We start from the raw sequence: 144,179 nt of genomic DNA on the forward strand, positions 1-144,179 counted from the left end.
GTCACACACGCTACTTATGATTTGTTATTGAACGTGAGCGATTGTCATGTTCAGTGTTGCTTATGTTGATAAATTGATCTTCTCAATACACTTTACTTCATGCATGTATGTTTTGTTGTTTTTGAGCAAGAGTGATTTCAAACTCTTGTAAATTTTCTTTTGGACGTCAGTTTATATTACATGTCCCAGTCAATGAAAGTATCAGTCATTTCACAAATTGACTGAAACATCAGGTAGAATGTTTGACACATTGACTTTAACTTGTTATTGCACTTCTCTTCTCAGCCTCTAAAAGTCACCAAAATGGAGAATATGTTATCTTTGAGAATGTATTTTTGACGGTTTGACTTCTTTTCAGCGAACAGATGCAACTTTTACTTCTCCCAAAAATAGAAAATTATCTTGTCATTTTACGAACTGACTGATTTTACACATTGACTGTAACATAGATAAAATATAACTCATTGGGTGATGGATTTTCAACAAAACAAAAACTATCCCCGAACGCAAATTGTTCACCGTATTCCGACATTTGCGTTGTACACTAGGGTGATGGATGGCGAAGGGTATTTCGGATATGTATCATATATAAACACTGGGCAGTATCCAAACTATAACATGAACATTGTTTGCATAATTATATTGCATAAATTATGAGGTCGTGTCGAGCTGGTAAGTGTGATACACACCCGGAAGTTGATACTTTTTTCTGTGAGCGAGCATACTATCGTCAGTGTTGAATTAAACAGGAAGTATCTGATGGCTTGGTATATCAATCATGACTGGCAAAGCTGAAGGCTCGACGACTGATAGCAATATTTCTAGCTGTAGACCTCGATAAATACACTCAAGTCCATATGAAACTTAACACATGAAATATTAATCAGGAGATCGAAACTCGCACATATTATAACGCTACCTCATGCATAAAAAAATGTGTTTTTGTTGTCGGGATAAATGCAACTGGGATATGATGACATGCATCAAAGAAGTCAGCGAGCCTGATCACCTGATCCCGTTAGTCGCCTCTTACGACAAGCATAGTCGCCTCTTACGACGAGCACGGGTTGCATAAACAATTGACCAAACACAACATCAATTTCAACTCTACATTTGCAACATACGGTCTTAGCTTATCATACAGTCCCCAAATTCGTAATATCACGTGTTTTGCTACCTACAAATACAGCACGTGCAGTTTGGCTACAATAACCTAAAACTACAGTATAAACATAAATAGGAACCAGCCCCTAAACGTGTACGCAAGGGACGTAATTCCAAATTAACATATGATGTTTTAGTTTCAACAAATCAGGAAATCACTGGAGTTTCTGGTCCATCATTTGTTGTCGAATTTGTTTACAGGCCGCCGTCGCTTGGAAAGAAGTGCTACTGTACGGTGCTAAGCAAACACTTACCTTTTCATGCTTTGTTTGTTTGTTTATTTGTTGTTTAACGCAGCACTCAGCAATATTCCAGCTATATGACGGCGGTCTGTAAATAATCGAGTCTGGACTAGACAATCTAGTGAGCATCGGTCCATGCATTTGGTATACGAGGCATGCATCAACCATGTCAGCGAGCCTGACCACCCGTCGCCTCTTACGACAAGCATAGTCGCCTTTTACGGCTGGCATGGGTCGCTGAAGACCTATTCTTCCCCGGATCTTCACGGGTCTATCCTCTTATGCGCTCGGACCGCCTCCGTGGTCTAGTGGTAGAGCGTCCGCCCGGAGAGCGGAAGGTCCGGGGTTCGATCCCCGGCCACGTCATACCAAAAGACGTTAAAAGATCGTACTTGTTGTTACCCTGTCTGGCGCTCGGCATTAAGGGGCTAAAACAAGGACTGGTCGGCTCAGAGTCAGTATACTGTGTTTGAGTTGGGTATTCATGTTAAACTGCCGCATGGTATCCTAGTGTGCTAGCACTATAAATCGGCATCAGTCTGGACTAGCACAAGTAGCCACACACACACACACACACACGTGCATGCACGTCGCTATATAAGTGCAATAATCTTGGACGCGACGTTAAACCCCATTTCACCTCACCACTTATGCGCTCGTCACGCCGAAGACCCGGGTTCTATTCCCGACATGGGTACAATGTGTGAAGCCCATTTCTGGTGTCCGCCGCCGTGATATTTTTTGAATATTGCTAAAAGCGGCGTAAAACCATACTCACTCACTTTTTATGCATCTTGTGTGCGTGGCAGGAGGTACCGGGCCGTGGACATGCTTACCCTTTACCCGAATATCTGGGGTCATCACTGATTCTCACTCATCCATTCAAAACTGTCACCGCTATTTTCCCTTTTACCCCCCATTCAATCAATTAGTCGGTTATTCTCTCGCGTGGGGGGCGGTCAGGTAGCCTAGTGGTTAAAGCGTTCGCTCGTCACGCCGAAGACCCGGGTTCGATTCCCGACATGGCTACAATGTGTGAAGCCCATTTCTGGTATCCCCCGCTGTGATATTGCTGGAATATTGCTAAAAGCGGCGTTAAACCATACTCACTCACTCACTCTCGGGCGGACGTTTCATATCTAGGTGTTTGTCTACAAGCTACACAAGTCATTTATACCACAATTTTGTCATCATCAAATCGATTCCTATTGTTGCAGTCGATAATAAATCTTATGACCTTCACGTGCAAGTCGTTTCTTACATGTTATTAGCTTACAGTTAACTTTGCACAAAACATTACTTTAATTACTTTATACGAAACAAAACTATTCAGAAATATGCGCATCTTTTATCACCATGCGTCTTAGATATTCACTAAATTATCAAACTCTGTATTTGCTTATAACCCGACTACAAAGTAGCAAAAATAATTGCGTTGAAACAAAGTAATTAAGTTTTAAGGCATTAATTAATTATGTTGTGGCATCTGCTGTTGACGTGTTATGTTCAGCACATATTTTCAGACATTAATTACGCGGAACGTGCGCTGCTGAGTATATTCAGAATACAACACTCATTCTCGTTACAGACCATTTTTACGAAACGAGTGGACTTTCTAGTGTATCGGTAGGCCATATTCCAGAGAAAGTTCGCGGGTTTTGTAAATATAGTAACTAACGAGATTGAGTGTGGTATTATATTTATTACCCCCCTTAAATATGTATGTAAGTGTAAATACATAACTTTCGTTCGTCAACAGACCAAACCGAAACCGGTTGCAAAATCTGGTTGTGCACGAATGTTCATATATACATGTACTGTTTGAATGCCCAAATATGGGCATTGTTGACATTTCTAAGCATACGCATTAACAAAATGTTCCTGCTAAAACTGATGGCAATTCAAGCGCATTGTTCCTGGTACGCAGGGCAGCTTAAAAAGTCAATTAGCGCCGAAATTTGAATTTCGGAAAAATAATCGGTCACTTACACCGCATGGATCCCGGCTGTGCATCCAAATAATTTGGTTTCCTCGGTCTATCATTTGAATTAATACATGTCTGTACAAATTTGCAGAATGATAACAGGGTTTTGGGGCGGGACGAGGCACCATAGATAGATAGATAGATAGATAGATAGGTAGATAGATAGATAGATAGATAGATAGATAGATAGATAGATAGATAGATAGATAGATAGATAGATAGATAGATAGATAGATAGATAGATAGGTTAGCAGAAAATTGGGCGGGACGAGGTACCATACATAAATAGATAGATAGATAGATAGATAGATAGATAGATACTGCTACTATAATCGGGTACACTGTATAGGGTGTCACAGGTTGCCAAGGTGGTATAACGCCGCAGTCAGCAATATTTGAACAATATGACGGTGGCCGGTAACTAATCAAGTCTGTGCCAGACAAACCAGTGATTGATATTGAGAGGGATACGATGACACACAATCAACCACAATACCGAGCCTGATACTCCGGTCATAGTCACCTCTTACGACCAGAATTGGTTGTTGGGGCCTATTCTAACCCGGAATCACAGCAGCTGCAATGAAATGTATATGAGATACCTGCAAGTGGAGTAGACCCGTGAAGATCTGGGGTAGAATAGGTCTTCAGCAACCGATTCTGGCCGTAAAAGGCGACTATGCTTGTCGTAAGAGGCGACTGACGGGATCGGGTGGTCAGGCTCGCTGACTTGGTTGATGCATATCATCGTATCCCAATTGCGTGGATCGATGCTCATGATGTCAATCACAGGATTATCTGGTCAAGACTCGATTATTTACAGACCGCCGTCATGTAGCTGGAATACAGTAAACTACGAATCACGTGCATCATCTGTAGAGAAGGACTACGTTGACAGAAAATGTGGAATCGACGAGGTTCTTGAAAACGATCTTGGAACCCTTCGGATTTCAATCAGGAATCGCTGTTGAGGAATCGTTGTTGATGAAAAAAAATATTCTTCAAAATCTCTCAATTATACTCAGTGTATGTATTCATAAATTTTATTACAAAAATATTCTTATTGTGAAAAGTAATTGCTTTGGGAATCTCACTGATATTTCGTTTTCCACGTATTGCATCATTTTTGTACTCTGAGGTAGTACACGACCATTGCAGGTCAAGGGCAACAGAAAATCAGAAAGGTCATTGTGACGAGATAACAAAAGTAATTCAGTCTGTATCGAAGTGTTTTTGGCGTGCGTCGTAAAAGAATTCGCCGCGATTCGCTGTGCAGAGATGCGTCCCTTGGGCACGCCAGAAACCTATGATGTGGGTTCAAATCCCTGTTCGCCCCGATTATGTTTCTAGGTTTGTCAGCACCATGCCCGTGCTCGTGGGTTTCACCGAAGTGGTTAACGTCTGAGACCTGCATCACTTGGGGCTTTCCTCCCACATTAAGTTGACACGCCGTTATATGACTGGAATACTGTTAAAAGTGACGTTAAACCCAACTCAGTCACTCACTGATGTATTGTAAGTATGTCAATAGTTCATTGCTAGATTGACGTTATCAGAAAATCAGTGAGTGAGCTGGGTTTAACGCCGCTTTGAACAATCTTCCAGTCAAATCATGTCAGTTGAATGTGGGAGGAAAGCCCGAAGTCTTGCAGACGTTCACCACTGACAAACATAGAAACATTATAAGAGTCCCGTTCCAAAAGCGATCCAACGCTACGAATATCGTAAGTCTATGTTGAAGTATGGGAGTTACGACCACATCAGCGTTAAGATCGCTTTGTGGGACCAGACCCAGGGTGAAACGAGATTCGAACTAATGATCATAGGTTTCTTGCGTGCCAAAGGGACGCAACCCTGCACAGTAAATTACGGCGCCTTAGACGACAGGACCACCCGTGCCCACCAGTTAAGTAAAAGCCATGAATCATATTTGCTAGGTCTGCTATTTTGACCATATACCCAAAACCGCACCCCTCCGTCCCCTCCCCACCTCTGACGCCTTCTTGTTAATGTAATCCCAAGCCCGGGTGTCACCTGCTCCTCTGATTAAAATTGTCTATCTTTGTTCCACGATCCTCGTCATCTACACCGCCGCAGTGACAGTGGTGCGTCATCTACGTCACGGCGTTAATGGCAGCATGACGCCGTACATATGGTGACGTCATTTACTTCCGCATGTTCGTGTCAGCGTGACGACATCTACTACATCGTCTCAGCAGGGGCGTCGGTGTGTACATCAGTCCTGCTATCACCAGGCATGTTCCGGCTGCGTAGAAGGTGTTGTCATAGCTACCAGACGCATCAAACAACCATCCTGCAACATATAGGAACTCAAAGTAGCTTGCACGGTTAAGGAGGGGGATTTACAGTCATTTTATAGTGATGTAAATATTGCTGGTTCCTACACATCGCGCTCTACCAGGACGGAGTTAGAGTGAATGAGTAAAAAGTTAATCAACATTTCAGTCCCCACATCCTTTAATGTGGAAATGACGCCCCAATTGACGTATCCTTGACCTTTACCACTTTGGCGAAACTAACGAGCAGCATATGGCGCTACTCATTCAGTGACCTGTTCCACAAAGCAATCTTAGCGCTAAGATGATCGCAAGTACCATACTTTTAACATTGGATTACGATTGACGTAGCGCTGAGACCGCTTTGTGGAACTGGCCCCTGGAATATAGTTTGACTGGACGGGGTGAGGGGAAATCGGCAATTAATGGGAACGTCGCGTTCAAGATTATCGTACTTATATACTGCGTGTGTGTGCTTCCGTGCATGCGTGTGCTTGTACTAGTCCGGACTGATGTCGGTTTTATAGTGCCAGCCCACTGAGATACCATGCCGCAGTTTAACAGGAATACCCACTCTGACACAGTATACTGACTCCTTGCCAAACAGTTCTTGTTTTAGCACCTTAATGCCGAGTGCCAGACAGGGTAAAAACAAGAACCATCTTATTTTGTTATGACGCGGCCGGGGATCGAACTACCGACCTTCAACTTTCTGGGCAGACGTTCTGTCCACTAGACCACGGAGGCGGTCTTCAAATTGGTGGATATAGAAGTTTAAACTCGCGAGACCGCTGGCACACACTAAGCAATGAATGTGAAACAACAGTGGTTAATAGCCCTGAACATTCGAAGATGGACGGTATGTGTCTTTAGACTACTAGGTGTCACTGTGCACGTATTGTCTGGACATTTTATTTGGAACGGACGACGTTAGGGGACGTTTTACATGAAACATTGGTTGATGAATCACTTGGTCATGCATGTCATCGTATCCCAATTGGGTAGATCGAGGCTCACGATGGCAAGCCTTGATATATCTGGTCCAGATTCTTGAATGTCTTGAATAATGATGAGTACGGCGTAATACAACAAACAAACAAAGTAAGCTCGAAATTGTAAGACTCAATGCCACCACTCATGAATGCTATGCTTTTGCATTTTCCAACACGGTGGTTTCGCCTCTGCGTCATGGGTGAAATTGTATGCTTCCGTAATAGCTTAACCCGATTTGTTAGCAGAATGTCGAGACAAAAACACAACTTGATCGAAGGCGTTCTAATTTTTTTTATCAAACTTAATTTTTATATACAGTAAACTACGGTTATAACGAACTCAAAGGGACTACAAATTTTAGTTCGTTATAACCGTAGTTCGTTATAAGTACATATATAGCATGACTACAGCAAGTAGTCGGGACCAAAATGTAAGTTCGTTATATCCGTCAGTTCGTTATAAGCGTGTTCGTTATAACCGTAGTTTACTGTAATACGGTATCAATTTTGCCAAACCAAAGGCGACGATTATCAAATAATGGTTCGCAGAAACCGTATTCAAACCTTGCAAATGCTCTAGAAGATATCCCGGTACCATCCAATTTAACATGTTCAATCAATCAAGTTGCAGGAAACACCATTAAATTCATATGTATCGTATATCCTACCTGCACATGGTGGCCCCACAAGGTTCGCAATCCCTTTGAGCAGCATTGTGAAGCCGTAACTCTGACTGAGACTTGCCTCCCCAAGGATGTCGATGAGGAGGATGGAGCTGAGGGCCTCGCTGGACGCAGACAGGAGTCCGAACACACCAGCTATACAGGCCAGAGGAAGGAACGTTGTGGAGAAAGGAACCACTAGTAGGGCCGCGCCACAAATTGATATGGACACGCCATACAACAAGGGGAGACTGAGTCTTTGCATGTCTCCAGCTATTCCAAACACAAGGTTGCCAATTGTGTGGAGGATGCCGACGACCGACACCAACAACGCTGCCCGGGTCTCTGTCATCCCTGACAACACCGCCCTGTTGGCTAGGAAGACAAAAGGTACGTCGAACCAGAAGTAGAGGATGAAGTTGGAGGTGATGAACAAGATGAAGATGGGGTGACTGAACATGGCTAGCTGGAGCGATGTGTTGAGCCCACGTAGATGTCGATGACAGGAAGACACACATTCAGGATGAGGATCATTGCTATGATGGGGGCCATCTTGGGATGGGTTTTCAGTCTCATGGAGCATATGTGGGTCAGGATTGCAGCAAAGTGTCTCCCCATCAGTATTGGTAAAAAGTTTTGCTGGTTTGTCATAACTGATGTCGCCGTTAGGGCAAGTACTGATTTCACAACACAATGAATCATCAACATATGCTTCTGTCGTGTTTCCCAGAAGTTTGCTTTCTGTATCTCCATCCCGTGTTTCCAATTTCGTGCAATCCTTATTCACATTAACAGTGGGTTTTTTAACTTTTATCGGCCTGAACAGCGCTCCACACACCACGATGTTGAGAGCGATGCCTGCCAGGATGTACATCGTTCCCCGCCAGCTGAATGCAGAGAACAGCGCCACCGTTACAGGCGCAAAGGCGATAGTCCCCACCCCTGCTCCACACTCCGCCACACCGGTCGCGAATGCCAACCGCTTCTTAAAGTACTGACTGATGATAAGGATGGATGTGAGGTATGGTAAGGACATCCCGAATCCGGCAACGATGCCGTAAGTGAAATACAAGGCCTCTACGGATTGGACGAAACTGCTGGAGAGGAAGCCCGTGGCTGCGATGAGCCCGCCCACAATAGTGGCTGTCCGGCAGCCCACCCTGGACGTGATGACACTGGACACGGGACCACACAGCAGTGGAACTGAGAAGAACAGAGATCCTACCCATGACGTCTTGCTCTTGCTTTCCTGGAAATAGTCCAACAGTTCTGTGTACAGCACGCCGAAAGAATAGGCACATCCATCCGAGATGAAGTTGATGGTGAAGCACCCGACAAGAACCACCCATCCCCATCCTCCATCTAGTGCTGGGATGTCGATGTCGTCTGTCGTCGAGGACGAGTCAGTCTCGTTACCGTCGTCAGTATGGCGGGGATGCGGGTCATCTCCAGCTGCCTCGCTGTTGGTCGTCGGATAGTCTTGCAGACACAGGATCTGGACGTCATCATCCCCTGTCGTTTGCTGACCGCTGGTCATCATACACCCGCGAGCCCCGGTCCGGACATCTCTGCCATATCTGCAACACAATGAACGATGTTGTAGATTTGGGTATCGATCGTATACAACCCTCTTTGGAAAATTCCTTCACCATACATGTTTAATTGTGAAAAATGAAGACGGCAGATAAGCGCCTCCTAGTCGTCGCTGTTTAATTCATCATGGCGCTCGACACCACTTACCACTCGTTATGACACAACACGCCTCACGCAATTCCTTACGGTGATACAGGACTGACTGATCCACGGCAGAACAGAAGAATCTACGATCACCTGTAGCCATGCTCCTCTGTATAACTGTTACAGTAATCTGGGGAAAGGGTGGGAGGATTTGTGTAACAGTAATCAGTAATCTGGGGAAAGGGTGGGAGGATTTGTGTAACAGTAATCTGGGGAAAGGGAGGGAGGATTTGTTTTACAGTAATCTGGGGAAAGGGAGGGAGGATTTGTGTTACAGTAATCTGGGGAAGGGAGGGAGGATTTGTGTTACAGTAATCTGGGGAAAGGGAGAGAGGATTTGTGTTACAATAATCTGGGGAAAGAGAGGGAGGATTTGTGTTACAGTAATCTGGGGAAGGGAGGGAGGATTTGTGTTACAGTAATCTGGGGAAAGGGAGCGAGGATTTGTGTTACAGTAAACTGGGGAAAGGGAGAGAGGATTTGTGTTACAGTAATCTGGGGAAAGGGTGGAAGGGAGGATTTGTGTTACAGTTATCAGGGGAAAGGGAGGGAGGATTTGTGTTACAGTAATCAGGGGAAAGGGAGGGAGGATTTGTGTTACAGTAATCTGGGGAAAGGGAGGGAGGATTTGTGTTACAGTTATCAGGGGAAAGGGAGGGAGGATTTGTGTTACAGTTATCAGGGTAAAAGGAGGGAGGATTTGTGTTACAGTAATCTGGGGAAAGGGAGGGAGGATTTGTGTTACAGTAATCTGGGGAAAGGGTGGAAGGATTTGTGTTTCAGTAATCTGGGGAATACCGCTAGTCGCCGCTTACGACAGACATCGTCGCCTCTTACGGCAAGCATGGGTTCCTGAAGACCTATTCTCTGCCCGGATCTTCATGGTTAGAGGATTTGTGTAACAATATTCTGGGGAGAGGTAGGGAGGATTTGTGCTACAGTCATCTGGGGAAAGGTAGGGGGATTAGTGTTTCAATAATTTGTTTCACAAATGTTCCTTATGCCAATTAAGGACATGTCTATGTTCATGTCATAATAGGGCCTTCATATCAATGAGTTTTATTTAGGCGGAGGTTTTATCATTTCTTGCAATATGTATTTCAGAAATACACGACGAGGGAGAACAAGCCATGAGGGCCCAACACCGAGCGGTTTATTCTCCCTGCAGTATTTTATTGTACGATAAACAACGACCACGAGTCGTTTTTTTGCTTACATGAGGTATAAACATTTTGTATGCCTTTTTAAGGATGTCAATGAATTGTACAAGCTTTCAAAACATTAACCCGTATTTACATAATGATGACTCCCCGAATACAATCTGACCTCGGCAATGTCGGACAACTCCATTTTATGTACAAGGGGGTTAAGGTTGGTATTCTCACATTTTTTAAGTCGATTATCTGCACCTTATCTCTCTATACCGATTTTCATATCTCTCCCACTTTTGGGTGCGTTCGTTCGGCCATTGCGTTCATCTGCGCTGTCCAGCTATATCTGTAGGGAGCAACTCAATAGACGCTTCCCTCCGTCGTCCAATTTACGACGTCATCAAGTTGCGAGCGCAATCAGCGCATGTTCGAATCTCCAAAAATGACGTCATGATAGAACAATGATTGATCGTGAAATAAACCACGGTTCGTTTTTCATTGTTCTTTGCGATTTATCGTGTAGCTATCTTACATATGCATTTCAGCGCTGTTATGTTCAATTTGTCAACGATTACAGAATGCCTCATGTGATCAGTGTCTTGAGGTAGGTCTTGATGTGTTGCTCTGTTGAATGTCTCATTGATCAGTTTCTTGAGGTAGGTCGCGTTGTGTGTCTGTGTGAAAGGTCCCATGTGTCCTGGGGTAGGTCGTGTTATGCTCCTGTGTTGAATGTCCCCTGTGATCAGTTTTCTGACCTAGGTCGTGTTGTCTCACGTGTTTCGTGTATTCCGTCAGTTTACTACATTTATTTCGTTCTTCCATGGCCACAGTGATATGGCCACAGCAACCAGTCTAACTCTCATGACCAACCCGAGGGCGATTGAAGCTCAGCGAGAAGGTCCCGCTATGTCCAGGAGCTGGAGCCTACTAATGCCTACACTGACAGACGCCTACAGTATTATATAAACATATGTATGCATCAGTGACTGTCTCAGTCAACCTAAAGAAAAGTGGTATATAGCCCTTCATGTTATTGCAGACACATGCCTACTGGTTAGTATAAAAGGATCAGTGGCATAAAGATAGACGGCAACACAAAGGTGATCCTGTGATGACTGCAGACTCTACACGGGTCTCAGGTCTGTGATCAGAGTGTGTCCTAGTCCTGATGGCCGAGTCAGCTCGGCTCAAGTGAAAGTGACGAATGGAAATGAGTATTTCAGACCTGTAGCCAGAAAGGTGCTGCTACGGGAACTACCTGATGATAACTGAGGTTTGTAGGTTTTGTGTGTGAACCACGTGCTTCCGCCAGAAGACACCTGAACATTTGATCCTGAGACGAGTTCACTGTTTAAAGTGTTTTAAAGCTGAATCCTGAATCGAGTCTGAGAAAGCGTTCAATGAAATAAATGGCTGTTTTAAATTACACACTCTATTCTTAACATGGTCCCTCGAGGCGGATATCCGAAGCAGCCAATGCCGAACTGTGAGTGTAAACAACATTGACACGCTGACAGCCGAGTTGCTTATCGTGCCGTGATCATTGAACAATATACTGTTTTTTATGGAAGACAGGAAAAGTCAGCAAGTCAGGTCGTCAGACAGTGGTCGTCAATTGCCATCATACTTGCAAGATTATCAACTTGATTTAACCAGTGCAAGAGGACAACGAAGGAACAGGGAGATACGCACGAAGCGTCCGTACAATTCCCCCCAAAACAGGTTCCATCGTGGTCAGGGTTGTAATGAACATTGTCGGAGGAGTGAACGTTCAGTTTTGTGACTCAATTCACTCTCGGCTATCTGGTGAACAATTAACACAAACGTGATCAAAGTCAAAAGAAATTGGACGAATTACTGGCTACTTGAGGAAGATGTCTCATCAGATACACAGACTTGATGATGAAGCCTATCAGGCTCAAACGACCACTCGTTGTGTTCTCAGAGAAAGACAGAGGATACAAACTGAATTAAGTAGAACACGTGAACTTAGAAAGGCACAAACTGAGCTGAATAAAGCAACATTACTAGCGCCATTGTTGAGCAACAATAACCCTGAAACAAAAGCCAAGTACTACAGTAAACACTACCATTGTGTCAACCTATATCCTCACAATTAGTACAGTTAATACCCCTGTTAATACAGTTAATCACTTCCAGTGGCACATACTTGAACTCTATCAACTGGTACCAGTACAAGGCCTACGGCTCATGTTGCTTTTCCAACAACAACGACTGTCACAGTCATTGAGTATTGCCTCAATCGTGGGATTCTGAGTGATGAGACACAATCTATACTTTGGTCTACTTGAATATCTGGTTGCCAATGAAATGACGTGACGTGAAATGAAAGTCGGATTGCACATCAAGATGTCAGTTCTGGGAGGACAGAGATTCGAAATCGACCAAATGTAGAGAAAGAATCACACGTTCAGTCACAGAAAACCACCACGCCAAACACTGTACTGGATGCCAACACCAAATCCTACACCTTCCTATCGAAACCCCACTCTACCAATTCGTAAGTCACCAATTACAAGTCATACTGTGCCTACTGCAGCAATGTTCAGCACCATGTCAGTTTTTGGGATGACTTTAAGGAACTGTCTGGTGCTGGAAGTGTAGGCGATCTCGTTTGCCAAGTGACTTCAATCTCGAGAAAACATGCAACACCTGTCGAAAGATATATCTGACAACACTTCGTGGTGCCGTCCAAAAGGGAGCTGATCAAGTTTAGACAATTAGTCACCATTGGAGTCCTTCCCATGGTTGTACCGGTCTCCTAACCTGGGCCTAATGGACAAACGATAGACACTCATGCCATACTGGATGGCGGATCAGTGGGGACAATGCTAATGATGCCATCTGTTAAACAACTTGGTCTGCAAAATGAACAAGAGAACATGCTTCTGACATCTATCCGCAGTGAACCGACTGTATTTGACATTCTGTGTGCCTGATCATCGGAATGCCTTTGCCTCAGATCAACTAGCTTTAGCTGAGTAAACCTATCCTGTGAGTTCACTACAACAGAGATATGAGCATCTGCAACATGCTACCCTGCCGGATATTGACAATGCTAAACACATGATTCTTATTGGATCATGCACATCTCATCCTATCAGCCAGATCAGCTTAGGTCACCCAGGATCTCCAGTAGCTGTCTGTACAAAGCTCGATGGACTCTTCAAGGAAGCATTTAGCAAACACCAACCAAGACTGAACAGTGTTTCTTTACGTCAGTATCCAATCCTCCTGACTAGTTTATGATGGATGTTGAAAAGCTGTGGACGGTTGATGCGCTTCCATATGCCTCAAAGATGATTATACCTATTGAAAGTTGGACAATATGGCAGTTGATCTCCTCGAATTGAAAACTTTAAAAGTCAACGTTGATGACCAAACTCAACATGCCACTTCACTTCTGAGAAAACCTGATGAATGAAGAGGAAGTTATGACAGAATCCTACTCATGCACAAGTTCACGATAAGAAGATCCAAGAACTAGTTGACAAAGGATTTGTGCAGAGAATTATGGTATATACATTGGATCCTCGTATTGTATGTAATGGCTTTTTTGAGTATGCTTGTAAAGTCTTGAACAACCATCTCCTATCTGGTTCAAACCAGGGTTCATCACTACTCGGAGTGCAAAATACCTCTTGCTGTATGCTATCGGTCCCTTCACCGTACATATGTTCCTTTGACAATTGGGACTCAGGTCTACTTGTGCACCTCCAATGAGGCGACTGCCTCAGAGCCGATGAAACCGTGACATTGAGAATATCCTCAATCGTAGTGTACAGACAGAATCCTTTTATGAGGAAATGTCTGCATTGTCTACTGGGAAATCTGTTCCACGAGATAATTACTACAACTGAATCCTGTCTATGATGCAGAAAACGATCACAATCGAGTTGGAGGCAGGTTGAAAAATGCAACTGACGTCCTAAATGATTTCTATCATCCTATTGTCCTTGATCCCAAGCACCAAATTACCAGATTATTGATCAAACACTATGACGTCATGTTACACCATTATGGTTCGGGGTGCTTGTTCACTACACTGTGATGAAAGGTCTGGATTCTGCGAGGGAGAGAGGCGGTCAAATGTCCTCCAAAACTATGTGTTGAATGTCAGTGCTGGAGAGCCAATTCATACATCCCCAAGATGGCTGACCGACCTCCTGCCTGGCTCAGACTCTACAAACCACCATTTTACTCCACACGAGTCCACTGTTTTGGGCCAATGTACGTAAAGACTGGTCGTCGTAAGAAGAAGAGATTTGGAGTAATATTAAAGTGTCTCACCTCCTGGACACTGATGCCTTCCTGCTGGCTCTTCCTGACTGCTATTCGACCGTGGAACTAACTTCAAAGGCGGTGAAAGGGAACTGTCTGAAACTTTCCAGTCAATGAATCCTGCCATAACCAAACGTCTTGCCAAGCAACAGATCGTTTTCAAGTTAACCCATGGTAAATATTTCGTTTTTCCAATTCCTATTTGAGGTTTTTGTGTGTGAACCATGTGCTCCCGTCAGAAGACATCTGAACATTTGATCCTGAGACGAGTTCATTGCTTAAAGTGTTTTAAAGCTGAATCCTAAACCGATGTTGAGTGAATGAATCACACACTATTCTTGACACCTACACAAACAAAACACATTAACATATTTCATTATCTTGTTTATTTCTGTTACCCTTACAGAAATTCAGAAACAAATATACAAATTCGCAACATTTCAAATTGTTATGGTTCTTACTTACTATTAAGTTATTGTCACAAGTTAAAACTGTGAACCACCTGAACTAACGTGGTACCGACCCACTGTGAACCATCTGAACTAACGTGGTACCGACCCACTGTGAACCATCTGATTTAACGTGGTACCGACCCACTGTGAACCATCTGAACTAACGTCGTACCGACCCACTGTGAACCATCTGAGCTAACGTCGTACCGACCCACTGTGAACCATCTGAACTAACGTGGTACCGACCCACAGTGAACCATCTGAACTAACGTGGTACCGACCCACTGTGAACCATCTGAACTAACGTGGTACCGACCCACTGTGAACCATCTGAACTAACGTGGTACCGACCCACTGTGAACCATCTGAACTAACGTGGTACCGACCAACTGTGAACCATCTGAACTAACGTCGTACCGACCCACTGTGAACCATCTGAACTAACGTGGTACCGACCCACTGTGAACCATCTGAACTAACGTGGTACCGACCCACTGTGAACCATCTGAGCTAACGTGGTACCGACTACAGATATGCGACGTGAAGTATTCAACTTTCTTGGATTTGCAATTGTTTGAACCAAGAACTCCATGACAAGCATTTTATAGCCATACATTTCCTTTTTCACTTTTGAGTAAAGAAAACAAAATTCTTATTTTTCACAAATCTTTTTACCACTCTCCTACTCAAGACTGACTCGAAATTGTCGTCAAAATACTGGAGATGCAAAAGAGGAGCATCTTCTCGAGGCAACGGCGTTAACTGACTGTAAAAGTCTAGTTTCCACCCTTGCCGAACTAGAATGGAATTTCTGGGGTGGCTCCAGTGGCTATTTCGAGTTATGTCCCTTCTTTGTCCCTCCTATTGACCAATCAGATTCCACCTCTCATATCACTTACATTTGCTTCAAACAAAATGGCGGTAACCAGTCAAGACGATCTGATAGAGAATCAAAATGTATATTGTAATAAAACGGGTCTTTCTTCACTAAGTGCATCAAATCACGTGAGCACTTTGATTAAAACCATGAAATGATTTGGAAAATACCTTTCGAGATGGCAATACATGGGCAAGGGCTGAAACAAGACGTTTATAGTCAGTTAACTCCCTTGCCTCGGGAAGATGAAGAGCAGAAGCGAAACTAGCATAACATAAGTTGTACCTTTTATTTATATATATGTACATTTCGGTCTCATCTTCCTCTCCAACTCCACCCTGATGTATTGCGAAAACGCCGGAGACTCTAGTCAGAACATGGACAGTTATTCTGTTTAAACACTGTAGGCATTAGTGAACAGTGAGTGCAACACACCATCTTTGTGCGGGGAAGCTATACACAGTCATTGCACTAAAACGACATACACTGTAGCTATTATTCTCTGTTGGCTCGTGTCACTGTAGACCTACCTACATCATAACACTGGAGTGTTGACATGTTGAGTTGACAAGTTCATGGATGTCGCGTTGAAGGCATGGATGACAGCACGTACTAGTATTGAAAGCCGGCCTATTTCACCGTGTTGGTCGTTGAACACATAATGTCCCCTAATGTTATGAAGACAGGTACTACATTACTGTATTCATACATGCAGTTGGGTTATGGTGCCGTTCTGTTGAAATACAATTATCTCACAGTCGGTGTTGTTCTTTAATTTCAATTAGTTCATGTACATGTACACAAGCGCCAGGTGTACTCAAACAGGTAAAAACAACAGAGAGGACTATACCTCGTAGAAATAACATAGAGAAATACCAAAGTTCAACGGCCATACCCCGTTAAGCACACCCCTTTAGTCATACGCACATTTGTGATACAGCCACGTGGAGAGTAATCAGTAAACACCAATAATTGGAGCACTTGCAGTAAGTTATGCTGTCAAAGCATATTTTCAAAAGAAGCCACTTACTAATCTGATATAGACTCAGAGTCAACACACATTATATTGAGTTTAAAAATCACAAAACAATGGTACACTTAAAGACATATGGTGTGGTCTCCTTGACATCTCCCTCGTGAACATGGCAGGGTTGCGGAAGGGTTCTATGCAGTTTATGATTACCTGTTTCCCCCTGGATATCAACGGAATGAGCTGCCGAGCCGACTCTCTCTCTCTCTCTCTCTCTCTGTACAGACAGCGTACTGAGATGTGTATAGACAGCGTACGGAGATGTGTACAGACAGCGTACAGGAATGTGTATAGACAGCATACAGGGATGTGTACAGACAGCGTACAGGGATGTGTACAGACAGCGTACTGAGATGTGTATAGACAGCGTACAGAGATGTGTATAGACAGCGTACAGGGATGTGTACAGACAGCGTACAGGGATGTGTACAGACAGCGTACAGGGGTGTGTATAGACAGCGTACTGAGATGTGTACAGACAGCGTACAGGGATGTGTATAGACAGCGTACAGAGATGTGTATAGACAGCGTACAGGGATGTGTACAGACAGCGTACAGGGATGTGTACAGACAGCGTACAGGGGTGTGTATAGACAGCGTACTGAGATGTGTATAGACAGCGTACAGGGATGTGTATAGACAGCGTACAGGGATGTGTATAGACAGCGTACAGGGATGTGTACAGACTGCGTACAGGGATGTGTACAGACAGCGTACAGGGATGTGTATAGACAGCGTACAGGGATGTGTACAGACAGCGTACAGGGATGTGTATAGACAGCGTACAGGGATGTGTATAGACAGCGTACAGGGATGTGTACAGGCAGCGTACAGGGATGTGTATAGACAGCGTACAGGGATGTGTATAGACAGCGTACGGAGATGTGTACAGACAGCGTACAGGGGTGTGTATAGACAGCGTACAGAGATGTGTATAGATAGCGTACAGGGATGTGTATAGACAGCGAAATGTGATGTGTATAGACAGCGTACTGTGATGTGTATAGACAGCGTACTGTGATGTGTATAGACAGCGTACAGGGGTGTGTATAGACAGCGTACAGGGATGTGTATAGACAGCGTACTGAGATGTGTACAGACAGCGTACAGGGGTGTGTATAGACAGCGTACTGAGATGTGTACAGACAGCGTACAGGGATGTGTATAGACAGCGTACTGAGATGTGTATAGACAGCGTACCGGGGTGTGTACAGACAGCGTACAGGGATGTGTACAGACAGCGTACAGAGATGTGTATAGACAGCGTACAGAGATGCGTATAGACAGCGTACAGGGATGTGTACAGACAGCGTACAGGGATGTGTATAGACAGCGCACAAGGATGTGTACAGACAGCGTACTGAGATGTGTATAGACAGCGTACAGAGATGCGTATTGACAGCGTACAGGGATGCGTATAGACCGCGTACAGGGATGTGTACAGCCAGCGTACAGAGATGTGTACAGACAGCGTACAGGGATGTGTACAGACAGCGTACTGAGATGTGTACAGACAGCGTACAGGGATGTGTACAGACAGCGAACAGGGGTGTCTACAGACAGCGTACTGAGATGTGTATAGACAGCGTACAGGGATGTGTATAGACAGCGTACTGTGATGTGTATAGACAGCGCACAAGGGTGTGTACAGACAGCGTACAGGGATGTGTTTTAGCTTCCCTGATGTCCGCTTTTTTACATGGATGCAACCTACCACTAGACACGAGTAGGCACCATTGAGGCACAATAGAACGTTGAATTTTTTTGTCTATGCTCTAACTAACGAGAACATAGCAGCCTTATTATTCAAGTGGAACCAGTCGAGCTGATTCATAATATAGAGTGATGCCAATATACAGCTGACGGAGAACACTGTGTTGTCCCTGTGCACTGATCTGTCCCTGGAGCTCAACCGGCCCAATAAAGAAAAATCGTTATGCACTGTTGGGCTTGTGTGAAGGATGACTGAATGTGTTCACAATGGCCACCACATATACTGATGACTGTTCTGTGTGACTGACAACAGAGACACACACACAGACGTGATTTCAGTATTCAGGACTTATGGCCCAGAGTACATCTATTTCATAAAGATGGCTACTGACATAATAGTACTTACATCATTTGAGTTGAGCAAATTGTACATTACTTTGTGATTTATGCATGTATTTTCTAAATGTCGCAAATATTTCTTTCTTTGGAGGGCAAAGGCATCGCAGATAAACAGAACATGGAAATCGTCTTCAATAGACCCAGTTTTACAACATGTAAACATAATATTTGAATAGTGTATGTCTTTGTTCTTCCTAATATTTTGTATTTCTAAACAATGTTATGTAATTCTAAACTGTTTAGTATGTGCGGGAAAATATTAGAATGATTGATTGACAATGTGTGTGCGTGCGTGCGTGCGTGCGTGCGTGCGTGCATGCCTGCGTGCGTGCGTGCGTGCGTATGTATGTATGTGTGTATGCATGCATGCATTATGTGATTGTCTTAGTGAATATGTGTATATGTAGATATTAAGAATGTGCATGATTACTTTCTATATCTAAATGTATTTTAATATTTGTAATATCTTAAGGTGTCATTTCGGCCCTCTGAGGCCTGGTGTTTGTATTTTAAGTATGTGCTAAATGTTGTATTACTTTGTAACACATGACACTGTAATAAACTATATTATTATTATTATTATTATTATTAAATACATTTTCCATGACAACATTTTGTATGTAACATATATAAAGCTTTTTCCCTATCGACAAGGTCGAAAGCCTTCTTAAAGTCTGTGAAGGCACAGTAAAAACGGCCTTTGGGCCTACAGAGATATTTAGAGCTTGTAACATATAAATATGCTATCGGTTGTAGAATAGCCAGGCCTTAACCAGGCTTTTGCTTCAACAAATAATTTAATTAGTTCCACCCATGAGAGAAAACGATTTTCTAAAAATGCTTGTAAGAGAAATTCCTCTGTCGTTAGATTGTTCACACAATTTACCAGATCTAACCAAAGGAACGATCATAGCTATGCTCCATACTGTAGGGAATAAACCCAAATCTAATACCGTATTAAATAGGTATCTCAAATAGGGAACTTGGAAAGCACCCGAGGATTTACAAAATTCACGGGGATTACCGTCTTCACCAGCTGCCTTGTTCCATTTCGAAGCATTAATACAACTGTAACAGGTGTGAGAATCAGTATACTTATATGCTGCTGTATCGAAGCTCGACAGTAACATTTTGTCTTTACTATTTAAAAATTCCTTATATTAATCAAACCATCGTTGAGGCGCTGTAAAATCGGTTCCCCTTGGCTTAGACTGAGAGTGCTCCAGAATGATTTACAGTCGGACTTCATTGCCACTCCCTTGATATCTTCTGCTGCGTCGAATAGGTAATTTTTACGTTTTACCTGACAACATCGTCTGAATTCATGTTTTGCATTGAAGGCATTTCATAGATCACACTTTTACGTTTACACGTCACGTGCGAGCAGTCATGGAGTAGAGTGATCATCTGGTTATACGCGAGATGTAAATACGACCGACCCTTTTAGCATCCATCTGTTGGTGAAAACAGACCACACCCTTTAACCCAGATGACAGAAGGCTATACCCACTGTAAAATAATATCTATGATGAACTATGTCATCGACACAATATTACCCACTGTAAGATATATCAGGGGATACAGGTCACATGTTCTCTGTCATCGACACAATATTACCCACTGTAAGATATATCAGGGGATACAGGTCACATGTACTCTGTCATCGACACAATATTACCAACTGTAAGATATATCAGGGGATACAGGTCACATGTTCTCTGTCATCGACACAATATTACCCACTGTAAGATATATCAGGGGATACAGGACACATGTACTCTGTCATCGACACAATATTACCCACTGTAAGATATATCAGGGATACAGGACACATGTTCTCTGTCATCGACACAATATTACCAACTGTAAGATATATCAGGGGATATAGGACACATGTACTCTGCCATCGACACAATATTACCCATGTGAGATATATCAGGGGATATAGGACACATGTACTCTGTCATCGACACAATATTACCCACTGTAAGATATATCAGGGGATATAGGACACATGTACTCTGTCATCGACACAATATTACCCATGTGAGATATATCAGGGGATATAGGACACATGTTCTCTGTCATCGACACAATATTACCAACTGTAAGATATATCAGGGGATATAGGACACATGTTCTCTGTCATCGACACAATATTACCAACTGTAAGATATATCAGGGGATACAGGACACATGTACTCTATCATCGACACAATATTACCAACTGTAAGATATATCAGGGGATATAGGACACATGTTCTCTGTCATCGACACAATATTACCAACTGTAAGATATATCAGGGGATATAGGACACATGTTCTCTGTCATCGACACACTATTACCCACTGTGAGATATATCAGGGGATACAGGACACATGTACTCTATCATCGACACAATATTGCCCACTGTAAGATATATCAGGGGATACAAGACACAGGTTCTCTGTCATCGACATACAAGCCAAAGAATATTATTCCTTAGGTATTATGAAGTGTAAACAGTGGACGATGCTTCATACAAGATTATTAAAATAACTATGATGGAAACATAAGTCCTATTGTCAGGTATGGATCTAAATGTGTATAATGATAAAGAATCATTTCATGTTTATGCGGTTTGTAAAGACAAGTACGCGTCTATATCAGTGTATATGGAGAATACCATATATTTGTTTTATTTCTATAAGAGCAGCACGCATTGGTTGCCAAGGACATCTTATATGACGCTTGTGTACGGCAAAACAAGAAGACCACAACTGGGTATTTCATATAACAATTGTTACAGATGTGTGGCCATGGGTATGTTTGAAAGAATCAGCTAGTTATTATTCATTATCCTTTGTGTATCCCAAACTAAGAAGGATTCTATAACCAAAAGTTGTTTTTCATCTCTATCGGCATGTGGAATGTGTGAACTGTTATCTACATTCTAAACCTTAAAAATACACAGATATTTACTGGTCAGGTGTAGATCTATTTTAATTACGAGTATATTTATCTCAGTCCAGGTATAGCTCCCACGCACTTGCAATTGAAATTATTATATAAGAACTGAAAGAAACGACAAAATGTGTCTTGTATGTTGTCATTGTCATTATAGTATATTCCTGACAGGAAGAATTTGTTTGTTTGTTGTTTAACGCCACACTCAATATTCCAGCCATTTGACGTCGGTCTGTAAATAATAGATTCTGGACCAGACAATCCAGTGATTTATAGCATAAGTATTGATCTATTTGATTGGGATACGATGAAGTGTCATCAACAAATTCAGCGAGCCTGACGACTCGATCCCGTTAGTCGCCTTTTACGTCTTAGTAACCGTACATATCCGGGTTAGAACTGGTCTTCAGCAACCCATGTTTGTAGTAAGAGGTGACTAACGGCATCGGGTGGTCAGGCTCGATGACTTGGTAGATGCATATAATCGTATCCCAATTCCGTGGATCGGTGCTCATGATATCAATCACTGGGTTGTCTGGTACAGATTACATACAGACAGCCGTCACAGAGCAGGAATATTGTTGAATGCAGGATTTAACAACAAACAAACCAAACTTGTTGGTAAGAAAACAAACTAAACTATTTGTACAGTTGAATATATTGAATTAACACATACATTGCGAGATAAACTGGCCTTTTCTTCAGCCCTATCACGTACAACACAAAACAAAATACATAGAGCCTTTAGACTCGGGGGAACTGTCGCTGTGAATCTAACCAAACACTTTAATCAGTGGACAGCTGTGTGATGAATACGGGTTAATAATAGCGCCGTCACATCCTGTTACTAGCTAATATTAACTATACGCTTGGTCTATTTTCCCCTCGGTGGGGGTGGCAGGACCCCCCTAATACAGATCATAGGCCGATCCAGAGGGTCGGGGGTGACAGGGTCAGACCCCCCCCCCCCTTGAAAACCTAATGTAGTAGGTTGTAGGCCTAAAAATTGTTGAGTGAAACGGGATTTTTATATTTTGGATCCCCCTTTAAAAATGCTTGAACTGCCTATGACCTGTGTTGCGCATGAAGAAACTCTAACATTACTAGTCTTAACCAGCTGATACCATTTTTTAATACGCTCTCAATGTTCAATCGGTATGATCGAATGCATAAACGATGTGGCGAGATGCTAGTAATTGATCAGGGATGTCAGTTGGTTACCATCTGCCAGCTCTGCACGTCAGATATTGAGAAATGCAACTATTGATCCACATCATCCAGCAAAATGTGTTAGAAGTACTGGTCTATTTACAGCGGACGCAGACATCGGCCACATGCGTCAGAAGATTCTAACGGCACATACAGACGATCTACACACTACCTGTTACATACTTTGCATCCTTGTGTGTTGTCCAGTTAATGGTGGATGCTGGTCCTGTCTATCCGATTATCTTCCCTCGCCCAAGCGCGCCTGCTTCCTTCCCCTGTAGAATTGAGTCGCCTCCCCTCCCTCATTCCACAAGCAGTGTGGCAATCTGTCCGTCCCTGGACTTTTGCGTCCGGCTGCTCTAAGAGGAGAGACTCGGGAATGGCATATTGCCAAGCGAGAGGACCTTCTCAACGCGACTGACCTGTACCGCCTCACCGCTCTGGCGGCTCGACCTGGCTGCACGCGTAACAATGCTGGAACACCAGGTCTCTTTGTCATTGCTCAAATGTTTTGACGCTTCTGACAGTGTGGTGACAGGATGTCACACCCGTTATACAATGCCTGTCACTATGTAGTGCGCAGTGTGAACTAGAACTAGATTTGAATTGTTTTATGTATATACGTCCAGCTGCCATTTGCTCGTGCGCAACAGGAGACTGGGCTACCGTCTGTTAGGACTTTGAGGCAATATCTGTTCGCATTTCTGAACACAAATTGGTTACAATATTACAAAGGGTATATGTGAATTCATTTCTTCAACCTAGACAAACAGACAAAAAGAACGATTAAATCACAACGAATGTCGTTATTTGGAAATATCCTTCATGGTTACAGTGTAATAAAAAAAGTATCACTGCAGTGAAAGCGATTTTGGATTGCGTGGAAAATACGATTACTACTCCCTTGTAGTGTTGCGTCACGTTTCATTTCGTAACCCTACACCTGTGTCTTTGTCGTCTTTCACTTGATGCTCAGGTAATGAATATATTTCAGGAGCAAATGGCACTCTCATAATACCTGACAAAGGTTCCCATTTGTCATTCCTGATAGCTTGGGTAATTATTCAATCTAGATCCAGGTCTGAAGTGGGGTGAAATGTATTTGATGTAATATGCTCGTGGCAGCACAGCAACAGAGGATGAACCGAAAATATGTTGATTGATTAATCACTGTTATCTGGCATAATGGGTTTGTCAAAAGAAAGTGTTTATATTATGTAGGTTTACTAAAGCAGACGGAATACACCAATATCTGAGCGTTAAGTGTCGATCAAAATACAACATACTTTATTCAAAGGATTAATATTACCGATAATACGTTGATTGATAGCTCATTATCTGACTCAATGGATTAGTCTAAATAACCGTGGTCATCATAAATAAAGTTGTCACGTGTGCTATCTCAGCTGACCAGACACTTGACACCTATGTGAAACACTGAATCAAACGAACGGGGTCAGGTGAGAAACAAACAAGAGTTCTACTATCCAGAAACGCTGTATGTATTTTTAAATATGAGATTGTTACAAAGCTAAGACAAGTGACAGCGACATGTTTCTTAGTACAGCTGCAGACGTACGCGGCTTTGTTCCTTCATGTGGATATTTACGGATGCATTCCTCGAACAAGGTAACTGCCTGATTTTATTCATATAACTTTGGTCGGTTGTAATTACGATATTTGCATTTTGTTTTCATTTATTTGCAGTAGCATTGAGCAGAATCATTTTTGTTTCTCTACGTTTTCGTTGGGATGTTCTTCGACGCGAGACAGACAACACAAGGTCGTTGTTTTCACAAGCGTTTTCATTTGTAGGCGTATGTATGTTACAGGCAATGTGTAAAATGTAATTCACACAGGCAATTTATAAAATATCTACATATTTCAGTCATTTTCCAAATTGACTGAACAATCTGTCCAAATTTAAACAGATTGACTTCAAAAGGGCTAAAATACATCACAATAACCTAATTATGCCAGGATTAGAAGCCAAAACAATATGTCGAAATGTACTTTGACTTTCGTTTTCTTTTAATCCTATCATTTTCAGTCACTGGGTGATGACAATTATAAACATCAAAATGTCTGGAATTCGTTATCGTAATAAAATATGTGTAAAATAACTGAATATTTAGGCGTTTAATAAATTGCATAAGTGACACATTGATCGTAACATACACACGATAAAATAAGCAAAGCTCATGTGCAATATTTAATTTGAGTTACAAGTCAAAATAGTGTAAACGAAAATCGCACCATACAAGCAAGTGACTTATAGGACAGTTTGCTATGCATCTCCAAGCTCGATAAAAGAAGTCGGATGTTTTAACTATTATTTTCCTAAATATGTACAAACCTAATTACAAGTGGAGATCTGTATTATCGTTTTGTGAGAAAATATGTCCCTATTACAACAGTGTGACACGTAAACTATTTCTTAATATTTCATATGTTTGATTTATAATTGTGTACACTGTAATTTATGTATAGCTGTAATGTATGTATGAGCTGGAGCTCCGCTAATGGCTGTGCTTGTCATGCCACGGCAGGTATACCTTTCATGTATATGTCACTTAACTAGCCTTGCCACTAACTTAAACCAGCCTTGTCACTCACTAACTTAAACCCGCCTTGTCACTCACTCACTGAAACCAGCCTTGTCATTCACTAACTTAAACCCGCCTTGTCACTCACTAACTTAAACCCGCCTTGTCACTCACTCACTAAAACCAGCCTTGTCACTCACTAACTTAAACCCGCCTTGTCACTCACTCACTAAAACCAGCCTTGTCACTCACTAACTTAAACCAGCCTTGTCACTCACTTAAACCAGCCTTGTCACTCACTAACTTAAACCCGCCTTGTCACTCACTCACTGAAACCAGCCTTGTCACTCACTAACTTAAACCCGCCTTGTCACTCACTCACTAAAACCAGCCTTGTCACTCACTAACTTAAACCAGCCTTGTCACTCACTAACTTAAACCCGCCTTGTCACTCACTCACTAAAACCAGCCTTGTCACTCACTAACTTAAACCAGCCTTGTCACTCACTTAAACCAGCCTTGTCACTCACTAACTTAAACCCGCCTTGTCACTCACTCACTGAAACCAGCCTTGTCACTCACTAACTTAAACCCGCCTTGTCACTCACTCACTAAAACCAGCCTTGTCACTCACTAACTTAAACCAGCCTTGTCACTCACTAACTTAAACCCGCCTTGTCACTCACTCACTAAAACCAGCCTTGTCACTCACTAACTTAAACCAGCCTTGTCACTCACTCACTAAAATCAGCTCACTCGCTAAAACATGCATAAAATGAAATCATATATACAAGTTACTCTAAAATGCAAGACAATCTCGGGCCTGCTATCCAAGTGAAAAGGTTCTTAGCATGGCTTAGTACTGACATTATATCAGCCCAACACGTAAAAACCTTGTTACATGATAAGCAACGATTGTCCCACTGACACGAATCACTGGTAAACATTTTATAACTATTATGTAATCATGCATCTAATCCAAGCACACGCAAAGCGAGGCAGCCATGGTGTAGATGGCAGTATATCATGTTGCATGACTGTATGACGACACTGAGGATCTGCATGAATACCACCCACTTCGGTGTAATATTGCTCAATCTATCATTCAGCTATACATTCTCGAACACTTGAGCACCCGTTTCTAGGGCCTTGAGGTCTTCATGACCTTAAAACACCCATCTCTAGGGCGTCTGCCCGGAGAGCGGAAAGTCGGTGGTTCGTTCCCTGGCCTCGTCATACCAAACGACGCTTTAAAGATTGTAATTGTTGTTACCCTGCCTGGAGCTTGACATTAAGGGGGTAGAACAAGGACTGGTCGGCTCGGGGTAAGAAAACTGTGTCGGAGTTAAATATCCATGTTAAACTACGACATGGTGTCTCAGTGAACTAGCAGACACAGACATACAGACACACACGTCGCCATGTAAGTGCAATATAACCGAACGCGACGTCAAACCCCATCTCACCTCACCTGGGTAAACTAGAGATAGTCATGGCATTTGAACCATCGGGCAACTACAGCTCTTCATGGTCTTGTTACATCCGTCTCTAGGGCAACTACAGCCCCCCATGGCCTTGATACACCCTTCTCTAGGGCAACTACAATTCTCCATGGCCTTGATACACCCGTCTCTAGGGCAACTACAATTCTCCATGGCCTTGATACACCGTTCTCTAGGGCAACTACAATTCTCCATGACCTTGGTACTCCCATCTCTAGGGCAACTACAGCTCTCCGTGAACTTGGTACTCCCGTCTCTAGGGCAACTACAATTCTCCATGGCCTTGATACACCCGTCTCTAGGGCAACTACAATTCTCCATGGCCTTGATACACCCGTCTCTAGGGCAACTACAATTCTCCATGGCCTTGATACACCGGTCTCTAGGGCAACTACAATTCTCAATGACCTTGGTACTCCCATCTCTAGGGCAACTACAGCTCTCCGTGAACTTGGTACTCCCGTCTCAAGGGCAACTAGATACTCTCATGACCTTGTTACAAACACAGTTTACAGTTTATCCCCAATCCCTTACTAAACTATTCAACTTCTCTCTCAAACGTGCAATAATCACTATGAACAGAAGCTCTGATCATTCCTATTCATAAGAAGAATAGCGTGAATGAATGTACAAATTACAGACCGGTTGTGCTCACAAGTTGTTTAGCAAAGATATTTGAAAAATGTATATTTAAACATGTGTACAACTATTTAAGGAATAATAATGTGCTCACTAACCTACAATCTGGATTCACGCAGGAAGACTCCACCTCAAATCAGTTGACCTATTTATATGACTTTATTGCAAAGGCTTTAGATGAAGGTTAGGAAGTTAGAGCTGTATTTTCTGACGTAAGCAAAGCTTTTGATTAAGTTTCGCACAAAGGAATAATTTATAAGCTACACCATGGTATTTATGGAAATTTATTGAGATGGTTTGATAGATACTTAGACAATCGATATCAAAAGGTAGTTAGTTATAAAAGGCCTATAGCTCAGATCCAAAGGCTGTCTCGGCAGGTGTGGCACAGGGCTCGGTCCAGGGACCATTATCGTTTATCATCCAAAACTGGCCCCCACAGGAGATATCGCTTGGATGAGATCAAGCGATATCTACACTGTAGATATCACTGCAATGAAATTACATCACAATGCTTTGGAGACCATTGTGACGTCACTGGTTACCATGACGTCACAATCAAATGACATCACTAATGGCTCTCCTACTGAAGCTGTTAGCAGTACTTTTTACACTGAAGACACTGCTAATTACTGTTTACAAATTGAAAAAGCTGGAGGAATGATGTTGGATGATAAATAAATCTCACCCTTGTGTCTTTTGATATCAAATATATCAACACTTGTTGATAAAAGTGGCAAAAATCCTTGGCAAGCCTCGGAATTTTTCCACTTTTATCAACTCGTGTTGATATATTTCATATCAAAAGACACAAGGGTGAGATTCTCTATTTATTATCCATATCAATGACATTGTTGAAGGAATAAATAGTAATATAAGATTTTTTGCTGATGACACATCGTTGTATGTGATCATAGAAAATCCTGATAGAGCTGCTCGTGATCTCAATAATGACTTGGACAGAATTTCAGAATGGGCTGTTAGATGGCAAGTTAAATTTAGTCCCGAAAAACTGAATCTATTCAATTTACCCGTAAAGTAAACCCTAGTCGCAAACCTAACTTATATATGTATCGTAAAGAAATCAAAGATGTACAAAGTCATAAGCACCTTGGTATGACTTTACAAAGTAATTGTACATGGAAAATGCACATTGATGATATTGTAAGGAAATGTTGTCCTCTGGTTAACTGTGTAAGGAGTTATAAATATCGTCTATCCCGAACTACCTTAGAAACTATGTACAAATAATTTATTTTACCAATTTTTGATTATTGTTGTCATATTTGGGACAACTGTACTGATGAACAAGCTAACTCATTGGTAAAATTTGTAAGTCATTAAAAGACAGAAGATACAGTTTAAAACTGGTAATGTTTTACAAAATGAATAACCATTTATCCCCTGAATTTCTTTGTAGGCTTATTCCTTTCACAGTTTCGGAAAACATAAATTATGACTTAAGGGATAAAACTAATCTTCAAACAGTGAAGTGTAAAACAAAACTTATGCAGATTCGTGTATACCAGCTACAACAAAACTTTGGAATATGTTACCAGAAAACCTAACGGGGGCAGTGACCGTTACACAATTTAAGAATCTGCTTCACGTAAAGGGAGATAATGGTATACACTGGGATTTAAATTATGGAAGCAGATTATGTCAAATTATTCACAGTCGCCTCAGGCTTGGCTGCTGCAATCTTAATTAACGCAGATCAGTATGATAGATATATCTTGGATACAAAAACTTGTTCCTGTGGATATACCGAAGATGCTTTACACATCTTTTTTGTGTATACAAATTACTATGTTCTTCGAAATAAAATGTATTTTTACCAACATGGTTATCCTTTATAAACAGTGCTATACGGAAATTCGTAAGGAAGGGCGAATCCTAATATTAGATTCTATTCAAAACTTTACATTAAAAACTGGCAGATTTTCAATGAAATGAATTGTTTGATATAAAGTGCAAATAGATTTATTATATATACACATCTAGCTTGGCATGTTCAATTCATCTTTTACATCTAACCTTCATTGATTTATTTATTGTAATATGCCCTATGTGTAATGGAGCGGTATTAACATAAGCGCTTCGCTTGTTTACCAATCCATTTTCACACTTGTGTGAAAATAAATATGTTTAAACCACTTTAATAACTTTGTTACACCCGTCTCGAAGGCAACTGCAGCTCTTCGTGACCTTGATACACCCATCTCTAGGGCAACGACAGCTCTTTATCACCTTGTTACACCCATCTCCAGGGCAACTACAGCTCTTTATCACCTTGTTACACCGTTCTCTAGGGCAACCACAGCTCTTTATCACCTTGTTACACCCATCTCCAGGGCAACTACAGCTCTTTATCACCTTGTTACAATGTTTACTTTTCAATTGAGGATACCCCCGATAATGCATAAATAATCATAGTTAGCACGTCCGACATCATGTTTACACGGACAGCTATACAAAAATCATGCAGCTATTTCTCGGGAAAAGATTGTTCTTTGAAACGTATGTATGCTTAATTTTGTCTTCAGTCAAAATCTTTTGTAGTTTGGTTCCTACAAATGGATTTAAATAATATCATCAGATGAGAATTGTCTTCATCAGTATGAGTGAAGTAGAAAGGTTTTACGCCGCCTAATGTCCTATTCCTGCAATATCACGGCGAGGGACAAAGGAAATGGGTTTCACGCATTGTACCCATGTGGGGAATCGAACCCTGGTTTTCGACGTGACGCGTGACTACCCCATCGCCCACCCTCAATATGAACTACTTCATTAAGTGCGTTGTAATACATGATGCTGTGGCTATTAGATGTTAATTCCTCATTAATCAGGTGATTTCAAAGGTGATAATCACAATGCGTAGAATCCAGGTGACTGTCACACAAGCGCGGACCGAGCTGCATAGTTAGGGTGTATATTTCTTGGTTGTCTTTACTGGGATGGCTCGTTCGAGTGTCCGTTCATTAGGGTTACATCAAGGTTTTTCTCTTTGCGGGCACGGGTGGCCCAGTCGTCTAGGGCGCCGCGATTCGCTGTGCAGAGTTGCGTCCCTTGGGTACGCCAGAAACCTATGATTGTGGTTCGCTCCGATTATGTTTCTAGGTTTGTCAGTACCATACCCGTGCTCGTGGGTTTCACCGAAGTGGTGAACGTCTGAGACTTACATTGTACATCACTTCGTGCTTTCCTCCCATATAAAGCTGACACCCCGTGATATGACTGGAATACTGTAAAAAGCGGCGTTTAACCCAACTCACTCACCCTTTTCTCTTGGTCTTCAGCAACCCATGCTTGCCGTAAAAGGCGACTATGCTTGTCGTAAGAGGCGGCCAACGGGATCAGGTGGTTAAGCTTGCTGACTTGGTTGATGCATGTCATCGTATTCTAATTGCGTGGATCGATGCCCATGATGTCAATCACTGGGTTGTCTGGTCCAGACTCGACTATTTACAGACCGCCGTCATAAAGATGGTATATTACTGATAGCGGCGTTAAAAATAATAATAATGTGTTAACGGCATTACTATAGTTGAATAGTATGAGTGAGTGGGGTGGATTTAACGCCGCTTTGAACAGTATTCAAAATTCGAAGCTGCACTCACACAAAGTCAACGGTCAGTCAGTTTCCTGCAATATTTGCTACACTGGAGACACACAGCTCGTTACGTAGTGTCATACAGCCCTGTCAAGATCAGGATGGTCCGGGATATGATGCACATAATCTATTTGCGATAATACACGGAAATGTTCTTCGAAAGTGGGATTTTTCCCAAATGCCTGATCGTTAATCATGAATTAATTATTTATAAAAACATTTTCTTGTCCAAGCTCGATTATTTACAGGCCACTATCATTTAGCTGGAATGTTGCTGAGTGCGGCGTAAAACAAACAAACAAACAAATATATGCATTTACAAACCTACCAATCCTTCTTATGGAACCATAAAAAAACGATGCAAGCATTTCAAATATTTACACTGAACATTCGCACTGAACACGGACGGGAGAACATAGCGACTTGATAAATTAGTAAATTATAAATTTATTATCATTTATTATGAAAAGGATAAATTACGATATCTATGTACAAATGTCAATATTTTAATATGAGAAACTTGTTCTGCTGCAAACCGTGGGCAAATACAGCGAAGGGTGGTCGATGGCAGGGGAGGCCACTCTGAAAGGTTCATGCGTCCCAGCTCAGGTTGAAGACTTTGAGCAGGTTGACAACCAGGTCTGTCACCATCAACACCTACAGGGAACAAAATAAGATACTTCACAAAGGTGGGTATGGAAGCATATTATTGCCATAGTCTAAAAAAATAAATATAATCTACGTTGATAAAGATATCATCAACGTAGAAGATACTTAAATCTACGGAGGATGATACTTTCATCTATGTACATTGTAGATGATACCGCTCACATCTACGTGGAATATTCTTCCATCTGGGTATCAATATTTTCTCGAGTAATTGACACTAGTTCCGGGTCAGTAATACATGTATATAACCACTGACTTAATTAATAATGACCGATTTGTTTTACTCTCTACCATGTCTTTACTGAGGTATTATCTAAACATTGCATAAGGTAAATCTTCATTTCAATATCTTCATTTCGAAGTGACTGGAGAATGACACACGCCATACTCTTTTACAACAGTAATAAAGAGAAGAGAGCACAAAACGTTCTCCAAACTACAAAGAAATAAACAGCAAAAGGTCATTATTGAATTTTTTTGCGAAATTTTGGGGGAATCATTTTAACTATGGACCAAAATCAAACCAATACTCCTCATCATCCTATAAAGCACTGAAGGTACAATTCTGCAGTTTGTGTTTTTATTTTAGCGCTAATAGTTGACATGTTGAAAATAAACAATCAACAAGCTCCCAAACATTTACTTAAACTAACACTAACTAAGAAATGACCTTTATTAAAAATATAAAAGTTTGTATCCAACTAGGATCGCAACTCCACAAGACAACATCACTGTCTGAGTAGCGATATGTACGATTATAATATCAGATACGGGGATGAAAGTATCATCTACGTGGATGTAGCTATCATCTACGTAGATGAAAGTTTACCTACGTAGATGGTAATTTGTTTGAGACTGTGGCACTTATACGTTTCCATAGAAGGGCCTGGTCATTGTCCATGACATAGAACGTAACCTTGAAGCATGTACACGAATATTACATGTGGGACATTTATGTAGACAGGTACTCACCTTATTGTTTGTATTGTAGGAGAAGGGGACACTGATGCCGTTGACAGTGACGGTGGAGGGGTTGGTCTGCACGCCGAAGACGGTGACGTTGCTCATCATCATTGTCTCCTCCTTCAGACCGATGTACGGCAGCTCGGAGTACACGCGTCTCTGGAACACGAATAAGCAGGGCAAACAATGTCAGGCTTATGCTAAGCGCCCTATTTGTTTTTTGTTTGTTGTTTAACGCCGCACTCAGCAGTATTACAGCTATATGACAGCAGTCGGTACATAAATAAGTCCGGACCAGACAAACCAGTGATTGATATCATGAGCATCGATCCATGCAATTGGAATACGATGACATGCATCAACCAAGTCAGCAAGTCAGACCACCCGATCCCGTTAGACGCCTCTTACGACAAGCATAGTCGCCTTTTACGGAAAGCATGGGTTACTGAAGACCTATTCTACCCCGGATCTTCACGGGTCGCGCCCTATCTGTACAACTATACCATAAGCTTCAACGTACACTAACCATAGCTGTAAATCTAAATGTGCTTTTTGGAACTGCGTCATTGACAAGAGACTCAGTGTCCATAATGACGTTTTAGAAAAGTTATTTCATATCCCCTATCTCACGTGATGTGGTCACGTGGTCGAAGGCAAATCAGTGAAACGTTGTGCCCCTTTAATGACCCATGGTTGGGGCTCAGAATACAGCCCATATTCCCCTTTGGTTTGTCAGATGACTCGCCATGAAAAACTGAAAAAAAGGCTGACTTTAACCCCCTAAAACGCACTCACTCATTTAACCACTCACTCATAACTCACATTTGCTGCATAAAACCACAGCATATTGAACAGCATTCGCTCGTGGGCATCTGGAAAAAGCACAAGAATTCACAATATCACAATAATGGATGGATCCTTAAAGTCATTTCGGAAGAGGGGGACGTTAAATGTTGTAATTAACACCACCCTGGCGGAAGGTTTCACCGTTGTGCGTTCTATACGTCAAGCTCATGTTGGAACTAGTAGCAGTCACATCGTCTCGTGGTAGCACTGACCTAGAGTGTCTCCATCATCCCAGAACAGATCCCCCTCAGCACCCCCCGTGGCGTTCAGTGCCACCACCAGCCAAAACGGGTTGCGTCGACTGAAAACACATGAAAGACATTCAAAAGTAAAACCTGTTTAACAGTCGCTGCATCATGTAGGGATGCCAAGGAAGAACGGGTCGGAGATATGTACTGGGCATGTTTTGTTTGTTTGTTTGTTTAACGCCGCCCTCAGCAATATTCCAGATATATGACGTCGGTCTGTAAATAATCGAGTCTGGACTAGACAATCCAGGGATTGACATCATGAGCATCGATCCACGCTATTGGGATCGATGACATGCATCAACCAAGTCAGCGAGCCTGACAACCCGATCCCGTTAGTTGCCTCTTTCGACAAGCATAGTCGCCTTTTACGGCAAGCATGGGTTGCTGAAGACCTATTCTACCCCGGATCTCCACGGGCTGCTCGACATGTACCGGCCCCGGACCTTCATAACTACCCTTCGTGTCCAACATTAGTTGTTAGGTGAAGATTATTGCACTTATATAGAGCGTGCGTGCGTGTGTGTGTGGGCGATTTTATTGTGCTAGCCCACTGAGACATCATGCCTCAGTTGAACATACCCCACTCAGACACAGTACACTGACTCCGAGCCGACCTGTCCTTGTTTTAGCCCCTCAATGCCGAGCGCCAGACAGGGTAACAACAAGTACCATCTTTTAACGTCTTGTGGTATGATGCGGCCGGAGATCGAACCCCGGACCTTCCACTCTCCGGACGGATGCTCTACCACTGGACCACGGAGGCGGTTTCAACATTAGAACATAACGGAGTGCGGCCCCCTTCACATCGCATATATTATTACACGCCTCCTAACATAAGTACATGATCGATTACATTCTTGGTAAATACCATCGACAAATTGCATTCCGATGATGTGTTATCATGTCCCGATGATGTGTTATCGTGCCCCGATGGTGTGTTATCATGTCCCGGCGGTGTGTTATCATGCCCCGATAGTGTGTTATCGTGTCCCGATGGTGTGTTATCATGCCCCGATGGTGGAGACTATTTTCTCCAGACATGACTATTTACAGACAGTGGGGATACTGACTGCAGCGTAGTCACCCAGTACCATTCCCTGCAGGAAGGGTTCCATCACATCACTGTTGTGGCGAAAGTGACTGCAACGTTGCCTCACCTCTGTGTCGTCGTTGTCGCCGGTTGCTGGAGGGGAAGGATGTAGCCAGACCGCAGGAGGACGTTGATAACGTCAAGAGGGGCATCAATCTCGGTCTGTGTTCCTTGCACGGGGATTTGTCTGCCCGTATAGAAGTCGTACCAGGGTGTGTCAGGTAGGTAGGCTGTTACCGATGTCGCTCCCTACATAGCGTCAAGACAACAATCTGCTTAAATGGTTATGTATAGGGACATTCAATCTTTATATACACACATACTAGAAGGCCGATAGTATAGATTGCATCGATAGTGTTCAACATGTAATTTTCTACAATTCATTGCATGAAAAAAATGTGATGTCACACGCTCTAACACGTTGATATTTTCGGTTGGCATTAGTACAATAAAAATGCTCATACACTGGACATAGAACTAAACGATGGTACTCATCTTTTACTTCCTGCTTATTGCACAATTTACAAACTCTATGTTCTATTAATATTTGTGTGTGACTACCTTGTTAAATGTTAAGAAAAAGTATATTTTAAAGTTTTGGAAAAGAGGTTTCTAAAGATAAAATTGAGTCTTAAACATTAATTAATACACTCTTCAAAAAAAGAAACGCAATACGGATATTTTTGGCCAGAAAGGCAAAGTAAGCTGACCAAGAGGTGCAAAATGAAGAGGTTTAATGTGTTATAGTGTCAGTGACAAATTGTCCGGATCAAAATGATCCCAAGGACAGGCAAACCATTCGTTTGGAAACACGTACGATTCTGAAAAACGCACCCAGTGCATTAACAAAAGGACCATGGAGCTGCACGTACTGCACGTGCAGCAGCACTATGAACGGTATTAAAGTACAGGAGTTTTTATTGCCTGGCGTCTGCGTCAATCGAACAGTGACAGTTCAACAACATGCCTAGATTACCAGAAGTGCCAAGACACAACGTCATAGGCCGCTTGCAGGCAGGGGAATCCCGATAAGCTGTAGCAAGGGTTTTCAATGTAGCGCCCAGCACCATCACAAGGCTATGTGATTAGTTTCAACAGAATGGGTCAACACGTGATCGGCCAATGTCGGGACGACCAAGAGTAACCATCCCCGCCCAAGATGGCTACATCCGACTGCGCCACCTACGTGAAAGGACGACCACAACCACCTCAACCGCACCCCACCCACCCGGACTGCGCAGAATCTCCGACTAGACCATACGCAGCCGCTTAAGAGCAGCAGGTCTACGAGCAAGACTGTTCGACGCATCATATTGAGTCGACAACATCGTCAACAACGACTGCATTGGTGTCGTCAACACAGAGAGATGTCTCGTTCTGCGACCTCCGTCGAGGGGATGGACGAGCACGAGTCCACAGACGTCGGGGAGAACGTTACGCCGGAAACCTGGAAGTGGACAGGTTTTGTGACAACGCTCGACCGCATACAGCACGGATCACAAGTGCCTTTCTACACAACAACAACGTTGATGTTCTCCCTTGGCCCTCCAGATCCCCGGATTTGAACCCGATAGAGCACCTGTGGGATGATTTGGATAGACGGCTACGCCGACGTCATCCACAACCCCAGACCTTGCATCAGTTGGCTTTTGTGATGCAGGGCGAATGGGCTACCATTCCCCAGGATGTGATTCGCATACTCGTCTCTTCCCTGGACAGATGTCAGGCCGCTATCGATTCCAACGGGGCACATACGCGATATTGATGGTAGCTGACCTTCACCTTGGTCTTTTCCTATGTACCGATAACTGAGATTACAATCTTCAAGCGTTCTCTCCACAACATTTTGGCTCAATATCCTGTACGGTTCCTCGTATAAATGTATTTTCCTACCTCACAAAAATCAGGCTTTGCCTTTCTTTTTTTGAAGAGTATCTTCACATTGTGGTGATAATAATAGTGCCAAGTTCCATTTCTGTACATACACATCCTTTAGTCTTTAAATGACCATGTCAATAAACTGTTCAGGGTATGCCAAACAAGGCCAAAACCAAGGTCATAAATAAAAATTAACAGATGACACCCAATTTACATTATACAGTAACATCATTTCATAACATTATCTTGGATACCTACAAGAAGGCATGTGTAATAATTTTACCCAATACGTCATAACTTTAACCTATGCATACATAAATAATGGAAATCTACCACATTCACTATACACCACTGCATTTGGAGTATTAATCTTACTCCCAAAATTCTTTTATATGCATATGCCTGTACTCTTTCAATAAAGTCTCACTTCGTCATACCTTATATCTCAACCCCCATACAATAACATAGGATTATTTTTTGCATCAAAGATCTTAAAAAATACATCAAAGTTTACATCAACTATGCTTTTGAGATCTTTTAGAATGCCAAAGAAGATCTTCTTTGCCTTGATGGCAGCTTGTGTTGAATGGAAATTCCATGCCAGTTTGCTGGAGAAATAGACACCCAGATATTTGTATTTAGTAACAACATCTAAGACTTTACCTGTGTAAAACTGTTTTTCCCGTTTTGATAATGTACCCCCGTTTATGAAAACAATTACCTTAGTTTGTCCCATGTTTGCCATTAGATATGACTTTTCCCCAAAACTGTTTCAATACATTCATTTGATGTGGTAATGCAGTTAAGGTACTGGAAATCATTACGTCATCATCAGCAAATAGCAGTAAAAAGACTTGTACACTATCAGGATGTAATTGTATACCACCTTGGCATTTATCCTCCATTTCCTTGGCTAATTCATTGGTAAAGAAAGGAAAGAGAAAAGGGCTTAATGTGCATCCTTGTCTTACTCCAATATTGCTTTCAAATTTATTACTGAAATTACAGTTGCATCGTGCGAAAGCTTTTACATCTGCATAGATACATGACAATAATTTTGACTTTTTGACTGAGACCTCGATTCTTAAGTATAAATTACAATTTATCCCGCTTTACAGAGTGGAATGTCTCACTTAAGTCTACAAATAGTGTGTGCAATTTACCTCCTTTCTTTACTAGATATCGTTGTATTAACGAATGCAAATCGTAAATATTATCTGTAGTAGTGTAGCCTTCCCTGAGGCCGGCTTGGGATTCTGATAGTTTAGCATGAGAGTCAGCCCAAAACACAAGTCTTTTATGCGTAATATGCAAGAAATGTTTGCTAAAAATACTAAGTGTTGTGATGGTCAATAGTTATTTGTATCATTAACTCAACCTTGCTTATGAAGCAGGATAACTACACCGACTGACCATTTTTTAGGAAATGTCTACTTTTCAAAAATAGAATTAAACAATATTTCTGAACATGGAGCAACAATATCAGGTGAATGTTTAAAACATTCTGATATGACGTCATCAATTCCAGGTGACTTACTATTCTTTAAACCTACAATGCTTTCAATGACGTCTTCCCTTGAGATAGGAGTACCTGAAATATCTTCCAGAATACCATTCTGATTATACCGTGATTCATCAGCCGTTTAAATATCTTCGTCGTTGTTGTCGAATTCATGCAGTTCTTTGGAATGATCATACCATGGGTCTCTATCTATAGTGCTTCATATTGTTTTTCGTTTAAGTTGACCAAAAAGAGTTTGCATCAGTAAGAGAGCTTTCAAGTATATCATGTTGTCTGTTATTGTAATCTTGATTTTTTAATTCTACACATTCTATAATAGGTATTTTTATTTTTTGTAATTTTCTGAAGAATTTGGGTCTTGAAATTTCCGGAACATATTTAAACACCTAAATCTTTCTTTTTTGAGAAATTCAAACTCAGGACCAAACCACTTCTTATCTATAACAGCACCATTCATCCGTCTCTTTATATCCATACCAGTATTACATAATGCTTCAAGAAGACAGTCAATACTCTCATCAATATCAGTAGGCTCCATTGATTGTGTTAATAAGTTCTGTACATTTTCAGATAGTAGAGCCTCTTGAAATTGGTCCGTCCTATAATAATAATCCAACACTAATTTGTAAGATTTACTGCTAGATTTAATATGGACATTAAGTACTGAACAAAATTAACAGTAAACACTTACCAAAGTTATTAACAATCCCATCACAAGAAGTACGTGATGCATTAAAGTGATCCAAGATATAATTGTTGAGGTAATTCTCATAACCCTGGATATGTTCAACATAATCTGGTTATATATATAGATGTTTATGATGTAGGTGTTTCTATGAGAGAATACCTGTTCACCCTTTGTAAAGAATAGCAACAAAAAATGAAAATATGAAAATCGTTTTCCTTATCAAAAGCAGCAGATATGCAGAGTAAGCATTTAGGAGATATATTTCTGTGTTTTCTGTGTTGAGCTAGTTGATATGTAGACTTAACCGTGTTCAATGGAATTTTGAACCGAACGTTCATAAATCAGAATCGAATTTTCATATTCATGGTAGAATTATCTTTTACTCACTTACCCACAGTAAAACCCTGTCAAGTCTAAGTAATCTTATGGACTAGGGCCCCGTTCTATAAAGCTATTTTAGAGCTATGGTGACCAGTTAACTCCCATACTTTTACACTGGCTTACGATAGTCGTATCGCTAAGATCGCTTTGTTGAACGGTGCCTTATCGAGACTACCTTCATATATCACTACTCACTTGAACAACTCAAACGTCGAAATGTTTTGAAGAATTTTATTTTCGAGAAAATAGTGAAAGCAAATAATTTTTACCGGTCTTACAAATAACATTGTCCGTGTGACATGCTTGGTGTCCTAAAAAGGTAAAATCCGTGTCTAACATGGGAAAAACACTCACCCACCCCCACCCCAAAGTCTCTAGAATATTAAATATATAGTGGTGGAGGTTTCAATGCACTGTGGCTACACCGCCAACTTCAGTATCAGATGGAGTAGCATATACATTTTCCAGTTGTCATGTGCAGTGTACACACAGTTCGAAATGTGCCGCTGTTCACCCAGCAGTGAATGGGTACCCGGTACCCGGAGATGACAATGTGGTTGTTAAAAGTCAGCTTGGATTGTATACTCCCAAGGGAGCTGAGAATAATTGTTGACTGCACACTGATCCAGTGTAATAATAACGCTTTGAGCATGCCCCTGAGTGGTGTGGAAATATGCGCAAAATAAATGGATATCATCACTATCATCATCATCATCATCATCATCATCATCATCATCATCATCATCGTCGTCGTCGTCGTCGTCTCTATTATTATTATTATTATTATTATTATTATTATTGCGACTATAGATAGGAATGTACACGAACCTCCGAGAGAACTGGCAGCACCATGAGAGCCGGCCCCCACAGGAACTGGGTATCCACGGAATACGTCGCCCTGTCCCCTGGAAACCTGGGTCCAACACAAACACATACATGTGGCATAGCAGGAACAGGGTGTGGTTTCACGACTGAACTCTTGGTGACGTACAACATTACTCGTCAGTAATTGCTGCAGTGGCACTAACTGTACAAATGTAGTAATACTAGCTGGTTTTAATAACATTTCCTGTATCACTGCTGTAGCAATAGTAGCTGTATAAACGTTCGTTGTTGTAACGCTTACAGTAGTACTGTTGTAACTTGCAAGTTGCTGTAGTAACACTGACTAAGTAAGCCGTAATGTAGTAGAACTGTAGTGACTGAACTGCTGTAGTGAGACTCTTGAAGATCTTCAGCAACCCATGTTTGCCCTAAAAGGCGATTATGATTGTCGTAAGAGGCAACTAACGGGAGCAGGTGGTCAGGCTCGCTAACTTGGTTGATGTATGTCATCGACTAAGTGCGTTGATCAATGCTCATGATATCAATCACTGGATTGTCTGGTCCAAAATGATTATTTATATACCGCCTTCATATAGCTGGTATATTGTTGTATGCGGCGTTAAACAACAAACAAGCAAACACTTACTCAAAGAAGAGAGGCCTGACGACGGTCTGCCCCATGCCGCTGCTCTTGTGGAACAGGGTGTACAGATAGGGCAGGAGGGAGTACCGGGTGAGGAGCGCCTTCCGGGTGGACGAGGCAAGGGCGGGGCTGAACGCACCCGGGTCCTGGTCCTATACCGGGTAGGGATGGCAAGTATTAGTGTCAGTGGACAATGTTCTGCTCCAGGAATACATGGCGTTGTCCCGCTATCACATCAGCGTGTATCAGACAAGATTTCGCTTCCCGTGGTCACGGTGGTTTGGGAAGTTGTTGAAAGAAAACCAGATATCCCATATCCGAAAGTATCCATGAAAAAAAGGTATTTACCAATTCTAGAACAATAATCAGTGTAGTTCTTAGTACCCACCGAGTCCCAATTTCAATAAAATCAGATCTTAGTTTTCGCTACCGCTAAACAAAGATAGTAGGACATCCCATTACGGGTCATGTCAGAATGACCTTTCTTCCGACCAATCAGGGCGTTGCTTACCAGATCAGGAAAGTGATAGTCGGAATGTGTTTTCTAATCATGCAACTTCGAAGTGGTATTCCGAACGACAGGTACGGGCTTTAATAACTTACTCCATACAATCTCCGCCATCTATGTTAAAATGAACTGTTAATGACATATGATCATTTATGGAGTCGATATCCCTTCTCGCCGTTAGTTATTCTCTTGAAAACGTTTCGTTTTAAACTGTAAATTCTCATTTAACTTTTTCAGAATGATCCTTTGTTCAGTTTTCAAATTTTAATCGAGAATTTGTCAAAAATATTTCGAACTGTAGTCACCAGTTTGAAACTAGTGCCGTAAAGCGTGATTGGCTTATGTCGACTTATCAGTCCTTCCATTGGTCGGCAAAAGTTCGCGAAAGGTCGTTCTGGCATGACCCGTAATGAGATGTCCTCAGATCTAGGTTTAGGGGTGCCAAGAACTAAGATCTGATTTTAACCGCGTCACAGACATTGCCGTATCACATCCAAGAGAGAAAACTGTATCACAGACAAAAGGGGGACAACCGTGTCACTGTCAAGGGAGACACAGACAAGGGGAGTCTATTCGCAACAGCACGTACCATAGCCTTCTTGTTGTTGTGCACCCTGGAGAACGGGTAGAAAGCCCCGAGCTGGTACCAGCGCTGACACAGAGCTTCCGTAGTGTTGTCCATGAAACCACAGATGTCCGCGCCCACAAGGGGCACCCCGAACAGGGAGAAGCTGAGAATCTCTGTGTGGTTTGGGTACAACATGTGACAGGATATTTTTTAAATACCTCAATGTGAAAGACTTAGTTTGAGGTTGAGGAAAATTATATTTTCATTGCAGTGAACATAACACTTGATATTTCACTGCAGTGAACATTACACTTTGACGGAACTTTTGTGTACCAAGAGTTACCTCCCCTTATATTATCTCCCTTTAACGTAAGTGTCAAGCCCGTTCAAAAACTGTTCAGTTCCCTTTTACGTTAGTTCCACATGGACAAGGCAAAATAATGACAGATGATCATTTATGGAGTCAATATCCCTTCTCGCCGTTAGTTATTCTCTTGAAAACGTTTCGTTTTAAACTGTAAATTCTCATTTATCTTTTCGATCGTTTCGCAAAGCGTCCTTTTTTGTTACTTTGTCAGTGTGTATTCTTTCTCTTCCAACAGCACTCTCGTAGATTTCAAGAATTATTTTTTTTGAAGTTGATTTTGTATGAACTCATATCCTAATGTATGATACAGAATTGTATTGACCTAAAAAAATATTTCTTATTTTTTATATCTTTTTCATGATTTTGCGAACACGTAACTACTTTATAATTCGCAATTACAAGGGATGGTGATACTTCCCTGCGTGTTAGGTAGAGAGAATTTATCTGAGTGGGGTATAAAACAAGTGATTTCAAGTGATATATATATATATATCAAAGATCGAAGATAAAGAAGATATATTCACTTTAATATGCTCTATATATTACGAAAAGGGAGAGTATGAGGATCTGTGTGTTGTATATGTATATCATTGTATATATATCACATAGTGAGCAGGGAGAAGCTGAAGATCCCTGTGTGGTAAATGTACAACATGTAACAGAGGTTATGACATCACGAACGGGGAAAAGTTAAGGATCTCTGAGTGGTAAATGTACAACATGTAACAGAGGTTATGACATCACGAACGGGGAAAAGCTAAGGATCTCTGTGTGGTAAACGCACAACATGTAACAGAGGTTATGACATCACGAACGGGGAAAAGCTGACGATCCTTGTGTAGTAAATGTACAACATATAACAGAGGTTATGACATCACGAACGGGGAAAAGCTAAGGATCTCTGAGTGGTAAATGTACAACATGTAACAGAGGTTATGACATCACGAACGGGGAAAAGCTAAGGATCTCTGAGTGGTAAATGTACAACATGTAACAGAGGTTATGACATCACGAACGGGGAAAAGTTAAGGATCTCTGAGTGGTAAATGTACAACATGTAACAGAGGTTATGACATCACGAACGGGGAAAAGCTAAGGATCTCTGTGTGGTAAACGCACAACATGTAACAGAGGTTATGACATCACGAACGGGGAAAAGCTGACGATCCTTGTGTAGTAAATGTACAACATATAACAGAGGTTATGACATCACGAACGGGGAAAAGCTAAGGATCTCTGAGTGGTAAATGTACAACATGTAACAGAGGTTATGACATCACGAACGGGGAAAAGCTAAGGATCTCTGTGTGGTAAATGTACAACATGTAACAGAGGTTATTACATCACGAACGGGGAGAAGCTAAGGATCTCTGTGATAAATGTACAACATGTAACAGAGGTTTATATATCACGAACAGGGTGGGACTGACCTGAGATTGACCGATTCATGTCCCAATAGGTTGCTGCATTGTCACCGCTCCAGTGGCCTCCGTAATGACCTTGACCTGGGAAAGTTGACCTTGAAATGATGAAGGGTCTGTGACCTTTTCTGACTGCCTTCAAAGCCCTACAAATGACGAGAAAACACGTTACGGTGTGATTGCACAGTATAAGAATAACATTACGGCGAGGGAAAGCTCCTCGTCTTGCGGCTGTTGCTATCTTCATAACAACTGGGAAATATCAGGGAAGCAGTAGGACATAGAAATGTTATAACAATCATATTTTACCGCGTGAAGATCTGTCAAACCCTCCACATGAGAACTTTCTAATGGACCAATCAGCGTCGAGGTTTCTAAATTCTAAATTAGTGAGCGAAGCATTAAGATCAGAAAAACTAATCGAAAAAGAATATGAAGGGGTAGTTCCAAATGGAACTAATAAAGACGGAACTGACACATTTGTGTCGTTATTTTACATACCATGCATGTCGCCAGGGCATCTACTTGCAAGAAATGTAGCCGAATCACTTTAGAAACATGCAAACTCAAAACCCCACGCGTCCTTCTTGTAAGCTGAGCGGTCGTAGTTTGCTCAGTGTAAACCTCACGAGATCTCCCATTGGGGCATTTGTCAGATCACCACAGTGAGAGATATAAAACATGTTATTTGAATAAGACTAGCGTTGGAGAATCTTAAGATATGGTGGAGTTTCTGCTCCCAGTTTTACCGTTACCAATGTTACGTTATATTTCTTGAGTCTCTGCCGCTTACTGGTAGGTGGCGTTAGTCTCCGTCAAGCCGTACATGTTGTGGATGTTGTAGTTGCGGGAGCAGTGATGTCGCGACGACGTGCAGATGGTGCGGGTGTAGAGGCGGTCGCCGTACACAGCTGACAGAAATGAGAGGTAAGGGATCAAGTCATCTAGTTTTCATTTCACAACGTAATTATGCTGAGAATTTCAGAAATTGTACTCAAGTGTGAAATCTTATGAAGGTTCTGTAATGAAAGAAACCGTCTACACACTCTCCTTGAGACAGTGTCCTCAATTAGTGACTTCCATATCAATAACTGGCTTTTCATATAACTATAGTCTGTGGATTTATTCGGGCGCTATAGTCCCATCTTCCCGAGGCAAGGGAGTTAACTGACTATAAAAGTCCAGTTTCCATCCTTGCCGAACAAGGCTGGTATTATGGAGTTACATTTTGGCTGGACTAACGAGTCATAGTCCAATGAAAATCGCGTAACAAAATCGAAATCCGGTTCGTAAACTGTCATGCAGATTTCGGTCGATTGGAGGATTTGCAAAACATGTGCACCGCCAACTCGTTGTCAACGGATATTTTTCAAATCTTTTCATGTTATTAATCAAGGTGCTCACGTGATTTATTGCGCTTCGCGGTGTAAGACTCGTTTTATCACAATATATAGATCTTGATTATCGATCAGATCGTCTTAACTGGGCGCCGCCGCTTTGTTTGAGGCAAATGCAAGTGATACTAGAGGTGGAATCTGATTGGTCCACTGGAGAGGCATAGAAGGGACATAACTCGTAATAGCCACTGGTGGCGCTACGATCGAGCCCAGGAATTCCAGCCTAGTTCGGCAAGGGTGGAAACTGGACTTTTAAAGTCAGTTAACTCTCTTGCCTCGGGAAGATGCTATAGTTCCTGCTCTCAGCGTCAGTTCGTGTACCTGGCAGATACGGCGGGTCGTCGTACGTGGTGTTGGACTCCGTGCAGCCCGTCACAGAACCGTCCACGAAGCTGGAGATGTCGTTCATGTCCTACAAGTAGTAAAAAGACAACTCACTGGTTTCATTTCTTCACATAGCTTGTGCCTTACTTTGTCATCAACTGTGTGACAGCAAACCCATCACACATGCCCGTGTCTACTTGACTACCAACATACATCACATTCGGAATCGTGTCTACTGACATCACACATATATGTTTTGACATATCGTCAGGTCCACTCGTGTCCATCCAATACCTACCAGCCAAATGCCATCAAACTGGACCTTGTCGTGGAAGTTCTTGACCATCAGTGTCCAGTAGAGCTGCGAGTCGGGGTGGGTGAAGTCGGGGAACACGGTGTCGCCGGGCCACACCTGCAGGAGAAGGGGAAGGGGAGACAATGAGTGAGTGAGTGAGTGAGTGAGTATGGTTTTACGCCGCTTTTAGCAATATTCCAGCAATATCACGGCCGGGGACACCAGAAATGGGCTTCACACATTGTACCCATGTCGGGAATCGAACCCGGGTCTTCGGCGTGACGAGCGAACGCTTTAACCACTGGGCTACCCGACCGCCCCAGGGGAGACAATGTCGTCATGAAGTTGATGTTACTTGTATCTCATAAGCAACAACTATTTCAAACTGCATCACGTTTTCATAAAAAAAACACATTACCAGTCATTAACATATTCGAGAAAAGCCCCAAACCGCAGAGGTCTACGAGCAATGTATGGACATTGATATGCCTAATGTCCTCGATAAATTGCTTCCTTTATATTTCCGATGTTGCTCATCTACGCCTCAGCTAGACGTTGGGTTTTGGTATTTAGACTATTAATCAGGTGATGATAACAATTGTCCCAGTAATTTGTCCAGATCCCCGATCAATTTTGAATCAATAGCCGATAAAGGGCGACGCCATCTTTGTAAACACTGAAAGTAGTATCTACCTGACGTTTTGCATATGACTTAACCTATAGCGTGTTCATTCGTTGCCTTTATCCTGTGGAGACACCTACCGAGTACATGATAGGTTACGTTGTCTATATTTGAGTTTACAGTCGATAGGAATGGTTGGCATTCGAAAAACCCAATAAAACTATCCCTTGGGACTTCGCTTGCCCTTGCAAGATGTAGACAGTGTACAGTGTTTGTACCTTTGACACCAAGGGGTCATCGTTGTCTGACTTCCGAATAAAGATGCCCATCTTCATCCCAAGGTCATACGGTGCATAGGAACCCGCAGGTTGGCTGTTGCTTATCCCGGGGTCCTGCCACAGCAATGTCAAGGTCATATGTTATCATCACACGTGGATCTGGGTTTATTCTTGGGCGGGCGGGTAGCCTAGTGGTTAAAGTGTTCGCTCGACACGCCGAAGACCCGGGTTCGATTCCCGACATGGGTACAAAGTGTGAAGCCCATTTCTGGTGTCCCCCGCCGTGATATTGCTGGAATATTGCTAAAAGCGGCGTAAAACCGTATTCACTCACTCACTCACTCACTGGGTTTGTTCTACGGCATGGTAATACGTATGACAGACTGACACACGAAAGCTAGACACTCAAAAGTTCAGTAAGAGGATTGTTTTAATGGTCACCACAAGTAGGGAGTGGTTACGGCGTCGTTGTAATTGGTTGTAAGCGCTCCAGATTACCGTACAAACCTTTCGTGAGTGAGTGAGTATGGTTTTACGCCGATGTTAGCAATATTCCAGCAATATCACGGCGGAGAACACGTGAAATGGGCTTCACACATTGTACCAGTGAGCGGAATCGAACCCGGATCTTCAGTGTGACCAGTGAACGCTTTAACCACTAGGCTACCTCACGGCCCCTGCAAATGTTCATAGGGCTGTCTTACCGTGATGATGACGTAGTGCATGCCGAGGGAGTGGACGTAATCCACTAGTCCCGCCTGGTCGCCGAATGTCGGCGAGGTCGTGAAGTCCTTCAGACCGTCCATGTAGTCGATGTCGTTCCACTGGACGTCCTACAGTAATGTAATGAAAGCTGGTTATGGAACGTTTAATCCAGACTCATCATTAAAAAAACCACACACAACCTTACTTGGAAATGAAGTGAATGATGTGTATGTAACACCGCACTCAGCAATATTTAAGCTGTAAGTAGTCGTGTCTCGACCAGGCAATCCAGTGAATGATATAATGAGCAACACTCCACGCCGTCAAGGGTACGATGACACAGCAACCAAGTAACCAAGCCTGACCATTCGATCCTATGTATTAGCTTTATGCGACAAGTACTTGAGAGCATGGGGAACTGTTGTAACTTGGGAACACACGGGATGTCTTTGGGATTAGGTTAGGCTACTTTTTTTTCAAAACAGACTATTTGAGGAGGGAGATTTTATCAGAAAGTCTCAAATCATCAAAATACAACTTGAGTTTAATGTACCACGGGGTCCCCTTTAGGCACGCTCCCTGAGCCTCGAAATAAGAACAGACGCGTTGTCCTGGTGACAATAGCAATGTTTTCCGGCGACTCTCACACACTATCAATGGTGTATGCAAACGTTTCGTCAAAACGTTCAAATAAGAAAATTTTAGTAAAAAGGTCTTTTCAAACATTTAGAAAATATGACACGGGGGCACTTTTATTTGGCGGACGGGTTATGAGTAACAAAATATTAATAATTAATGAATCTATACAGTACATATTTGAAACAATAAATCGCTTTGAAATGGTCCTACTTTCTCGTAAAGAAACAGATCCAGTATTTCGCCTGACAGATGGACCTACCACAGGAACCCCGGCATCTCGGATCCTCTCAAGCACCTGGCGGGTCCTGTTGGCAGTGTTGTAACCATAGCGACACACGTGGAAACCAAGACCCCAATATGGCGGCATGAAGCTGCGTCCAATCAGCTGTGTGTATTGCTGGATGACTTCATCAGGACCCGGTCCAAGGAACACGTAAAAGTCGAGTATCCCCCCGATGGCCCGCCAAGTGACGGCTGGGGCTGGCTGAAGCATGACCTCTACGGGAAAGGCAGAAATCAGGAGGCATTAAAACATGGTTCCCAAAAAGTGAATGGGCTTTAACGTCGCGTTCAAGATTATTGCACTAATCTAGTGACGTGCATGCACGTGTACACTACTGCCTAAAAGTTCATTCCCCTAACACGCGTTGAGAACTCGTGTAACACGCATGTGACACGGGTGCTCAACGGGTTGCACACGGGGTGAGCACCCGTTGGACACGGGTGTGCAACGGGTGCACGGGTGTGCAACGGGTGTGCGTCCCGTGTAACACGGGACCGGGTTCCAGTTGAAGTTGACAAATTTATCAAATGAATAGTGAGATGAAACAAAACAGTGAGATGTGAAATTTGAGTTAATGAGCGGCCATTGAGCTGTGCTCACCAGACCGTAAATACAAGGTCGGCCCATCTTAATTAGTGTTCGGTTGACTTTTATGGCATGAACCATTCCACTAGGGTCCAGTCTAGCCATTGTGGCTAGCCGACAGTAGAACAGTAGTGAATTTAGATGCGAGTTTATTGCTAGGGGAACCCCGTGTTGACACGATTGTCGCGGGTTGGTAAATGTTCGCCATTAATAAAATGATTGTTTGTGGATTGCGAACATATTCATTTGCCCACACGAGTCATTCCATTTGATTGCAAATATAACGTTTTTCGTTCGCCAAATTTATGCTTTAGACAGTACAATTATGATATAGCCGTCACCACTACTAATGTCTCATTATTTCACGTAGGAATATGTCCCATTTCCCCACATCCCACTTTCTGTGTTGTATTGAAAGAATAAATAAAAGAAGGTTTTGTGTGGGACACTTTTATACTAATTATAAGAGGATGTTGTAAATGAATATGAACAGCCATGCTGTCTGACAGTTGATAGAATTTGAGATCTTCACAATCACCGGGTGTGACCATGTTGACAGAATCTCGTTAGGGTTTGTGATTTTTACATTTGCCCAATGACCATGGTGAGTATTGCTGGGGATACCAAACGTAACAGTTTATTATTAGAGGTTGTGAGTACCTATACCACGTAGATAGGATATCTTTAGGATTTTAATCCTTCTTTGAGAGGCATTTAGAAGTTGGAGTACTACGTTAGGAGAAGATTTATGGGTGACTTTAATCCTTTCTTTCTCTGTGGGTAATCCTTTCATGTTGATTGGAGGAAGTCACTCAACCAGGTCATGACAGGTCGTGAGTTTACTCACTAACTACTGTGAGCGTTTTTGGCATGACATCTTTTCTTGTATAAACATAGAAACGATGCTCACTCACTCACTGTTAATCTTCTGCAGTTTGCTGGCAAAGTGGGGATAAACCTCAGTGTCAAAGACGATCAAATTTAGTTCGAATCCTTGTTTATATGTGACATCTCCCAAATGGGGACATTTTCATAAACTTGGCAAGTGATGATGAATTTTAATATTAATATTATTATAGTTTATGAAATTGTTAATAAAACTTTAATAAAATTGTGCTTCACTCTCACGAAAAATATATTGTCTGTGAGTAAATTTATATGTCACGTTACATCGGCATTTTTCAGTGATATTGGGACTACATGAAACATGGCTGGTTTTACATTTCTGATACAGGTGCTTGACTGACTGAGTAGTTCATGATCAATAAGATATGTTTAAATCAGTCAAGTTTGCAACAATAGATGAATAAGTTGATACATTTGGACCGCAGTTACCGATTACCAACTTAAGACATAGAGACGGGGAGGAGATATATAACCAAACCTATGATCCTGTAGACACAGTTGACAGTTAGAACGTTGGATTAAATGACAGTAACTAATTTGAACATTCCCCAGTTATATCATAAAATACATCATAACTCATAACAGTCCGAGAGACAGCTTCCAGACTTATACTAGTATTGAAGGGACAATAGCTTTTGACAGTTTAAAAGTAAACTCACCTTAAGGTGCCTGGCAAGTCAAAACTTACCTCCCTGTATATGTTTTTTAGGTTTGACAGCAACTATGCTTGTAGATTTCATAGATAGACATGATTGGTTAGCTAGATGTTATTACAATAAGCGAAAATGTCTTAAAAGTCCACAGTTTGTTTAAAAGTACAAAAAGTGTGTTATAGATCTATCAACGTTTTCTTTTATTGAACATAATATTTGCACTATATTGCTGTAAGCTGTAAATAATCTAGCCTCCCCATGTACGTAACTTACATATATTTATGTATGACCAGAACAGCAAATAAAGTTCTGGTAGATAGGTACCTCGGAGATTTAACGTGCGCTTTCCGACTTTAGCCTATCTCGCACACGGGGAAGCACTTATACTATTAGGGTAAAAAAGCGTAATGATTAAATAAAGAAGTGCAAACACACCCCCCCCCCCCCCCCACCCCCCCAACCCCCAAAAAAATTATATAAAAAAAAATTAAGTTTAGTCCTTGTAGTAGTCTCTTGGTCAGCTTCTCATCCCGGGGGTCGGGATTCTGGTAGAGACTCTTGGCAAGGAGGGCGGCGGTATTGGCGACGAAGTGGTTTGAGGTCGGTACGCCACTACTCTGGAAGAAGTGGTACAAGTCTGTGTAGTTTGTGATGTCTTACTCGATGTCCTGTCCCCCACTTCTTGTGCACCATGACGAAAGGGACTCCTTGTTTGGCGTAGAGATATTCCTTTGGGGTGTTGATCTGGTCAACCTTGAGATCCGACCGGGGCTTGTAGTGGTTGATCGGAATGTCTGATTTTTCCACTAGTAAATAAAGTTCTTTGGTATGACCTCTTTTATCCCTGCTGACGTTATCCTAATGTTCAATTTCAGTCTGCCTCACCAAGCGTAAGAAAGCATTGTACATGATAAACCACACTGATGCAATTTTCTATATATATATTTGTAGATATGAAGCATTCTAGTTAATTGTGGATACACTGGGCAGACAGAATTGTGTTTATTTCCAGGCCATCCTGATAGTCGTTTACTACTATAAGGTGTATGGTTGGAGGCAAGATCAAAGGCGCCGCACAGCATTTATTAGATAACAGACGGGGTCGTCCGTTTCGCTTTGAACAACCACCCCACCTGTCTGTAGGAGTTATATAATCAGTGCGCAAATAACTGTGTCAAGTCCACTGCCGGGCTGATGCGGTGTCAGTGTCAGCGATGAACATGAATGCCCAAATCATAGACCTGTAGCACTCACAAGTTGCTTAGCCAAAATATTTGAAAAGTGTATATTCAATTCTCTGATAACAGCAAATATAACCTTAGAAAAAGATTCAACATACAAACAATCAAATGTAGAACACAGACCTATGCTTATTATCATTTCTTCTGGATATGATCAACCTGCGGAACCCTCTATCCGATGAAGTAACTAATGCTCGCTCATTAAAAGAAATCAAATCCTTAATTAATCGTTCTGATGCAATTATTAATAATTTTGACTTCAAATATTTTCATAGATCATGCCAAATTGTCCACTGTCGCCTTAGGCTCGGCTGCAGTGACTTAAACGCTGATAAGTTTAGACGACATGTATCAGACATACCAGACTGCACTTGTGGATATCACCTTGAAGATGCAATTCACTTTTTCTATAACTGTTAAAAAATACGATAATATCAGAAATACTGTGTATTTCTACACACATGGGTATGGTCTAAACATGATATTACATGGCAGTAGTTAAGCAGTTCTACAAACATGACTCTTCTTAAATCAGTTCATGACATCATTGTCAAAAGCAAAAGGTTTGAGTAGCTTAATTTTATGCATGTAGTAAAGGAAAACTGCATTACCTTATTTCACAGACACCACTTGCTTCAGTGTACTGGCTTCGTGTATTTCATTTGTGCATTTTGTATGTTTATGTTCATCACTCTGTTATATATATATATCCAGCTGTTGTTAAGTTGTTACCTGGAGAGCTATTACATAAGCAAGTTTTGCTTGTTTACCGATCCAGATTTCTTTTGAAATAAAAATACGTTTAAGCCAACACAGCTAACCCTAAAACACATGATTGTAAACTATTCAAAAAGGAGCACTAATCTCTGGCTTCTTCTCGGGTGTCGAACTCAAACTCAAACTCATTTATTCTTAGAATAACATGACATACAATTATCTACAATTTTTATTATGTACAATTTAACAAAAATAATAAAAATAGGATACGTGGATACTAATACAATTTACCAATTGTATTGTACACATTGTTAAGGAATTTAGATAGGCCTTTTAGATTTCTTACACTGTTAGTGGTCATAATTTTCTTAAATGTTTGGAAACTTAAGATATTGCTTATTTAAGAGTTCATATCGCCGTTGGTGTAAAGCTTCACATCGGAATGAATAATGCAATTCATCTCCCACAGCGATAGAATCACAGAGTGGACACTGGCTGTCTTCCCTGGGAATGTTCAGCCATCGACCAGTTTCAACTGGTAATCCTTGGTCAGAAAGTTCTGAATTTTAGTATTGGGAGAAATATTGATTTTAAAAGCAGTAGATATTTCGCAAATGAAGGTTGATTCTTCAGGTAATACGACCTTTGGATTTCCGCTTGGGCTTACTAGCTGCCGTGAGTCAATTTGCTCGTTAACGCAACCGAGCGTGACAAGAGACTGGGCTACCAGTCTGCAAGGACAGCTAAATAAACTTACGCATTTTTGAAAACTGATTGGTTACCCGTGATCTATGAAGATTTCAACAAAGGGCGCATGGTAATTAATTTCTTCAGCCTAAACAAACAGACAAATAACGGCGAAAGCTCATCGGATGTCGTTATTTGGAAATACCCCTGATTGTTACAGTTTGATAATAAAAAAAGTATCCCTGAGTGAAAGCATTTGCAGATTTCGGATTGCGTGGATGATACAATTACTACTCCCTTGTTGTCATCCACATTTTCTGGTATAACCCTACACTTCTGTATTTGTCGTAATTCACATGCTGCTCAGTTAATGAATTTATATTATGTATACTCAGTTGTAGCACCACTCAGATTACCGGATAAAGGTTCAAATTTGGTCTTTCTTGTACCTGGGGTAATTATTTAATCTAAATCCAGGTTTGAAGTGAGGTGGAATGTGAATTATGCACGTGGCAGCCCAGCAAGATATGTATGATCAGTTGATTTACTTTTTTTGTAAATCAACTGATCATTCCCAGACATCAAAGGATCAACAGGAAATACGTTGATTGATTAATTACTGTTATCTTGCACAGTGGATATGTCAAAAGTAAGTGTTTACATGTGAAGGTAGGGTTACTAAACCTAGGGAATACACTCATATCATGGCGTGAAGTACAGATGTAAAAACAACATACTTTGTTCAAAGGGTAACCGATAATACACTGACTGGTTGTTCATTGTTATCTAACTCAATGTATGTTTTTAAGAACCGTGGACATTATAAAAATAGTTGTCACGTGGGCTTTCTCAGCTAACTTGGCACCTATGTGAAACAATTGAAACAAACTAAGTGATCAGTTAAGAAACAGACACGGGTTATAATATTCGATACATTTAAATAACGTTTAAAAACGATATATTTAAATATTTTAATATATTTCATATATATTCCAAATATTGTTTCCAAATAATTCTTATTAAAGTATTTGATTCTCACATAGACATTTGACATCGAATAAGTATTTTTGTACAGCTGCAGACGCAATAGATATTGTTCCTTTATGTTGATATTCCCGGATACATTATAACTTTTGTAGGTTGTAATAATGATATTTGCATTTTGTTTTCATTCATTCGCTGCAGCTTTGAACAGAATCATTCTTGTTCCTTTCCGTTTGGTTGGGAAGTTTTTCGATGCGCGATAGACGTTGTTTTCACAAGTATTTTCTTTTGTAAGCGTGTTTATGTTACAGTCAATGTGTAAAATATGATTCACTCAGGCAATTTATTAAATATCTAAATATTTCAGTCATTTTACAAATTGACTGAATAATCCATTCATTTATTTAACCGACTGACTAAAAATGATAAAGACGACCAAAAGAGCTTAAACACATCACAATATATTAATTATGCTAAGAAAAGAAGCCAAACAATACAGAACTGTACTTGGTGATGATATTAAACATAAACAAATATTTGGAATTCGTTATCATATTAATAAAGATGGACATATTTTTCAGTTAATTTGTAAAATAAACTGAATATTTAGGCGTTTAATACATTTCCTTAGTGAAATCTGTTTACATTTTGAATGTAAACATATACACACGGTAAAATAAGCAATGTGCAGATGAAATATATACTTTGTGTTGCAAGTCAAAATAGTGTACACGAAGATCGCACAATTCCCAAGCAAGTGACTTATCAAAACTGCATCACCATTACCGATGCTCCCCACAAATATACCTACATTTCAAAAACTGTATTTCATTTTTGTTGATCAGTGTGACCATATGTCCTTCTACTTTCAATAAAAATGCGCTTACGAATGGCGAGCACAGGTCGCGAACAAGTCTAGATTTCTGCTATATCATCCGGGTACTCACTGAGAAAATACAGTAATGCACAGGTAACAACTACTCCCGCGGAATTGCTTTAGATCAGTGCTCTTTTGTACGTTGAAATACTATATATTGTGAATGCCCAAATGATGTATCAAGGATCAAGTAGAAGATACATTGACCGTTGCATTGGGAGTTTATTCAACAGACCGTGAAAATAACACTGCTGTATCTTATTATTTATTTTAGATGACGCAGTCAAAGCTCACTTCTCCTGGCGGCCATTATCGAACGGCCAGCTAAAACACAACCCCGCGCTTACGTCTACAGGTCTCTTCCTGTAGTACGGTAATTAGTATTCTCTCCTTCAAGTGTATCCTCAATGATATAACCCACCCTCATTAATTACATGCTGCTCTTTTCCAGCCTCACGGCTATGGAGCTGTGATAAAGAGTCCAAGTCATCATAAAGTAATTAGGGTCCAATAAAAACAATGCGCCGCCAAACCTCATACATATTATCACTGAAAGTCGTACTACAGACGGTTAATGTCAAATCACAATAAAAGCATTTCAGTTGCAATAACATGTTCCAGGACCATGTATTCTCTTAACACCATCGGATTTAGAAGCAATGGTCGTATAAAACAAAACACATCTATTTGATCACAACAGTATTCATGTTATTCCCACAAAATCACATAAAGAAAGGAGACATTAGGAAATACATGTGTATTATCATTTTTCATCAGGATAACAAAATTTTCTCTCCTAGTTACCACCTCCAGGTTTAGCTAAGACGGGTCCTCCTTTGGTCAAAAGTTTGTTCCCCCTCTAATGAGTGTGTCACGCGTTGCACACGAATGGCGGACGGGGTGCACACCCGTGTGCAACGCGTTGCACACGGGTATCACACGCGTGACCAACCCGATGCACACTGGTTGCGTAACGCGTTGCCCATGCGTGTAAGGGGAATGAACTTCTAGGCAGTAGTGTATGTGTGGCTGCTTGTACTACTAGTCCGGACTAATGCCGATTTTATAGTGCTCGTCGCAGTTTAACATGAATACCCCACTCAGACACTGACTCCGAGCTGACAACTCTTTGTTTCGGCCCCTTAATGCCGGGCGCAAGGCAGTGTAACAACAAGTACCATCTTCTAACGTCTTTCGGTACGACGCGGACGGGGTTCGAATACACGGCCTTCCGCTCTCCGGCCGGACGCTCCACCGCTAGACCACGGAGGCGGTCGGTACCCCAAAGGAATCAATGGAGCACATCCAATAAACAAAGAGCGCTAAATGACAGTATCCAGAGGTAAAAGCTACTCCTAAAGGTCTCATGGGGGCACGGGTGGCCCAGTCGTCTAAGGCGCCGCGACAGCGCAATGCAACGCCTCAGATGGTTGGGCCAGTGGATATGATTCTACTTTGGAAATGAAGTGAATGCTTTTAACGCCCCAGTGAGCATTGTTGCAGCGTTATCACGAGCTTGTAATGGAGTGTAGACCAGATACACCAGTAGTTGGTACTGGGATATAGACACGCAGTGAAGAAGTTGCCGAGCCTGACCACCCCACGCGAAGGAATAGCGTGCAAGGGGATTATTCAACCCCGAGTCCAGTCGGGACCACTTGACTATGGGAATATAGAGGAAATTAAGTGCTTGTAAAGACAGTCATGCATTGAGAAATTCGAATAGGTTCGCTTTGCAAAATGTTAATATACAAAAACTGATAGAGAAGCTGTGATTAAATAATATTAATTGTAACTTTATGCTAAGCCTTATATATGCTGGGTTCATATAAGACACGTGGTGTGTTGTAAGATTAGACACGAGGTGTGTGGTGAGACGAGACACGGGGTGTGTGGTGAGAAGACACACGGGGGCTGTGGTGAGACGAGACACGGGATGTGTGGTGAGACGAGACACGGGGTGTGTGGTGAGACGAGACACGGGGTGTGTGGTGAGACGAGACACGGGGTGTGTGGTGAGACTAGACACAGGGTGTGTGGTGAGACTAGACACGGGGTGTGTGGTGAGACGAGACACAGGGTGTGTGGTTAGACTAGACACGGGGAGTGTGGTGAGACTAGACACAGGATGTGTGGTGAGACGAGACACAGGATGTGTGGTGAGACTATAGTAGACACGTGGTATATGGTGAGACTGACCTAGTGCGTTGCTGTTGAGGAGGAGAACACCGTGACTGCTGCCGTCCTCCTCCATCATCAGGTAGAAGGGGTGGGAGCCGTACAGGTTCCTGTCTTCCTGGATGCACGGATACAACAACACAGTCACATTCCATAGACAGACGTTATAGCGAGATTATAGAGACACAGTCATATTCCATAGATATATGTCATAGCGAGATTATAATGACACAGTGACATACCATAGATAGACGTTATAGCGAGATTATAGAGACACAGTCATATTCCATAGATATATGTCATAGCGAGATTATAATGACACAGTGACATTCCATAGATAGACGTTATAGCGAGATTATAATGACACAGTCACATTCCATAGATATACGTTATAGAGAGATTATAGTGACACAGTCACATTCCATAGATATACGTTATAGAGAGATTATAGTGACACAGTCACATTCCATAGATATACATTATAGCGAGATTATAGTGTCACATTCCATAGATATACATTATAGCGAGATTATAGTGACACAGTCACATTCCACAGATACGTTACAGCGAGATGGTACGGTGACACAGTCAGCCACGTTCCATACATACTTGATAACGTGCCAGTCACTGTTCACGTCGAAACAAGAGGGTACATAACGGCATTGAAACATTACGATACGGATATCATGTTTATTTGAATACTTTTCAAAGTTAATTTTGTACCTTCACCAGTCACCAGTCACCAGTCACCTAACAAATAGAAAGCGTTACACTGGACGAATTTGAAGATGGGTAACCGTTAACATTCTCACCACTGGCGGTGTCCCCCGGTTCCACATGACGAAGCGGGTCCAGTTGAAGCTGTGCATGAAGGCGTCCCTGTGTTCGCCCAGTCCGTACAGAAAAGTGCTGGGGACCCTGTAGCTCACCTGGAGGAACTGGTCAGCGAACAACAGAGGGCCCAGCGTCTGTAGACTGCACGGGAAACAAACTAGTCACATGATGCACTTACAGGAACCGTAATATTTCAGATATACCAATAAGAGACTCCGCACGTCCAGTGAGAGTCGTGAGGCGGACCTAGAGCTGATGGGGACAAGCAGCTACAAGGGCGGTTGGTTGAGACAGGTGTGGACAGTGGACAGTGTGTTTGCTTGTTCGTTGTTTAACGCCGCGCTCAGCAATATTCCAGCTATATGACGGCAATGGGGATAACGATGACATCATCAACCAATCAGCAAGCCTGACCACCCGATACCGTTAATCGCCTGTTACGACAAGCATAGTCGCCTTTTACTGCAAGCATGGGTTGCTGAAGACCTATTCTACCCCGGATCTTCACAGGTACAGTGGACAGTGGTCAGACAGTGCTCACCAGCGTGCTGCAGTCGCGTGTAAAACTTCATTTTGTATAATGGGTGAGATTGGATGACGCAGCTTTCATTTGTTTAGTATGTTGGTTATATCAGCTTGACGTGGGCGGTTAACCCTAAGTGATTCAGGTCTCAGACGGTTACCACTTTGGTGAAACCCATGAGCAGGGTATCATGCAGAGAACCCTAGAAACATAATCAGGGCGAACCAGGATTAGAACCCACGATTTAAAGGACGCAAACCTGCACAGAGAATTGCGGCGCCTTAAACGATTGGACACCCGTGGATATAAAGATGTGTGGACACAGTGGAATGTGATGGGACAAGCATATAGCATACATTGAAGCTCCAGAACTCTTCCTCTGGACGTTGAACGCAAATGGTTCCTGTGGACCTGGTGTGTCTACAATGTAGAGGTCTTTGTCTGTGTCTTGCATCTCAGACTGTTGAGTTTGTGGCGTTTGGACGCCATTGGCGCCTGCCGTTGTGTCAGGCGTCCGGACGTTGAAGCTAGAACCGTTGATGGGCACCTCCCACCTCTTGGATGTAGTGTCGGTTATCTTAAATATACCACAAATACATATGACAGATGATGGATGTATATTTTGGCGTATACAATAGGGTTCAAAATTACCACTGCGCCGAAATACCTTCGTGGCGATTCCGGGCTATAATTGGTCGTAAGCGATGCCTAACAGCTCAGATGGTCAAGTTCGGTGAGTGGTTATGTGTCATCGTACCCATATGGCGTTGGACGTTGCTCATGACACACATCACTGGTTTGCCTGGTCCAGCTTCGATTATTTACAGGCGCCATCATACAGCTGAGTGCGGCATAAAACAACCACCAACTAAAATTCTTTTCATCCAAGTGGGAATCTGGCTCACCCGTATCCTAAGAGCTGTAGCGGACAGGTGGACGATAGACACAGTGAGCTTGTGGACATCCTTTGGGTAGTGAGTCGTGGCGTTGCGGTAGAGCTGCATTGTGGTCATCGATCCGGTGTTCTGCTTGTGCACTATTGTATATCTGGGGTAGTTAGCAGGGAAGAAGCATGACGGTGACAGCCCATCCCCCTGATTCCAACAACACCCCCGACTCTGGCAGGTTGAGTGTGACAGGTTCCTCTCGGGGTGGCAGTCTAGGCGGGTGGATGGCGTTACATCACACTGTTCCGACTCCCTGCCAACCCATTCAAGGGCTTCACGCTGATATCGACCAGTGTCCTCTTGTGATCCCAGGGGACGGTATGTTGACGCAGGGGGGTCTGGTTGGTAGGGGTAGTCCAAATAAAGGAGGGACCGTACGGCTGGGCTGAAGCAGAGGAGCAGCACCGTCGCCAGGATCAGTGTCCCTACCAGCATACCGAGGCGTGGCCATTCCCGGTGACACACCCTCTGGCGGGACAAGTCTTGCCCCTCCAGTAGCCCCTCCCCAACCGCCCGGTTGGAGCAGTTCATCAGGTGCATCGTGGACGACGGTTACACCTGTCTGTACTCTGCCAGCGCCGACCCTGATGTGGAGATGCAGACACAGTCAGTGTCCTGTCCATTATCAGTTCATTATCACACCTGCCTTTGACCCCCGACAGGATGTGATGTGACCTTTTGGCTAAATGTCACACTAGATTCCGTGAATCCAAGATCACACTACTATCACACCAGATTGTCTGAACCACAGCTGCATTAATTACACATTTAGATTTACGGTTGCCCTAATGCACAGTTCATATTATATGAAGTCCAATTGCGTATTTCGTATGGAGCCCATGTTAATCCCGTGACTTAGCATAACACAGAAACTGAAGTGCTGTCGGATATGTTAGAAAAAATGCATTCCTGACTTCCTAGGGATATAAAATGATAATCTAGTTTTTTTTCTAACTGAAACTGTGGTTATTCTTAGAACGTACGATTGCCAATAATATGACGATAAACTTAGCAAGAAAATCGTTTTGTGACATCTTATGTGAAACAAGCTATACTAGCGTCACATCCATAACACCTGCCCTGTATCATCTGATAGGTTCAAATGTCACCAAGGTAACAACATCTCCTTGAGTTATAGCTTAACGTGTGTCATGCAGAATGGGAGCGGTGTTGATAAAACATATGTATGATCAAACCAATATTATTTTTTGATAATTAATATTTACTGACTTGTTTGGGGAATACTGCATATTTCTGAAATATTGCTTGTTCAGGGAAAACATTTCTACTGTGAAATTGCACACAGAATATAATAACTATGAAATGCATATGCACTCGTAGTTCAAACCCCATGTTTGTCGACCGGTAGTTATTTGGTATTGCAATAGTTGACTTATATATGAAAATGCTACAAGTAATTAAATAGCAAAATTGATTATGCTAGCGTCTCTGACAGGACTTTCGTTGATAGTCACATTTGCTGAGGCAGCATAACACGCTACGGGTGTACATATATATAACAACATGGAGATAACCTATCTCCCACCCAGCACATCTACATGTGAAGATAGATGACATTCATGCAGGGTTAACAATAAAAGTATGTCAAGATGGTCACCTACTGTCGGCAGTATGTGCCCAAGTCTAGACTTTTGAAACGAGAACTGCTCTAGGCTCCTTTGTATCATAAGGATTAAGAGGAAAAATTAACCAAAAAATCTTCAAATGTTTTCATTTCCGAGACTAAATGTTGGTCTAGTGACATGACGCCACTGCAATCCCTTGCATTCCGAACGGAACGTTATTGATAAAAATTGTTTTGAGATGCGTGCCGGGTAAGAAGTGAAGGATAAAGGGTTGGGTGAGAATGTCAAGGAGACGGGGGCCGGAAACTCGAGGGGTTTAGGTATTCTGGATTTCGAGGCTAGATCCGCTGACGTATAGACTTGTTTGTTTACTGGCTAGACATGTAGAAGTTTAGACGTGTTTGTTCAGTGGCTAGACTTGTGGAAGTGTTACACGGCCGTGCAAGCTCCAATGACCTGATCTGCAGACGACAGCGTACACCAGGCAAGGGCGTTTATCCAGCTAACTGTACCAGGCTGGTCTACACTGGGTAGTCGCGGGTTGGTTTGTGTAATGACACAGTCAGCAATGAGTTCTGGGACGACAACCTGTAAATAATCGATGCAGCCTGATACAAAATAGCTACAAATAAGTCCCATATGTTATATTTAGGATAACAGTTTCTTACTAAAGTACAGATTCTAGTACTTTTGGGGGGCTGAGTTCCATCCGGGTTTCGAACCCACACTCCCAGAGTGATTCGCCTGATCTTGGAGTGTTGGTTCGAATCCCTGATGGGACTCAACCCCCCAAAGAACTAGAATCTGTACTTTACTAAGAATGTGTTTTCCCAAATAAAACATTTGTTACATTTCATCACTTTCTAAATGGCATTGTGTATTCATACAAATAAATCACTTCCCGTGTGTTTTTGTTGTCTATATTTATACATGCTATTTATGAGGTACTGTGAGCGTAGCGTTGCATACAGTAGACAATGTGCATTATATTCCAGGTTTAACCCTTTTTGACTTGACTACACCATATCATGAGAATACCATGACGCTATGCTGCAACATGGAGGTATATCACGTGTTGTCCTCACATGGGCGGTATTCTTCAGCTCAATGTGCTCAATGGCGGATACACCCAGAAGGGTGGTTCAGTTTGGAATCACAAGTTAATATATCCAGTGTTAGAGGCATGAAGGTATTACGTCTGGTGGATATGCTGCTTGTGTTTTTTATTGAGTTAGTCATAATGTTGATGTACCTTTACACTTAGTAAATCCGATCACCAAAAACAATTCGAAATGTGTGTGTACCAGAAGGTGTCACTCACGAAAGCCTCTAAGCCGCGTGGTAAACTTCATCATAACTTTTAAGAACGTTTCACACAGCCCTCCCAGTTTACTCTGCGTCGTAAAATCACCCTATATATACTAGTATACAAAAGTCCAAGGGCTCTACTAAAGTAGTTTTGACCTCGCATTTGAATCCAACGTGGCGACGACACATGCATTCGTATTATACATCATCAACAAAAAGAGTACCAGAAGGACAGAAGTCGGGCAGTAGATGTTTTAGATTTGATATGAACAAATCTCGAGCTGTCTGCAGCCTCATCGTCATCGAGGTATAGTACGCCACCGACACTTGGGGTGGATTGTCCACTCGAATGACCCCAATTGCCCGCCAAGCTTCTAGTCATGTTCTTCCCGCCACAAATATTGAACCAACGGGGACAGAGAACAAGTACAGGATACATGTGCATTTCGTAATGTGCCTAGTGGGAAGTAGACACATTTACATCATACGTCAAACAACCTGCATATTACGTAAACAGGACCTCCTCAGCACAACCATGTAACTTTATGTGTTTTAGGCGCATATTAACCGCCTATATGAAGCTATGGAACAATATTCCTGTCTGATGAAACAACTCAGGCGATGATTGTGGGAACCACAAAAAGGACTCTTGAAATCTGTTGACAAGACCACAATTCTGATCCGCGAAGATCCAGGTTGAGAATAGGTCTTCAGCAACCCATGCTTGTGGTAAGAGGCTACTCTGCTTGTGAGATGCGACTAACGGGATCGGGTGGTCAGGATTGCTGACTTGGTTGATGCATGTCATCGTATCCCAACTGCGTGGATCGATGCTCATAATGCCAATCACTGGATTGTCTGGTCCAGACTCGATCACGTTAATCACCTCTTAAGCATAGTCGCCTCTTATGGCAAGTATGGGTTGCTGAAAACCTATTCTACCCAAGACCTTCACGTTTTTTCGTGATAAGTTACGTCGTTCTGTAGCAGAACCAGCTGATAATGTTGAGCAATTTAACCATGGATGAGCCATTATCGGCAGAGTCTGAACAACAGTCAAAGTTGTGGAAACATCTAACGCCTCCTCCTCCGAGGAAGGTAAAGTCTTACATCTGCTGGCAAGGTGGTGACCTCGGTTTTCTCGAAAACCTGTGGGACTATCTCCTGAAAGGTCAGATTATTAATGGCCAATATGATACTAATCCTCTTGGGCAACTGCGTGAGAATATCAAGGCTAAACGTTGTGGACAACTCCATAAAGTGCGCTGTTCCGTCAGGACAATGCAGTTGTGAACTAGTCGTCTGTTGTCGCCATGGATGAAATTCATGGATGTAACTTTGAACTAATAGAATATCTTCCTTATTTGCCAGATTTGGCACCGTCACATTTCCACCTACATATGGATATAGTTTATTGAGAGAAATTTTTAAACACAGTTTTAAAGACCAAGAATTCCAGCATTTCAAGAAGACATTTCATCACAATAATAAGAGAGCGACATTTTCCACCCTTTCAGACACTTCCTGCAAGACAGTTTACGTACGCTTCAGTGACTGATGTTGTTTGACAGGTTTTGTTAAGGTCCTTAGGAGTTCACGGATGACAAAGTAGACACAATTTATGGATAACAACTTCTTTATTTACTGGTCTATTATATGGTCTCTGCTGTAAAAGGGGACGTTTCGGTATAGATCCTTATACCGTGGTCAGCGCAAATTAGACATGTTTCCCAAACTAGGATTGCTTGGGGCTGTTAGTATGTTGTTTTAGGGACGTTGTAGAAATACATTGTGGTGAAATAAATTCTGCTGCAATTTTTTTCAAGTTGAGTCAAAATATGGCCAAGACTGCCGGGACAAGATGGAGCTTGGGTGACGAATGTGCGTGTACATCTCCGCACACCGCTTACAGCGCTGAACCCTGTAAGGAGTTTAGATAACCGGAAGTGTCTATCCCACGTGTTTATAAATTGTGTATCGGAATATGATGTGACTTGTTATCGTTTCTGTATTCGTGGATGTTGTGAAGTTCATTTGTAGCAATGAACGTGTTAAAATCGAAGTAAGTTTGTCACTTTTTCAACTGATGTGTTCTTTAAAATAGTCTTGGTAATTGAATCTACGACTACTGTGCCCTGCATGTTCAGTTTTCGATCATCAGCTGTAATGCCAGTGTTATCAGGTTGTGATATATTCTTTCGTCCCTCGATCAACTACAGAGACAGTTTCTGCCACAATACACGTGAATCTAGTACTAACGTGTCCTATTATTTTAACAAGTATATATATCTCCGTCAGTGACAAGCTGGTGACACAGAATCCATATTGCTATGGTCAAAATAACCTATGAAAGACCCGTGGCATATTTAGAAACACAACAATCTAATAAGTAATTTTGTTACTGATGAATCATCTGGTGTTTTTGTTTCTACAGTTTGTCTATTGTGAGTAAATACGAAGCATTCTACACTGGCGGTCGGATACAGGTGAGTTGAAGTTAGACGTAGATATGTATGATGTTTCACTTTGTACTATTAACAAAACCATACACGAAACACCTCAATGTTAAGTAAAACAACATGTAGTACAGGACATAAGATTGGAAAGTGTCAGCTTGAACTATAACACTAGCTGCCGTGTTGTAACCCAAATATTTTTCATAGTTTTTGTAAAAGTAAGCTATGCTAATTCTACCACAACAGGTTAAAACCATGATATATATACATGGCTAGCTGTAGTTCCATATCAACTCTTTTGGCCATGCCCTCTTTCTCATATGGACAGATAGGGCCCTGAATATGATTAAAACCAAACACCTATATAGTGAGACAGGTGTCAACATACCCTAATCTTGCCATTGGTGTGATTTGTTTATACATGCTATCAATCAATCAATCTGAGTAAGATTGTATCAAGACCTGTGAAGATCCGGGGTATAATAGGTCGTCAGCAACCCATGCTTGCCATAAGCCGCGACTAACGGGATCGGGTGGTCAGACTTGCTGACTTGGTTGATGCATGTCATTGTATCCCAATTATGTGGATTGATGCTCATGATGTCAATCACTGGAATGTCTGGTCCAGACTCGATTATTTTCAGACCACCCTCATATAGCTGAAATTTTGCTGAGTGTGGTGTTAAACAACAAACAAACAAACATAGTTCTACTTACTGTACATCCATAAACGGTAGTGATGATGTACTGTCATAGGTGTATCATCTGACAAGTGTCATGTCAAATGCTTCTCTTATCTATTTAAGTAGTAGGGGCACAAGTGGCCCAGTTGTCTAAGACGCCGCGATTTGCTGTGTAGAGTTGTGTCCCCTTGGCATGCCAGAAACCAATGATTGTGGGTTCGAATCCTGGTTGTCCCGATTTTGATTCTAGGTTTGTCAGCACCATACCATGCTCGTTGGTTTCACTGAAGTAGTAAACGTCTGAGACCTGCATCATTTCGGGCATTCCTCCAAAATTAAGCTGACACACCGTGATATAACTGGAATACTGTTAAGAGTGGCATTAAACCCAACTCACTTATTTCTTTATTGAGGTCATTGTGATGAAATATATTTAAGACTTTTCAGTATTTTTAACCAAATCCACCATTATACACTGATCTCCAGGTGGTGTTTCCGTCCATGTTTCCTTTGTTGTGTGTTTTATTTATAGGGAGTGTTTGTGTTGACAGGTGAGCAATGACGGCAAGCACCTGTTCTGTCCTTGTAGCTCCAAGGTAACAATACTGGAAACAGAGACCGGCAAAGTTGTCAAAACAATTGGACAGGTGAGTTACATGGAAGTGGGGCACAGCTTTTTCCATATTATTCCGTATTTGTTTCAGGATGTGTTAAGTCCCATGTGAGTTCCAGGATCTGCTGGTACAATCCCCAACTATGAGCCTTAGCCTGTCAACACCATACATGATACAAGTTTCCATGGGATTCACCCTTGTTCACCCAGGTGTAAAACATCTCCAAGCTGTGCAATTTGGCTTTCCTCCCAGATCCGGGGTAGAATAGGTCGTCAGCAACCCCTACTTGCCATAAGAGGTGACTATGCTTGTCGTAAGAGGCAACTAACAGGATCGGGTGGTTTTAGGCTTGCTGACTTGGTTGATGCATGTCACTGTATCCCAATTGCGCGGATTGATGGTCTGGTCCAGACTCGATTATTTACAGACAGCCATCATATAGCTGGAAGGGATTTATATCTTAGTTTTTGTGATATTTGAATTTTTGTGATGTCTGAATGCGGGCAGGTAACTTTGAAGATGGGTAGTCTATACATTTGGGTCACCTGCCCGACTGTCTTTTTTGGTTTTAAAATTATTTCGAACACTGCTTATGAGATGAATCTTTTCACCAGGATGAGGACGAGGAGGTCTCCAGCTTCTGTGTATCACCTGATGATAAGGTGAGATTTGACATGCTTCACTTATTGAGCTAACATATTGCGACACTTGAGGGGGTCAATGGGGACAAACGCTTGTCCATTATCCTGACGAGTTAGACAAGAGGAAATCCAGCTATTTTTTATAAACCACTTGTCTGAAACTGTAGACTAGTTTGATATAACCAATGGTGTCTGTTCCTGGTTCCCATGGTGATGATTGTTTCAAGGCGGAATGGTTACAGGTAGGAATCGGTGGACTATACTTTGTACAGTCTTGGAAATACATGATTGTTTGAAGTGGGTCTCATAATAAAGAAGTTGACACCCATAACTTCTCTTCCTTAGCTCGCAATTGTTTTGGGACTAAAAGTGCACAGACTTGACTCATCTATTGAATCCTAAGAACACAAGTCACTGTTGCTATGATGCCCTGTGTGTGTGCTGAATGTGAAGTAAGGGGGCTCCTCAGGCCCAAGGGACTCCCGCTTTTAATTGGTCTCCAGCAACCCATGCTTGTTGTTAAAGGCAACCTAATGGAGTGGGAAGATTCAGTGACTTTGTTGATTGCATGTCATTATAACCTGACATGTTGATCATTGTTCCTAATATCAATCAGTGGTTTGTCTGGCCCGGACTCGATTATTTACTGACTGCTTCGACACATGGCTGGAATATTGCCTAATTCGGCATTACAGTTGTTGTTTTTTAAACAGCATGTAAACACACTAACAGAGTATGGATGAGACTAGGTTCTCTGTGTTCGCTGCAGTGACTGTTCCATCATTGTTGTGGCCTCTGTTTCAGCATCTGGTTCTGGCTACTCGGACGCTGCTGCTGCGACAGTGGGACTGGCAGGCAGGGATGCTCGTCCGGACATGGAGGGTAAGCAGTGAAAGACCAACAAGGATGTAGTTTAGCCACCACATTTTTTTATCAGAATTTGTAAATTATCCAAAATTCATAATTTCTGTGGGGCGGTTGGGTAGCCTAGTGGTTAAAGTGTTTGATCTCCACACCAAAGGCTCAGGTTCGATTCCTCACATGAGTACAGTGTGTGAAGCCCGTTTCTGATGTCCCCCACTGTCATAGATGAGTGAATATTGTCCTGTATCTTCAGGCTGTGTCTACTGATGGGATGAGGGACTGTTGTCTGTATCTACTGATGGGATGAGGGACTATTGTCTGTATCTACTGATGGGATGAGGAACTATTGTCTGTATCTACTGATGGGATGAGGCACTATTGTCTGTATCTACTGATGGGATGATGGCCTATTGTCTGTATCTACTGTTGGGATGAGGGACTATTGTCTGTATCTACTGATGGGATGAGGGACTGTTGTCTGTATCTACTGATGGGATGAGGGACTACTGACGGTTGACCCTGATAGATGAGGGAATAATGACCTGTATCTTCTATTGGGATGAGGGATATTGTTCTGCATCTCCACACTGATAGATGGAGTGTTGTTTCAGGCTGTCCACACTGGTCCAGTGTCTAGCATGCTGTTTGACGGGACGTCCACTCTGCTGGCTACAGGGGGCAGTGATGCCACCATCAAGGTGTGGGACGTCGTGGAGCAGTACTGCACTCACAACTTCAAGGGCCACCAGGGCGTGATCAGGTACCAAGGCAGCAGTAAAGTCGGGAGAACATGAATACATGACACTTTTTATGGATAGCAGCTTTGATTTATTTTTTGTCACGATGTTTCAGAGCTACTTTTTGCCCCTTCTTCAGATGAAAGAGGAAGGAGTAGCTCTGATATGCCTCTGATGATGTCATACAACAGTAACACAAGGTTCTTCTAAATGTTCATAAACTTCCAAGGCAGGCAATATCAACTATGCCTGGGGCGTTCCTGTGTAATGCCTGAGGCGTTCTGGTGGAATGCCCTGGACCTGAATAAATTTCAATTGTAATACCTTTGTTTTACAATTAACGTTTCGTTCACTTGGCTCTTGATGAGAACACAATTGTATTTGATGATTGGTTATAAGTCCCAATTGTTTTTAACGTGAAAATTCCATGAACCTGTAACCTTTTATCCTGTAAAAAGTTTTAACCCACTGTTTTCCACTGAGCTGCATGTGATGAGAAGTTGTTACGTTTATCATGTCATGACTCCAGCTAGTCCATGCAGCACATGGTATTCCTTTTATACTGCGATACACTGTATTGTTTCACTATAAGGTATGTCAATGTTTTCTTATTTTTTCTGTTTTTTCTTGCATTTATTCGGTTCATAAGTTGGATAAAACACACCTCCTCAGGCTTTCCCTCTCTCACAGTTTTACATTTTTAACTAGACCTTGGAGGCATGCTTTATCCTATACTGAAGCATCGTGACAAATAATAAAAGAAGTTCACCTGATGAAGGAGCTAGAAGTAGCTCTGAAACGTCGTGACAAGAATAAGAGAAGTTGCTGTCCATAAAATGTGTCATGTATTCAAGACAGCAGTAGTTTCACAAACATCAGTCATATCACAAACTCCACGGTTCCTCAGCCAGTTATTTATTGTTCAAATATATTACTCACATAAACAATTAAGTCAACCACTGTATGGTGAATTGGATAGGATAGTGTGCTATGACTGATATTCAGCTAGATCCAGGCTGTAGAAGTTTCAGCATAATCACTTGCGTTGGTGGTTTATGGTTCTGTGGTGTAGTGGATAGAGCTCCAAACTGGAGACAGGAATTTTGGTGGTTCAATCCCCTGGCTGCGTCAAACCAAAACATGTCAAAAGATGGTACTTGTTGTTTGCCTGCCTCCAGGGGATTGATCAGCTAGGAGTTAGTATACTGAGTGGGGTATCCCTGTTAAACTGCAGTATAGTCGAGACCAGACAAACCAGTGATTGATATTATAAGCAAGGATCCACGTCATTGGGGTATGATGGCATGCACTGGACCAAGACACTGAGCCTGTCTACCCAATGGATCCTTTCACTGATTTAATATCTAAATGGGCAAGCACTATAAAACCAGCTAAGTCTGGACTAGTTCAAGTACATTGTTCCCTGTGTTGAAGTGTGATGTAGATACATTGTTCTCTGTGTTGAAGTGTGATGTAGATACATTGTTCCCTGTGTTGCAGTGTGATGTAGATACATTGTTCCCTGTGTTGCAGTGTGATGTAGATACATTGTTCCCTGTGTTGCAGTGTGATGTAGATACATTGTTCCCTGTGTTGCAGTGTGATGTAGATACATTGTTCTCTGTGTTACAGTGTTATGTAGACACATTGTTCTCTGTGTTGCAGTGTGATGTAGATACATTGTTCCCTGTGTTGCAGTGTGATGTAGATACATTGTTCCCTGTGTTACAGTGTGATGTAGATACATTGTTCTCTGTGTTACAGTGTGATGGCATTCCGGCCAGAGTCATCTCAAGTCCAGCTGGTTTCGGCAGCTGACGACTACAAGGTCCGTGTGTGGGACCTGGTGACCAGTTCTTGTGTTGCCATCATGGACAGCCACTACAGCCTTATCACCAGCCTCGTCTTCTCCCCTGATGGCACAGCCATGTACAGGTAGGACCTACTCGGCCAGCATTAGCTTATCTTTGTTTGTTTGTTGTTGAACGCCGCACTCAGCAATATTCCAGCTATATGACGGCTGTCTGTAAATAGTCAAGTCTGCACCAGACAGTCCAGTGATTGACATCATGGGCATCTATCCATGCAATTGGGATATGATGACATGCTTCAACCAAGTCAGCAAGCCTGACTACCCAATCCTGTAAGTCGCCTCTTAACCAGTGTTAGCCAGCTAAATCTGGGTTGCTGAAGACCTTTTGTACCCTGCATTGTCAAGGGTACATCAGCTTGTCTGGGTACAGCAGAAAGCCGTGTTCATGACTGAAGTAACTGTTATGTATAATATCATCCAACGTCATGTGTGTTGCAGTGGTGGTCGTGACAGCGTCTTGGTTGTGTGGGACATGGAGAAGTTGGCAGTCAGGAGGACGTTGCCAGTGTTTGAGGTATGTATAAAAGGGAATTTTAAGGGGATTTGTGACTGTGGCATTCCTTGATGTTTGCTCCAATAGTATTCGAATGTGGAGTGAGGTGAGGAGAAGTGGGGTTTAAGGTCGCATTCAAGATTTTTGCACGTATATAGTGACGTGAGTGTGTTGGAGGATTTGGGTGTTGGCGCTTGTTCTAGTCTGGACTGATGCCGGTTTTAAAGTGCTAACCCACTGAGATACCATGCTGTAGTTTAACATGGTTACCCCACTCACATACAGTATACTGCCGCCAAGCCGACGTGTCCTTGTTTTATCCCCTTAATGCTGAGTATTTTGTTTAAACAAGACATGGTGCGATTGCAAAGAGGAAACAAAGAAAATGAATGTTCCTTTTGTCATGGTTTGCAATGGTAAAAGTGTTTCAGTGTAAGGGAGGCAACTCTTACAACCTTAATGTCCTGACCTGTGCACACACGTCTGGGATCTCTTGTCTGTTTGTACAGGCTGGATTCAGGTCATGGGATCCGGGTAGTGTGAGTTTCCTCAGGTGTGGAATAAGTTTGAAAAATAGAAAAGTGTTGTAAAATCTTGGAAAAGAAATAAAAATATCGTACCAGAAATTCTGTTGGGTGATATATCAGTGACAGGAAAATAAATCAAACTCAACAATAGACTGACTTCCATTTTAACACCTCCAATCACAGCTTACAACTATTCATGCAGGTTGTAGAACAGCAGGAACAAGATCTTGGGGCTTCTTTTGCAGCGTGATTTGTATTGAAATAATATCATGGAGAGCTGGCATAATACTCCCAAAAAACATGGATATGTCATGGAAACTTGTCAGGCTAATTAGGAGATAAACCTGCTGTGTTTTGAAATTTGAGGTTGTCTAACTCTAGAATACCTATCATGTTAATTCATACTTAAAATACGTTCTATTTTAAAGTTGGAATGACACTGAATCTGTCAGTGTATGAACCCTGTGACTATACAGAATGACGACTGGTATAACAGCCAACATGTGATGTCAGTCTTGGTCATATATGTTGTTTTTTTGTGAGAGAGGACTTGCTACATCCTTATTATTTCTCTCTCATACTGTTCTTTTTTTTAGGAAGTTTGACCTTGATCTGTGCCCTGACTTGTGCTTTGATCTGTGCCCTGACATGTGCTTTGATCTGTGCCCTGACATGTGCCTTGATCTGTGCCCTGACATGTGCTTTGATCTGTGCCCTGACATGTGCTTTGATCTGTGCCCTGACATGTGCTTTGATCTGTGCCCTGACATGTGCTTTGATCTGTGCCCTGACATGTGCTTTGATCTGTGCCTTGACATGTGCTTTGATCTGTGCCCTGACTTGTGCCTTGATCTGTGCCCTGACATGTGCTTTGATCTGTGCCCTGACATGTGCTTTGATCTGTGCCCTGACTTGTGCCTTGATCTGTGCCCTGACTTGTGCTTTGATCTGTGCCCTGACATGTGCTTTGATCTGTGCCCTGACATGTGCTTTGATCTGTGCCCTGACATGTGCTTTGATCTGTGCCCTGACATGTGCTTTGATCTGTGGCCTGACTTGTGCCTTGATCTGTGCCCTGACTTGTGCTTTGATCTGTGCCCTGACTTGTGCTTTGATCTGTGCTTTGATCTGTGCCCTGACTTGTGCTTTGATCTGTGCCCTGACTTGTGCTTTGATCTGTGCCCTGACTTGTGCCTTGATCTGTGCCCTGACATGTGCTTTGATATGTGCCGACATGTGCTTTGATCTGTGCCCTGACTTGTGCCTTGATCTGTGCCCTGACATGTGCTTTGATATGTGCCCTGACATGTGCTTTGATCTGTGCCCTGACATGTGCTTTGATCTGTGCCCTGACTTGTGCCTTGATCTGTGCCCTGACATGTGCTTTGATATGTGCCCTGACATGTGCTTTGATCTGTGCCCTGACATGTGCTTTGATCTGTGCCCTGACATGTGCTTTGATCTGTGCCCTGACATGTGCTATTATCTGTGCCCTGACATGTGCTTTGATTTGTGCTTTGATCTGTGCCCTGACTTGTGCCTTGATCTGTGCCCTGACATGTGCTTTGATCTGTGCCCTGACTTGTGCTTTGATCTGTGCCCTAACTTGTGCTTTGATCTGTGCCCTGACACATGCCTTGATCTGTGCCCTGACATGTGCTTTGATCTGTGCCCTGACTTGTGCTTTGATCAGTGCCCTGACTTGTGCTTTTATCTGTGCCCTGACATGTGCTTTGATCTGTGTCCTGACTTGTGCTTTGATCTGTGCCCTGACATGTGCTTTGATCTGTGCCCTGACATGTGCCTTGATCTGTGCCCTGACTTGTGCCTTGACCTGTGCCCTGACTTGTGCTTTGATCTGTGCCCTGACTTGTGCTTTGATCTGTGCCCTGACACATGCCTTGATCTGTGCCCTGACATGTGCTTTGATCTGTGGCCTGACTTGTGCTTTGATCTGTGCCCTGACATGTGCTTTGATCTGTGGCCTGACTTGTGCTTTGATCTGTGCCCTGACATGTGCCTTGATCTGTGCCCTGACATGTGCTTTGATCTGTGCCCTGACTTGTGCCTTGATCTGTGCCCTGATCTGTCATTTGATATGTGTCTTGTTTTGTGCCTTGACATGAGCCTTGACATGGGCCTTGATATGTGCCTTGATATGTGCCCTGTGCGCTGACATGAACCTTGACCTGTGGCTTGACCTGTGCAGAGTGTGGAGTCTGTGATGCTGCTGCGGGATGACCGGGACTATAGTGACCTTGACCTTCCATCTCCAGACTGTCCGCATGTCCTTGTAGCCAGCAGTAAAGGTGAGATGTATTCATGAAGTCATGTGACATATTTATTACTCACTTGTTGGTCCAGATGTTTCAGACATCTTACCTGTGTCTGTCCTGCGTTCTCATCACTCTGTTACTTGGGTAACATGATTATACATTATGACATGACACAGCTTTCTAAAATACAAATGACATTGATTACGTAGTATATATTCTCTGTTTTGAACTCAAAGAGGGGCATTGTTGACCTAATACCTACACGGACATATTAAAGAAGATATTGTTTCCTGATAACTGACTTCACTTGGGAATAACTTATACTGCTCAACTATTGATAGGGATAATTCTGTTAAAATACAGTCAAGTCTCATTAATCCGACAATCGGCTTTATCCGACACAAATGATGGGAACCGTTTTAATCAGTGCTATTTAGACCCGTTAATCCGACAGTCTCGCACTCCGACTCTGACACACCTAATTTGCAATGAATTGCTGAAATCACTCATTAATCAGTCTTGTTAATCCGACACAGTGATCAGCGTACTCCATGGTCACCTGCCCGCAAGTACATAGCCCCGTGTTTTGATGCGAGACGAGTCGGCGAGTAGCTGCATATTTCCACGGCTGCAGAGATGAACTTGCATAACAATAAACAATTACTGCTTTAAATATACAAAACAAGATTAATCACATGCCTAGATTACTTCAATCACATTAAAATCGGATACAAGTTCTCGCTACCACTGAGGACATCCCATTACAGGTCACGTCAAAACGACCTTTCGCAAACTTTGACCCACCAATTAAATTACTAACAGGAAGTTGACATTAGCCACTAGGAAAGCAGCTTTCTTAAGCATTGCGGCACCAGTTTCAAATTAGCGACTTCCATTCCAGACTATGCTTTAAAAATCTGTCAATTTTGAATCAGTCATCCCGTCCGTAACAGTAGTTTTGTGTTAAACTTTAGTGGTTGCATGATTAGAAAACATATTCCGCTGACAATGTAACACAACAATATGAATATTTCATTTTTCCTTTTCCTACGTGTTTGTATTGTTATCTATTGTGTAGTTGTCCAATTTTCGATCACGAACGTTTATACTACCTAATTTCGTTTATCCGACATACTCGTTAATCCGACATAATCATATGCAACCAACAATGTCGGATTAACGGGACTTGACTGTATACACTTTAGCATCTTCCCGAGGCAAGAGAGTTAACTGACTTTAAAAGTCCAGTTTCCACCCTTGCCGAACTTGGCTGGAATTCCTGGGCTCGATCGTAGCGCCACCAGTGGGTTTTATGAGTTATGTCCCTTCCATTTCCCTCCTATTGACCAATCAGATTCAACCTCTCGTATCACTTGCATTTGCTTCAAACAAAACGGTGGCGCCCAGTCAAGACGATCTGATTGATAATCAAGATCTATATTGTGATAAAACGAGTCTTACATCGCGAAGTGCATAAAATCACGTGAGCACCTTGATTAAAAGCATGAAAAGATTTTGAAAATATCTGTTGACAACGAGTTAGCGGTGCACATGCTTTGCAAATCCTGCAGTCGACCGAAATCTGCATGACAGTTTACGAACCGGATTTCGATTTCAGTGCGCGATTTTGATTGGACTATGCATAGACTCGTTAGTCCAGCCAAACTGTAACTCCATAATACCAGCCTAGTTCGGCAAGGGTGGAAACTGGTCTTTTATAGTCGGTTAACTCCCTTGCCTCGGGAAGATGACACTTTGGAGGAGAATCAGTTTTATGTATCATTGAAACATTAAAAATGTCCCTATCAAAAGTGGGGTAGTATACTGATCAAGAACTAACCAAGCAGGAACCTGTGACACTTTCACTTCCTTAATAAACTACTTGGATCAGGTGTGACAGACAGTTTCATGTATGTTGCTTCGATGTTATTGATTGTGTTGAATATGCAGGAAACAAACCTTGTTTGCTCACTAGAATTTGTTCCAGTGGTCAATCAAATAACTGATGTATCGTCTGTGTGTAATAACTGATGTGTAGTCTGTGTGTAATAACTGATGTGTAGTCTGTGTGTAATAACTGATGTGTAGTCAGTGTGTAATAACTGATGTATAGTCAGTGTGTAATAACTGATGTATAGTCTGTGTGTAATAACTGATGTGTAGTCTGTGTGTAATAACTGATGTGTAGTTTGTGTGTAATAACTGATGTGTAGTCAGTGTGTAATAACTGATGTGTAGTCTGTGTGTAATAACTGATGTGTAGTTTGTGTGTAATAACTGATGTGTAGTCAGTGTGTAATAACTGATGTGTAGTTTGTGTGTAATAACTGATATATAGTCTGTGTGTAATAACTGATGTGTAGTCAGTGTGTAATAACTGATGTATAGTCTGTGTGTAATAACTGATGTGTAGTCTGTGTGTAATAACTGATGTGTAGTTTGTGTGTAATAACTGATGTGTAGTTTGTGTGTAATAACTAATGTGTAGTTTGTGTGTAATAACTGATGTATAGTCTGTGTGTAATAACTGATGTGTAGTCTGTGTGTAATAACTGATGTGTAGTTTGTGTGTAATAACTGATGTGTAGTCAGTGTGTAATAACTGATGTGTAGTTTGTGTGTAATAACTGATATATAGTCTGTGTGTAATAACTGATGTGTAGTCAGTGTGTAATAACTGATGTATAGTCTGTGTGTAACAACTGATATGTAGTTTGTGTGTAATAACTGATGTGTAGTCTGTGTGTAATAACTGATGTATAGTCTGTGTGTAATAACTGATATGTAGACTGTGTAATAACTGATGTTTAGTCTGTGTGTAATAACTGATATGTAGTCTGTGTGTAATAACTGATGTTTAGTCTGTGTGTAATAACTGATATGTAGTCTGTGTGTAATAACTGATATGTAGTCTGTGTAATAACTGATATGTAGTCTGTGTGAAATAACTGATGTATAGTTTGTGTGTAATAACTGATATTAGTCTGTGTGTATTAACTGATGTTACTAGTGTGTGTGTAATAACTAATATAAGCGTGTGTGTATTAATGTAGTCTGTGTAATAACTGATGTATATTCTCTGTGAAATAACTGATTATATTCCGTGTGTAATAACTGATGTATATTCTTTGATGTCCTGCAGGCAATATACGTGTCATCAACACCCTGACAGGACGGTGTGTGCACAAGAAAGAAGCCATCACTGCCACCGCTGCAGATGAAGCAGACGATGACCAGGTGGTCACGCAGGCCATACACGTCCCAGCCATCGACTCCGTGGTCATCGTCACATACGACCAGAACATCATCTTTTATGATGAGCAAAACCTTTCTGTCTCCAAACAAGTAAGTAAACAAGTTGACAATAAACAGCTAAACACACACACACACACTCACACACACACACTTACACACACACACAGACACGCACGCACGCACACACACTCAGACAGACACACACTAACCAGCTAGATACATACAAATTTACATAAACAAGATTTTATAGATGGAATTAAACATTTTTGTCGGAGAAATAAGTGAAGTTGACTGAGCGAGTACAGTTAATGAGATCACATGGAGAACAACAGGTCAGGAAACTGGGACGGGACACCAGGGCTTGACGGGACACCAGGCCTTGACGGGACACCAGGGCTTGAGGGGACACCAGGGCTTGACGGGACACCAGAGCTTGACGGGACACCAGAGCTTGACGGGACACCAGGGCTTGACTGGACACCAGGGCTTGACTGGACACCAGGGCTTGACGGGACACCAGGGCTTGACTGGACACCAGGGCTGGACGGGACACCAGGCCTTGACTGGACACCAGGGCTTGATTGGACACCAGGGCTTGACGGGACACCAGAGCTTGACGGGACACCAGGGCTTGACGGGACACCAGGGCTTGACTGGACATTAGGGCTTGACAGGACACCAGGGCTTGACAGGACACCAGGGCTTTACGGGACACCAGGGCTTGACGGGACACCAGGGCTTGACGGGACACCAGAGCTTGACTGTACATTAGGGCTTGACGGGACACCAGGGCTTGACTGGACACCAGGGCTTGACTGGACATTAGGGAGCACACCATCATGGGTCCCCAGGACAGGACACCTTAGTGCTACAGCTATTGTAAGTCTATGTTAAGGTGTAGGCATTACAGAAGTATTAGCGCTTATACCACTTTGTGCAAGCTAGCCAAGGACACCTAGCGGGCCCAGTTCTTGTCACCTTGCTGTGTTTCAGTTGTCTGGCAGTGCTGACGAGGTGCTGGATGTGCAGTTTGTCGGCGAGGATGACACACACCTGGTTGTTGCAAGCAACAGTGCCAAGCTGAAGGTGTTCAATGTGAGCACATGGGCGTGTCAGATTGTGGAGGGGCACTCGGACATTGTGCTGGCTGTGGCTGTCTATGCTAAAACAGGCCTTGTGGCTACCAGCTCCAAGGTAAGGTAGACGAAGGGACAGATAAGTTTCCATGGTCAAACTATCCTTCAATTATATCTGATATACTGGTAACTAATTGCAGATATATCACAAAGTATCTAGTTTTATGTCTTGTTGATAAGTGCAGTGCATGTGTGTGAGCAGTGCATGTGTGAGCAGTGCCTGTGTGTGAGCAGTGCCTGTGTGTGAGCAGTGCCTGTGTGTAAGCAGTGCATGTGTGTGAGCAGTGCATGTGTGAGCAGTGCCTGTGTGTGAGCAGTGCCTGTGTGACAGCAGTGCATGTGTGTGAGCAGTGCGTGTGTGTGAGAAGTTCATGTGTGTGAGCAGTGCATGTGTGTGAGCAGTGCCTGTGTGTAAGCAGTGCATGTGTGTGAGCAGTGCATGTGTGAGCAGTGCCTGTGTGTGAGCAGTGCCTGTGTGACAGCAGTGCATGTGTGTGAGCAGTGCGTGTGTGTGAGAAGTTCATGTGTGTGAGCAGTGCATGTGTGTGAGCAGTACCTGTGTGTGAGCAGTGCATGTGTGTGAGTAGTGCCTGTGTGTGAGCAGTACCTGTGTGTGAGCAGTGCATGTGTGTGAGCAGTGCATGTGTGAGCAGTTCATGTGTGAGCAGTTCATGTGTGAGCAGTACCTGTGTGTGAGCAGTGCATGTGTGTGAGCAGTGCCTGTATGTGAGCAATACATGTGTGTGAGCAGTACCTATGTGTTGTGTGTTCCAGGACTCGACAGTGAGACTGTGGAAGTTTCTGCCTGAGACAGGGAGTCTGTTTTGTGTTGCTGTCTGTCATGGCCACGTCCAGGCTGTCAGTTCAGTCGCCTTCTCCAGGTGAGTTCATGTAGATAAACTGGAGATCATTCTTAAAATAGACTTAAGCTGGAGATTACATCTCTGTTCTGGTCTAGGCTGGACATCCTCGTTTCATATCCAAGATATTTCTGTTCAGCTGGAGATCCTTCTCTGTTTTTATCTGGGCTGGAGATCCTTCTTTGTTCATATTTCAGCTGGAGATCCTTCTCTGTTCATATCTCAGCTGGAGATCCTTTTATGGTCGTATCTCAGCTGGAGATCCTTCTCTGTTCATATCTCAGCTGGAGATCCTTCTCTGTTCATATCTCAGCTGGAGATCCTTTTCTGTTCATCTGTCAGGTGGTGACCCTTATCATTTCATATATCAGCTGGAGATCCCTCCAAGTATATTTCTGGAGATTCTGAAAGCAAATTTTGAGGGCATGACTACTGTTGACTGGAAAGCCATGATTATTTTATATCAAACTTTTCTTTTTGTCCCATGCTACTTTTCTTAAGATTTTTATATGTGACAATGCTTCTAAACTGTCAGATATATCAGTTATGTGCTTGACCTTGTAGAAAATCCCCATCATTCATAGTGAGTGGTGGTCGAGACAGCACTCTGAAGTTGTGGCCAATAGAAGATGCTTTCAGCTCTGATGGGCTGACGGAACTCACATGTCAGGCCACAGAGCGGGGCCATGAGAAGGATATCAACTGCATAACTGTCGCACCAAATGACAAGTTCATTGCCACAGGCTCCCAGGATAAGACAGCAAAGGTGAGTGTCATTCAGTGTCAAGGTCATTGCAGTGAAGTCACTGGACAAGACATTCAAGGTCAGTGTCATTTTGTGTCAGGTCATTCCATGAGGTCACAGTCCAGGTCCTACACAATCTCCAAGGGGTCAACATGAGCTTCATTCCATGAAGGTCATTGTTTGTTTGGGTCAAGGCTGCATTGAAGACATTATTAATTGCCAAGTTCATTGCCTTGTAGAGCACTAAAGGACATCAAGACTAAAGCAACTATTCAGAAAGTAGAAATGTATTAGAGGAAATGTGACGTTCAAGTGTTGTTGAAATCATTCAAGTTATGAAGGATACATGTAATAAGCAAAATGGCGCAGATGGAATTTCATCAACGTAATGACACTTCCCTCAAATATATTTCTCACAAATGAATATATACTTGATATATACTTGAATAGTTGATTCCAAGGTCCAGTTGTAGCTTGGGGATGCGTACCTCTTCTGTCTACAAGACAGTTATGGGCGATGTGTTTATGATTTCAGCTGTGGAAGGGTTTCAATCTGTCTTTGGCCGGGGTGTTCCGAGGACACTCCAGAGGGGTGTGGTGCGTCCAGTTCTCACCTGTAGACCAGGTACGCCTTGATCACCATGATCACATCATTTCTCTTCTTACAATATCTTTTAATGCTCGTTTAATGACCCCCCAGTGTTATGGTAAGTCAGAAATTCGCAAAATGTGTTGTAATAAGTTCACTACTAAAAAGAGCTGCAACAAACAAGTTTCTACAGCTAGCTTTTCCTTTTGAACCTCCTCTGAAATATTTATAGTCAAAACGTTTCTCCACGATTTGAAGTAAATATGCATTTCGCAATACATGTCGTATCATGATATGTATCGTATCGTGGCCTTGCTGTATCGTTTCACCCCTAATCAGAACATGTGTACATATATGTAAGGAACACTACACAGATGAAAGCCGAACCGTTATTTCTGAATTAACATTCAACATTGAAAATATTACACTCAAGTGATGTAAAACATGTAATCACTTTTTCGTAATCTGAAAATTTGGAAACTTGCAAACTTCTATTGTGAAACCTTGCTTTAAACAAGTTAAGTTAAACCTAAAAAAGCTCCAAATCGTCAAAGAGAAGGTAAGTCAGATAATTTGTGTCATGGTGAAGACAAACTAGGCTAGTCTACTGTAGGGTACATACGACTGAAGAGCCTGGTCTAACTGACACCCGTTTTGTTGCTCCAGTGTTTGGCCACCAGCTCTACCGACGGCAGTGTCCGCATCTGGAGTCTGTCCGACCTCTCCTGTCTGAAGGTCAGTGCTTCGTCTTATCATCTTTATCATTAATGGATGAAGGAGACACATGTTGTAAACAAAGTAGTAAACAACCTGTTACATTGTGGATACATTGTTTGTGTTGTGTTCTACAGACCTTTGAAGGCCATGATGCGTCTGTCCTGAAGGTGGTGTTTGTCTCCAGAGGCATGCAGCTGCTGTCTGTGTAAGTAGACCTTGATGTGTGTAGCAGACCTTGATGTGTGTAAGTAGACCTTGATGTGTGTAGCAGACCTTGATGTGTGTAAGTAGACCTTCATGTGTGTAAGTAGACAACGATGTGTGTAAGTAGACCTTGAGGTGTGTAAGTAGACTTTGATGTGTGTAAGTAGACCTTGATGTGTGTAAGTAGACCTTGAGGTGTGTAAGTAGACCTAGATGTGTGTAGCAGACCTTGATGTGTGTAAGTAGACCTTGATGTGTGTAGCAGACCTTGATGTGTGTAAGTAGACCTTCATGTGTGTAAGTAGACAACGATGTGTGTAAGTAGACCTTGAGGTGTGTAAGTAGACTTTGATGTGTGTAAGTAGACCTTGATGTGTGTAAGTAGACCTTGAGGTGTGTAAGTAGACCTTGATGTGTGTGTAAGTAGACCTTGATGTGTGTAAGTAGACCTTGATGTGTGTAAGTAGACCTTGATGTGTGTAAGTAGACTTTGATGTGTGTAAGTAGACCTTGATGTGTGTAAGTAGACAACGATGTGTGTAAGCAGACCTTGATGTGTGTAAGTAGACCTTGATGTGTGTAAGCAGACCTTGATGTGTGTAAGCAGACCTTGATGTGTGTAAGTAGACCTTGATGTGTGTAAGTAGACCTTGATGTGTGTAAGCAGACCTTGATGTGTGTAAGTAGACCTTGATGTGTGTAGCAGACCTTGATGTGTGTCAGCAGACCTTGATGTGTGTAAGTAGACAACGATGTGTGTAAGCAGACCTTGAGGTGTGTAAGTAGACCTTGATGTGTGTAAGCAGACCTCGATGTGTGTAAGCAGACCTTGATGTGTGTGAGCAGACCTTGATGTGTGTAAGTAGACCTTGATGTGTGTAAGCAGACCTGAATGTGTGTAAGTAGACCTTGATGTGTGTCAGCAGACCTTGATGTGTGTAAGTAGACAACAATGTGTGTAAGTAGACCTTGATGTGTGTAAGTAGACCTTGATGTGTAAGTAGACCTTGACGACTGTAAGTAGACCTTCATGTGTGTCAGCAGACCTTGATGTGTGTAAGTAAACCTTGATGTGTGTAAGCAGACCTTGATGTGTGTAAGTAGACCCTGATGTGTGTAAGTAGACCTTGATGTGTGTAAGCAGACCTTGATGTGTGTAAGTAGACCTTCATGTAAGTAGACCTTGATCTGTGTAAGCAGACCTTAATGTGTGTAAGTAGACCTTCATGTAAGTAGACCTTGATGTGTGTAAGCATGGTAAGTAGACCTTGATGTGTGTAAGTAGACCTAGATCTGTGAAAGTAGACTTTGACAGATCTGAGTGTATGATCTAGTATGTATATGTTGGCAGAGGGTCTGATGGCCTTCTGAAGCTGTGGACCATCAAGACGAACGACTGTGTGAAGACGTATGATGAGCATGCCGCCAAGGTCTGGTGCGTGGCCTGTAGCCAAGACGAGGAGAGGGTGGTCACAGCAGATGCAGAGTCCAACATTATCTTATGGAAGGTGGGGAGGAGAGTAGCCGCGTGTATCGCTCGGCGTTAGGTCCAGGCACATTGTCCGTCCACAAACTTGAACGCCTCTGACACTATAACTACATGGGCTCCCATTCCAGCAATTTTTCAAAAACAGTCAGTTTCAACCATCAAACAGACTACATGTATCAGTATGAATGTTGAAAGTAGTATAAGTACTATAAATTTGTAGTATGGAGTGCCCTGTCAGGATTCTAGGCTCTGGGTCCCCAATAATCTATGCTTGTCAAACGAGATGTTCAAGTTCAATGACTTGGCTGATTTCTGACAGTATGAGTCACTGGTTTGTCTGGTGTTGACTTGATAATACACAGGCCACCATGATGTGGTGGGAATATTGCTCACTGTGGTGTTGACCTACAGACCTGTGCATGCAGGATAACAGGGTCATAGGTTTTCGGACATCATACGTTTTTGGACAGACATGTTTATTGTAATTACTTTCGTTATAACAAGGTCGTGGCATCACACAGACATTGTCAATACTCAGATGATGACCTGTTTTTATGATAAAGTCATCTTTTATAAGTGAGTGCGATGTCTTGAGTTCTTGGGATTTACAAGAAATTACAAATGTTTCTTCAGCATCTGATAACCCCTAACACAGGGATATATACATTTTGGTGTTGTTTTAGTTTGGTCCTTTGTACTTCAGATACTTTTATTTAGTTAGTCTTTTACCCCCAGATTTCTGATCAAGGAAGTAATTTTCGCATAATTTGTTATCCAATAGAAGCATTCAGGAGGATATGTTTATTTCCCGGCTGGTAGTGTAATCTGGGCGCGTGTGTTGCAGGATGTGTCTGAGCAGGAAGGTGAGGAAATCCTCCTTAAGCAAGAACAACAAGTGCTGCAGTAAGTCGATATGTCTGTGTCCGCTTGGTTTGTTTGTTGTCAAACGCCTCATCTAGCAATATTGTGTAACGTTACCTTGCCATTTGACCCGGTAGTTTCATGCAGGCATGCTAGCAACACTGTGACGTAACATACAGACATGTTAACAACATCGATAGTGACATGACATACAGGCATACTAACAACACTGTGACGTAACATACAGACATGCTAACAACATCAATAGTGACATGACATACAGACATACTAGCAACACTGTGACGTAACATACAGACATGCTAACAACATCAATAGTGACATGACATACAGACATGCTAACAACACTGATAGTGACGTAACATACAGACATGTTAACAACATCAATAGTGACATGACATACAGGCATACTAACAACACTGTGACGTAACATACAGACATGCTAACAACATCGATAGTCACGTGACGTACAGACATGCTAGCAACACTGTGACGTAACATACAGACATGCTAACAACATCGATAGTCACATGACATACAGACATGCTAGCAACACTGTGACATAACATACAGACATGCTAACAACATCGATAGTCACATGACATACAGACATGCTAACAACACTCTGACGTAACATACAGACATGTTAACAACATCGATAGTGACGTAACTTACAGACATGTTAACAACATCGATAGTGACATGACATACAGACATGCTAACAACACCGATAGTGACGTAACATACAGATATGTTAACAACACTGACGTAACATACAGACATGTTAACAACATCGATAGTGACATGACATACAAACATGCTAGCAACACCGATAGTGACGTAACATACAGACATGTTAACAACATCGATAGTGACCTGACATACAGACATGCTAACAACACCGATAGTAACGTAATATACAGACATGTTAACAACATCGATAGTGACGTGACATACAGACATGTTAACAACACCGATAGTGACATGACATACAGACATGCTAACAACACTGTGACGTAACATACAGACATGTTAACAACATCGATAGTGACATGACAAACAGACATGTTAACAACACCGATAGTGACGTAACATACAGACATGTTAACAACACCGATAGTGACATGACATGCAGGCATACTAACAATACTGTGACGTGACATACAGACATGTTAACAACACCGATAGTGACATGACCTGCAGGCATACTAACAACACTGTGACGTAACATACAGACATGTTAACAACATCGATAGTGACATGACAAACAGACATGTTAACAACACCGATAGTGACGTAACATACAGACATGTTAACAACATCGATAGCGACATGACATACAGACATGTTAACAACACCGATAGTGACATGACCTGCAGGCATACTAACAACACCGATAGTGACATGACATACAGACATGTTAACAACATCGATAATGACATGACATACAGACATGTTAACAACACCGATAGTGACATGACATGCAGGCATACTAACAACATCGATAGTGACATGACATACAGGCATGTTAACAACACCGATAGTGACATGACGTGCAGTCATGTTAACAACACTGATAGTTACATGACATACAGGCATGTTAACAACATCAATAGTGACATGACATACAGGCATGTTAACAACACCGATAGTGACATGACATGCAGGCATGTTAACAACACTGATAGTTACATGACATACAGACATGCTAACGACATCAATAGTGACATGTCATACAGGCATGTTAACAACACCGATAGTGACATAACATACAGACATGCTAACAACACCGATAGTGACGTAACATACAGACATGTTAACAACACTGTGACGTAACATACAGACATGTTTACAACATCGATAGTGACGTAACATACGGACATGTTAACAACATCGATAGTGACATTACATACAGACATGTTAACAACACCGATAGTGACATGACATTCAGGCATACTAACAACATCGATAGTGACATGACATACAGGCATGTTAACAACATCAATAGTGACGTGACATACAGGCATGTTAACAACACTGATAGTTACATGACATACAGACATGCTAACAACATCAATAGTGACATGACATACAGGCATGTTAACAACACCGATAGTGACATGACATGCAGTCATGTTAACAACACGGATAGTGACATGACATACAGACATGCTAACAACATCAATAGTGACATGACATACAGGCATGTTAACAACACTGATAGTGACATGACATACAGGCATGTTAACAACACTGATAGTGACATGACATACAGACATGCTAACAACATCAATAGTGACATGACATACAGGCATGTTAACAACACCGATAGTGACATGACATACATGCATGTTAATAACACCGATAGTGACATGACATACAGACATGCTAACAACATCAATAGTGACATGACATACAGGCATGTTAACAACACCGATAGTGACATGACATACATGCATGTTAATAACACCGATAGTGACATGACATACAGACATGCTAACAACATCAATAGTGACATGACATACAGGCATGTTAACAACACCGATAGTGATATGACATACAGGCATGTTAACAACACTGATAGTGACATGACATACAGACATGCTAACAACATCAATAGTGACGTGACATACAGGCATGTTAACAACACTGATAGTTACATGACATACAGACATGCTAACAACATCAATAGTGACATGACATACAGGCATGTTAACAACACCGATAGTGACATGACATGCAGTCATGTTAACAACACGGATAGTGACATGACATACAGACATGCTAACAACATCAATAGTGACATGACATACAGGCATGTTAACAACACTGATAGTGACATGACATACAGGCATGTTAACAACACTGATAGTGACATGACATACAGACATGCTAACAACATCAATAGTGACATGACATACAGGCATGTTAACAACACCGATAGTGACATGACATACATGCATGTTAATAACACCGATAGTGACATGACATACAGACATGCTAACAACATCAATAGTGACATGACATACAGGTATACTAACAACACCGATAGTGACATGACAAGCAGGCATGTTAACAACACCGATAGTGACATGACATACAGGCATGTTAACAATACCGATAGTGACATGACATACAGGCATGTTAACAACATCAATAGTGACATGACATACAGGTATACTAACAACACCGATAGTGACATGACATACAGGCATGTTAACAATACCGATAGTGACATGACAAGCAGGCATGTTAACAACACCGATAGTGACATGACAAGCAGGCATGTTAACAACACTGATAGTGATATGACATACAGACATGTTAACAACACTGATAGTGACATGACATACAGGCATGCTAACAACATCAATAGTGACATGACATGCAGGCATGTTAACAACACTGATAGTGACATGACATGCAGGCATGCTAACAACACCGATAGTGACATGACATACAGGCATGTTAACAATACCGATAGTGACATGACATACTGGCATGTTAACAACACTGATAGTGACATGACATACTGCCATGTTAAAACAGTGATAGTGACATGACATACTGCCATGTTTACAACACTGATAGTGACATGACATACAGACATGCTAACAACAGTGATAGTGACATGACATACAGGCTTGCTTACAACACTGATAGTGACATGACATACAGGCATGCTAACAACACCGATAGTGACATGACATGCAGCCATGTTAACAACACTGATAGTGACATGTCATACAGGCATGCTAACAACACCGATAGTGACATGACATACAGCCATGTTAACAACACTGATAGTGACATGACATACAGGCATGTTAACAACAGTGATAGTGACATGACATACTGCCATGTTAAAACAGTGATAGTGACATGACATACTGCCATGTTTACAACACTGATAGTGACATGACATACAGACATGCTAACAACAGTGATAGTGACATGACATACAGGCTTGCTTACAACACTGATAGTGACATGACATACAGGCATGCTAACAATGACGTTAAAGACATGACACACTGGCATACTAACAACACCGATTGTGACATGACATACAGTCATGCTAACATCACCGATAGTGACATGACATACAGGCATGTTAACAGCACTGATAGTCTCATGACATGCTCTTATCTCACACAGTCACAATTGATAGGACACCCACAGGTTTCTCTATAAGCTTCTGTTTGTTGTTGCAGACAACAAGAGTTATCTAACCTGATCCATGAGAAGCGGTACCTGAAAGCTATTGGGCTGGCCATCACACTGGAGCAGCCATACCGAGCTCTGACTGTCATGAAGGGTAGGCTTCCACACTTAGCTGTCTCCTCAGCATCAGGGCCGAGGATGTCCAGAACACATGCCCTGTGAAGAGTTTAGCTTATGAGGGGCATGAGGACACGATGTCCTAGCATGGGTTCAATGACCACATTCACCTTAATTATGTTACGTGATCTGTCAGCATCCTGTGCTCACCCAATATTTAAAATTAATTTCTGATATGGACATAATGTCTGTACAAGTTTGCTGTATCTAACATATATGTCCATTATTTGTAGAAATCCTGTTTGATGTGGATGGTCAGAAAAAACTGGAAGAGACTTTGTCCAAACTGCGGCCTGATCAGATAGGTAAGCACTGAATTGCTGCTCCATGTGATGTGATCTTTGACTGTATGTGATCCTCCACTAGATGTGATCCTACAGATGTGATCACCCACTAGTTGTGATCCTCCACGAGATGTGATCCTACACTGAATGTGATCCTCCACTAGATGTGATCCTCCAGTAGATGTGATCCTTGGCTAGATGTGATCCTTCACTAGTTGTGATCCTCCACTAGATGTGATCCTACACTGAATGTGATCCTCCACTAGATGTGATCTTCCAGTAGATGTGATCACAACTAGTTGTGATCCTCCACAAGATCTAATCTTCCACTAGATGTGATCCTTGACTAGATGTGATCCACCACTAGCTGTGATCCTCCACTAGATATGATCCTCCACTAGATGTGACCCTTGACTAGATGTGATCCTCCACTAGATGTGATCCTCCACTAGATGTGATCCTTCACTAGATGTGATCCTCCACTTAATGTGATCCTCCACTAGATGTGATCCTCCACTAAACATGATGACAACTAGATGTGATCCTCCACAAGATGTGATCTTCCACTAGATGAGATCCTTGACTAGATGTGATCCTCCACTAGATGTGATCCTCCACTAGATGTGATCATCCACTAAAGGTGATCATCCAGTAGATGAGATCCTTGACTAGATGTGATCATCCACTAGACGTGATCCTCGACTAGATGTGATCCCTCACTAGGTGTGATCCTCCATGAGATGTGATCCTCCACAAGGTGTGATCCTCGACCAGATGTGATCCTCCAGTAGATGTGTTCCCCCACTATGTGTGATCCTCCACTAGATGTAATCTTCCAGTAGATGTGATCCCCCACTAGATGTGATCCTCCAGTAGATGTGATCCCCCACTAGGTGTTATCAACCACTAGTTGTGATCCTTGACTACTAGTGATCCCCCACTAGATGTGATCCTCCAGTAGATGTGATCCCCCACTAGGTGTTATCAACCACTAGTTGTGATCCTTGACTACTAGTGATCCCCCACTAGATGTGATCCTCCAGTAGATGTGATCCCCCACTAGGTGTTATCAACCACTAGTTGTGATCCTTGACTACTTGTGATCCTCCACTAGATGTGATCCTTGACTAGATGTCATCCTCCACTAGGTGTATATGTACTTCCAATAGAAGCAGGCTGACAAATATGACGTCAGTATCATTTTTATTTCTCACTTGCCTGTGGATGAATCTTCCCCTCCGTTATTCTACAAGAATATATGTTCTTGACTTGTTTTTGCCAAGTAATTTGTGATAGTTGGCAACTTGTCTATAAATCCCAGATGAGATGTTTCCTTCATAACAGTAACCCTGTAGCTTGTGCATGACACTTTGTGTGGCATATGACCTTTTGTGTGGTATATGACCTCTTTGGTAGATGATCTCTTGTGTTGACCTCTTTTGTGGTGTTTGACCTTGTGTGACCTGATGTGTTTACAGATGCCATCCTCCGGTTCAGCGTTGCGTGGAACACCAACAGTAAACACTGTCACCTCGCACAGCTTCTTCTCCGTGTCGTGCTACAGACCCTCTCACCTGCCGACATCTGCGGCCTCCCCAACATCCGCTCCACCGTGGAGGGATTGCTGCCCTATACAGGTAGGTAGACCCTCTCACCTGCCCACAGACTCGTGAAGATCCAGGTTAGAATAGGTCTTCAGCAACCCATGCTTGCCATTAAAAGTGACTGTGCTTGTCATAAGAGGCAACTAATCGGACCGGGTGGTCAGGCTTGCTGACTTGCGTAGATCGATCCTCATGGTGTCAATCACTGGATTGACTGGTCCAGACTTGATAATTTTCAGACCGCTGTCATATAGCTGGAATATTGATGAAATATTGCTGTTAAAAAAAAAAGAAACAAACAAGCACCTGCCGACATCCGCACCACCGTGGGGCGACTACTCCCCTATACAAGAAGAACAATATCAGACAATTTTGCCAACAATCACCTGCAGCAAATTCTACTGACACACAGCTGGAGATATCCACTAATCTGAGCATTGAAACAACCTCTCTATGAACATAAACCCGTGAAGATTCCAGGGGTAGAATAGGTCTTCAGCAACCCATGCTTGCCGTAAAAGGCGACTATGCTTGTCGTAAAAGGCGACTAATGGGATCGGGTGGTCAGGCTCGCTGACTTGGTTGATGCATGTCATTGATCCCAATTGCGTTGATCGGTGTTCATGATATCAATCTCTGGATTGTCTGGTCCAGACTCGATTATTTACAGACCGCCGTCATATAGCTGGAATATTGCTGAATGTGGCGTTAAACAGCAAACCAACCAACCAACCAACTCTATGAAAATAACCTTGTATGGCATGCTGCACTCTTCATCTCCCCCTCCAGAGCGACACTTCCAGCGACTCACTCGGCTGTACCAGCAGTCCCGCTTCATCGAGTACACTTGGCAGTGCAGCCGCACCGTTGGAGCCAGCCCCACTGCCCCACACAGGTACGTACACACCACCCGTGAACATCCGGGGTAGAATAGGTCTTCAGCAACCCATGCTTGCCATAAAAGGTGACTATGCTTGTCATAAGAGGCGACTAACGGGATCAGGTGGTCAGACTTGCTCACTTGGTTGATGCATGTCATCGTATCCCCATTGTGTGGACCGATGCTCCTGCTCTCAATCACTGGATTATTACAGACCATAGTCATATAGCTGGAATATTGCTAAATTTGGCTTTTAACAATAAACAAACATCAAAATGTACACACCCTTACTGTATCCATTTCTGTCTGAGGAGAGGCTGAAAATTCACGTGCTTGTTCCCACCAATGATGACACCTGAATTTTTTCAAGAGGTTTTAATATGACATTCAATATGGCCGCAACAGAAGCCATACTGAAAAACCTATTTATGGCCATTACTCAATCATCTTTTTTCATAATATTGCTAACTTTGATATATGTTTAGTTGGTAGTGAGGCTTCATGCTCATGTTCTGTTTTTTGCAATATTTTGACATGTTGTTGTTTTTACCTTAAAATTCTATCTTTACGATTTGTTGGTCTTTACCCTCTGGTTTCCCCTCTGGTTTCCCCTCTGAAATGGCCAGATTGAGGGACCTGATCTTTGGCATATTTGTTTCTCCTTATGATGATTTCATATTTTGTTCAGATCATTAGATTTTATCTTAGTTTTTAGTCTTCAGTATTAAAGCTGAAACTATTTTAACAAAATTGCTGAGAGTGACTGTCTTTGGCAAGCCACAGAGCTGTGACGCTATATTATGTATGTTGTCCTCCTGTAACCAGTCTGTCTGTGGTGGTCAGTTCACAGCCCGAAGCCTTGGGAGAAGACGTGCTTTCCCAAGAGAGGGTTAGAGCAGTTGGAAATAAAAGGCATAGGTCAAGGTCAAACTCAGGTTCAGGGTCAGACTCAGACTCAGATTCAGATTCAGCATCTGAAACTAACGAAAACAGAGCTGATGTGACTGAAGACTTGTCTCACAGTGATGGAGAGGATGAGACTGTACAGGGAACAAAGGTCAAGGTTACACAGAGGTCAAAGCATGTTGAAGGATACTCTAGGACTAGATATGAAGTGGCACCTTTCTCTAAAGTTCCATCTGATAAGGAGAGCAGGAAAGATCATCACAAGAAAGGAGAAATGGTAAGAAGCAGTTGATAGGTAAGGAAATGTATCCTATAATGTTCCATGCACAGGCTCTTGGGTAGAATAGGTCTTCAGCAACCCATGCTTTTGCCATAAGAGGTGACTATGCTTTGTCATGAGGCCACTAACGGGATCGGGTGGTCTGGCTCGCTGACTTGGTTGATGCATGTCATCGTATCCTAAATGTGTGGATCGATGTTCATGATGTCAATCACTGGATTGTCTGGTCCAACCTCGATTATTTTTAAGAGCGCTGTGATATATCAGGAATATTGCTGAGTGCAGCGTTAAACAATAAACAAAACAATCAAATCCATATTCAGGCATTTTTGACACATTGACAGTTGTCATTTGTCATTGAGAGATATTCTTTTTTAGTGGGCTGGTATGAGTTTGGATTTTGTTTCTTTTTGAACAGTATTTCATTTATGCCACAGCACGTCAGCTTAGAACGGGAGGAAAGCCTGACATTGTAGATCTTAAACATTAACCAATTTGGTGAAACCTGTTTTTGTTGTGCAGACAAAACTAGAAATATAAATAGGCTGATTTTGAATCATTAGCCTCTGGCATGCCTTTATGACTCAGCTTTGCACAACAGATCACAGCAGATCACAGCATCGTCAATCACTGGGCCACCCATATCCCCTGTGATGTGTGTAGACAGTGTGTAAAATAGGGGTTATAATGCATACTACAGCCTGCTGTCCAATGCCCTGTGTCTCTACTTCCTTGAAATAGTGTAGTGTTGTGGCACAACATGTAGTGCATCATGGTAGACGTGTCAGTGCTGACATTGTGTGTTCCAGGCTGGGTCGAAGGGAGCCAAGAAGAGATCAAACTCAGCAGGCCAGGTCAGCCAGCAGGATTCACCAAGCAGCAGGAAGAAGATGAAGAAGAATGCTTCAAAGAAGGGGTCTGTGACCGTACAGACTGACACAGATGTTTCTGTCCATGATTCCCCAAGCAGCAGGAAGAAGATGAAGAAGAATGCTTCAAAGATGGGGTCTGTGACTGTACAGACTGACACAGATGTTTCTGTCCATGATTCCCCAAGCAGCAGGAAGAAGATGAAGAAGAATGCTTCAAAGATGGGGTCTGTGACTGTACAGACTGAAAAAGACGTTTCTGTCCATGATTCACCAAGCAGCAGGAAGAAGATGAAGAAGAATGCTTCAAAGATGGGGTCTGTGACTGTACAGACTGACACAGACGTTTCTGTCCTTGAAAGAAAAAATGGCAGAAAATCTAAGAGTGAATCCATTTCAGGACAGAAGAGTAACACTACACGACAGCGACGCAGGCAGAAAGAGCTGGGCTGATATACTGCAGTTGTGTGGATGGAGAGGGTGCATGTCGAGTGTGAATGTCGAGTGCATGTGGGTAGCCTGTAAATATGCAGATATGAATATTGTATAATAAATGCTGCATCTATGGTAATAAATATAGCAATTATTCCACATGCTTTGTTTACTATTGTGTTCCCTGTTAATCATGACTTTGAAGAAGAATAGGACCAACAACACCGATTTCACCCTCAATTATGGACTGGCATTTGCTATGTTATATTTGTTTCAGGGTCTGTCTGACAGACTAGAGAAGTATCAATACATTAACTTCATGTACAGACCCCTCCCCTTACCCCCTCCTTCCCCAGCGTCCTGGGTTATTGGGGAATAGAATGCCAAATTAGATTATCTAGACACATCGCACATGCAAATATACATGCACATGCAGACGCACACATGCTCGCGCAGGCGTTAAATTGAAGCATCATGGTAGCCATGGTTACATGTAATCAAGTTCTTGTCAAATATCGTAAATACATGTGATGCGGCATTAAATAATAATCACTCAATTAATCAGAAGAAATAGTTATGTTTTATTTTGTACCATACTAAAAAATACAAATGTATAACATGTTACATATAGATGTTACGGTTTTTGCAGTGTATCAGTGTGCGTTAATAAAAGCGTCCACCACCACACACACAAACGAAAATTCAGAAAGAAACACAAAACACACACACACACACACACACTGAATTTCTTTCTCTCTTGGCCCACTATCCGCAGCATGAGATGTTGGTTGGTTGGTTGGTTTGTTGTTTAACGCCGCACTCAGCAATATTCCAGCTATATGACGGCGGTCTGTAAATGATCGAGTCTGGACCAGACAATCCAGTGATTAATATCATGAGCATCGATCCACGCAATTGGGATCGATGACATGCATCAACCAAGTCAGCGAGCCTGACCACCGGATCCCTTTAGTCGCCTTTGACGACAAGCATAGTCACTTTTTACGGCTAGCATGGGTTGCTGAAGACCTATTCTACCCCGGAATCTTCACGGGTCTAGCATGAGAGGTCTAAATGGGGAATATTTTACAGCATAAAACACCATGCACCATATAAGACACAGAACAACGTGGACACGAATAAATACATAGTGTACATGACATAATAACAAATAGCATTATCGTGAGAACATTTTGTTAATGGTGCAATAGAGTTTGACAAGTTAACGTAATGTTCCGAGTTTAAGGGTTGAGAAAACTATTTTAGTTTTATCATGCTAGGTCTTACTATATGAAATGGAGTAAGTAAAGATTGACTTCCTGTTAGAAAGTGATCACCGAGAGACAAATAGTGGAACGCATCGCCCAAGTCATGCTGCTTACACAAATTATACATCCTATCGCTGTGTTCTATTGTCTGCCATATGCCTGTTTCAATTGGTAAGAAATGTTTAGAAGTCCTAAATTTCAATACTTCACGTCACTATCTCTCTCGCAAACTGATAAAAGTAATTTTCAAAACAAAAATTATCCTTCACATATTGAATATATTTTACCTTTTGGTGATGATATATCAGAATGCCATTTTTGTTTATTATGATCTGTTAGCACAGACTTAATAATCTCAAGCCAGAAAGTATTAATATCACAATTCGAATATTGAAGATATATGAAAACCCGACACATTCAAGGATGATTTTAATATATACTGAATGCAACTGTTGGTTATTTCATTTGAGAAGTAATGGTAGACACGTTTGAACAGTAATACTGATAGTTTGTTACATTGTCCTTGCTTTAGTTACCACCGCACTCAGCAATATTCCAGCTATATGACGGCGGCTGTAAACATCGAGTCTGAACCAGACAATTCAGTGATTGACATCATGAGCATCGATCCATGCAATTGGGATACGATGACATGCATCAACCAAGTCAGCGAGCCTGACCCCCAATTCCGTTAGTCTCCTCATACAAGCATAGTCGCCTTTTACGACAAGCATGGGTTGCTGAAGACCTATTCTACCCGGATCTTCACGGGTCGCAAAAAAACCCTCGTGAAAACATAGGGACAAACAACCAACATAGCATAGCGGTATTGTCCTGAAGTTGGTGGAATAAAACGCCGTATCAACCGTCAACTATAATGTTCAGAGCAAGAAGCAGGGCAAAACGTACCGATCGTGTTGTTTATGTGAAGCATGATGCAGTTGACTGGAGATAAATAATACATGCTGCAGCGTAATGTGATCTGGACAGTCAAGCAGTAGAGTAATGTGCAATTATCATTTCATGATGTTTTCCGGTGTTGTGTTCATGCTCATTCACTGTTACAAATCAATATTATGCTTTGTATATGGCTACAACGTTATAACAGACACCAAAGAACATTGAGACAATCGTTGTCACAATAAAGCATTTTTATTGTTAATATCTGAAATGATGTTGTTTGCCCGCTGCACGCCTACGTTCAAGTTGACGACATTATATATTTATCTCGAATAATGTTTTTTAAAGGCGTGAGGCATTGTCAACGACATTTGTTTTATGGGTTGCACTACACTAAGTCTTTACTGTATTTTAGTGGAGTGAGTGAGTGAGTGAGTATTGTTTTACGCCGCTTTTTGCAATATTCCAGCAATATCACGGCGGGGGACACCAGAAATGGGCTTCACACATTGTAACCATGACGTGAATCGAACCCGGGTCTTCGGCGTGTCGAGCGAACGCTTTAACCACTAGGCTACCCGACCGCCCCTGTATTTTAGTGGAAACGTTTTACTAAACAAACCATGTGACACCTGAACCTAGAAATGGTCATTGCTCATGTCCTCACAACTGTAACGTTGTCCGATTTTGGTTACTCAAAAAACAAATCTTTGGAATCAGTGGCCTTATTTTTCAGAGGATGCCGAGGGTGGCCTGGCAGGACAAGTGTTCGCCAGGCACGCCACAATCTATCGAGTTTTAGAAACACGTGGTATCGTCTCTGTAAATACAATTAGAAATGATTTGCGTAGATCGATGCTTGTGATTTCAATCATTAGATTGTCTTGTCCAGACTCGATGGTTACAGGCCGTCAAAGCCACATTTCGAAAATAGATAGCCAAAATTGATGTGGCTCGCGGGGCAATTGTTACGGTTGCGTGATTGTGGAATGTGGCTGTCAAAACATGCTTTTTGATTCCAACAGGTTACCGTATTTAACAAAACAAGTCTTGTTTTCTCATTTTTTATTCAGATCATAACAGGGATAATATATTCATCAAAACATTACATTGATGGATATCATGACAGGTCATATTACATTGTCACATTACAGGTCACGATTGTGTAATGAATTGTTGTGTAGCACATCTAAAACAATGACAATGTTTGCACTTACATGTAAGACACAGATGTATTACGCTACAGACCGCCGTCATTTAGATGGTTGTGCTGAGTGCGGCATAAAACAACAATAAAACAAACAGAAATGAGACAAAAATATGATATGGTAAGACCTCGTATGATAAATCTAAAATAGTTTTTCTCAACCCTTAACTCGGAACATTACGTTAACTTGCCAAACTCAGTGACATTATACAAAATTTTCATCTTTACATCATGTAATATTACCCGCTCCTGGGGTCGAACCATCGACCTTCTGCTCCCAATCCATACACCCAATAACATGTACACACATGAACACAATCTGTCACTTGAACATAATACCTTCAGATTCAAATTAACGGTATTATTATCGCTATCCCCTTCAAATCTAGTATATGATATTCTATATAAACTACGTAGTAATTTGTTCTATCAGCGGCAATACAGACTTGTTAATGGCCGTGTCCATAAGATATTTCTACAGTTATACGTTGTAAAAATGCCAAGATTTTAACATCCCCAAATCTCCACCTGTTGTGAACATGCACATGTTCAAGAAAACTGGAATATAGTTAATGGCGGCGTTCCTGAGTTATCCCTTTGTACAACAATGCGAGACACGTCGTAATAATCGTCATGGGGATATTTGTTCACAGTGCAATGAAATCGACCCGTGAAGATCCGGGGTAGAATAGGTCCTCGGCAACCCATACTTGCCGTAAAACGCCGCTATGCTGTTGTAAGAGGCCACTAACGGGATCGGGCAGGCTCGCGGACTTGGTTGATGAATGTCATCGTATTGATCGTAGATCGATGCTCCTGATATCAATCACTGGGTTGTCTGGTCCAGACTCGATGATTTACAGACCGCCGTCATATAGCTGGAATAGTGCTGAGCGCGGCGTTATACAACAAAGAAACAAATAAACAAACAAAGCAATGAAATCAAGCTAAGTTGGAAAAGAAATGTCGATCGTTATGTGATACCATTTACCTCACTAGGTGATCAATCACATCTCCCAATATCGTCCAATCCAAACACATTAAATAAAGATTACATTTGTGATTATATCAATACTGTATAAGTTTCCTATGATAAATATGTTTTTATTCTAAACAAGTTTAGACATCAAAACGCGTTTGGATTATCGGACAATGATTGGACACTTTTTACAGTGTATACGTAGGTACCAGTTAGACGTCTTCTAGGGAGAGGAAGTGGCCACTAATGATGTAAAGACAGAGAGTATATTACTTTACTAATTAATAGCCGAGATAATGATAAGGTTCGGGTAATGAAATAATTTGAACTCAGAGTCTTGAATTACTAAATAACCTCATCTAATCGGAGAGCTGTTTCTATCAGTTTCAATTTGTTTGAATTCTTTAACAATGTCATATTAAAACATGTCGGTAAGATAAATTCGTTGTAGCAGGATCACTCGGGGTACATGGGGTTTTATGCGTCCCTCCGACTCGTGGTATAAAACCTCATAGACCGCTCGTGATCCCACAACATATAATATTGATCTGTAACTGTCAATGGGCATGAATGCAACACCGGAAAACGTCATGAAATAATAATTGCACATTATCTACTGCTTTACTGTCCATATCATATTACATCGCCACATTGTTCCTTCAGCCAAGTGACCCGTGAATATCCGGGGTAGAGTAGGTCTTCAGCAACCCATGCTTGCCATAAAAAGCGATTATGCTTGTCCTAAAGGGCGACTAACGGAATAGGGGCTCGCTGACTTGGTTGATGCATGTCATCGGTCTCAATTGCGTGGATTGATTCTCATGATGTCAATTACTAGATTGTCTGGTCTAGACTCGATTATTTACAGACCGCCGTCATATAGCTGGAATATTGCTGAGTGTGGCGTAAAACAACAAACAAATAAACAAACAAAACTTCAGCCAAGTACTTAGCGTATGTGTAGTTAAGGCTGTATTGGCGTAACAAGGTCAAAGACCGACGATATGAGATCGAACATAAGACACAAGTCTTACTGTAAGTAGAGCCATTATTACACAGACACTGGTAGGCATAGGCAAGGAGCGTGACCGGGGTCCCGGGTCCGTGGGTCCCGAGTCCCGTGAGTGGACTATCAGTCCGGCCGTGTCGTTGTTGTTTAAGTGTTTAAGAGGTCGCCTTCTGCCTAAGCAATTTCGGCTGACGTGTCCCTCGTTCGGACTCCTGTGTGTGAGTAGGGTACACATATCTATTGTGAGTTTGGTGTTCACATAATTTCTGTTTTTGTATTGATATGATTTCTATTTTCGCATATTGATATGATTTTTATCCTTGGCTGCTCTGTCCATATACGTTCGAGTAGCTGTCCATCTCTCAGAAATAGAGTTAGTTTGGCCTTCGTCATTGCATCTCTTGGCTTTAGGAGATCTATGACAGATAGCGGATCTAACTGCAATTCTTGTTTTAACCTAGCCCGGGTTGGGGCATGGTCTTGGCATTCTAGTAACACGTGAGCAATGGTTTCAGCCTGATTGCTAAGATGAACAAACCTTGTCATAGTGCTTTTTGTGACCGAGTCTGAGGCGTGAGATGGCACTTTCATTTTTCCTTTCATTTGAGTATGAGTTTGGCTTTTTTTTGGACCTTTGGTTGAATTTTGTAAAGCCATCTGCCGATCTTACTTGCCTCCCACTGGGCTTGCCATCTTTCTGCTATAGAGGCTTTGATTTTGATTTTTATCCTTAGTTTTTTAAAGAGAATAGGCTGTATATCCGCTTTGTCTAGAGCTAGCTTCGCCAGTGAGTCTGCTTTTTCATTTCCATGATTATCTATGTGAGAGGGGATCTAACACAGCTCCATCTGGTGCCCTTGGACCGATAAATGGCTTGAAGTGCACATGGCGAGTCTGATAGGACGACTGCCTTTGCTTCCGGAAGTTCCGGTATGAGTTTGAGTGCATGATGAATTGCCTCCAATTCAGCCGTGAATACTGACTGACCATCAGGCGAACTGAATGTGCTTGGGGTTTGGAGCTGTGAATTTGGATCCCGTAACCAGCACTGTTGTTGATAGGATTCTTGGATCCATCAGGGTATATATGGGCCCAGCTGTCCCAGGTAGTTTGAATTTTAGTGATAGCTACTGGTCGTAGTAGGGTTGGGTTTTCCTTTTTTAGTGACTTCTGATGTTAAAGCAGTGTCAACTTTGGGAGTTTTTAAAGTCCAAGGAGGGTGTAACCCTTTGTAGTGACTTTCTGGAGGCTTAATGTCATCACAATTGTGACTTCGGATGAGTTCACGTACTAATATCCCAGATGGCTTTAGTGAGGGATTCTTTCGAGCTAGGGCTTCATCTCGAGTGTTTTGTCTTACCATATCTTTTTAACCAAAGGGGGTTTGATGTTCGTCCCTAGAACGATAATATTGCCGGCTCTCTTCTTAGTTTCAATGGGAGTTCTCCCGTTTCTACTTGTAGTGGGGCGGTCGGGTAGCCTAGTGGTTAAAACGTTCGCTCGTCACGCCGAAGACCCGGGTTCGATTCCCGACATGGGTACAGAGTGTGAAGCCCATTTCTGGTGTCCCCCGCCGTGATATTGCTGACATGTTGCTAAAAGCGGCGTAAAACAATACTCATTCATTCATTCATTACTTGTAGTGCTTCTAGTGAGGTGCCTGTTGCTGCGCCTGTGGCCAGCATTAGGGCTTTGTACTGTTTTCTGTCTAGGCGGTTCAAGACAGTATTTGATGCTGATTGAAAGGCCTCACAACCATAGTCTGTTTTTGATTTGGTAAGAGATTTGTAGAGGTCCAGCTGAGTGTCCCTCGATGTGCCCCAAGATGTGCCTGGAATTGGCCGTAATACGTTCAGGTCTTTTTGACATCTGTTTTCCACATATTCTATATGTTTGCGCCAAGTGAGGTGTTGATCAAGAATCACCCCCAGAAATATTGCGGAATTTTCGAATTTGATTGGTTTGCCTTTTATGGAGACACGGGGTATCATAGCGTCTTTCCCCCGGCGTTTGAATAGAACTCCAACAGGTTTTTCACTTGAAAGGGTGAATCCCCGTTTATTGCACCATTGATCTGCTCCGTCCAGGGCTGACTGTATTTTTTTCCGATTTGTGAAATATCTCTGTGCTCTACCCATATTGCTCCGTCATCAGCGAATTTAGAAGTTTGTGTAGGAGAGTTGACATGGTCAAAACGATCATTGATCATGATGTTAAACAGGGTTGGGCTGCCTTTAAAATGCTGCCTTGTGGCCTGCCATTGTCCAGTGCCGACCGCCTCCGTGGTCTAATGGTAGAGCGTCAGTCCGGAGAGCGGAAGGTCCGGGGTTCGATCCCCAGCCGCGTCATACCAAAAGACGTTAAATGATGGTACTTGTTGTTACCCTCTCTGGCGCTCGGCATTAAGGGGCTACAACAAGGACTGGTCGGCGCGGAGTCAGTATACTGTGTCTGAGTGAGGTATTCATGTTAAACTGCGACATGGTATCTCACTGAGCTAGCACTATAAATCGGCATCAGTCCGGACTAGTACAAGCAGCCACACACACACACACACACACACACACACACACACACACACACACACACGTGCATGCATGTCGGTATATAAGTGCAATAATCTTGGACGCGACGTTAAACACCATTTCACCTCACCTCACCTTGTCCAGTGCCACGGGATCAGATCGATTGTTCAAGGCCGTGTCTCCCTCACACAAGTACATGTACAAGCATACAGTGACGATACCATTCTGATTGGACACCATATGTAATTAATGGTATACCATTTCATTTGCATGAACATGAATCATTTGACCTTAACTTGATTTACAGTTATGTTTATTTAATCTCTAATGAAGCTAAGACTGGACATGCAAGACAAATGGCATGTCGCTTGGGGCGTCAATCAGCAATCCTTAAAGACAAATGACGTACACCGTCACAAAGGACGGACAGGTCAAGCTGTGTCACATTATATCCTGACACAGTACTTTTAGTGTGTGACGACAGTGCGCCAACTGTGCTAGACCATAAGGTTTCACTTTTCATTGAGTTAATGTTAGCTTATATTTCGTTATGCGTATAGGACGTATAAATAAATCATGCACATTTTGCAAACATATATTCATAAAAGTAGCTGTATGACACTATCATTGTGTTTGGCAAGTTCAATTTTCAGTTACACTTCATGACCATGCTGGTTTCTTGCCACATTGTCTCAAAGGTTCTATTTGTAATAATTTGTGATAGCGTAACACTTTTGAACATCAAATTTGAAAGTGCGTTAGCAACACCAACCGAATGAAAGAACACAAATTCACGTAAGGAAACATTATAGTGTTTACAGTTTATTATTTTAAGATTATGCTTCTAGGTTTGTCAGCACCATCTCCGTGCTCGTGTGTTCCGCCGAAGTGATAACGTCTGAGGCCTGCATCACTTCGGGATTTCCTCCCACATCAAGCTGATACAGGAATACTGTTCAAAGCGGCGTTAAACCCAACTTACCCACTCACTCACGAGATACAACACGCGTACATGTTCATACAGATCTGCCGTAATACTCAACAGCAGTCCACGGGCTTGACAATATGTGCAACATTTATACAATATACGTGACTAATGTAGGTATAACAATGTTTATCTCGGAAAATATGTGTACATGGGTGACGTGTAGTCCTTGTTACAGGTCACACCCTGAGATGTATTGCTATACAAGCTGTCCCGCAGAGTGGGCAGCTCTTGACTTTAGTTATGTCAAGTGCTGCAACAATAGTTCAATAAATCAGAGTCCTTTCCTTAAACCGACATGGATGATGTTGAAGACAATTATTGCCTGTTGTAAAGTGATTGTAAGACCTATTGCCCACATACAGTAGCCAGGTTCCGTTTGTTTTTGATGCAAGATATGTCTTCCCACGCGGAGCTCACTAGCTGTGATGATAACAAGATGTTGTTGAAATGGGTGTATAATGTAACTCGACCCCCTCTCTTACTGAAGTCATGACGTCATTCATCCCTCCAGGTCTCCGCCAGTACTCTCGCACTCATATCTGTGAATCCCCTTGTCGTCGATGTGTGTAAAGAAGACCGCCAGCCTGTCTGTCAACGTGTCCATCTGTCTGTCAGCGTGTCAATCTGTCTGTCAGGGAGAGTCCATCTGTCTGTAAACTAGTCCATCTGTCTGTTACTGTGTGTCCATCTGTCTGTCAGGGTGTCCATCTGTCTGTCAGTGAGTGTCCATCTGTCTGTCAGTGAGTGTCCATCTGCCTGTCAGCTAGTGTCTATCTGTCTGTCAGTGAGTGTTCATCTGTCTGTCAGTGAGTGTTCATCTGTCTGTCAGTGAGTGTCCATCTGCCTGTCAGCTAGTGTCTATCTGTCTGTCAGTGAGTGTCCACCTGTCTGTCAGCTAGTGTCTATCTGTCTGTCAGCGTGTGTCCATCTGTCTGTTACCGTGTGTCCATCTGTCTGTCAGTGTGTGTCCATCTGTCTGTCAGTGTGTGTCCATCTGCCTGTCAGCTAGTGTCTATCTGTCTCTCAGCTAGTGTCCATCTGTCTGTTACCGTGTGTCCATCTGTCTGTCAGCTAGTGTCTATCTGTCTCTCAGCTAGTGTCCATCTGTCTGTTACCGTGTGTCCATCTGTCTGTCAGTGAGTGTCCATCTGCCTGTCAGCTAGTGTCTATATCTGTCCGTCAGCGAGTGTCCACCTGTCTGTCAGCTAGTGTCCATCTGTCTGTCAGCTAGTGTCCATCTGTCTGTTAACGTGTGTCCATCTGTCTGTCAGCGAGTGTCCATCTGTCTGTTACTGTGTGTCCATCTGTCTGTTACCGCGTGTCCATCTGTCTGTCATTGAGTGTCCACCTGTCTGTCAGCTAGTGTCTATCTGTCTGTCAGCTAGTGTCCATCTGTCTGTTACCGTGTGTCCATCTGTCTGTCAGTGAGTGTACATCTGCCTGTCAGCTAGTGTCTATATCTGTCTGTCAGTGAGTGTCCATCTGTCTGTCAGTGAGTGTTCATCTATCTGTCAGCGAGTGTCCATCTGTCTGTCAGCTAGTGTCCATCTGTCTGTCAGTGAGTGTTCATCTGTCTGTCAGCGAGTGTCCATCTGTCTGTCAGTGAGTGTTCATCTGTCTGTCAGTGAGTGTTCATCTGTCTGTCAGCGAGTGTCAACCTGTCTGTCAGCGAGTGTCAATCTGTCTGTCAGTGAGTGTCCACCTGTCTGTCAGTGAGTGTTCATCTGTCTGTCAGTGAGTGTTCATCTGTCTGTCAGCGAGTGTCAACCTGTCTGTCAGAGTGTCAATATCTCTGTCAGCGAGTGTCAACCTGTCTGTCAGCTAGTGTCTATCTGTCTGTCAGCGTGTGTCCATCTGTCTGTCATCGTGTGTCCATCTGTCTGTCAGTGAGTGTTCATCTGTCTGTCAGCTAGTGTCTATATCTGTCTGTCAGTGAGTGTCCATCTGTCTCTCAGTGAGTGTTCATCTATCTGTCAGCGAGTGTCCATCTGTCTGTCAGCTAGTGTCCATCTGTCTGTCAGTGAGTGTTCATCTGTCTGTCAGCGAGTGTCCATCTGTCTGTCAGTGAGTGTTCATCTGTCTGTCAGTGAGTGTCCATCTGTCTCTCAGTGAGTGTTCATCTATCTGTCAGCGAGTGTCCATCTGTCTGTCAGCTAGTGTCCATCTGTCTGTCAGTGAGTGTTCATCTGTCTGTCAGCGAGTGTCCATCTGTCTGTCAGTGAGTGTTCATCTGTCTGTCAGTGAGTGTTCATCTGTCTGTCAGCGAGTGTCAACCTGTCTGTCAGCGAGTGTCAATCTGTCTGTCAGTGAGTGTCCACCTGTCTGTCAGTGAGTGTTCATCTGTCTGTCAGTGAGTGTTCATCTGTCTGTCAGCGAGTGTCAACCTGTCTGTCAGAGTGTCAATCTCTCTGTCAGCGAGTGTCAACCTGTCTGTCAGCTAGTGTCTATCTGTCTGTCAGCGTGTGTCCATCTGTCTGTCATCGTGTGTCCATCTGTCTGTCAGTGAGTGTTCATCTGTCTGTCAGTGAGTGTTCATCTGTCTGTCAGCGAGTGTCAACCTGTCTGTCAGAGTGTCAATCTCTCTGTCAGCGAGTGTCCACCTGTCTGTCAGAGTGTCAATCTCTCTGTCAGCGAGTGTCCATCTGTCTGTCATCGTGTGTCCATCTGTCTGTCAGTGAGTGTTCATCTGTCTGTCAGTGAGTGTTCATCTGTCTGTCAGCGAGTGTCAACCTGTCTGTCAGCGAGTGTCAATCTGTCTGTCAGTGAGTGTCCACCTGTCTGTCAGTGAGTGTTCATCTGTCTGTCAGTGAGTGTTCATCTGTCTGTCAGCGAGTGTCAACCTGTCTGTCAGAGTGTCAATCTCTCTGTCAGCGAGTGTCAACCTGTCTGTCAGCTAGTGTCTATCTGTCTGTCAGCGTGTGTCCATCTGTCTGTCATCGTGTGTCCATCTGTCTGTCAGTGAGTGTTCATCTGTCTGTCAGTGAGTGTTCATCTGTCTGTCAGCGAGTGTCAACCTGTCTGTCAGAGTGTCAATCTCTCTGTCAGCGAGTGTCAACCTGTCTGTCAGCTAGTGTCTATCTGTCTGTCATCGTGTGTCCATCTGTCTGTCATCGTGTGTCCATCTGTCTGTCAGTGAGTGTCCATCTGTCTGTCAGTGAGTGTTCATCTGTCTGTCAGTGAGTGTTCATCTGTCTGTCAGCGAGTGTCAACCTGTCTGTCAGAGTGTCCATCTGTCTGTCAACTTGTGTTCACATGTCAAACAATTCACATGCTCATCTGTGTGTCGACCAGTGTGTTCCTGCTAACCCGTGCAATACACGTACACATATAACACATGTGGGGATGCACCTTTATTTATCAATGAGTGAATACTGGTACATTTCCCCCACGTGAAACGTGTGAATCCCTCATGTAATGCAGCTTTATATAGCCCCATTGGGATACACCTGTATGTATAGTCCCCTAGTATTATATTTCAAGTAGCTGTATAGACTGATAACGACCTGCATCGCAGCCGACCCAACTCCCGTGTTGATAATTACATTACTAATTTACACGAAAGCGGCGCTAGACCATGCCACGGAACCCGCATGATTACATTGATTCAAAATACACTCTACCGGGACAAACAAGCAGTCTACGCTCGGGCTTCAGCGGTGCATGCTGCGACACTAATGTTACATGCCTGAAATACCTACGATGAAAGGGAAGGCACAGGCACATGGATGCTGGTGTTGAGGTCGTGTCCTGGTTGGTTGGTTGGTTGGTTTGTTTGTTTGTTGTTTACGCCGCACTCAGCAATATTCCAGCTAAATGACGGCGCTCTGTAAATAATCGAGTCTGGACCAGGAAATCCAGTGATTAATATCATGAGCATCGATCCACGCAATTGGGATCGATGACATGCATCAACCAGGTCAGCGAGCCTGACCACCCGATCCCGTTAGTCGCCTTTTACGACAAGCATAGTCACCTTTCACGGCAAGCATGGGTTGCCGAAGACCTATTCTACCCCGGATCTTCACGGGTCGCATGTTATCAGAAATGAGCGGGCCACTGTAACTTGATAATGCCCTCATATTGCTTGACGACGGTACTACTAGATACGGTTCTACAGAGACTGTTTAGGAATATCAAAACGTACAACTTTATGGATAACAACTTCTGATTTATTGCGTAAAGTGACGTTTTGATGTAGATTCTTACACCGTTATCAAGCTAAAGAGGTAACGGTGTAAGAATCTATATCGAAACGTGGTTACATGTAATAAATGAAAAGATGTTGTACGTTGTTATTTACTCTACAACTTCTAGAACAGTTTGTTTAGTGATATCAATTGCTGACTGTGCCGTCGAAAAGTGGTGAGACATCAAACCCGAACCATCGCCACTTTGTAACTGACCCGACGTTACTCCCTCAAATCCTGGTTCGCCCTGAATATGTGTCGAGGTTTGTCTACACCAAACCGGTGCTTGGTAATCTGCATCACTTCTAGGTTTCCTTCCACATCAAGCTGACATGACCTGGATTAACTCAAATACTTACCCGTCAAGAACCGGGTAGAATTGTTCTTCAGCAGTCCATACGTGCCGTAAAAGGCGACTATGCTTGTCGGAAAGGGGGGACTAACGGGATCGGATGGTCAGGCTCGCTGACTTGGTTGATGTATGTTATCCTATCCCAAATGCGTGGATCGATGCTCATGATATCAATCACTGGAATGTGTGGTCCAGACTCGATTATTTACAGACCACCATCATATAGCAGGAATATTGTTGAGTGCGGCGTTAAACAACAAACAAACAAACATACTTAACTGCGTTAAAGCAAACAGTCACCCTCTCACCCGTAAAAGCGTTGATATTTACATTTTATTGGTAGCTCTACCTTCCCATCAAACATTCGGTGCTGGTCAAACATGAAGTGTTTTAATAATACCGAAATCCAAGTATGAAAATACAATAACCAGAACAACTTCAACTGACCAACAACAGAATGTAAACAGTTCTAGCAGATCTGTGAAAAACGTCATGAAGAAAGTACAACCTCTTATCTTCAAGAATAGCATAGTTGGACAATAATGGTTGTACGTTTCTTTAAAGCGCCATCACCCACCATCATTATTGACGATGTTGCCAACATGAGATATCTTAAATACCAGAAACAGCATTCCTAATGTGATACTTTCAATAACTGTGAGGCACTCTCGCAATAGTCGTTAAAGTGTAATGCATATCAGAATGAGGTCACAGTGACCCATCACACCCAACAGGCTACATTACACATCGTCAACAGCCACTTACTTCAGATTTCTCCCAATATGACATTTCACTTACTTTGAACGAATGCGTAACAGTGTTACTTTTCTATTTGTAACATACATACTAGTCCTGTGTCATGACTGTGGCATTTATAGTGTTTAAAATATTTTACTAACAGCCTAGGCCAGTCTAGATCATGCTACGCCGAGTCTAGTATGTTTGATTCCAGAGCAGAGAAAGTAAGTGTTCTACTGAAAAGAAATTATAATCATGTTATAGAATTGTTTCATGGACATACATACAAACATACATACATACATACATACATACATACATACATACATACATACATACATACATACATACATACATACATACATGCATATACATACATACAAACATGCATGCATGCATAGAATTGTTTCATGGGCATACATACATACATACATACATGCATATACATACATACGTACATGCATCCATCCATCCATCCATCCATACATACATACATACATACATACATACATACATACATACATACATACATACATACATACATACATGGTCTTCAGCTACACGTTCTTGTCGTGAGAGGCGCCTTACTGAGGCGTGTCTCAGTGGGCTAGTACTCTAAAACAGGCATTATCCGGACAAGATTAAGCAACACGCACGCACGCACGCACGCACGCACACACTTAATGTTTTATCTCTCCTTGATTGTCCAGTGTTCATAGCCCCATTATGTTATGATGTATAACGAAGTTATGGAGGCGTCTGGGTCATGGGTATTTTTCCATGATAGAATCGAGATATAATACACTGAATAATCGATGATGTCAGTCCCCGTTCTTCTCCCAGTATTTAGAGATCCCAAACTATCAGCAAACACGGTATTACGATTTCCGCATGCATCAAGTACATGTACATCAGAATGAATGGACTTGAGCTGCCCCCGGACCCTCCCGAGGCCGCCATGATTCCGTGTGTTATCGTGATATAACCACACAGTCTGAGCTTCACAATATCCAGGCGTCACATATGCGGGTCTGATATCGTGTTCCTAATGACAAGTATTGATACACCGACGGAAGTAGGTCATGTCCACTCAGTGATTCTGAGGAATATTCATGAGGAAAATAGTATTATTATAGTTTCTGTGAAAAATCAGTTTCGTTATATGGCCTAATTCGGCTGTTTAGTATCGATGTTGCTTCATTAAGCGCCGAGCCACACGTGTTTATGAATACACCAGGATGTCGATCGAAAATATGGATGGATGACCACCGGATTCTCCCACTTTTAGATGTGACGTGGCAGGCGAGTGTAGTGGTGTAGGATTGTCTCGTATCTATGCAATGAGTGCTGAAACATCTGTTTGGCGTACACAACCAGCCCTGGTCTGTAGACTAGATCAAATACAAACTTAACCAACTATGGTTTGCAGGGGAGTTCAAAAACACAACCAACACTGTTTTGTAAGCAAGATTAAATACAAAATCAACACTGTTTTGTAAACTAGATCAAATACGCAACCAATACTGCTTTGTAAACTAGATTAAACACACAACCAACACTGTTTTGTAAGCTAGACCAAACACACAACCAACACTGTTTTGTAAAGTAGATTAAACACACAACCAACACTGTTTGGTAAACTAGATCAAACACACAACCAACACTGTTTTCTAAAGCAGATCAAACACACAACCAACACTGTTTGGTAAACTAGATTAAACACACAACCAACACTGTTTTGTAAACTAGATCAAATACACAACCAACACTGTTTTGTAAACTAGATCAAACACACAACCAACACTGATTGTGTAAACTAGATCAAATACACAACCAACACTGTTTTGTAAACTAGGTCACGTGGTGTTAGATAACCAACAATGTTTTGTAAACTAGATCAAACATACAACCAACACTGTTTTGTAAACTATATCAAACACACGACCAACACTGTTTTGTAAACTAGATCAAACACACAACCAACACTGTTTTATAAACTAGATCAAACACACAACCAACACTGATTGTGTAAACTAGATCAAATACACAACCAGCACTGTTTTGTAAACTAGATCAAATACACAACCAACTCTGATTTTGTAAACTAGATGAAACACACGACCAACACTGTTTTGTAAACTAGATCAAATGCACAACCAACACTGTTTTGTAAACTAGATCAAACACACAACCAACACTGATTGTGTAAACTAGATCAAATACACAACCAACACTGTTTTGTAAACTAGATCAAATACACAATCAACACTGTTTTGTAAACTAGATCAAACACACAACCAACACTGTTTTGTAAAGTAGATCAAACACACAACCAACACTGATTGTGTAAACTAGATCAAATACACAACCAACACTGTTTTGTAAACTAAATCAAACACACAACCAACACTGTTTTGTAAACTAGATCAAACACACAACCAACACTGATTGTGTAAACTAGATCAAATACACAACCATGTAGTGAGTGAGTGAGTAAATTGGGTTTAACGCCGCTGTAAACTGTATTCCAGTTATATCGCGGCGTATCAGCTAGCATAATGTTGGAGGAAAGCCCGAAAGTATCACATTCTAACTTTCAACATCTCGAGCTGGCTGGTGTTATCAATCTCATCAGGATGCAGACGGCGACATGTTTATGTATCAATTAACCCTGTCAACTGCAGGAACGTCACTCATCAAAGGAGTGTCAAACTGCTGGTCCTCTTATGGGCTCTTTTACTCCCCTGAAGAAGACAATTTGATGAATATGCATATCTTAGACAATTCCATGTCAAGTAGGTTTCGCTGTGAGGAGCCCTGTCGACTTGAACCTTGACCTCCTGCCTGGAGAAATATGTCGCAGTTAATGAAAGTCTTCAAAACCGTCGGCCATCCGGCTGTCAGGCTCACAAATCAACCCAACAATCATATCATACAAGAAGCCCATACTGCGAGTTTAACGATTATTCGCAATATTGTATAAGAACAGCGTTAGCAAGCATCGAGTGGCGACCTGCTGTATAAACTGAAGTGTAAAAGAAACTGTACCTCTCAGTTGACTTTATCATGTTTGAGTTTCAACTGGAACTATCTTAAGTTAACGATATTAAAGCGAAAAGATGAACGGTACTGGCGCTTAGTCAGTACTCAAAGAATACTTCTATATCGTTTTATTTTTTAAAATATTACTTGATTTAGAACGTTTTTAAAATTCAAAAAGGTTGTCTCGCATAATACACAACTACTGATGGATATCTTAGACATCTTAAGTCCATTTCTGGTGTTCACCGCCGTGATATTGCTGGAATATTGTTAAAAGTGGCGTAAAACTATACTCACTCATTCACTCATTCACTCACTCACTCACTCACATCTTAACTGTTCTTTCAATTTTCAATAACATAACAAAACAAACTCGATATAAACTGACGTCCAAACGAAACTTTACCAACTGAAAATATAAATTTCAGACAAAGTAGAATGTTTTTTCGATGAAGTCTATGTAAAACACATGACCTAAATACAACAACAGTGTATGCAGAAAATGTTAATCGTCTGTTACATGTTTGCGAGATAACACACAAAAAAGTGAAAAACACGTGCACCACGGACAACTGCAAATGCACGTGCGGGTAAGGGTATAAAACGATTGCAACGGTAAGTCAGACATCCACAGTGATAAAAAAACACAAAAGAAATGCCACAACTCACAGTCGAACAACGTGAACGAGCCTTGGGTATGGTACAGATGGAGCCACCCACGCCCATATTGCACGAACCTTCGGTTGCTCCCGTGTTGCCGTTACCAACTTGATGCAACGTTACAGACAGACAGGGCGGACCGCTGACAGGCCAAGAACAGGCAGACCCAGGGTGACCACGCCCCATGATGACCGGTACTTGCGTACCTTTCACCTCCGAAATCGCTTCCTGACAGTGACGTCATCGGCGACAAATGCCTTAGGTCACAGGGTTAGTCGACAGACAATGGCCAGGAGACTCAGGGCTCATAGAATCTGGGCTTTTAGACCCTACAGAGGACAGCTATTGACAGCGCAACATCGTCGTCTGCGATTGAGATGGGCCCGGACTGTACGACGTTGGCAACGACGTGACTGGCAGAGGTCACAGTCGATTCTGTATGTTTAGGGCTGATGGAAGACAACGTGTTTACCACCGAAGGGGTGAACAAACGACACTACCGGAGAACGTTGCAACAACCCAATCCACATTCAATTCCATTTGTTCTATTCTACAAAAGCCCACATTGCGCGTGTATATGTCATTAAATAATAACATGGATTTGTGTCAGGTGTATTTCCTTCTGAGAGCTATGATGAGATTGTCTGGCAGTTGTCCAACAATCCGTATTTCACGTTCACTATCAAGTATTGTGTGGCAATGTCATGTCGATACATCACTCCACCCCCAAAACAAACGGTTAATAAAAGTTTTCATAGCGACTACCGTATTCGACGTAATAAGCGCCCCGCTCTAAAAGGCGCCCACGGTGATATTTGCTAATATATTGGCAAGTGAACAATCCCAATTAGCACCCCTTCCGATTGATCAATGTACGCAAGACTTATTTATTCGTTTATAATACGCACTCGTGTGTTATATGCACCCTTAATTATGGGCAATTAAATTCTGGAAAAATATATCTGTCGTATATAAACAGTGAGGCCGTCAGCATAAACCACGAAATTTATCTTTCAACTCTGTTTTTTCCACCAAAATAATATTCTTATAAGAGCCCCCTATTTCTAATTTTGAGAGCGCTCTGGGCGCTTATTACGTCGATTACGGTTAAAAGGATAAATCCGCGCAGCCGAATTCTGCAGGTCCTCTCGTTATGAAATAATGGGTGATCAATAACATGCATGTGGATTCAGTCATTTTGCTGAGCAAGCACCATGGCTATTGAAACAAAAACAAAATTGCCACGCATGTGTGTGCATATTCTTAATGTGGAAAACTATGGTAACTGAATAGAAAATCACTAGTAATGACTTGTGTCTTGAACAGTTATGTGACGTCAAGGGTTGACAGGGGGAGTAAATTGTAATAACGAAAACTATTGCCATGCTTTAGATGGTGGTCCTGATGGCAGCCTGTGGGATGAGGAACAACCCCTCCTGCTGTGTTGCAGATGTTGGTTGGTTGGTTGGTTTGTTGTTTAACGCCACACTCAGCAATATTCCAGTTATATGACGGCGGTCTGTAAATAATCGAGTCTGGACCAGACAATCCAGTGATTTATATCATGAGCATCGATGCAGATGTTGAGGCTACAGGATGCTGACACACAAACTTCATCCCACAGATGCTCAATGGTGTTGATGGTCAGGGTGCCGTTGTACAAAGTGATCTTAGCGCTAAGGTGATCGTAACTCCCATACCTTAACATAGACTTACGACAGTCGCAGCGCTAAGGTTGTTTTGTACAACAGTACCCAGGGCTTATGATTGTGGGTTCGAGTCCCGGTTCGCCCCGATTATATTTCTAGGTTTCTCAGCACCATACCGTGCTCGTGGGTTTCACCGAAGTGGTAAACGTCTAAGACCTCCATCACTTCTGGCTTTCCTCCCACAATACGCTGACACGCCGTGATATGACTGGAATACTGTTAAAAGCGGCGTTAGACCCTCACTCACTCTTCTGTGAGGTATAGAAGGAACTGGATCCTCACGGTGTGACTCCGCCTGACGTTATGATGCTGTGCGTACTCCATTCTGAAACATTGGTTATCCATCATTTTGGTTCAACTCACAGTGAGACATTCTAATCCCACAGGCTTCAACCGATTGTGTAGTTCGACCCCTTTATTGCCTGTAGGGGTGGTCCTTAACGCAACCTATTTTTTAGCCTGACGGTGTTCACTGTCTGTCAATGTTCATGCTACCTCGACCACGCTGCAATGTCACATCACCAATAACTGATTTGTCATTAGAAACTTGTTCGAGTTCCCAAACCCAATCATGCCTAGTATTTGCCATATACTAATAGTATGTATTATCTCGGCACGAAGCTGACGAAGCTGACAAGGTTGACGTTGTATAACTGTACTACAGCTCTAAGCGGCGTTAAACCCAACTCACTCACTCACTCTTACCACGAGCTCCGGCTTTCCCCCCAAACCAAGCTGACGTGGTATAACTGTACTACAGCTCTAAGCGGCGTTAAACCCAATTCACTCACTCACTCTTACCACAAGCTCCGGCTTTCCCCCCACATCAAGTTGACGCGCCGAGATATAACTTTACTACAGCTTAAAGCGACGTTAAACCCAACTCACTCACTCATTCTTACGATACGCTCGGGTTTTCCTCCCACATCAAGCTGACGCGCCGTGATATAACTGTATAACTGCTCTTAGCGGTCCAACCCAACCAAACTCACTCACTCACACGGAATGAACAACACCATGTACTACATATCAGTGCTGACTAGTACTCGTAACTTTATTCAACTATATCACATTTTGTAAATTTGCTTCAAATAAAATGAAAAATAAGAAAATAATATGGAACGACAGTGTTTATGTACAGCCACATAAAGATAAAGTTACTTCAGCAATGTCATGTAACAAGTTAACTCGTCACCTTTCACTGTATATACAATATGCTCAGTCATTAAGACGTTCATCGTAACATCTACATATCTATCAACTCATGTATACATTTCCATTCAATTCAGTCTTTCTCTCACCACGCTACCACGTGTCTCAATGTACGTCGCATCAAACAGGGCGGACGCCGAGCGCTTGATATCACGATACAACAGTGAGAAAATTCTCTCATCGCCTTCTCTTTCAACAGTTGGACTGTTCTAATGTCCGCCCTGTCTGTAAACATAGTTAGACAGTTCTGATGATCGCCTTTTCTTCAAAGACAGTGAGAATGTTCTGATATTCGTCGTCTTTGAATACAGTCAGACTGTTCTAATGTCCGCCATGTCTGTGAACACAGTTAGACAGTTCTGATGATCGCCTTTTCTTCAAAGACAGTGAGAATGTTCTGATATTCGTCGTCTTTGAATACAGTCAGAATGTTCTAATGTCCGCCATGTCTGTGAACACAGTGAGAATGTTCTGATGTTCCTCTTCTCTTTTGTCACAGTCAGACTGTTCTAATGTCCGCCATGTCTGTGAACACAGTTAGACAGTTCTGGTGATCGCCTTTTCTTCAAAGACAGTGAGAATGTTCTGATATTCGTCGTCTTTGAATACAGTGAGAATGTTCTAATGTCCGCCATGTCTGTGAACACAGTGAGAATGTTCTGATGTTACTCTTCTCTTTTGTCACAATTAGAATATTCTAATGTTCGCCCTGTCTTTGAACACAATGGTTGGTTTGTTGTTTTACGCCGCACTCAGCAATATTCCAGGTATATGACAGCGGTCTGTAAATAATCGAGTCTGGACCAGACAATCCAGTGATTGACATCATGGACATCGATCCACGCAATTGGGATCGATGACTTGCATCAACCAAGTCAGCGAGACTGACCCTCCGATCCCGTCAGTCGCTTTTTACGACAAGCATTGTCACCTTTTTTGGCAAGCATGGGTTGCTGAAGATCTATTCCAGCCCGAACCTTCACGTTTGAACACAGTGAGAATGTTCTGATATTCGCCGTCTTTGAACACAGTGAGAATATTCCAATGTTCGCCATGTCTTTGAATACAGTCAGGATGTTCTAATGTCCGCCATGTCTGTGAACACAGTGAGAATGTTCTGATGTCCCTCTTCTCTTTTGTCACAGTCAGACTGTTCTAATGTCCGCACTGTCTGTGAACACAGTTAGACAGTTCTGGTGATCACCTTTTCTTCAAAGACAGTGAGAATGTTCTGATATTCGTCGTCTTTGAATACAGTCAGAATGTTCTAATGTCCGCCATGTCTGTGAACACAGTGAGAATGTTCTGATGTTCCTCTTCTCTTTTGTCACAGTCAGAATGTTCTAATGTCCGCACTGTCTGTGAACACAGTAAGACAGTTCTGGTGATCGCCTTTTCTTCAAAGACAGTGAGAATGTTCTGATATTCGTCGTCTTTGAATACAGTGAGAATGTTCTAATGTCCGCCATGTCTGTGAACACAGTGAGAATGTTCTGATGTTACTCTTCTCTTTTGTCACAGTGAGAATATTCTAATGTTCGCCCTGTCTTTGAACACAATGGTTGGTTTGTTGTTTTACGCCGCACTCAGCAATATTCCAGGTATATGACAGCGGTCTGTAAATAATCGAGTCTGGACCAGACAATCCAGTGATTGACATCGTGAACATCGATCCACGCAATTGGGATCGATGACTTGCATCAACCAAGTCAGCGAGACTGACCACCCGATCCCGTCAGTCGCTTTTTACGACACGCATAGTCGCCTTTTTTGGCAAGCATGGGTTACTGAAGATCTATTCCAGCCCGAACCTTCACATTTGAACACAGTGAGAATGTTCTGATATTCGCCGTCTTTGAACACAGTGAGAATATTCCAATGTTCGCCATGTCTTTGAATACATTCAGAATGTTCTAATATCCGCCCTGTCTGTGAACACAGTGATAATGTTCTGATGTTCCTCTTCTCTTTTGTCACAGTTAGAATGTTCTAATATTTTCCCTGTCTTTGAACACAGTGAGAATATTCTAATGTTCGCCCTGTCTTTGAACACAGTGAGAATGTTCTAATATTCGCCTTTTCTTCAAAGACAGTGAGAATGTTCTAATATTCGCCTTGTCTTTGAACACAGTGAGAATGTTCTAATATTCGCCTTTTCTTCAAAGACAGTGAGAATGTTCTGATATTCGTCGTCTTTGAATACAGTCAGGATGTTCTAATGTCCGCCATGTCTTTGAACACAGTGAGAATGTTCTAATATTCGCCTTGTCTTTGAACACAATGGTTGGTTTGTTGTTTTACGCCGCACTCAGCAATATTCCAGGTATAAGACAGCGGTCTGTAAATAATCAAGTCTGGACCAGACAATCCAGTGATTGACATCATGAACATCGATCCACGCAATTGGGATCGATGACTTGCATCAACCAAGTCAGCGAGACTGACCACCCGATCCCGTCAGTCGCCTTTTACGACAAGCATAGTCGTCTGTAACGGCAAGTATGGGTTGCTGAAGACCTATTCTATTGAACACAGTGAGAATGTTCTGATATTCGCCGTCTTTGAACACAGTGAGAATGTTCTGATATACGCCCTGTCTTTGAACACAGTGAGAATGTTCTGATATACGCCCTGACTTTGAACACAGTGAGAATGTTCTTATGATCGCCCTGTCTTTGAACACAGTGAGAATGTTCTGATATACGCCCTGACTTTGATCACATTGAGAATGTTCTGATATTCGCCCTTTCTTTGAACATAGTTAGAATGTTCTTTTTCTCTCCTTCAGTCTGAACACAGCAAGAATGTTTTGTTGTTCGCGGACAATTTCAACACGGTGAATGTGTTCTGATGTTCACCGACTATTAAACACAATAAGACATGTCTCCTTTTGAGGCGGGCGTGTGTCCCTGATGTGTTCGTATGAATAAATCATCATACGAGATGAGCACCTGCGACTGTCAACCGAACAGCTCTCGCTAAAGTCCCTGATCCCGTCTGTGTGTAGTCAGCGTTATCCCATGTGAGTCTACAACTTTATCTCGCGTGATATCTGGACATTCATTATACACGCGTTCGCTACACATGCAGCCCTGCTGGCGCTGTTGATGATAATATGCGCATATGAGGTTTACTGTGAGGGACGCAAACAGACATCATGGTATGTAACCGCATACTCTGGACAGTCTTATCACCTGACACTGTTCCTTTGCTGCAATCCTTACGTAACATCACACCGTACCTAATAATACGTGTACCGTGACAGGAACACAACACCATTTATTATATACTTCAGTGTGAAGCACTGAGTTCTCTATTGTTGAGAAAAGTGATATTTTCACTGCAGTGAACATAACACTTGATATTTCACTGCAGTGAACATAACACTTTGACGGAACTATTTTCATACAACAGTTACCTCCCCTTAAATTATCTCCCTTTAACGTAAGTGTCAAGCCCGTACACAAACTGTTGACGCCCTTTTTACCACACTCCGTCGCAGTGGTGACTCAGCATAACACCACTGCTACAGGCTAATTTGCATATCACGTGACCGGACTTTTACTCTTGTTTGTAAACAAACGCGCTTTTTCAGAAATCAGTATAGAACGGACTAATGCATGCATTTGGGGGCGCTTTACATATTGTTTTGCATAACTATATAGATATGCTACGACAACTGCGACAGTGAGTTGCATGACAATATATATTTATGCATCAAAGTGACCGTGTCGCTAGCTCTCCGTTGGGCTTCGATGACAGCACGTGGAGCCGTACAACCAATGTAAACATAGGATAACTACGCAAAAACAAGTAGATTTTTGCGTATTTGCATACTTTCTCAATGAAAGTTAACCATTCTTTGACATTTGTTTATGAAAATGTGTAGAATTGTCAAACATGAAACGGATGAAAAGCATATGCAATATCTTGAATGGACTGTGAAAGATGTGACGAATTGTCACATGGCGCTGGCCTGTGGCAGATGTACTATGCTAGCTGGCTGTCGGCCGCATGGAACTCTGGGTAGGAGACTGCCTTTTTACGTTAGTTCCACATTGACAAGACAAAATAACACCCGCGTGTATTTTTTCGCTTCCAACGGCGGTCTCCTAGTTTTCAAGACTATTTTTAGTTGATTCCGTATATAATCATATCGAAATGTTTGATAAAGAATTTTCGTGTCCCTAAATATTTTTTGATACTTTTGTTTATATTTTCTAAGATTTTTAAACGCGAAACTACTTTCGCAGATACAAGGGGTGGTGAACCTCCCCTGTGTGTTAGGTAGGGATAATTTACGTTTCAAGCTTTTACATTTGTAATGAAATAATTTAATTTTCCGGTATACAACTACACAAAAAGTATATAATAAATAGGATATTTCATATACCATGTTTCTCTCACCTCTTGACCGGGGAAAAGGATACATTTAGTGCAATCAACACAAATTTCACTGACCCACTTTTACGAATATGGAAACGCCATAGAACAAAACATATGACGTAACTATTGAACGTGACGTCACTTTTCCCTATCCCTATGACGCCACCTAACAACGTGCGTGATAATGGCCCATCATCAAGCAATATGAGGGCATTATCAAGTTACAGTGGCCCGCTCATTTCTGATAACATGCGACCCGTGAAGATCCGGGGTAGAATAGGTCTTCAGCAACCCATACTTGCCGTAAAAGGCGACTATGCTTGTCGTAAAAGGCGACTAACGGGATCGGGTGGTCAGTCTCGCTGACTTGGTTGATGCATGTCATCGATCCAAATTGCGTGGATCGATGCTCATGATGTCAATCACTGCATTGTCTGGTCAAGACTCGATTATTTACAGACCGCTGTCATATAGCTGGAATATTGATGAGTGCGGCGTTAAAAAACAAGCAAAGCAAATCTGATAACATGCTGATAACATTAATGATAATTCTATTCATTTTAGCTATAATGTGTGACGACAACGATAGTGTGTCGTTATCATCTAACTAAATCCAGTGTATCATCGTAATATCCACTCTGTATCATTATATCGTATCATGCCTGTATCACTGTGACTGACATACACACCGTATCATCCATGGTGTATCGGGATAACGTATCAGTCATTATCCTCACTATATCCTCGTATCATTTCTGTATCGCTGCGACATATACACCGTGCCATCCATGCTGTATCGTGAGTCGATCACCGTTCCATCCTTATTGTATCAACAATGCATCATCGTATCATCCATGTTGGATCAATTATGCATCATCGTATCATCCATGCTGTATCAATTATGCATCAGCGTATCATCCATGTATACATTATCCATCACCGTATCATCCATGTTGTATCAATTATGCATCAGCGTATCATCCATTATCCATCACCGTATCATCCATGTTGTATCAATTATGCATCACCGTATCATCCATGTATCGATCATGTATCGTCGTATCTTCCATGTTGTATCAATTATGCATCACCGTACCATCCATGTTGCATCGTGACTCCATCCTGACTCCATTTCTGCATCTCCGTATCGTGTACACTGCATTTTGAATGGTATCACCGTACTATCCACACCGTATCACGTATGTATCAGTCCATTGCCTGACGCGGACCTGGCGGCTGTGTCCGAGCGTTCAGAGTAACGGAACCGTTCAGAACACAACATCCGACGATACGCACGGTAGAAGTCTTTGTTTTTCATACCATATATAAAAAAGTTCATTCCAGAATTAAACAAACATAACGCTACTATAAGATTCATGGCGGTCATTGAGATCCCGACTGTATTTCCGAGCACGATCCCAACCATTGAGGGAAACCAACAGACAAAGAACACACCAAACACTAGAAAAAACATTTTGATCATTGGCCATTCCCTCTTAAAGGTGGACATCACGACCCGGGTGTCTGTCTCAATGCTCTGGCGAGTGACATCCAGCATTGCCTTCCGCTGATGGTGTGATATCTTGAAGATGTACCCATAACTAGCCCCCGCCACCAGACAACAGACGCAGAATATAGTGACTTGGCCATGTATCTGGTACTCTGTGTGTAAGATATTAAACACATCGCATGGCTTCACACCGTCCCATCTGTTATAGTATAAGGGGAGAGTACCATAGAAGAGACACACTGCCCAGGTGGTCCCGATGACTATCCTAGCTCGGCGAGCTGTTGCAATGTATTCATACCTTAAGGGGTAGACGATGTAGATGAGACGATCCACGGAGATCTGGACCATGGACACCATTGAACACCCTGCAGACACAATTAACACCACCGGGTGGCTGAGGCAGAGGTATTTGTTGTGATTATATAGGTCCTCCATCCCTGGAAACATTTTCACGGCATACAAAGGCAGGACTATGCCCACGATTAAGTCAGCGAAGGCGAGAGACACGACATATATGTTGGGCACTGTGTGGAGCCGTGGTGTCCGCTTCACAGCTAAGATGGTGAGTACGTTACCGCCGATGATGACAACGGACAGCAACAGCTGCACGACAATAACGACAGCGTCTACTACATTTAGTCCACGGTCTGACTCGACGACATGGCTAGTGTTGAATTCAATATACGTACTGTTGGGCGTGTACTCGGGGGTTGCAAGAAAAGCGGTAGTCGTTAACTCCATGGTGAAACGACGTCATGTACTCTACTGCAAAGTCGTTACTCACGCCGGCTTTCAAAACGGTAGTACATACTCCAGCAGTTGTGGAATTCACGGAAGCTGTCAGAGTTCCTAACATCAACCTCCGACTGAACTCCGCCCTGAGAATCCGCCTGCCCGCAATGATGAAGCGATTTCAAAATGGAATCATCCCATGTATTATCCGTGCTCTCGATGCCATCCCCGGACGGATGTATCGCTTAATCACCGTTTAATGTAACTGTTTTATTGTCAGTGACATCTTCTTTGTGTAATCTGGATATCGGCCCGTGTTTAGTTTCAATATGACAAATTCACAAACATGTTGACACAAATAATGACTCAACTCTCTCTAAGTGGCTATAACTCTATCAATAACACTTACAAGTTAGGCTTGCTATACTTCCTTCCCGGTGGGGCATACACAGACGGGGGCACATATAGGACGGTGACTGTCACTCGTATCCTGCACAACGATGTAGTTCTACCCACGTGGAGTGAGTCAGTCCTCGGTCACACCCTCCTGTCTCATCTCCCTCCGTCCCTTTACAACCCTCGGAGCGCGTGAGGAAGCGAATGCGCGTGTCGAGGGAGTAATGTCATGTGATTGGGTCAGCTGTCTATACCGGCCACTCCAGCTGGAGAAACCGAGGTCACAGACCTCCACGGCTAAACAGTAGCACAGCAGTAAATTGATAAAATACCATGTACCAAACTGTACCCAGACGCCAGCAAGCCATAAGTTATCCTCATCATGTTTTTCACACCAGAACCAAAGCAATGCTGGAAGTTTTCAGTTCATGCGCATATATGATCCAGGGCGATACGCTCGTCAGTGAGCGAGAAACATCGCCAAACATCGCCAAATCTGTGAATGACCGAGCGAAAGCATGAGATTTCCTTATCGACAAGCGTGTTCGGTAAATGACGAGTTAATACGACTGTTGGACTTAGTTTCATTGTGTTGTGAGGTCGGCGAGTGCAGAGGACACGTCCATGGGTATGTGCATTCCACAGCAGATACCCACACCCTCATGTTGTATTTGTTAGAGATCAGTTAAATAGGTCAGACATACTTCGGTGTATATTAACGTGAATCCGAGACGCCCCAGTAAGCGCGGATCATCAGGCGGAAATATGAATTCTCTGGATTATTAATATCCAGATACAATTCAACGCGTTAGTAGAGCCTGAGAGAATGGCACATGCATGAGTGGATATATACACAGGCACATTATTATACGTGCAGGTTGGATATAGAGTTGAAAAAGCCATGTGATGCCTGCGTGTCGATCGTATGTGTCCAGTAACTGTCTGTGTATCCATAATGTATTCAGTAACACCCAGTAATGCCCGTGTATCAATAATGTATTCAGTAACACCCAATAATGCCCGTGTATCAATAATGTATTCAGTAACACCCAGTAATGCCCGTGTATCAATAATGTATTCAGTAACACCCAATAATGCCCGTGTATCAATAATGTATTCAGTAACACCCAGTAATGCCCGTGTATCAATAATGGGCCCAGTAACCCCCAGTAATGCCTGTGTATCCATAATGTATTCAGTAACACCCAGTAATGCCTGTGTATCCATAATGTATTCAGTAACACCCAGTAATGCCCGTGTATCCATAATGTATTCAGTAACACCCAGTAATGCCCGTGTATCAATAATGGACCCAGTAACACCCAGTAATGCCTGTGTATCCATAATGTATTCAGTAACACCCAGTAATGCCCGTGTATCAATAATGTATTCAGTAACACCCAGTAATGCCCGTGTATCCATAATATATTCAGTAACACCCAGTAATGCCCGTGTATCAATAATGGACCCAGTAACACCCAATAATGCCCGTGTATCCATAATGTATTCAGTAACACCCAGTAATACCCGTGTATCCATAATGTATTCACTAACACCCAGTAATGCCCGTGTATCAATAATGGGCCCAGTAACACCCAGTAATGCCCGTGGAACCATAATGTATTCAGTAACACCCAGTAATGCCCGTGTATCAATAATGGACCCAGTAACACCCAGTAATGCCCATGTATCCATAATGTATTCAGTAACACCCAGTAATGCCCGTGTATCAATAATGGACCCAGTAACACCCAGTAATGCCCATGTATCCATAATGTATTCAGTAACACCCAGTAATGCCCGTGTATCAATAATGGGCCCAGTAACACCCAGTAATGCCTGTGTATCCATAATGTATTCAGTAACACCCAGTTATGCCCGTGTATCAATAATGGACCCAGTAACACCCAGTAATGCCCATGTATCCATAATGTATTCAGTAACACCCAGTAATGCCCGTGTATCAATAATGGACCCAGTAACACCCAGTAATGCCCATGTATCCATAATGTATTCAGTAACACCCAGTAATGCCCGTGTATCAATAATGGGCCCAGTAACACACAGTAATGCCTGTGTATCCATAATGTATTCAGTAACACCTAGTAATGCCCGTGTATCCATAATGTATTCAGTAACACCCAGTAATGCCCGTGTATCAAAAACGGGCCCAGTAACACCCAGTAATGCCTGTGTATCCATAATGTATTCAGTAACACCCAGTAATGCCCGTGTATCCATAATGTATTCAGTAACACCCAGTAATGCCTGTGTATCCATAATGTATTCAGTAACACCCAGTAATGCCCGTTTATCAATAATGGGCCCAGTAACACCCAGTAATGCCTGTGTATCGATAATGTATTCAGTAACACCCAGTAATGCCCGTGTATCCATAATGTATTCAGTAACACCCAGTAATGCCCGTGTATCCATAATGTATTCAGTAACACCCAGTAATGCCTGTGTAACCATAATGTATTCAGTAACACCCGGTAATGCCTGTGTAACCATAATGTATTCAGTAACACCCAGTAATGCCTGTGTATCCCTAATGTATTCAGTAACACCCAGTAATGGCTGTGTATTGATTATGGGCCCAGTAACACCCAGTAATGCCTGTGTATCCATATATACAGTAACACCCAGTAATGCCTGTGTATCGATAATGTATTCAGTAACATCCACTAATGCTAGGGTATCGATACTGGTCCCAGTAACACCTAGCAATGGCCGTGCATCAATAATGGGCCCAGTAACACCCAGCAATGCCTGTGTATCAATAATAGTCCCAGTAATACCAGTAATGTCTGTGTATCTATAATTGGCCCAGTAACACCCAGTAATGCCCGTGCATCAATAATGGGCCCAGTAACATCCAGTAATGCCTGTGTATCAATAATGGGCCCAGTAACACCCAGTAATGCCTGTGCATCAATAATTGGCCCAGTAACACCCAGTAATGCCTGTGCATCAATAATTGGCCCAGTAACACCCAGTAATGCCTGTGTATCCATAATGTATTCAGTAACACCCAGTAATGCCTGTGCATCAGTAATTTCCAAAAGCACCCCCCTTTCCCCGTGAAGAACTGGTCTTCAGCAACCCATTCTTATTGCAAGAGGCGCCTTACGGGATCAGGTGACCAGGCTCGTTGACTTGGGTGATGCACGTTATGTATCCCATATGAGTAATACCTGTGCAGGGGCGGTCGGGTAGCCTAGTGATTAAAGCGTTCGCTCGTCACGCTGAAACCCGGGTTCGATTCCCGATATGGGTACAATGTGTTAAGTCCATTTCTGATGTACCCCGCCGTGATATTGCTGGAATATTGCTAAAAGCGGAATAAAATCAAACTTTCAGTCTTGAAAGAACACTTTGTATTTTTTGTTATTACTGTAAGTAATGAAATGGTTATCAGTTTTCACTGTATATGTATCAATACATATGCCGCTATCCTCGTTATTTAATCATCGCGATATTTCGTGAATCTATTTCATGTTACGAGGACAAAAGCAGCGTTCAATAATGTACTCGCGACTTGACTAGTAGCAGCGATAGCTCAACTCCATTCAGCACAAGCAATTTGAGGCGGCTCTGAAAGTCATGGTTGTTTGAAGCGGCAGTAAAATATATTTAATACTGATAGAACGAAATGTGCCGGTGGTTATTGGCAAATAGTTGTCACCCAGAGAGAAAACTCTCCACAAAATTTGGATCCATCACATCATGACTTGCCAATTAACAAAAGCTTATGGTAGGTTACAAGGTGACAAAGTTAGTGGTGCGGGTTGGTTGACCAGACAATTCAATGATTCACATCATGAGCATCGATCCACGCAATTAGGATACGATGACATGCATCAACCGAGTCAGCGAGCCTGACCACCCGATCCCGTTAGTCGCCTCTTACGACAAGCATAGTCGCCTTTTACGGCAAGGATGGGTTTTCTGAAGACCTATTCTCTACCCCGAATCTTCACGGTTACATTACTCGTCTGACCATACATCACCTTTTCATGTTTTTGTGAGTTTATGTGTTTGATTTAATCTATACAGACAGACAGACAGACAGACAGACAGAAGTTTATTCAATATTTTAGGCCATATGACCTATAGTACAGTAGTGTTTTTTTTGTGTATCAACATTGTACAGTCACGTGTAGGTAATAATAAGTTTACATAAAATATAAACGTCTAATTTCAAAAATCTTCTTCAGGAATATTGACAGAGATGATATTGTATTTGCATTGCAGGAGTTCAACAAATTTCTCATCAGTTGTTCATCTTTGTACATAGTTGAAATCATAGGGAGTTATCTATTTCTAAGAAACTGATAATATTTACAAATGAGAAGTACATGAAACTCATCCTCACCATAGCCCTCATTACAATAACGGCATAAACTACTTTCTTTATCTTGTACATTTTTCTTTCTGAGATTGTTAAAATTAAAATTATGTAATATTATACGTAATTTACACAAAGATCTTCTTGTACATTTTTCTTTCTGAGATTGTTAAAATTAAAATTATGTAATAATATACGTAATTTACACAAAGATCTTCTCAAAGTTCTATCCTGAAGTACAGATACATATTTTTCAGGAACATGTAAAGATTTTATATTGATTTTATATATATAATGGCATAAAAACCTTGAGGATGATATTTGACAGTGCCAATCTTGTGAAAATATATCAACTAATCTTTCCTTAAGCATGAAGATAAATAGTTTATCATTTCCAGCATCTTGAGATATCCATGCAAGAGAAAAACCAGACATACAAAGAATATTTCTGATATCAGACACCAATAAACAATATTTACCCTTTTCATCCAAGGCTTTTAACATATTATAACAATGAAGAGGAAATCTATTTGAATTCATACGAAGTAGCTTTATCCAATATTTAACTGCCCGTAGCTGGGATGAAACAAAAAGACTGGTACGACCAGTTTCTTCTAGAATGGCTTTGTTAGAGGCATATTTACCGACACCTAAAAAACGTTTAAAGTACATGGCATGAATTTTTTCTATGGAATCATTATAATGACATCCCCATATTTCTGAGCCATACAGCAGAATTGGTGCTATTTTTCTGTAAAAAATGTCCGAAACAACTCGGAAAGATATAAATTTGTTTTCTTTAAAAACTCTATAGACAGGAATCAAGGCTTTAGATGCTTGCAGAGCCAACTGCTTACAAGCTGTTGACCATGCTAATGAAAATACAGTCAATCCTAAATATTTATAATATGAAACAATATTGACTGTCTTATTACAATACGTCCATTTTTCAAATGTATTTAGAATACCACCTTTTCTGAAAACAATAACATTTGTCTTTTTCAAATTTACTTCAAGGCCCCATTTCTCACAATATAGCTGGAGTACATTTAACTGTTTCTGGAGGCCACTAACTGAAAATGATAATAAAGCAATATCATCAGCAAATAGTAATCTATACGTGACTTTTTGACTCCCTGAAACCCAAAGAAAACACCGTCCGCCCAGCTCTCGATGTCGCATAAATGTTGGTATTACTGTATACTGAAGACGTCATGTTCAGATCACAGAACTGTTGCCAATTGCCAAAATACAAACATTGGCCCTTTCCATTCTTACACAAATTATAAACGTAATTTTTTTTCTTTTTTTTTGGAATGTTTTTTATGGCAACATTTGTATGTCTGCTGTCAGAATGTGTTAAAGTTTATAGAGGTTATCACGCGAGTATGTTTGGGGATGGTAAATATCCTGCATTAGGAATAAACATTGTATTTAGCGAGCCTTGGCGAGCTAAATACATAGTGTTTATTCCTAATACAGGATATTTACCATCCCCAAACACACAAGCGTGATAACCTCTTTATCATATAATGTCATTCTTTAATTCTGTGCTTCAAAATCGCTTTCCCTCACTCACAAACAATACCGAAACATTGCGAGTTTTCCTGTAATGCGCGCATTAATATTTATTACGTCACAGGGTAAGTGATGTGTCAGTCGGACAGTGACAGTAGCCTATATAGTTCCAACTGAAATCTCTTTCATATACAGTGGCGAAGCAACATATGCGCAAAACAACAATAATAGTTTTCAATTGCCTTTCGCGGCAATCCATCGGTCCGTCTGCTAGAGTAACTGCCCTTTGTCAAAGGGAAGCTACTCTAATCCTTGTCTATGAGACGTCACGGCCACGGTCAGACGTTGTTGACAGTCGGTCTGTCCTGTCATAACGTTAAGAAGTATAGTCAGATGTACACACAGCGACAAAACGAAACAAGGTAACAATTCAAACATATTTTGGCCAAATCCAACTATTTTAATTTGTGGAGAAAGGTTCAAGCCGCAGAGGTCTACAAGCACAGATATGGCTACTGATCCCGCTTGGCTAGGCCTCGTGCCCTCGTGCCGAAATTTATATCGCCAAAGTTGCCAAAACTTCACATACGTCACATTTAGATATGATTTTCAGTATATTAGGCTGTTCTTTTGATGATGACAGCATTTATCCCTGTAGTTTATCCAGATTCCCGATGGTTAATTCTGACTCGATCGCCGAATGACGAGGGCGACGCCATGTTTGTTTATAAACAGTGAAAGTAGTCCCTACTTGACCTTTGATATTTGCATCTCTATCCGCATATGACCCCAACGGATATCGTTTTTATCCGTTGGCTTTATCCTGCCGAGAAACCTACCCATTATATGATAAAGTAATTTATCGGTGAATAAAAAATGTTTATTAGCATGCATATGGTTATGGTTTTCATTGCTTTTCTGAAAAAGGACTCCACATGACATTGGCCCTTATGTCTCTAAAGTCTTCACATGTAAACACGTGTACACATTTAAATAAACATTGAAGTACGACATTTGGACATGATCGTAAACAGACAAATATATGATCTGAACACAACACAACTAGATGTCTTTAGCAGTAATTTGTTACCGCCCTGTCTAACGACGACTTTGACAGAGAATTTGTTTAAACGCCCTCCTGAAATCTGAATTTTTTAAAGCGTAGATGACAAAGTTCATGCCGCAGTTGGCGACTGCGAGTGGAATGAGGAAGTTCATGACGTCTATGCTGATTCCGACGGTGTACCCGAGAGCTAACGCCACCATGCACGGCGTCCAACACATCATGAACGTCCCAAACACCAATATAAACATCTGTATAAGTGGCCATCCCTGACGAAGTCGTGACGTGTGGATGTCCGGTGTCCTGATCTGCTCCTGACGTACGATGTCGCGACGATGTCTGTAGGAGATGGAGCCGATGTAGCAATAGCAGCAGGCGATGATGGTGCAGCAGACAACGAAGCAGGGGACGAATAAGTACAGTTGGAGGTAAACTGTGAACACTTGGAACATGGTACAGTGAGACGCGCTCTCCCACGTGTTGTGATACAGAGAGACGGTCCCTCCCAGAATGGCCAAGCCCCACGCGGTACCCAGAGTGACGAGTGCCCGCCGTGGCGTTATCATCCGGTCATAATGTAGACAGAATTTAACGTAAATCAGCCGGTCAACTGCTAGCACTACCATGGTCAGCACAGAGGCGACAAGGGACGTCACAAGTAACATGTGTCGCGTCAGACACATAAATTTATAGCAGTCAAATATCTTCTGCATGTTTGGTAGGTATTTGACACACTGGTACAACGACATGACCCCAGCCAGAAGGTCTGCCACTGCTAGAGACACCACGTACATGTTAGGCACGGTGCGCAGAGAGGCGGTCCTCCACACGGCTACGATGGTCAGCGTGTTGCCGGCACAAATGACCACACACAGAACCAGGCTGACCGTGACGGTCACCACATCCACGACGGACATCATGTCAGCTGAAGTAGCACTGCAGTTACTATCGTTCATGTTGTCGTCGATGTCTGTTGCACTTTTATCCTCAGTAAAAGCTTGTGCTTTATGTCCCTGTGTTTATTTGCTTCACTACTATGTCTCTTGAAATGTTATACACCGGAACGTGCTGGCTGACTGACGCTCTGCACCTGGACGTGACATCAGACTAACGCTATGCATCTAGCAACGCTTTACACAGAGATTTACAACGTGCCTAAGGCTCTACACATAGATTTACTACATGACTAAGGCTCTACACCTACATTTGCTACGTGCCTAAGGCTCTACACCTAGATTTACTGTGTGACTAATGCACTACACCTAGATTTGCTATGTGACTAAGGCTCTACACCTAGATTTACTATGTGACCAAGGCTCGACACCTAGATTTACAACGTGACTAATGCTCTACATCTAGATTTGCTACGTGACTAATGCTCTACATCTAGATTAACAACGTGACTAAGGCTCGACACCTAGATTTACTATGTGACTAAGGCTCTACACCTAGATATACTATGTGACTAAGACTCTACATCTAGATTTACAACGTGACTAAGGCTCTACACCTAGATTTACTATGTGACCAAGGCTCTACATCTAGATTTACAACGTGACTAAGGCTCTACACCTAGATTTGCTACGTGACTAATGGTCTACATCTAGATTTACAACGTGACTAAGGCTCTACATCTAGATTTACAACGTGACTAAGACTCTACACCTAGATTTACTACATGACTAAGACTCTACACCTAGATTTACAACGTGACTAAGACTCTACACCTAGATTTACTACACGACTAAGGCTCTACACCTAGATTGACTAACTGACTAAGGCTCTACACCTAGATTTACAACATGACTAATGCTCTACACCTAGATTTGCTACGTGCCTAAGACTCTACACCTAGATTTACTATGTGACCAAGGCTCGACACCTAGATTTACTATGTGACTAAGGCTCTACACCTAGATTTACTACATGACTAAGGCTCTACATCTAGATTTACAACGTGACTAAGACTCTACACCTAGATTTGCTACGTGACTAAGGCTCTACACCTAGATTTACTATGTGACTAAGGCTCTACATCTAGATTTACAACGTGACTAAGGCTCTACATCTAGATTTACAACGTGACTAAGGCTCTACACCTAGATTTACAACGTGACTAAGACTCTACACCTAGATTTACTACATGACTAAGACTCTACACCTAGATTTACAACGTGACTAAGACTCTACACCTAGATTTACTACACGACTAAGGCTCTACACCTAGATTTACTACATGACTAAGGCTCTACACCTAGATTTGCTACGTGCCTAAGGCTCTACACCTAGATTTACTATGTGACTAAGGCTCTACACCTAGATTTGCTACGTGACTAAGGTTCTACACCTAGAGTTACTATGTGACTAATGTTCTACACCTAGATTTGCTACGTGACTAAGACTCTACACCTAGATTTACAACGTGACCAAGACTCTACACCTAGATTTACTACATGACTAAGGCTCTACACCTAGATTTACTATGTGACTAAGGCTCTACACGATTTACAACGTGACTAAGACTCTACACCTAGATTTGCTACGTGTCTAAGACTCTACAACTAGATTTACAACGTGACTAAGACTCTACACCTAGATTTACTATGTGACTAAGGCTCTTCACGATTTACAACGTGACTAAGACTCTACACCTAGATTTACAACGTGACTAACCTAAATGTAAATGCAGCTGTCCAGCTGACTAACTCATGTCACAGACCAGCTTTACTAACCTGTCACACATGAAGCTGTTCGCCATGGGTATCACAAACTAATACTGTCATCAAAGTCCATATTGTTCGTTGAAGACAAACGTTATACAGTGCGTGAATATTGATGTATAAGGTACATGTCGCTCCCTCGGTTACATAATAACAACTTCCGACCACTCATTTCAACACGGGATATCACGTCACCAGCACCTCACAATAACCTTTCACTTATCCAGGCTGCTGTTCTTAAAGAGGTTCTTTTGGCGACCACGTGTGTCGCTATCCTTGAAGGGATGGCGGTAACCAGCACGCCAATTTGACTGACTGTTTATCTTATTCTATCATCCTCAACGTAACACTGCTCCTTCATTGTGGCTGGCACATCCTCAACTTGCATGTCCCTGTCGCGATGTGGTTATTGGTACCACGACCTAATGCATGAAGAAGCATGTATTGGGAACGTGTCGCTTCAGAACTGACACGATCAATGGTAACCTGGTAATGTATTTTAATCTCTTTCCTGCTCATGTTGTTAGATGACTTGTTACTTCCTCAACGAAATATCTTCGTCCACATGCAGTCACCGTGCTTGTCAACATGCATTATGCTGCATGCATCACATTGACAAGAATGTCCGGAAACCGTGACCTATATATCCTGTCTCCGCCTCGCCTCAAGCAGCACAAGCGGAAACAGGCGTTACATGATTGATCAGACAGGGTCCCATGTTTACAGGGGAAAGACGGATGGATGAGCTTGATTTTACATTGTAAGTTGGATTTCTGATCCATCCTACACTGAACTTGGTCTCTGTCCCGTGTGTTACACTTGAGGTCTCTGTCCCGTCCTACAGCGATGTAACACTTGAGGTCTCAGACCCGTCCTACAGCGATGTTACACTTGAGGTCTCTGTCCTGTCCTACAGCGATGTTACACCTGAGGTCTCTGTCCCGTCCTACAGCGATGTTACACTTGAGGTCTCTGTCCTGTCCTACAGCGATGTAACACTTGAGGTCTCAGACCCGTCCTACAGCGATGTTACACTTGAGGTCTCTGTCCCGTCCTACAGCGATGTAACACTTGAGGTATCTGTCCTGTCCTACAGCGATGTTACACTTGAGGTCTCTGTCCCGTCCTACAGCGATGTTACACTTGAGGTCTCTGTCCTGTCCTACAGCGATGTAACACTTGAGGTCTCAGACCCGTCCTACAGCGATGTTACACTTGAGGTCTCTGTCCCGTCCTACAGCGATGTAACACTTGAGGTATCTGTCCTGTCCTACAGCGATGTAACACTTGAGGTCTCTGTCCCGTCCTACAGCGATGTAACACTTGAGGTATCTGTCCCGTCCTACAGCGATGTAACACTTGAGGTCTCAGACCCGTCCTACAGCGATGTAACACTTGAGGTCTCTGCCCTGTCCTACAGCGATGTAACACTTGAGGTCTCTGTCCTGTCCTACAGCTATGTTAAACTTGAGGTCTGTGTCCCGTCCTACAGCGATGTTACACTTGAGGTCTCTGCCCCGCCCTACAGCGATGTAACACTTGAGGTATCTGTCCTGTCCTACAGCGATGTTACACTTGAGGTCTCTGTCCCGTCCTACAGCGATGTTACACTTGAGGTCTCAGACCCGTCCTACAGCGATGTTACACTTGAGGTCTCTGTCCCGTCCTACAGCGATGTTACACTTGAGGTGTCTGTCCCGTCCTACAGCGATATTACACTTGAGGTCTCTGTCCCGTCCTACAGCAATGTTACACTTGAGGTCTCTGTCCCCTCCTACAGCGATGTTACACTTGAGGTGTCTGTCCCGTCCTACAGCGATGTTACACTTGAGGTCTCTGTCCCGTCCTACAGCAATGTTACACTTGAGGTCTATGTCCCGTCCTACAGCGATGTTACACTTGAGGTGTCTGTCCCGTCCTACAGCGATGTAACACTTGAGGTCTCTGTCCCGTCCTACAGCGATGTAACACTTGAGGTATCTGTCCCGTCCTACAGCGATCTAACACTTGAGGTATCTGTCCCGTCCTACAGCGATGTTACACTTGAGGTCTCTGTCCCGTACTACAGCGATGTTACACTTGAGGTGTCTGTCCCGTCCTACAGCGATGTTACACTTTAGGTCTCTGCCCCGTCCTACAGCGATGATACACTTGAGGTGTCTGTCCCGTCCTACAGAGATGTAACACTTGAGGTCTCTGTCCCGTCCTACAGCGATAATACACTTGAGGTGTCTGTCCCGTCCTACAGCGATGTTACACTTGAGGTCTCAGACCCGTCATGCAGCGATGTTACACTTGAGGTGTCTGTCCCGTCGTACAGTGATGTTACACTTTAGGTCCCTGTCCCGTCCTACAGCGAGGTAACACTTGAGGTGTATGTCCCGCCCTACAGCGATGTTACACTTGAGGTGTCTCTCCCGCCCTACAGCGATGTAACACTTGAGGTGTCTGTCCCGTCCTACAGCGATGTTACACTTGAGGTCTCTGTCCCGTCCTACATCGATGTACCACTTGAGGTGTCTGTCCCATCGTACAGCGATGTTACACTTTAGGTCTCTGTCCCGTCCTACAGCGATGTAACACTTGAGGTGTATGTCCCGTCCTACATCGATGTTACACTTGAGGTGTCTCTCCCGTCCTACATTGGTGTTACACTTGTGGTCTCTGTCCTGTCCTACAGCGATGTTACACTTTAGGTCTCTGTCCCGTCCTACATTGGTGTTACACTTGAGGTCTCAGACCCGTCCTACAGCGATGTTACACTTGAGGTCTCTGTCCCGCCCTACATCGATGTTACACTTGAGGTCTCTGTCCCGTCGTACAATGGTGTTACACTTGAGGTCTTTGTCCCGTCCTACATCGATGTTACACTTGAGGTATCTGTCCTGTCCTACATCGGTGATACACTTGAGGTCTCTCCTATCCTACAGCAATGTTACACTTGAGGTATCTGTCCCGTCCTACATCGGTGTAACACTTGAGGTCTCTGTCCTGTCCTACAGCAATGTTACACTTGAAGTCTCTGCCCCGTCCTACAGCGATGTTACACTTGAGGTCTCTGTCCCCTCCTACAGCGATGTTACACTTGAGGTCTCTGTCCCGTCCTACAGCGATGTTACACTTGAGGTCTCTCTCCCGTCCTACAGCGATGTTACACTTGAGGTCTCTGTCCCGTCCTACAGCGATGTTACACTTGAGGTGTCTGTCCCATCCTACAGCGATGTTATACTTGAGGCATCTGTCCCGTCCTACAGCGATGTTACACTTGAGGTCTCTGTCCCGTCCTACAGCGATGTTACACTTGAGGTCTCTGTCCTGTCCTACAGCGATGTTACACTTGAGGTCTCTGTCCCGTCCTACAGCGATGTTACACTTGAGGCATCTGTCCTGTCCTACAGCGATGTTACACTTGCGGCATCTGTTCTGTCCTACAGTGATGTTACACTTGAGGTCTCTGTCCCGTCCTACAGCGATGTTACACTTGAGGTCTCTGTCCCGTCCTACAGTGATGTTACACTTGAGGTCTCTGTCCCGTCCTACATTGGTGTTACACTTGAGGTATCTGTCCCGCCCTACAGCGATGTTACACTTGAGGTGTCTGTCCCGTCCTACAGCGATGTTACACTTGAGGTGTCTCTCCCGTCCTACAGCGATGTTACACTTGAGGTCTCTGTCCCACTATGCTTGTCGTAAGAGGGGACTAACGGGATCGGGTGGTCAGGCTCGCTAACTTGGTTGATGCATGTCATCGATCCCAATTGCTTTGAGGGGCGGTCGGGTAGCCTAGTGGTTAAAGCGTTCGCTCGTCACACCGAAGACCCGGGTTCGATTCCCGACATGGGTACAATGTGTGAAGCCCATTTCTGGTGGCATTGCTGGAATATTGCTAAAAGCGGCGTATAACCATACTCACTCACCAATTGCGTGGTAAAGTATTTCAGTTATACGCGTATCACGACGTGAAAACTCAGAAACATAATCAGGGTGTACTGGTATTCAATCCACTATCATAGGATCCTGGGACGCCTGAGGGACGCAACTCTGAACAGATAATTACGATACGGAAGACGACAGTTCCAGCTGCGTACATCCACGTCAATCATAATGACTTGCAGCTGATGTCAGTGCAACCAACTGGAACTGTTTGTTTGTTGTTTAACGCCCCACTTAGCAATATTCCAGCTATATGACGGCGGCCTGTAAATAATCTGGACCAGAAAATCAAGTGATTGACATCATGAGCATCGATCCAAGCAATTGGGATAAGATGACATGCATAAACCAGGTCAGGGAGCCCGACCACAAGATCCCGTTAGTCGCCACGAGAAGCATAGTCGCCTTTAACGGCAAGCATGGGAACTGTTAGTGGAAATGCGGGAACATATTTTCCCACACACAACCCCCACACACAATCACTTGGAATGATTCTAAAATCCCAACAAAAGCGTGATGTATGTATACGTCATATCGTGTTTATTATAGCAAAAACATCGTAAGTACAACTACAAGTGACATTATGATGTACCTTTGAACACCATAACAACACCACACAACATGATTTCGTTTAGTGCTTTCTATACCTTCCAATCAAGTGTTTTAGTCATAGAATTTTTCATTAACATTTACAGTCCGTTTGATTCCATCTGAGACCGATGAATTGCTCACTAACTCAAAATCTAATAATTGCAACAAAACCAAAATGTGCACAGCGACATGAATTGGACAGACCAACTCTGATGGTTTGTTTCATAATTTTGGACACCCGACCAGTCGCACATGGAACTGCCAGGTAATGAACAAGCATGTGCACCGTATATGGGGGTTCATCTCAAAAGCCGTTTTGGGTGTTCAATCGGAGTCACTGTTGCAGGTTTCTGAAGCCCATGACAGTGCATTCGGAATCGGTGTCGCTGTTGTCCGAATCGCTATCGCCGCTGTCCGAGTCCGAGGGTAAACTATTGACGTTGTTTGTCTTGACAACGAATCCAGCTTGATACTACTTGGCGGGTATTCAGGAAACCTGGCTACAGGGATGCTTAATTTCACGTTTGTGTCGTTAACACATATCCGTACAGGATGTTCTGAATTTGTTATGAAACACTTTCAGATTCGCTTCACAAATCATAAACACTCGCGGGTAATAAAAAACTTAATCTGTCAGTATATATGAAGGAAAATATGGACAGGAAATTCAAGGACTCTATTTCTGCTTACAAAATATAAAATGGAGGCTACATCTTTTATCAACGTGGTTATTTACATGCTTGAAATAACCAACTCAAACATACAGATACAGACACACAGTGGGAAGGCGACCATGCTTGTCGTAAGAGGCGACGAACGGGAACGGGTGGTCAGGTTCGCTGACTTGGTTGATGCATGTCATCGTATCCCAATTGCGTGGATCGATGCTCATGATATCAATCACTGGACCGCCCTTATATAGCTGGAATATTGCAGAGTGCCGCGTTAAACAACAAAGAAACAAACAGTGGGAAACATTATTCATGTGGCCAGCTTGGTAGTCCTGTTCGGATCCTAGGTCGAGATTAGATATTTTTCAGCTTCAGCTGTAAAACCAGATATCTGTATTTAAAACTGTGAGCCTGAATTTCTTTTTAAAGAAAAACACGGGTCCCTTACAAATGAAAACAGGTGTTTAATGAAGTGAGTTGGGTTTAACGTCGCTTTAAACATCATTCCAGTTATACGACGGCGTGTCAGCTTAATGTGGGAGGAAAGTGATGCATGTCTCAGACGTTTACCACTTTGGTGAAACCCACACGGGTATGGTGTTGACAAACCTAGAAACATGTTTTAATGAAACTTCAGCTGACTACTTAACCGTATTGTCTGAGATGATATGGGGACATTGCATTGTCAGCATATTGAATGACTGATATTGATGCAATGGCGGACATGTCTAAAATCAACATTACATTGTAAGCAGTCCTTAATGGCACTGTCACCGTCGCAGTGTAGGACGGACGCACAATACACCATGACATTTGCACACACGCTTTCCTGTGAGGCAAACAAGATGTAGCCGATTTAGTCCACAGTGGGAAATAAGTCACAAAGACAAAAACGTCTGAGTGTGCAGTGATGTTAATGTCTGTCCAACGCCCGATCATGTCATGTTTTTTCCGTTGACGTTGCACTCAATAATAGTTTAGCCATATGACGACTGCCTCAAAATAATTCATCTCATGAACAATCCTGAACATGAGAAAGGAACCATTTACAGAAACCAAGGCATCTACCAACCAAACAAACAAGCCAGTCATTAACAGGGACCAAGGCATCTACCAACCAAACAAACAAGCCAGTCATTAACAGGGACCAAGGCATCTACCAACCAAACAAACAAGCCAGTCATTAACAGGGACCAAGGCATCTACCAACCAAACAAACAAGCCAATCATTAACAGGGACCAAGGCATCTGCCGACCAAAAGAAACAAGCCAGCCATTAACAGGGACCAAGGCATCTACCAACCAAAGAAACAAGCCAGTCATTAACAGGGACCAAGGCATCTGCCGACCAAAAGAAACAAACCAGCCATTAACAGAGACCAAGGCATCTACCAACCAAACAAACAAGCCAGCCATTAACAGCGTCCAAGGCATCTACCAACCAAACAAACAAGCCAGTCATTAACAGGGACCAAGGCATCTACCAACCAAACAAACAAGCCAGTCATTAACAGGGACCAAGGCATCTACCAACCAAACAAACAAGCCAGCCATTAACAGGGACCAAGGCATCTGCCGACCAAAAGAAACAAGCCAGCCATTAACAGAGACCAAGGCATCTACCAACCAAACAAACAAGCCAGCCATTAACAGGGACCAAGGCATCTACCAACCAAATAAACAAGCCAGTCACTAACAGGGACCAAGGCATCTACCAACCAAACAAACAAGCCAGTCATTAACAGGGACCAAGGCATCTACCAACCAAACAAACAAGCCAGCCATTAACAGGGACCAAGGCATCTGCCGACCAAAAGAAACAAGCCAGCCATTAACAGAGACCAAGGCATCTACCAACCAAACAAACAAGCCAGCCATTAATAGGGACCAAGGCATCTACCAACCAAATAAACAAGCCAGTCACTAACAGGGACCAAGGCATCTACCAACCAAACAAACAAGCCAGTCATTAACAGGGACCAATACATCTACCAACCAAACAAACAAGCCAGCCATTAACAGGGACCAAGGCATCTGCCGACCAAAAGAAACAAGCCAGCCATTAACAGAGACCAAGGCATCTACCAACCAAACAAACAAGCCAGTCATTAACAGGGACCAAGGCATCTACCAACCAAATAAACAAGCCAGTCACTAACAGGGACCAAGGCATCTATCAACCAAACAAACAAGCCAGCCATTAACAGGGGCCCAGAATATCAACCAAACACGATTGACTGAAACAATCTGGTTTAATTCATGTTTCTACTGTGGAGGTTGTGAGGGATGGAGGAGTTCACACAACAACGATGGCAAGAAGAGATATCTTACCTTTGCGTCAGCTGAAAAATCTAATAATTGGCAAGGAGGCAGCAGTGGTTATGACCAGGATTATTCGGATGTCAGAGTATATGAAAATGAATCTAGAAGTGATCCCGTGGCATGGTTTCTGTTCTCCCTGTTCAAACTCCATCCCGATTTTGATTTATTGTGGGGACAGGCATTTAGTACAACACTGGGTAAGAACCCTCTTGGTACTATCATGCAGAGAATATCCAGAAAAGCAGATCTGTCGAAAGTGTACACTTGCCACTCTGTCCGAGCTTCAACCATCACATACCTGAACCACGCCAGAGTCGACACCAAGCATATCTGCAATATCACAAAACACAAGTTCGAAGAATCCTTAAAACATTACATTTCAGGATCCAGCAGTGCACAGAAACGAGCCTTGAATGAGGTTCTGCATGATGTCATTGCACAGAAGAAACCAACTTCAGCTGATGAATGTCATTCCGGTCACCATGTTGCTTCTTGAGTCCAATGAGCTGTTGAACTTGAGAAACATGTCGCATCACATACAGAATGTTCGATTTTGGTTTCACTCATGTTTTTGAGGTTCCTCAAGTCCTGCAATCCGCACCTTTACCTGTCCTGGTTTGAGTTTCCTTACAAGTGCCTAGATTAATAACTGTACTCTCAACTACATGTAATCACAAAATCAGCCCCTGAAAACTTACATTCAGAGACAAAATGGCCGCTTTGCCTAGAGTTACCCAGCCAAGACATTTTTCTGTTGTGAGGTATTTGATACAGCCACTAAACGTAGGCTGCTGTTTGTTGTTCTTTTCTTATTGGGATTACCTACAAATTCTTTCCATTTTAGCTAAAGTAACGGTAACAATATTTTCCAGGTCATTATCATTTGCAGGAGCCCTAGTTCTGTTCAACTGCTCTCTTGTCGGCGGTTAATGACCTCAGGCTTTTACAAATGATAATACCCTAAAATATAATCTTACCCTTATAATAAGGCATCTACCTACCCAGCACATGTGCCGCAGACAATCATTACCCAAAGTGGTCGTTATGCTGCAACATGATCATATTGTTACCCCAGTCAGCTTCTCATTAAAATATGGTACTTGTTGTTACCCTGTCTGGCGCTCGGCATTAAGGGGCTAAAAGAAGGACTGGTCGGCTCGGAGTCAGTATACTGTGTCTGAGTGGGGTATTCATGTTAAGCTGTGGAATGGTATCTGAGTGAGCTAGCAGACAGACAGACACACACACACAGACACACGCGCGCACCCGCACTCGTGAAGAGCAACCTCCACGTGGTAAGTGCTGGGTAATGCTAATAGCTCTTCCCCCGTGTGGACCCGGGGTGGAATATGTCCACAGCACCCCATTGCTGGTCGTAAAAGGCGACCAAATTGGGCAATCCGTTTGCCGTGGGTTGCGCCCCTGTGTCAGTCGAGGAAGGGGTTCTGGTGGTTGAGGGCACTGGAGCTAGGAACCGGTGTTCCATTTGCCCAACACACTACTTTGACCCTTATTTCACCTAGACGGGTGGAAGAATGGGCCCGATTCTATCAATCGGCTGGTCACGCATCGTTCTTGTTGACACTCGATGGCGGGTGGGGAGCAGAGGTATCGAATTAAATAATCACACCATGTCTCACTACAAATCTCCTGGTTCTTTCAAAGCAAACAAACGTCGTCATGTCGATTCTGTTTCCTCTGACGATGAGGTATAGCCTATTGTTGCAGATTCTTGGCCACGATTCATTGTTATCGCATCGGTCGATGAAACTCCTTTAAAACTTAATCCGTTTGCCATATCAAAGGGCATCCAAAGTACTTGTGGTGAAGTGAAGAACGTTACTCATCTTCGTTCTGGTTCCATACTTGTGGAATGTGCACGGAGATAGCAATCTATCAACTTGCTGGGTCTCCAGCAGTTTGTGAACACGCAGGTTGCTGTCTCAGTGCACAGGACACTGAATTCTAGTCGAGGTATCGTGAGAGATCGAGCACGATGTCTTTCCGAAATGTCCGAAGAAGAGATTGCAGCTGAACTTAAACATTAGGATGTCACCGCTGTTCAGCGATTCACGCGAAAAACAGGAGATGGAAATATTATTAAAACCCAAACATATCTTTTCACATTTTCAACGTCTACTGTTCCATCATCAATTAAAGCTGGATACTATAACATCGGCGTGGAGGTTTATGTACCAAATCCACATCGATGTTTCAAGTGTCAACACTTCGGTCATGGGGCCAAATCTTGCACGGCCAAGACGAGGCGCTCCCGTTGCAGTGGTCCCCATGAGGGCACAGAATGCACAAATGAGATCAAATGTGCTGACTGCAGCGGTGAGCACTTGTCTTCGTCAAAATCATGCCCGAGTCCAGGTAAACAAATCACCATGACATCCACTCACTGTCAGACTGATATGTCGTGGATCAACAATGACCAAGCACCTAAATTATCTCTATACAAGCCATCAACAATGCCGTCTTCATCTCAAACAGAAAACCTGCAACCTTCACATGGTCAACTAACTGAACCAGAATTTATACAGGAAACCGAATCAGTTCAGGGCGAAGCCCATCTATCCAAAAAACAAACAAAATAGAATACCAGACAATAGCTCGATTTTCACTGCTGAGGCCAATGCTATTCTTACAGCATTGATATACATTCAACAACAGTCTGCATGTAAACAATTTATCATCTTTTCTGATTCTCTTTCTAGCCTTCAGGCACTAAATAATGTATCTTTGACTCATCCACTGATTTCAGATATTTTAGAACTTTACAATGATCTTTCAAATGGCCAAAACGACATCGTCTTTTGTTGGTTACCCAGTCATATGGGCATAAAAGGTAACACAATGGCTGATGCTGCTGCAAAGGCAGCACTCAACAAATCTGTGACACCACTTCTTGTCCCATACAGTGATTACAAACCTGTGATTCGATGTTACATCCGAGATCTGATTCAAAAGAAGTGGGACACCCAAGCAGGTATGAATAAGTTACATGAAATTAAACCAAATATTGGTTACACCTACTTGGGTTGTCAGTCCAGATTTGAAGAGGTCATTCTACGACGATGTCGTATTGGCCATTGTAGATATACGCATGAATATGTGTTAAAGGGTGAAGATCCTCCGTTTTGTATCCCTTGTGATGAGAGAATCACAGTCAAGCATGTCCTTTTTTTACTGTATTGATTTTTACATTACAAGGGATAAATATTTCAGTGTGAAAACCATTAAGGACCTTTTTAGCCATGTCAATTCACGTTTAATCATTAACTTTTTAAAAGATATAGAACTCATTCACACATTTTGATGTAAAAAGATATGTATTTTATAATTCGGTAGTGTATAATTAGTAACTGAGGCTGTTCGTGGCTGTACCCTCGACAGGGGTTGAACTAGTGTAAAATTATTGTCACCCTGAGAGGGTATGTAAGACCACCTCTTTCAAAGTATATTTATATCTACCTCCATTTTAACTGCAGAATATTTGTTAACTTTAAAGCTCTAGCTAAACTCGCAATAATCGCCAGTAACTTGGGTAAGTGTAAAATCCTGCTGGGGAACCATGCAGGTAGCAGAGGAACCGTAAGTCCCCTTGGTCCCCAGTAAGGTGATTTTAACTTTGTTGCTGGCGATCTATAGCCCCATTTTCATATTGTGTCGTACCTCAATAATCAGATATTTTAAATGTTCTACAACTAGTCTTAAGTCAATCTGTGATATATTGCTAGTTATTATACTGTCCTTTGTCAACAGTTTTTATAAATATTGTATAACTTGCTCAAGTCACATTATGGCTGAAATATTGCCGACTTTAAATTGAACTCACTCACATGTATGCACAGCGTTATCACTTCCAGCTCCATCACTGTTGTCAGTGCCTTCTCTCTGTTAACGCCAGCATCTGTATCATTTATTATATCAAATCACATAAAACCAGTATTCCCTCGATGAATGAGTAAGTCTTTCCCAAAGTGGAATGAAAAACACAAGGATCTATTCCAAACATTTATTTATATAAATAACACTTCTGACAACGCATCATGCACAAAATCTTGGAATGTGCAGATTAACAAAGGGTACAGTTGGACGGATGTCACTGTGAAAAGACATGACTTAAGCACATATTCAAAACTTCCATTTTATTTGTACAAAGCATTAACAATTTATGTACACTTATGTACACATTTAGAAATGGCATTATGCATTAAAATAAATATACAATAGAAACCTTACATCGTTCCTGGTAGGAAATCAGGATACTTCTCTGTCACAAATGAATCAGCATTATGGTCGGCAAAACAGCCCTATCATGATTAACTTGCAACATCATGACAATGGGCCAAGTCTCTTGCTTCACATCAGACTGCAAATAAGCTGATCACGTCAAATGATAATTTGGCTCTGTGTTTAATCAAAAACACTATGATAGACATACATCTTTATAATATAATATACTCCTCAAAACAAGTTAAAGAACACCTAGAAAAGCTGTGTGTACCCACCAGCCTTGATAGTGAGTGAGTGAGTATGGTTTTATGCTGCTTTTAGCAATATTCCAGCAATATCACGGCGGGGGACACCAGAAATGGACTTCACACATTGTACCCATGTCGGGAATCGAACCCGGGTCTTCGGCGTGACGAGCCAACGCTTTAACCACTAGGCTACCCGACCGCCCCCCAGCCTTGATAGATTAACTATAGTAATATGAATGAGAGTTCTTTAACTTCTTTTGAGTAGTATGTATTCATGATGCTGTGTAAGTGGTGCCAAGGTTTAAAGATGTGAAATTTTGTGATGTGAGCCAGGAAATAGAAAATCAGCTTCATAAGGAAACGTATTTGATTACTTAGGGCTAAGATTAGTTTCAATATTTAAACTCTAACAGTTGTAACAAATGAGACACAAAAGAACCATGGCATGTTGGATTTGTTTTTCAGGGTTAGACCAATATAACCCTTAAGGGCGCAAACCAGACCAATGCAATAGTAAACAATTATTTTAGACGATTTCCCTAAGCTTTCAATGAAACTATTCAGCCAGTTTGTCCTTTATTGAAGAGATTAAAACAATACAACAAAATAAGTGACTGATAGGTGTAGAACGTAACACTAGCCCACTAACCTGGGCCTAGCACAAATTCTCCCACTTCACCAATGTTTTAACATTACAAGGGCATTTTATCTTTAACTGGGCTAGTAAAGCTTTTGACTTTAGTTCTAAAGCTGACTGAGACTTTATATTTACCACAAGCGATGTAAGCTCTAACCTGATTGTAAATTAGTGATCCTGTGCCTCTTTTCTCAAAACAAACCTAGAAACTACTGTTAGTCCACACTTAAACATAGACTTATGACAGAAGTATTGTCACCTAGTGGACCAGTGTAAGAACACCGATGGAGATCTTGATGAACATGTATGTCAATGGTCATGATGACTATACAGGGATGCGAGATGCTCATGGCTGAGAAACCAGGTTCCCCTTGGCCTATACAGGGATGTGACTCTCAGGGCAGAGGAACCAGGGTCTCCTTGGCCTTTACAGGGTTGTGACACTCAGGGCAGAGGAACCAGGTTCTCCTTGGACTTTACAGGGATGTGACACTCAGGGCAGAGGAACCAGGGTCTCCCTGGACTTTACAGGGATGTGGGACTCAGGGCAGAGGAACCAGGTTTTCCTTGGCCTTTACAGGGTTGTGACACTCAGGGCAGAGGAACCAGGTTCTCCTTGGACTTTACAGGGTTGTGACACTCAGGGCAGAGGAACCAGGTTCTCCTTGGCCTTTACAGGGTTGTGACACTCAGGGCAGAGGAACCAGGTTCTCCTTGGACTTTACAGGGTTGTGACACTCAGGGCAGAGGAACCAGGTTCTCCTTGGCCTTTACAGGGTTGTGACACTCAGGGCAGAGGAAC

At 42.5% G+C, this 144,179-nt stretch overlaps 8 protein-coding genes across 8 annotated transcripts in view; 2 read left to right on the top strand and 6 right to left on the bottom strand.

Moving 5' to 3' along the window:
- Window positions 1-5,438: 5,438 nt before the first annotated feature.
- On the bottom strand, window positions 5,439-23,521 carry LOC139469626 (monocarboxylate transporter 12-like). Its single transcript, XM_071251851.1, has 3 exons — window positions 23,342-23,521; window positions 7,348-8,918; window positions 5,439-5,704 (listed from the first exon to the last, which is right to left on the bottom strand). The coding sequence occupies exons 2-3, from the start codon at window positions 8,879-8,881 to the stop codon at window positions 5,556-5,558; spliced, it is 1,683 nt and encodes a 560-aa protein (XP_071107952.1). The 5' UTR covers window positions 8,882-8,918; window positions 23,342-23,521; the 3' UTR covers window positions 5,439-5,555.
- An 8,471-nt stretch (window positions 23,522-31,992) lies between these two features.
- On the bottom strand, window positions 31,993-60,293 carry LOC139469628 (lysosomal alpha-glucosidase-like). Its single transcript, XM_071251852.1, has 19 exons — window positions 59,712-60,293; window positions 59,163-59,383; window positions 58,262-58,424; window positions 57,471-57,567; window positions 48,598-48,836; window positions 47,699-47,827; window positions 46,995-47,108; window positions 46,098-46,211; window positions 45,797-45,887; window positions 44,872-44,989; window positions 44,088-44,224; window positions 42,312-42,463; window positions 41,218-41,366; window positions 40,575-40,659; window positions 35,345-35,526; window positions 34,149-34,237; window positions 33,913-33,962; window positions 33,100-33,249; window positions 31,993-32,115 (listed from the first exon to the last, which is right to left on the bottom strand). Exons 1-19 carry the CDS (start codon window positions 60,291-60,293, stop codon window positions 32,050-32,052), a joined length of 2,928 nt encoding a protein of 975 aa, XP_071107953.1. The 3' UTR covers window positions 31,993-32,049.
- A 4,302-nt stretch (window positions 60,294-64,595) lies between these two features.
- LOC139469629 (transducin beta-like protein 3) lies at window positions 64,596-93,440 on the top strand. Its single transcript, XM_071251853.1, has 24 exons — window positions 64,596-64,709; window positions 65,082-65,133; window positions 66,338-66,433; window positions 67,015-67,062; window positions 67,846-67,923; window positions 68,517-68,665; window positions 70,407-70,577; window positions 70,954-71,029; window positions 73,745-73,844; window positions 76,954-77,156; window positions 78,060-78,260; window positions 78,977-79,083; window positions 79,627-79,828; window positions 80,343-80,432; window positions 81,063-81,131; window positions 81,248-81,318; window positions 82,669-82,825; window positions 83,651-83,709; window positions 87,900-88,003; window positions 88,260-88,331; window positions 89,789-89,947; window positions 90,704-90,809; window positions 91,638-91,977; window positions 92,790-93,440. The coding sequence occupies exons 1-24, from the start codon at window positions 64,690-64,692 to the stop codon at window positions 93,300-93,302; spliced, it is 3,243 nt and encodes a 1,080-aa protein (XP_071107954.1). The 5' UTR covers window positions 64,596-64,689; the 3' UTR covers window positions 93,303-93,440.
- Window positions 93,441-118,553: 25,113 nt separating this feature from the next.
- LOC139468505 (adenosine receptor A3-like) lies at window positions 118,554-121,680 on the bottom strand. The gene has a single exon (XM_071250497.1). It carries the CDS (start codon window positions 120,692-120,694, stop codon window positions 119,639-119,641), a length of 1,056 nt encoding a protein of 351 aa, XP_071106598.1. The 5' UTR covers window positions 120,695-121,680; the 3' UTR covers window positions 118,554-119,638.
- A 5,532-nt stretch (window positions 121,681-127,212) lies between these two features.
- On the bottom strand, window positions 127,213-129,394 carry LOC139468506 (melatonin receptor type 1B-B-like). The gene has a single exon (XM_071250498.1). The coding sequence runs from the start codon at window positions 128,967-128,969 to the stop codon at window positions 128,049-128,051; it is 921 nt and encodes a 306-aa protein (XP_071106599.1). The 5' UTR covers window positions 128,970-129,394; the 3' UTR covers window positions 127,213-128,048.
- A 1,817-nt stretch (window positions 129,395-131,211) lies between these two features.
- Window positions 131,212-132,853, top strand: LOC139467792 (uncharacterized). Its single transcript, XM_071249299.1, has 2 exons — window positions 131,212-131,222; window positions 131,578-132,853. Exons 1-2 carry the CDS (start codon window positions 131,212-131,214, stop codon window positions 132,851-132,853), a joined length of 1,287 nt encoding a protein of 428 aa, XP_071105400.1.
- Window positions 132,854-133,009: 156 nt separating this feature from the next.
- LOC139467793 (uncharacterized) lies at window positions 133,010-135,289 on the bottom strand. The gene is made up of 4 exons (XM_071249300.1): window positions 135,259-135,289; window positions 133,698-134,377; window positions 133,484-133,657; window positions 133,010-133,402 (listed from the first exon to the last, which is right to left on the bottom strand). The coding sequence occupies exons 1-4, from the start codon at window positions 135,287-135,289 to the stop codon at window positions 133,010-133,012; spliced, it is 1,278 nt and encodes a 425-aa protein (XP_071105401.1).
- Window positions 135,290-142,269: 6,980 nt separating this feature from the next.
- Window positions 142,270-144,179, bottom strand: part of LOC139468507 (intraflagellar transport protein 56-like) — a 19,125-nt gene continuing 17,215 nt past the window's right edge. Inside the window, exon 17 of the mRNA XM_071250499.1 lies at window positions 142,270-144,179. This exon is cut by the window's right edge and continues 393 nt beyond it. The gene's annotated coding sequence lies outside the window, so the exon portion shown is untranslated.

The sequence above is a fragment of the Haliotis cracherodii genome, unplaced genomic scaffold, assembly GCF_022045235.1.
Source record: "Haliotis cracherodii isolate W230 unplaced genomic scaffold, xgHalCrac1.p SCAF_2, whole genome shotgun sequence".
Taxonomy (NCBI): Eukaryota; Metazoa; Mollusca; class Gastropoda; order Lepetellida; family Haliotidae; genus Haliotis; species Haliotis cracherodii.

What these genes read in the sequence shown, in the direction of transcription:
- LOC139468506 (XM_071250498.1), bottom strand. Translation starts at nt 128,969, where the DNA reads ATGAACGATAGTAACTGCAGTGCTACTTCAGCTGACATGATGTCCGTC.
- LOC139468505 (XM_071250497.1), bottom strand. Translation starts at nt 120,694, where the DNA reads ATGGAGTTAACGACTACCGCTTTTCTTGCAACCCCCGAGTACACGCCC.
- LOC139467793 (XM_071249300.1), bottom strand. Translation starts at nt 135,289, where the DNA reads ATGTTGTGTGGTGTTGTTATGGTGTTCAAAG. An exon ending in TGTTGTTATGGTGTTCAAAG is followed by an intron (nt 134,378 to 135,258) that starts GTACATCATAAT and finishes ACATCGCTGTAG; the next exon opens with GACGGGAGAGACACCTCAAG. An exon ending in ACCTCAAGTGTAACATCGCT is followed by an intron (nt 133,403 to 133,483) that starts GTAGGACGGGTC and finishes GCTGTAGGACAG; the next exon opens with GACAGAGACCACAAGTGTAA.
- LOC139469626 (XM_071251851.1), bottom strand. Translation starts at nt 8,881, where the DNA reads ATGATGACCAGCGGTCAGCAAACGACAGGGGATGATGACGTCCAGATC. An exon ending in TGTGGGGCCACCATGTGCAG is followed by an intron (nt 5,705 to 7,347) that starts GTAGGATATACG and finishes TATATGTTGCAG; the next exon opens with GATGGTTGTTTGATGCGTCT.
- LOC139469628 (XM_071251852.1), bottom strand. Translation starts at nt 60,293, where the DNA reads ATGCACCTGATGAACTGCTCCAACCGGGCGGTTGGGGAGGGGCTACTG. An exon ending in AGTTTGATGGCATTTGGCTG is followed by an intron (nt 45,888 to 46,097) that starts GTAGGTATTGGA and finishes TACTACTTGTAG; the next exon opens with GACATGAACGACATCTCCAG. An exon ending in CGACCCGCCGTATCTGCCAG is followed by an intron (nt 44,990 to 45,796) that starts GTACACGAACTG and finishes CATTTCTGTCAG; the next exon opens with CTGTGTACGGCGACCGCCTC.
- LOC139469629 (XM_071251853.1), top strand. Translation starts at nt 64,690, where the DNA reads ATGAACGTGTTAAAATCGAA. An exon ending in GGGATTGCTGCCCTATACAG is followed by an intron (nt 89,948 to 90,703) that starts GTAGGTAGACCC and finishes CTCCCCCTCCAG; the next exon opens with AGCGACACTTCCAGCGACTC. An exon ending in AGCCCCACTGCCCCACACAG is followed by an intron (nt 90,810 to 91,637) that starts GTACGTACACAC and finishes TGTGGTGGTCAG; the next exon opens with TTCACAGCCCGAAGCCTTGG.